At 37.7% G+C, this 102665-nt stretch overlaps 5 protein-coding genes and 2 long non-coding RNA genes across 11 annotated transcripts; 1 reads left to right on the forward strand and 6 right to left on the reverse strand.

The window, feature by feature from the left end:
- Positions 1 to 877: 877 nt before the first annotated feature.
- On the reverse strand, positions 878 to 14204 carry stat2 (signal transducer and activator of transcription 2). Of its 2 annotated transcripts, none has more exons than XM_088005571.1 (24): positions 13975 to 14204; positions 13396 to 13573; positions 13154 to 13298; positions 12808 to 12903; positions 12374 to 12466; positions 12180 to 12258; positions 11969 to 12048; positions 11459 to 11610; positions 11213 to 11371; positions 11019 to 11108; positions 10416 to 10475; positions 10266 to 10286; positions 10080 to 10173; positions 9853 to 9900; positions 9693 to 9776; positions 9480 to 9578; positions 9261 to 9396; positions 7469 to 7521; positions 7141 to 7226; positions 5301 to 5437; positions 5011 to 5199; positions 4454 to 4508; positions 4166 to 4257; positions 878 to 2462 (listed from the first exon to the last, which is right to left on the reverse strand). In XM_088005571.1, exons 2-24 carry the CDS (start codon positions 13524 to 13526, stop codon positions 2236 to 2238), a joined length of 2406 nt encoding a protein of 801 aa, XP_087861697.1. In that variant the 5' UTR covers positions 13527 to 13573; positions 13975 to 14204; the 3' UTR covers positions 878 to 2235. The 2 variants fall into 2 exon arrangements, with proteins under 2 accessions (XP_087861697.1, XP_087861696.1); XM_088005570.1 differs by having other exon boundaries at positions 13396 to 13537; positions 13975 to 14202.
- A 2529-nt stretch (positions 14205 to 16733) lies between these two features.
- Positions 16734 to 21585, reverse strand: apof (apolipoprotein F). Its single transcript, XM_014976026.2, has 2 exons — positions 20197 to 21585; positions 16734 to 19134 (listed from the first exon to the last, which is right to left on the reverse strand). Exon 2 carries the CDS (start codon positions 19097 to 19099, stop codon positions 17819 to 17821), a length of 1281 nt encoding a protein of 426 aa, XP_014831512.2. The 5' UTR covers positions 19100 to 19134; positions 20197 to 21585; the 3' UTR covers positions 16734 to 17818.
- An 8867-nt stretch (positions 21586 to 30452) lies between these two features.
- Positions 30453 to 43667, reverse strand: c1galt1lb (core 1 synthase, glycoprotein-N-acetylgalactosamine 3-beta-galactosyltransferase 1, like b). The gene is made up of 4 exons (XM_088005572.1): positions 43081 to 43667; positions 42709 to 42971; positions 39543 to 40207; positions 30453 to 33614 (listed from the first exon to the last, which is right to left on the reverse strand). The coding sequence occupies exons 2-4, from the start codon at positions 42923 to 42925 to the stop codon at positions 33324 to 33326; spliced, it is 1173 nt and encodes a 390-aa protein (XP_087861698.1). The 5' UTR covers positions 42926 to 42971; positions 43081 to 43667; the 3' UTR covers positions 30453 to 33323.
- A 1396-nt stretch (positions 43668 to 45063) lies between these two features.
- On the reverse strand, positions 45064 to 56666 carry os9 (OS9 endoplasmic reticulum lectin). 2 transcript variants are annotated; one of them, XM_014976022.2, is made up of 15 exons: positions 56471 to 56666; positions 55922 to 56104; positions 54355 to 54418; positions 53653 to 53729; positions 53251 to 53349; positions 52795 to 52996; positions 52440 to 52589; positions 52198 to 52316; positions 51362 to 51410; positions 51103 to 51182; positions 50805 to 51008; positions 49926 to 50121; positions 49396 to 49563; positions 48925 to 49034; positions 45064 to 47495 (listed from the first exon to the last, which is right to left on the reverse strand). In XM_014976022.2, the coding sequence occupies exons 1-15, from the start codon at positions 56636 to 56638 to the stop codon at positions 47358 to 47360; spliced, it is 2007 nt and encodes a 668-aa protein (XP_014831508.2). In that variant the 5' UTR covers positions 56639 to 56666; the 3' UTR covers positions 45064 to 47357. The 2 variants fall into 2 exon arrangements, with proteins under 2 accessions (XP_014831508.2, XP_014831506.2); XM_014976020.2 differs by having other exon boundaries at positions 51103 to 51185.
- Positions 56667 to 65822: 9156 nt separating this feature from the next.
- On the reverse strand, positions 65823 to 67692 carry LOC148159652 (uncharacterized). Its single transcript, XR_015762843.1, has 2 exons — positions 67073 to 67692; positions 65823 to 66204 (listed from the first exon to the last, which is right to left on the reverse strand). It is a non-coding gene; the product is annotated as an uncharacterized LOC148159652 (long non-coding RNA).
- Positions 67693 to 70004: 2312 nt separating this feature from the next.
- Positions 70005 to 102068, forward strand: LOC106908770 (beta-1,4 N-acetylgalactosaminyltransferase 1-like). 3 transcript variants are annotated; one of them, XM_088005574.1, is made up of 11 exons: positions 70005 to 70243; positions 87808 to 88030; positions 88118 to 88294; positions 92677 to 92783; positions 95616 to 95653; positions 95736 to 95916; positions 96244 to 96336; positions 96427 to 96614; positions 96692 to 96832; positions 96928 to 97165; positions 99878 to 102068. In XM_088005574.1, exons 2-11 carry the CDS (start codon positions 87816 to 87818, stop codon positions 100093 to 100095), a joined length of 1596 nt encoding a protein of 531 aa, XP_087861700.1. In that variant the 5' UTR covers positions 70005 to 70243; positions 87808 to 87815; the 3' UTR covers positions 100096 to 102068. The 3 variants fall into 3 exon arrangements, with proteins under 3 accessions (XP_087861700.1, XP_014830461.2, XP_087861701.1); XM_014974975.2 differs by lacking the exon at positions 70005 to 70243 and adding an exon at positions 82819 to 82912; XM_088005575.1 differs by lacking the exon at positions 70005 to 70243 and adding an exon at positions 84499 to 84810.
- Positions 71873 to 73742, reverse strand: LOC148159653 (uncharacterized). The gene is made up of 2 exons (XR_015762842.1): positions 73123 to 73742; positions 71873 to 72254 (listed from the first exon to the last, which is right to left on the reverse strand). It is a non-coding gene; the product is annotated as an uncharacterized LOC148159653 (long non-coding RNA).
- Positions 102069 to 102665: the final 597 nt, after the last annotated feature.

Below are 102665 nucleotides of genomic sequence, written 5' to 3' on the forward strand. Positions count from 1 at the left end.
CTTTTCGAGACTCCTTATGTGCAATAAACTAGATTACTGCTACACATTTCAAAACAGGAAAGTTTTGGTGAACTTCCACTTTAAGCCTGAAGCAACAAGATGTGCAAATAACAAAAAGGTGAACAAAGGCTATTGTTTCTTAGCACTGCTCGATTAGATGGAAATGTGTTACCAAGTACAAGATTTGAGTCTTCTTTTAGTATCCGTAAGGAAGCAATCTAATTGTATTTAAAATTCAGAGTTTTTAACATTTTCTTATTTTAATTTTGAATAATGTAATTTTTCTACAGACTAATTATGTGACACTACAAGTCTGTTTGAACCTGACACAGAAGTAGAATTAAGGAGTATTATACTAGGCAATATACATTTATTAGGCAGGGGATAAAAAAAAAAAAGTCACATTAATATTTTGTTTTTTCAAAATTCCCTGTGAGACAAATGTTCCTATCAATCTCAAGAAAAAAAATAATGTAACTGAAGCACTCATAAATGTATTGTCTGTTCAAGTTTTAATTAGTAATCCATGACTTTCTGTCTTGTTTATCGTGCAAACGGATTGAGAACCTTAATGTAATGCATATTATAAATTCTAGAAAAACTCATTAGGACTTCATCTGAATCCTGAATGCAGGTTTTTGAAAATTATTCAATGTGAGATTACGTTAGAAAAATTAACGGTGAGTTTAAGATCATCTGCACGTCTTTAATAGTTACGCCGACAACTTTGTCCACATCTATACCAAAACATTTAAGCAGAATATTCCTTTAACCAGATGGATATTTTTTATTTTTATGTTATGCTAAGTAAATATGTATGATCTGTGATCATAAATAACTTGTTCAGTCTGTAAATCAAGACGTGAGACAAATCAAATTGTTTCCTTTCAACAAGCTTTATTACATAAACCAAGTGAATTAAACTCTCCAGAAGAAGTACAACAATGTATAGAACAACTGGATTTAAATCTGAAAAAAGACAGCTGATTAGAAACAATTCACATTTCACTGAAAAATATAAAGACTGAGATTAAATAGAGTACTACAGTAGAACAGACTTTTTACCAAAAATGACAAACTATTTGAAAGTGCAAGAGTAGAAAATATATGCAAAAAGAGTTTATACAGGTAAATAAATGTTATAAATGCAGAAAGGAAGAGCCAAGCTTTGGGAAAACAACATGTTAAAGGTAAAACAAGAAAAAAGGGTGAATTTTTACTACACTTTCACTGAGATTATGTTGATTAAATTGAGTGAATTCAAATAGACTGTATATGAAAATAAGGTAACACTTTATTTGAAGGGTGGTGAATAAGACTGACATGACACTGTCATAAACATGACATAACACCTGTCATGAACATGAATAAACCTTCATGAATATTTATGACTGTTGTCATAAAGCGTCATTCGGTAAATTATGACACTTTTAATACAAAGTTGACATTATTCAAAATATCTTTGTTATGACAACTTGACATTAACCAAGAAATAATTACTGTTTAAACTTTACCTTTAATAACATAAAGTTACCTAATTTTTAAAGTGCAATCAGTAATACTTTTATAACAAATTTATATCAGTAATGATTTCTTGGTTAATGTCAAGTTGTCATAACAAAGACATTTTGAATAATGTCAACTTTGTATTAAAAGTGTCATAATTTACCGAATGACGCTTTATGACAACAGTCATAAATATTCATGAAGGTTTATTCATGTTCATGACAGGTGTTATGTCATGTTTATGACAGTGTCATGTCTGTCTTATTCAACCCCCTTCAAATAAAGTGTTACCAAAAATAATCAAAGGAGTGCCTTGTTCTAGGACAATTCTTCACAGGGTTTGTGTACTTCCAGCTAAAAACATAACAATTAAAAAAAATACAAGTTTGAACCCAACAAAAATAATTTAAGAGCCACATTTTCAAGATGAAGGGATCTTCAAAGTGCTTCATACAATACCTCCCACCATTAAATATTTTTTCTGCTCCTGATCTTTAAAAAATTAGTTGATACAATTCCAGGTTTAAAACCAGCTCCTTCAGTCTTTGACGTTTCGTTTGCACAAATATTAACGGGCGGAGAAGATTGACAACAACTTACCCACATGATAGGAAAGTCAATGAGCTGTTGTGTTTTATATTCAGCTTGTTCACTGCATAACAGTTCTATATAAGGATTTTGCAAATAGGGGTCAGCATATTAGTAAAGTTATGGCCGGCATACACAGATCTACTGGAAAATGCCTCCGCAAATTTGTGCAGGCAGGAGGCTGGGTGCTAAAAGGTTGTTGAAATCAGCCAGGAATTGGTCGGGCTGCTGCTGTATGAAGTCAGAATCAGTGAGGTTCGGGTACAACAGATAATCGTTGTCCAAGGGGTCAAGAGAGGAGCTGCTCAGCATGGGATCCTGAAAGGTTTCCAGCTGTGACTGCAGAAGACGAGGCTCATCCTCTTGTTCTAGGCGGGAAGAAAAGCCAGGAAAGAGAAAGTTATTGCTTTGCTTTTGGTTGCTGTGGCTGCATTTGGGTCGTTATGACTCTGATTTTAAAGGGGAAGTGAGAGTGATACAAAATGGTATTTGGTCATGTGCACAAAATAAAAAAAGAAGGACTGATTCAGCATGAAAGAACAGGAGAGAAGAAGTTGAACCAAGTATAATTTATCACCTGTAGTTCAGGTAATACAGCAGCAGCAAGGCATAAACAAGTATGTTAATAAAACTCAAAACAAAAGATTTGAGGAAGTAAAGACGCAGTGAATAAGAAGTACTTCAGTTGAAAAGGTGAAACCAAGCCATTCATTATTTTATTAAACCCCGAGGCATTTTCCCTCGGGGTTTAATAACTGTTAACTTTAATGATTATCACTTCCAGCTAATGAAAAGCAAAAATTCAGTTCCTCTGAAATCAAAGCATTAAAAAAGGATTATATAAAATAAATAAAAGCTTTCTGAAAAGTTTGTCTGTTTACTCCACTGTATAGACTCAATAGCTTTTGCATGAATTACTGCATTAATGCAGCATGGCATGGAGGTGACGAGCTTTGCCACTGCTGGGTCTGTTAAGGAAGCCCTGGCTGGTTTGACACCGCCTTCGGCTGGCCTGTGTTGTCTGATCTGCCACCTCATATCTTCTTCTTGGCAACACTTCACAGATTTGGAATGCAGATTAGGTCAAACCAGTCAATCATTCATCGTACTATTCTGGTAATTAGAGCAGGAATTTGGCGGTACGGGCTGGTGCCAAGTCCTGCTGGAAAATGAAATCAGAAACTCCGTAAAGCTTCTCAGCAGAAGGAAGCATGACGTTCGCTAAAATGTCTTGCTGGACAGTTGCTCTGACTGTGGTCTTCAGAAAACCCAGTGGACCAACACCAGCTCCCCAAACCATCACTGTCTGGAAACTTAATGCTGAAAATCAAGCAATGTGGATTCTGTGCCACTCTCCACTGTTCCTCCAGACTCTCGCACATCGATTTCTAAATTAAATTTAAACCTTGCAGTCATCTGAAAGCAGGACTTTGGACCAGTTTTTTTTTTCTTAGGCCTTTATTTTAGGAAGGTGTCGCACATTGGTCCTTTCAAACAACTTAACACTACATGGAAACAAGTATGAGTGTTTAACATAATTCTGAAAAAAAAACAAAAAAAACAATTAGAAGTATACTATTAGTTTTAGTTATCACATAATCATTTTTCTAACTCAATACCTGGTTCACTGCTTCATTATGCTAAAAAAAAAAAGACTAAAATATCTTTAGTTTTCCCAATTAACCCCCACTCTTTTGGATGAAATGCAGATTTTACTTTCATGAAGTGAAATGCAAAAAGCAAAACCTAAATGCAGCCAGACTGAATGAACATGTTAGTAACCATCTCATGTAACCCAGACACCCGAGAGGTTTTGTGAGAGCAGAGGACAACAGGCATGAGCATGCAGAAGAAACGTCCCACAACGGGAGACATGCTCAGCGGTATCACAGCCATCACTTAGTGCATGCTCCCCACCGCTCCCAAACACCACAAAGTCAAACTAAAGCAGTTTAGCTTTAGTTTGACAGTGCTAAAGCAGACTAAAGCAGTGACAGAGCTCTCTGATGATGGGGTTGATTGGTTTGAAGGTTTTCAGCTGGATTTGACAGCAAGGAGAGCCAGGACTCACCAGCTGCCTCTCCATACAGGCCATTCATTGGCTCCAGGCAATCGCCCTGTGTCATGTCACAGGACATGGGTGACCTAGCTTCCAGTGAGTTCCTACATGACCAATGACAAACAGCCATTACAACCAGTAGCTCATATTATTAAAAAATTAAGTGGGTAAACTATTTCTTTTGTGTTTTTTTTTCTGTTATAAAAGGGAATAATAGGGTTAGGGTTTTTTTTTTTTGCTTTTTTTTTTTTTGACAAACCAATGCAAGCCAGCCTCATTCAAGAAAAGAAAAACACTTACTCTTTAGAAACAAACATCAGCTTGGTTTTGATGTACTTCATGTAAGGATTGTCAGCTGAAAAATTCAGAGAAAACATTCAATTTTATGCGTTTGGCCACAATAACATGTAAAAATATCTACACTGCAAAACCTTACCAAGTAATTTTAGTCTAATTTTAGCACACTTGAAATAAGACAAAGCTAACTTGCAAGAAACCTTTCAGCAACATAAAGAGGCTTCTTTTAAATCAATAATTCATTAATATTGACGAAAAAGTACTAGCTGAATTGGCAGATAACTTTACTTGAAACAAGACATTTTTCCCATGTTATAAGCAAAATTGTCTGTCAATGGAAGAAGTGAATTTTCATCAATATTAAGGAATTAGTGACTTAAAACAAGCTCAGATCTCTTGATGAAACGTTACTTGAAAGTTTGTTTTGTTTTATTTCAAATGTTCTAAGACATTTGCACTAGAAACTAGTCCAATAGTACTTGGTAGGATTTTGTGTTTTTTGCAGTGTAAAGAACATTTGGGTGTAAATTAAACTTTGCAGAGGCATGTGAAACCCATACCTCCAGTCTTGTCAGTGTACCACTTTCCAAAAGCTTCATCTTTTGGAGTGTCGGGATACAGGAAAAGTAGAGGATTTTCCGGGATGTTTTCGGCTTCCAAAATCTGGAAATTCCTGATGATTTCGTGGAATGGGATCTGGCAAAGGTCAGTTTTTGTGAAGGGCTGGACCGTTTTTATATAAGGCTCACCTACAATTAATGACAACGATACAAGAGTGATAAAATAGAAAGAGTAATAAAACAGCTTTCATTGGTGTTGAATGTATTGTGAAATAAAAAAAATGTCGAACCAGTTGAGTCCATTTCCACCCAGGAGAAGGTGATTCCTCCCACCACACTTTCACTGAAGCGCAACAAGAAAGTGCCTCTTTTCTTCTTCTTGAGAAGCAGTTTTTCTTTTCCTCTGCTCACAAAACCCATAATGAGGCTGCATGTAGAAAGACAGAAAAAAAACACTTTACTCTTACTCTTTTGTGTTTGTTTTTATGTTGAATTATGTAAGGTGACCTTGATTGTGAAGAAAGGCGCCTACAAATAAAATGTATTATTATTGTTATTATTATTATTATTATTATTATTATTAATTCAGAAAACCAAACTAGATCACGTTCGTCCTAGAGGCCATTTATCTAAAACAGGGGTCCCCAAACTTTTTCCTGCGAGGGCCACATAACAGTTCCCTTTTCTGGTCGGGGGCCGGTCTTAGTTTTTCGAGAAAGAAACGTTAGAAAACTTCTATTGGGGGGCAGGGAGCTGGATTACTGCCAACGACATATTCGCGTTTGTAGATAGATTTTTACCCAGAATGCAAATGGAAAAAAACCGTGAGCGAAACGGTGACTGGTATATATTCCATTGAGGGAAACTAAGTTTCATATCTGCTCAAGAGCCCCCCTGGTGGTTGAAGAAAAATCCACATATATATGAAAAACACTGAATGCTCTCTGGTATTGTTCAGGGGGCCGGACCAAATGAGGAGGCGGGCTGGATCCAGCCCGCGGGCCGTAGTTTGGGGACCCCTGATCTAAAACGTTTGAAAACTGATTTTAAGAAAATCCCATATCTGCAAAATTCTGGTTGTTTTGTATAACATTTTGTATTGTATGTTTCAAAATAAATACCAAACAGCCACATACTTTACAGAACTTCTAAACATATCTACACAGCATGAAGTGTTGTGTTTTTCATTGGGATTCTATAAGAAAGGATTTATGCAAATTGTGTAATTGTGAAAGGGAATCAAACTCTGAAAATAAACATCTGAAAAAAATGTACCATGAATTTATATTCAACACCCCCTCATCTTTTATATATATACATATAAATCTGGGAAAAAAATTAAGAGCCCTCTGGACTGAACCCCATTGAAAACCTCCTGGTTTTTCCACAAAATACTGATTTCTGAACTCTTCCTGAGTTAAAACATTAGTTTTGTTGTTCCTAAATGAAGTTTTCTTTGCATTATTTGAGGTCTGAAAGCACTGCATCGTTTTATTTTGACCATTTCTCATTGTCTGCAAATAAATACTAAATTTTAGCTTGGAATTTCGGAGACATGTCAGTAGATTAAAAGAACAACGCTTGTTTTACTCAAACATTTACCTGAGTAAAGTTTCTCTGATTCTAATCTTTAAAATCATTTTCATCATTTCAAGTGGCAATGGCATCGTTTAAACCTTTAATTTAAACGATGCCTTTGCATCTCTACTGTATTTTTAAGGTTTGAATTTCCACTCTTAGCTCAGCTAATATTCAGCCTTTCCCCACCACACATAGTGTCGATTCAAAGCTTGTGGTAAAATACAATCTGAGGCTTTATACCAATGCATGCCACATTTTTCAGATTTTTTGTGTAAAATAATTTGCGAACTACATATCATTTTGCTTCCACTGTAACTCAGTGTGCTAGTTTGTGTTAATTTGTCCTGTAAAATCCCACACATATATGTAAGTGGGATACTTTAAAATGTTAGCAGTTAAGTTTGTAGAAATATTGCTAAATGTTTCACGATAAACACACCTTAATGATTCATAAATGCATGATGAAATCACCGTACTATAACAGTGTTAAATGGTTGGGCCATATGTGAGGCCAATGTTGCTGTGGGGTATGAAATCCAGAGCACTCACCCTTCCCTCCAGATGTTCTCCAGGTAGGATTTCACCATCGCCAGGATGCCATCAAACCACACCCAGAAAGTGTCAGGACCATTTTCCTGAAATTAACAGAAAAAAAAAAATTATACAAAAATGATCAATATAACAGAATAATAATACAAGTTGTGTAAATGTAAAACGTTCCTAACATTTCCAAATGTGCACACTAACTATGACTATACAGAAAAAAATGAAAGACAAATTAGAGTTTAGGTGCATAAATGCAAATGTTGCATTAAATGGTGACGTTGAACATTGTAAAACGTTATTTTGCAACAAATTATCTACTTTCCATTCTCACCTTTGAAAACTTTGACCATGTCACTTGGCAGATGTCGTAGTTCTGCTGCTTCCCTGGCAGAGCACAGAGAGAAAGCTGCATTATTCATGTCCATTCAGGTCCACTAGTTCTTAGAAAACATGTCTGAAGCCAAAAACACTGAACTGTGCTGCACAACCCTTATCATTATGAATTCCTGTGGAAGTTTAAGCAGGTTTTTACAGTCTTCTGCAGACAGCTACGTGAAAAACATAAGCCCGCCCACTAGACATTTTAATGTCTTTAAATGACAAAATTACAGCTTCAGATGAGCACTGATGCATGGCTTATTGAACTGACTTATTTAACAGAGGACAAAAAGGCTGCAGGGGCAAATGCTTATTTCATGAAGTCATGGAGCTGGATAACGTTTGGGAGACAGATTTCACTTGGACGAGAAAAAAACACTTTGATGTGACAAAATAACACAATGCTGTGTTTTGTCTTGTTTTTGTTTTTTCCAAAAATAACAGTGCAATTAGATGTTAATGGTAAGCTAAACGTGTCATGCGCCGTGTATCGCTCATATTTAAATACCTCTGGGTATTTTATTACTTTCTACTATAAAAAAACCTTAAGACAGCCACAAGGTACTTTATTTTTACTGTATGTAGTTGCTGCAAATCTAAGCTGTTAAGAATTACACTTCACTTCTTTTTTCCCCAACAAAGAAGTTTATATTTGCCAGCAGTTTAATCTCAGACTGAAACAAAACAAAGATAATGCTGAAAATAAAGGATGTAAAAGAATACCAGAATATTAACTTATTATTTCCCTAGTATTTAAAGACGGGTACAACATCCACAGTAGCTATTACTGACACAACTAAGGTCATAAAAATGTTTTTCTGTCCTGGATCTTCCATGTAGACCTTAGGAAAATAACTGATACAGCTGCAAAGAACAGATAAGTCAATGTTTTTAGTATCAAAACGCCCTTTTTTAATCTCAGAGAGAACACAGAGAGCTGGAGACCTACAAACGTTACTCAGTTACACCAACTAGGGAGGATTATAAGAATTGGACAAAATATTGTGAGAAGTTTAGGAAGAGAAACTTAAAACATTTCACCCGGGTCATACAGTTTAAAGGGCAATTGCACCACATAGCAAGGAAATGTATAAAACCTCTGAATTTCAAGAAAGTTAAGAAACTATCTAAAAAAAATATCTCTTCTTTTTCTGGCATTCAGAGGTAATTTTGGTAACTGATCTAAAACTGGGAAAGTTTAATTTAATCTAAATTAATCTTAGGTTATATTATGTCTGACAGTGGGAAAACATGTCTATGTCTTTTTAAATCGTGTATATAAATATTTTTGTTTCAATTAAGTTAATGATAATTTAAAACGAGCCTAATAATTTCCATTTACATGTTTGTTTTTCTCATGTCTCTCCTTCTACCAAAGACGGACTGACAAAAGGCTTCAGTCTGGTGCATTGATTTCAACTGGCCCCTTTTTTTGCAGGACGATTTGGTTTAGAGAGATTTCAGTGTCCATTTTATTTGTTGTTTTGTTTAATTATTTTGGATATTTAAAATGTCTTCCGATTCCAGTGTTAAATGTTTGTTAGAAATGTAAGTACTTGCATTATTATGTAATTACCCTTATATTCCTTGAAAATCAACTCAAAACAAAATGATTGTGAATTGCAATAACTTCTGGGACAATTTATCTTCCAGAAAAAGTCATTATCCTGACAGGCCTAATTATACATTACAAACGACACATTTCTCTCAGAACAAACTTCTTAATTAACTTTTCAAGCATTTACCAAACAGCTTGTGTGCAATCATTTTGCGCTGATCATCATCCAGACCACGTTTTGTGGCAGAGAGAAACTGCCAGCTCAACATCTCTCCAAACTGCGGCCAAGGAGCTGCAGGAACGGTGGCGAAGAACATAACATCCTGGGCAAAGATGTGGATATTAACATTGTTGACATTGTTAGCAATATGCAAAGTGGTGTGAGGTAAAGAGTGCGACTTTTCACCTTTGGATCCAAGCTAAGCATGTTGAACCAGAGGATAGACGCCCAGGCACTTTGCTGCTGGCTGGAGTTTGATATAATCACCACAGGAAGGGAGGAGGCCTGCAGGGGGGAGGAAAGGACAGGTTTAGTGCAGGTCGTGGCTGTGCTAATGATTAACATCTCTGCTGTTTGTTATTAAGAGATGTAAATCAAAAGAAGGAGCAAAAACCTCACCTGCAGCTCCACTGAAAAGCCCTTCAGGTCAAAGACAGTGTTGAAGTAGATGATGTGCAGCTCCTCTGTAACACTCAAAGAAATCTGTCCAAGAACACACCATCAGATCAAACCCATGACGAAAAAACAACTGAGGGTTTATTGATTTAATTTAACTCACCTCACTGATTCCTTTTCCACCCCCTCCAGACTTCTGCTCCCTCAGAGACTAAAAAACAAACACTTGAGGTTAAAGTTGTTCTGGCTATGAAAGTTTGCCAGTGACTACTCTGACAATTTGACAACATTTACTGTTAAACATGGATGTCTCACTGTGTTAAACTTAAATGCTTTAGAAATATTAACTAGTTAGCATTCACAAAGTCTTTTCAAACCATTAATACTCACCAGATGTCTGAAGTCTGCAACCATGCCTCCACTGAGACTCTCAGCCATGTTCAAATCTTTGGTTGCAGTTCCCAGCACATTGAAGCGCCGATATCTACAAACAGACCCGCCATTAGTGGAAACAAAAACAAAAAAATCTACCCAGACGTTCTTGTTAGATTGAGGCTGGAGAGAAACAAAACTCACCCTTTGATCTGAGGAGCCTCCCTACATTCAAGGACACAGAGACGAGGGCAGCGACCAGAGAGAGGAAATAACAAGTCATTCGTTATCACATGAAGGAAAAAACTAAAGGCAGAGGATTACTTCTGTGAGCGCCAATTAAAAATGTCTTACCTTGACATGGATACATTCACTTTCATGGAGTGGTTCAGTTCAGCAAACTTAACCAGAAGTCTAAGATTTGAAGTGTCAAAACAAAGAACGGCTTAGATTGAAGCTTATAGTGCAGAACAGTGAGGTGATAGATCTAAGTAATATTTACAGAAACAAAACAGCAAACAAAAACATCACTCAGAATTAATATTATTATTATGTGATAAGTTACAATAAAATTAAAATAGTTGTAAATTTGCATGTTTCATAAGTCTATAGAGATACACGAATCAAATGGTCAGAGATCGGATTAGGATGATTTTCTGCTCTGATTGTTGATCACAACTTTTGATCTGGTATAAAGTATTAATAAAGATAATCTTTAATTTTCTCTGGATTCAAAACTAGAACATCTATCAAAGAACCTGCAGCACTTGCTTAAGTTTATATGGTTTTCAGGGGAAAAAATCTGAACGTATCAAAAATTGTTTCAGCAAACCAGACTACAAAGAAAACCATTTTGCACAACTTTATAATTACAACTCTGAAAAACAACCAATAACTCTTAAATATCTTTTTAATATGTATAAATATTCAAAACACTTCACATGGTGCAACACTGACCTTGTCTTAACGGAGAACTGGACATTTGTACGCAAAACCAGGGGGCCCTTTCCCTGAGGCATGGACGGCTGAGTCTCAACCACAAACGAACTTGGAAGTATCATAAAAAAAAATATATATATATCAGAGGATTTTCACAAAAAAACGACCCCAAATATCAGCAGAACAAAACAAACTGCCTTGTAATGGCATACCTCTTGAGTAAGTCTTTAAGAAGAGCATCGGTTCTCTTATTTAGTGCAGGTTTTTGGGCCTTTATGGGGTCGTTTTCATAGGACATTTTTCCCATTAACTCGTCCAGCTTATTGAGAAACTCACGGACCTGGAACAGGCACATTGCCATGCAGGTGAACCTGGAAGACAAAGAGAATCAAGACTTAAAAGCTGTAGATGGAAATAGCTCATTCATAAAACTTAATTTATAAGGGGAGAAAGCGTGCCATTTTTCCAGCTGATCCAGGCAAACATTGTCTGGAGCGCCGATGCAGGATTTCTGCTGCCTCCTCTGCCAGTCCACCAGCTCTTTCCGCACCAACAGATTGATCAGGTCTTCAGCCCGGTCCAAAAGCTTGTTCAAGTCTGCTAGAGTGCTCTAAACATTAAATATACAAGATAAATAAAACATTTATACAATATGCAGGGAAAAACAGAGATACACTGATCTGGCTTTTCATGTTTGATATCAATTTGAAGTTTTTCTTGAGGTCTGAACTGCTGATTCCACCAGAACTAAAACCCTTAACTTGTGCTGTAGATTGCTTAAAATCAGCAATAGCTCTTAATTAAACATGATAAGATGAAATATAAGTGCCTAACCTTTATCTGACTTTAATGAATTCAAGAAGAATGCATCAGAGTATAAGTTTATAGACTGAAAACATTAGGAATTCTTTTATTAAAGCTGCTTTTAATCGCTAGTTCACAATTAGTAAATAGTAACAGCTTCCTACCTTCCTATACTCATTCAGTTTGTTGACTAGAGACTGAAACATTTTTATCCGTTCATTCTTCTGTGCCTCATCTGTCACAGCTGCATGAGAATTTCCATTGTGGGTTGAAAGTTTCCATGTAAGACAAAAGAGCATGAAGCTGTGATTCAGACCACAGTATTACTCAGTGTCAGAGAACGAAAATAGAATTAGGAGTCTTTAATGTCCTGACCTTCCATCTTGTGGGTTTGATATTTAAAATCAAACTCATCTTGCTGCTCCTCCAGGCATATAATTGCATGTTCCAAACACTATGTGCCAAAACGTTCAGCACGAGACAGAAAATTAGAAAAGATCAGTGAGCACGATATATAGTTTATCAATACAGAGCAAATCAGTCACAACACAAAATAACACTGTCTTCACCTGCACATCGTTCCTCAGTCCAGCCATTTTGCGTTCAAGCTCCTGCTGACAGGTCGTCTCCATGGCTTCCTGCTCAACTTGCAAAAGCTGCACCTGAAACAAAGGAGCGGAGGGGAATTAAAGGCTGGGAAAACCTACAACAATGTGATAAAGTGTTAATGTAAAAGTATCAACAAGCAAAAAGTACAAAATAAATAGCAGCAATCAAAACAGTCTTTGAATTCAGACTGCAATGTTGTGCATATTGATATTGAAATTCAATGCATTGTGCAACACCAGGCTGACAGATCTCAGTCATGCATACATCAAAAGTAACATAAACAGTGAATGCCACTTCTATTATTGTGTTGTGCAGCAGGTGTGGTATGTCCCCTTTTAGTTGCATGTACAGTTGTTTTACTAACATACATAAGTAAAATACGAGTTGCCCAAACCTGTTCACTCAGCTCGGCACTGTTCAGGATTTCCTTCTCTTTTTCCAGAAACCACTGGATTGTGCTTGCCAAAGCACAGGGCTCATCTTGATACCTCTGTAAGACACACAGGTCAGGTGAGGATTTAAAAAAGAATGAGGAACCGTTACTGCAAACAACATAATGCATGTGGTTAGAGCTGCAATGTTAATTACTTCGCTAATGCTTATCTTTACAACCAAATACACTTGAGGTGACGTCAATGGGAACTCAATGTTCCCTTTGAACATAATGCAAATATATATAAAAAGCCTCAGAGCAACTCAAAAGAAAAGCAAATACCTGGGTGGTTTTTATTTTTACACACCTGGAAGCTTTGTTTATAGCGTCTGATGTTGTGCTGCTGTAAGAATGACTCCTCCTGAACAAAGCGGCTGTGCTGGATATCCAGATTCTCCAGCAGAACCTGGTACAGCACCATTGCAAGGCCGTAGTCCCTAGCTGCTCGTTCCCTGAGAAGAATTAACACACCATACAGACGGGGAGTAAGTTATGTGCAAGATACAGTGTAGTAATAAATAAACAACATTACAGGTATCAGTGTCTTACCACTCCTGCTTCTCTATCCAAGCCGAGAGGTAGTGGCGAACATCCATAGGCAAACCATCCCTGTCATACAGCTCATGAAGCTGCTGCCAGTAAGTAGCAGAGAGCTGCCTCAGTCTGTCCCACTGGGCCATCCTGAGATTCACTGGGAGTTACAACAACGTGCAAAGAAACACACAGGCTGAAAAAACAAGCAACAAACAACTGATCTATTACTCTCAGTAATGGCTTTCAGATAGATCTGACAAGTTGTAGGTCACATGCGAGGGAACAAAGTGCAAAGTATTGAACAATCTGGCGAGTTTACTTCACTTATTTGTCCCACAGTAGGGAAATTCAAGAGTGACAGCAGCAAAGTGTCTAGGCATCGAGGCATGAAGGTTCACACAACGATACAAATATTACACAAAATACGTAATACTTGACTGCAACTTCTTTTTACAGTAACATATAATGACTGCAACTACATGCTACAAAACCACTAATACTGATTCGAGTTTATTTCCCGAGCTGCAGGATTTTCGAGGACATGTCAACACATTTAACCGCGTTAAGCACCGCAGTAGCAATATGTTTACTCACCTTTACTTAAGTTGTCGCAGTCCACGTAATTATCCAAGTAACTAGCAGCTAAGCTAGAACAAATGCATAGCCAGCAAACACTTTAGGCTTCGCAAAGAGCCACAACTGCTGCTGTATGTTAGTAAAACAACTACCGAGTCGGAGAAGGTGTGTTAATGTTATTTCCCCTTTCTATTCCTCTTGTTCTGTCTCTAATTGGACAGCACTTTCCCCTCCTAATGTGTTATCGAGAGAGACCCTCAGGCGCCATTTTGGCTCTTGAGTATCAGACGTTGGATGAAACTCGAGAGCCGAAATGCCATTACCCGTCACACAGTTTCCGTTCCAGCTCCTAGCTAGGACCTGATTGGTCGAATCGTTCAGAGGGCACTGCATTTAATTGGTCAATTTTCTACGTCGATCAATAGGGAGGGGAAGAGACAGCAAAATAGAAACTTACGGCGCTGTTGTTGCCATTATCGCTTCCCAGAAATGACGTAGAGGAACCAAACCCAAGCATGTGACGCACCAGAAATCACATTCAAGATTATTTATTTAAGCAACGGTAACTAAGAACATTTAATTGAGCTCCACCTTGCTTCCATTTCAGCTGCTTTATATGTGACCGCACACAAAGTAAATACGTGACTTTTATGTTGTAAATGCATTGTGAGCCGAAGTGGTGTTCCTTTTTATGTGATTTACTATAGCTTGTAATTTGCCCTATAATGACGTTAAAGTAAGGTATTACTATGTGAAATTGGTGCATAAAAAGTTAAAGTTAAAACACAATCAACCAACAATGAAATATTTAACATAATTTCGATTTTTTAAAAAAATTAAAAATTATTTCTTACTTTTGTTCTCAATAAAAAAAAATCTGATTATTAATTACTCCCTGTAGTGCCAAGACACATCACATCCCAAGGAAAATCTTTAATCTGTACTAGACAGAAAAAGAAAAGTAAATGTGCATCTGTTGCATTTCTGCTCCTTGATAATTCTTAGCATATAGTGGATATTATTTTAGAACCATACATTTAATTGACATCATATCACTAGATGATTTTCTTGTTCAAAATTATGTAAGGAAAGCAAACTTTCTAATCCATAAAAACAATATTACAGAGTGTACATATACACGTAGTCTGTTTTCTTTACATAGGTAGGCTAGCCCTTGTCTTTGTCTCCATTTCTGCAACAGCATAAATTCTTTGCATGCCTTTAGCTGCAATTGTGAGTGTCAAGTTCACATATTTACATAAAATGATACCTTTGGGTTTATAACTCATAGATTTATTACATTGGTAAACATGTACATAGAGCAAAGATCACAGAATAACTCACAGACTACAGTGTCGGGAGTGTAACCTACGTAGTAGGTCTGTTGCTCACTTGGGATGTTGACAGAAAACATAAAATATGCACCAAATGACTTGTTAAACAGATGTGCAAAAGTTACCTTTTTATACACATTGTCTTTGTGTTATCAGAGCAGCAGGGAACACCAGGAGTCTTTTTCACTGGCGTAACACAGCTAGGGTCAAAATACACAAACCACATAATTTACATGGAAAAAGTTGATAAATATTGGGCTTAAATCATGCAAATCGTAGAAATGTCTCTGTAGTTGGGTTTAAATTAGCCACAAATGGACATTATGACAGAACCTTAAAGTGGAGACGATGGTTGTTTAACCAAAAGAAATCAAGTCCTCAAACGTATGAGAGCTTGGGGATTCTGTATTGATTTGCAGGGACATTCAATCAGACATATGTCACCTATGTGTTCTGTCTTGTGTAACAAATACACAGAATGTCTGGGTGCTCTCATGTAGCCATCAGTGATGACATAGTTACTTTGAAAAAGTAATTTTAATCGGATTACAATACATACGTCCGCAGAGGGGAAAGAACAAAGCCAGGAACAGTTCCCTACTCTGACCTGAACTGATCTGGAGAGAGGCCAAATGTAAAGAAGTTCTTGAGGCATGAAAACTTCTACAAAGCTGCTGCACCTAAAGTCAAACACAACACATTTTTATGCAGTTTTTATTTATTCTCATAAAGTATGACTCAGACAAATGGCAAAATATGCTATGCCATGTGTTTTCTTCTGAGAAATGCTAGCTGAATTTTTGAAAGTAAATTCTCTCTAGCAAATAAAAATATTTACTCCGTCTGTTGCAGCTGCAGAGTCAGATTTATGTTTGAGCTCATTGTATTTCACTCTGCTTGGCCTTAGGGAGAGTTCAGATAAAGGTGCCACGAGGCACCACATGCAGATAAGGACAGAGCTCTCCCTAAGCTTCAAGTTTTAGTCTCGGTCAAAATTTTTTCTGAAGAGTTACAATCCTGCTCATCAGAGTAAGGCTGACGATTACTGAGTTACTGTGAGGTGACACACCGCTCATAAATCACTCTGGTGCAGAGGTAGGGACTCATTTTGTCTAGTTAGAGCAGATGCTGAGTGCTAGCGTCTGCTTTCTGTTTTGGAAGAATCAATAAGGGGATGGTTCAGCGCTTTGTAGCTAATATTGATGATTAGTTAGCTTTTTTCAGCATCTGTTTTTTGTTATCATAAACCTGGTGCTCTGTTTACAAGTTTTCTAGAATAAACAAATGAGTACAAAACTAAACTAAAACAAAGAACACTGAATATGAACTTAATATACAATTTATTAAAATAAAAAAAAACATACAAATTATAGGCATATTAACATATCAGTTTACTTTCCTTTAAGGAAATTAGGGAAGCAGGACAGAAAGTCGAGATCAAAGTTTGAGGAGTAGCAGGTTTATTTTCCTGAGTCTTTCAGTGCTGCTGCAAAATGTACAGATAATTCAAACTGATATCCACTTTGTAAAAAAAAAATGGTGATAACTCTAAGAAGTATAGTTTGTCATTACGTAGGATAGAATGAATATTCACAGTTTACTATAACTAAATGAGTCAGTTATTAATAAAAACATTTATTTCTTTATGTGAAGTAATCTAGTTTCTAATACATTTTATTCACAGATGTTGTCAAATGAAGAGTTTGAAAAACATTAAGATATAGATTTTTCTTTTATTAGTGAAACGTTTTGAAAATTCTAACCTTTAATTTTAATACATTTATTCCAAAGGAAAACAATCCCATGGTAAGAAATTCCTGGTGACTTTAAAATAAACTTAGCTACAGCAGTATTTACACTTTCCTTTTTAATGACAATAACCTTCATAAAAAATATGGTTTTTAAATATCTCTTCAAACTTTCTCAATGTCTTAACAATTTAATATAGAACAGATAATTTGTGGAACAAATCAAGCTCCTCCGTCTCCTCCCAGTGAAAAACAACCAATCAGAGCCAGGAGGAAGGTCTTACCACTGCCAATCATGCTTGTGTATGTGCTGCTCAATGTGCTAATGCTGAAGAAACAACTTTCTGGAAATCTGTTTATCCATGTTCAATGTGGGCTCCATTGTGGTGAAGGAGGGTAGCGTAGCAGAGATCAGAGGGGAGGGTGTGAGCAGCACATACATACAGTGATTGACAGCGCTAAGACCTGCCTCCTGGCTTTGATTGGTTGTTTCTGAGTGCAGATGACAGAAGGACCACAGAAAGAAGGCTAAGCTGTTCAGATGTCAGGACATCGTGAAAGTTTGAGAAAATATGCTATAAAACTTTTTTCTTTTATAAAAGTTACCTAATGCAGCTTTAAAGGCGAAACATTGTTGTACAGACTATCGGCAGTATGACTTCCAACCATTTAATGTTTTTGTTTAAAATATTTATTTCTACACATGGGATTTTTCACCACCAAATAAACTTAGCGATTAGGTATTCCTGCGTTTTTACAAATTGCCTGACGTGTTCTTGTTCACTCGACAGTAAAGGTTCCCCTCTCCAAGCTGGACTGGTTCACCAGCACATCGTCCTCTGCCTTCATGGAGTTCAGCAGGTACTTGACTCCGGCTTTCATGCCGGTCTTCACTCCTGCCCCCACAGCGTACCCCGCCACCCCGACAGTCCCACCTGTGGCCACCATCAGGGCGTCTGTGCCCAGGTCCACGGCGCTGAGGATGGCTCTCTCCTTGGCCGTTGCCGAGCAATTGATAGAGGCGTAGTAGACCGCCGTGCCGAGGCTGTAGAGGGTGCTGACCGCAGGGATCCACTCCACCACGTTGTACACGCGCTCCTCGTCCTTGTTGATGCAGCTCCTCGCCGGGCTGCGCTTCATCCGCTGACCTGAGGATCGAAAAAGCTCTTCCTGGGAGCTGCACCGGCGGATCCAGCACTCAGACTCCAGGGGTGTGGATGGAAAGATGCGGCTTCCTTTCTTCAACACGGCTTGGTACATTCCAGGCATGAGACGTCCACCGCTGGTCACACCGGCACACAGGACTCCGAGTCTTTCACAGCTTCTGACAGCGTCCTCCAGTCGACCTGCAGCTCCTCTCACAGCCGTTCCCAGTAGCATGGTCCCATTCACTTGGCTCCAACCATCACAGTGACCCTCCTGTGATCCAAGGCCACCGTCTCTCACTAAAGCCAGCTGCTGAATGTTGAACATCACTCCATCTATATGCTGACTTTCTTCTTCTCCCTCGGAAGTCGATGCTGATGTAGATCTGCTCATCTTCCTCTCCATAAGAGCCACCAAATCCATCAGCAGCTCCTCAGTGTCAGCCTTCCCCAGCAGGTCGTACAGCTTCAGCACCAGGAGCTGAGCCTCCTGTGGGCAGCCTGACGCCACCAGGACAGGCACCAACGAGAGTCCCAGCAGCTCCTGAGGGAACGCAGAGGATAACTGATCATCCACCGCGCTGGCATGCAGCAGCTCCGGACAGCTGATGCTTCCTCGAATCTGGAGGTGATCTCGAATCTGATCCTGGAGCTTCGCCGAAACAGTCGATGTCACGAGTTGAGCAGATCGGATCTTCTCCACGTTTTGAGAACGAGTTGACGTAGGTTCAGATTCGCCTGGTTGTGGACTGGAAGCAAGGAGAACCCGACTGTCCTGTTTCTGCTCAGCATCTTCGCTGGCGGGAGTTGCTTGAAGCAGATTGTCCGTTTTGGGTGGAGGAAGCGGGACTCTGCACAGGCTCTGTTCGGTCAGCAGGAGCTGGATCAGAATCAGCCACTTCAGCTTGGAGAACATCCTCTCTCTCTTCACAGGGATCTTCCTCAAAGCCACTAATACAAAACCAAGATGACACAAAATAGCTGTCAGTGAATAAGGTTTGCAGAGGTTGTTAAAGAAACAAGTTAAATTATAATCTTAAATGATTATTAATCAGGTTTGTCTTGTAGACTTGAAGTCATAGTGGCTTCACCTGCCAGGACCCAGTGGGCTCCTGTTGGTTCTGTGCAAATGGTGGATACACCTTTGTGTTTTGTTCTGGTTAGTATCTTTGCTCCCGTTTCTACCTGGTCTAGTTGCCCTTTGTGTTTATTCATTCCATGTCAATTAGGCCAACTCAGTTCACATTTGCCACCTTTTCTTGTGTTGATGTTCACATTATAACTTTAGTTCACTTGCAGCCAGACCTCTGTGAACGGCATGCAGTTCTGCACACAGCAAGAAGGATGCAAAGACATACTTTGCATGCTGTGCTGTGTTTACCAATGTAAAATAAAGGATAATTATGTTTTCATGTCTATTAATTGTGATGTGCAATCAGACCCGACTCGCTCCGTTAACACATTCGTAAATACTGTTGTGGCAAAACTTTGATTTTTATTATGTTTTAATTGTTTGGACCTTTTACTTATTTTGTTTTGCATATTTCAGCACCGGTGTGATGAAATATTTAATTCAGTAGTTCAATGTTATAGTTTCTGTTTTCTGTTTTATGATCTCTTTGTGACTTTGTAAACTGAGTTTATCTTATTTTTTATTCATTTTGCTAAGTTTTTTAATCACTATCTTCAACTTATAATTCTGTCGTTTGCCTGCCTCCTGCTTGCATTTGTGGCCACAGCAACTATTCATCTTAAGGCTTCAACAACATCATGAACAAAGATGTTTTTTTTTTTGTTTGTTTTTTTTCGTGGTGCACAGTAAATCAGATCAGTAAAAAAACATTACAAAAAATTAAAATGCAAAAGCAGCAACAGTGCAATAATGGCAATAAATGAAAACATTAAATTTGTGGTTCTTATTTCGTCTCGCTCACAAATTACATTAGTCATCCTGTTCCTGACAGCTATGAAGTTAAGTTTTTGCTTAATTTTAGATAATTTTATCCCACCTACCTTAACAATAACCACGTCTTGCAGACCGCAGCGTGTCAGATGGCTTCAGGACGTGGGAGGCTGTTTCTCCTCGTTCTCTCAGTCTCCAATCAGAACCTGCTTCTCCAACACGGCATCTCAGAGCCCTCCCTCTCTGCCATCCGTCTTTCAGCCGCCTTTTCTACTTGGCCTCATTGCTCAACAGGGAGTGCAGGGCTTGAATATTGATTCACGTGGGGAAAGTCCATGTGGTCTAAACCAGTTTTGTTTGTCTGTCCTGTTATCCACTCATCCCCCACAGTCCTTCTGCTCACTCTCACGCAGCCGCTCGGTTTTGTTTTTGACCCACATAGTTGAAAGAAAGTGCCCCCCGCCCCACTCCTCACGCCGTGAGCGAATTTCTCTCTTTCACTGCCAACAAGAGGAATAAAGAAAGTGAGCTTGTTTTGAAAGTAAAGACAGGATTTCTTCACATAGTCGCATCTATTTGGATCTATTTTCTGCCTTCATTCGATTTAATCGTTTGGGGTCTGCAGTGGTAGCATCTATTCTTTGTATAAATGTCTAAAAAGGCCTTTTAGAAATTTTAGAGAAATCTACTGAGTTATTAATCAATTTCATTACATTTTTACAAAATCACTGGTGCCACAACCTCAAACAATTCATAGAAACTTAATCTAGGAAAACAGTTTTTGTAATTTATACTTTTTCAGACTAACTAGTTTCTAGGCAGTCTTGATAAGTAATCCTTACATTTCTGTTTCTTTGGGGTTTAATAATGAGGCCTGGATGAGGATTAATATTTATTTTACCACCAGGCAAAGCAAGCAGGATGGAAAAAGTCTTACATGTTCAATGAAAGAGCATAATTTAGGGTCACCAAATCCCCAGTCTGTATGTTTGAAACAGAGTTCGCTGTCCTTCCATCACCAAAGCAAACATGTTGTGTTTGCTCTGCTGGGATTTTAACTGGAACAGTGTGCTTCGGTCAGAGGAGATTGGGCTCAGTTGGAACATAAGCTTCTGGTCGATCTGGCCATGGAAAGGCACTTCAGGCCCAGTGTTATTAATGCAGCAGGATTTTAAACGAAAATGTAATAAATTGAAAACATTCGAAGGGAGACTCCGTCCAGATCAGAAGAACCACATCAAGTGATTTTCTTTTGAGGAAGCGCAGCAGCTATGCTCTGAGGTCCCTTCAGATGACATGAATACATGACTTGTCTCTAATTTCTGGTCCATCTTGCACTGCAGCTGCATGTGTGATCTCATTCGCTTATCTCTCATAACTATAGATGAGGGTGAAAAATGTGGACAGACCAGTAAATCCAGGAACTCACACTTAAGCACTGTTTGTTTTTCAACATAACAGAGCTGCACCTAGATTTCTCTATTCATCCATTTAAAGTCACATTCGGGCCAGAAATTAGAGATCAGGCCTGAAATCTGGATGTAGTGTTGGACTCTGACCTGAACCTTCAGAGCCACATAAAGACAGTTACAAAGTCGGCCTTCTATTAGAACATTTCTCTGATTAGAGGACTGGCCTATATATTTTGGAAAATGTCAGTCTCATTGTGATGATATCAAAATCATATGGACTCCAGCTCTAATTCTCAGAAACCATTTTAAGGTTTTATTTATTTGTATTTTTTGCTTTGTGACCAACTACTGCTTTACTCCACCTCAGCTCTGTTTAGATAGAAAACATTCAGTCGTTTTCCTCCTTCGTCTTTATACTTTGCTGGGATTTTCAGGCACAAAAATTATTTACTTTTTCACAGTTTACCAAAACCGTTTCCTATTTTTCAGAGGCTCTAAAGAAATTTCATTTTGTCAAGTTGCTATGAATTTATACTTGTGCTGAAGATATTAAATTGCATAAATCCCTCTTGTTCTGGAAAAAAAAAAACAACAGATGCAGCTTCTTGGTTCAAGTTTGATTTCACATGAATCAGAGCTGATCCTGTGCATTTATGTCTCTATTTACCTTAAGTATCTTTGCCTGTTTACTCTGTTTATCTGCTTTGTTGTATTTTTTTTCTTCTGGTATAGTAGCTATTTCGATTATCAACACTAGGGGGCGATGTGTCTCCAAAAAGGACTTGAGATTGTTTTCTGTAGAACTCCTTGTCTGATTTGTCCCGCCGGTGACAGCAGAGATCGATCTGTTTCTAAACCAGAGCCAGCTAGAACTATGATAATAGATGCTGTCACAAATGGGTCCAGGGCATGAAAGCACATTTAAAAGAGAGAAGACTTCCTCATGTGCTTTGTTTATGTTTTTATAAAGTCTAATTCTTGGTTTTAGCTCTGTTTAAATGGCGGTTACTCACTGAAAAGACTTGACTTGTCTCCCTGAAGAAAATCCCAAAAGATTACAGGTAAATACAGATAAAATTGTGACAATGAACACGATTATATTAACCCTTTGCGACCTTCTTCCAGCCCTTAAGTAAATAGTTGCATTTCACTTTAATTAGCAAGCAGATTTATCCAAATTATGATTTCCATGCGTTTCATTTCGTGATCACTTTGTAATAACACACAACAGAGCAAACCCTTTTTTTTTTTTTTTTTTACTTATTTAAAAGCAGAAACAAAGGAAAAATATTTAAATTCAGAAAAACTTTGCACAGGAAAGCAGCCTCATGGGTTTCAGCTGTTAATGTGGAAAAATCAAGCAACTCCTTGTTGTGTAATATATAAAGAATATAAGTTAATTAGAGGGGCTGCTTACGCAATTATTTCTGCAGGGAGCTGTGAGTTGACACCTGTTAATAGAGGACAAACAGCCTCAGTGGTCCAATCAGAAACCAGAGGAAATGTGACTGCTGTTCTCTGGGGCTTGAAACTTAACCCAGGCAATGAGACTGTGAGCCTGTTGCACGTCAAAAGCACCTGAGCACAAACATCTATGCCTGGTTTGACTGGTTCTTTAAACGGAGCTAATACATTTTAATTAACTGGGATTCCTCAGAGAACTGGTAAATGAACTTAAGAGCCTCTGTGTTGCACACTTGTTTAAAAATAACAAGACGCTCCTTGTTACCCTTTTGTTCAAGTGTAACTGAAACCTGTGACACTCAGACATGGGTGTAATTCAGAGATCTTCCTTCCTGGCAGCTTGCTAATTTGCTCAGCACTTTATGAGCACCTTTGTACTTGATTCATAGCACCAGCTGCGGTCAGCCATGTTACAATGAACTTTATGTTCATACAAAGGAAAACATTTATTAAGTTCAAGGCTGGGCTGGCACGCAGTGTAGACAGAAACAAATGGCAGCCAGGATCCCATCTGAATTTCTTCAAACTCTTGAATGTCCTGAAAGTGTTTTGTTTTCTACTTATCTTCTTGAGGCTGTTGGAGATTTTAGGAGCTTCCCAGAAAGCCATGACTTTCATTTGAAACGTTAACTAAAACTCTGAACATTTATGTTTCTAATAATTAGTCCCCTAGTAAAATGTGCAGAATAAATTACAGTTTTAAATAGCAAAATAACAAGAATAATGTGACTGCAGTCACATGTCGAGAGAAACTAGCAAAGCGTCGATTCAATGCAAAACAAATACTGGTCGCAAACTGCAGTGAATGTCTCTGTCAAGTTGGTTTGATCATAAGACAAATGTTTAGAATAATATTAATATTGGAAGAACAGTTTTGTATATCCATGTTAACACAGATGCTTACAATGAACTACTGCTTAATGTTAGGAGAGAACCGTTAAGCGGCTGTTTTTATTCTCATCGGTTAAACAATTCAATATTATATACTGGGCAATTTATCTGGAGATGTAGTAGAGAAACGTTTCTCTTTAATTCATTAGCAGCATTTTAACACTGCTACTAAATGTTGCAATCTTGAAACAGTTTCGGCAACTTTATTTGGCCCACGCTGTGTGCATCTTTCTCTGATTGTTCTCTCAGAGGCGGACCGGCACCGATGCACAGAAACAAAAACCGTTAAAAAGTTTCTTCTCCCAGAGCTACAAGGTTACACTCACCGGCTAACCCTACTTCCACTGCACAACAAACCGTGACGTAGCACGCAGCTCAGATTCTGTACAACTCATGAACAAAACAAGAAGTAGGCAAATAAAATATATTTTATGAGTGAATAAAAGAGCATTTTATCCATAATTTTTTAAAAAAAACAAAAAACACTGTAATAATTTAAATAAAATACTTCTAGGATGCAACATAAAGGTTGCATTTGCTCACAGCTTTGAATTTTTAAGCAGCATCCATGACTGAGTGTGTAAAGATTAAATACAAACTTAATTAAATGAAGCATCAATGTTTCTCCTTGGGGTTTCAGATATGTTTACTGTTTGTAACAGAAGAGAGTGCCACTAATGTAAAGTGAATATATCGCTTTGTTCAACGCCAATTTCTTCAGCATAACACAATTATTCTTTCTATGAGAATTATTTGGTTTTTGTTTTTTTGTTCTTATGATTATAACTAAAGTCTAAAACATGTCAAGTTGTGCTGTTTTCCACAGTAAATGAGTAAAATTATGGTCATTTTAATTCCATATTACTGTAAAGTTGTCGTCACCAGACTTATTTTGTCTTTTTCAAGCTTAAACTTTCATGCCAGTCACCAAGGATCGATCTCTAGATTACGTTCATTGTCAGGAATCAAACCAAATTAAAACAAGTGAAACATTGCTGCAGCAATTCGTGTTTGTTATTCAGAATCACTCTGGCAGGGAGGATTAATCAAAGTTTTCAGCTTTTGTTCACAGAAAGCCAGTCAAAGTGTGTCCACTTGTCCTTTCAGAGAGCGTGGGAGTTATTTGGACTCTTACACACCAGTCAATGAGAGCGTAGACTGAAGAGCAAACATCCGCCTGCAGGGCGTACGGTCAGCTGCGGTCAACCATATTACAAGTCCCATTTCCTGTGGCCAACACCCACTGTTATTTAATCATTTAATATACTTTACAGTTGTAATAAAGGAAAAAATCTTGACTGTAGTTAAAATAGCTGCTCCCCATAATGTCTTACTGCAGTGTGGGTTTTCCCTGATCCACAAATGGTCAAAATAATAAGCATTGGGAACAGAATATACATGCAGCCTCACTGTTATTTGGATAAATGTCCCTTTACAAGTTTGTACACTGAATACATCTTTTGCAGACATTAACAGGGTTCTGGGGTGATTCTGGTATTAAACTGAACCATTATTGTAAGCAAAATTGATAGAAGGCATTTAGATTGGATGGTTTTTTTGTCAAGCATAGTTTTTGAATTTCAGATGGAGCAGAGGTCAGAGTAAATCCACCAGCATCATGTCTGCCTGCTTCTCCAAACCCAGTATGTTTGTGTTTGGGATCATTGATCTGCTGAAACATCCAGTTGTGAGAAGAAGCTGAAGAACTCTGAGGTGATTCTATGTCAGCATGACACTGCCACCACCATGCTTAACAGTAGATACAACTTCAGACCCTCACTTTGACTCAAATAACCGAGTCTTTATCTTGAATAACCCTAAAACTTTCTCTTAAGGGTATTTGGTTTGTCTGTGTGGACAAATACAAATTTAAATTCAGCATGACAATATCTGGCTGAGATTATTGAAATTCAGGCATAGTTAGACTTTGAAATTTTGGGGAAAAAATATTTTTTCTTTATTTAGGTGATCAATTGTAATTTTCTCCAAATACAAAGTTATTTGAAAAATACATCAGTAGTAATGTTCTTTACGGGTTATCTGATATCACTATTTTTTTTTTTTTACCTGCTAGAGTCGTCTACAGTAGAAGGAGGGACCGGGTCAGTCGGCCATATTGGATTTAACAAAACTAATTTCTTGCATTTGCAGCTGATAACCAGTAGTTGATGGTGTATTTTATGATGCGTTAGTGTCCACTTCAGTGGTCTGTGTGCACTTATAACATAAAAATCCACAAGAAGCACAAGAAAATGGCTTTTAGACAGCTGTCCACTGTAGTGACCATTATGCATGAAAGGGTTAAGATACAAAAACCAGGTTAACATTTCAAAGTGCTTTCCTCAGACGGAGGTAGGAAATAAAATATAAACAAAAACTATATATGTTTTTATTTCTCCATCATAATAAGACAACACCACATTTTGGAAATATTTCACCATTGCACTGGGTAAGTTTAGAACAAAACATTTCATGTTCTGGGTTGATAGAGCAGAAATAACATTTTAAAGGCAACTGTGAACATGTTGCTTAAAACCGCTTAACAAGATGTTGAAATAACATTTGGTGAATTTGTGGCCTCTTTTAAGCAGTGAATTACTGTAAACCTCAAGTTGTTGGTTAAGCAAATCACAATACAACTAAAATGACTTCTCATGAAAATGTGAAACAACGAGGAAGTCGAATATTTATCAAACAAATAACCTGAAAGGCGAATGATCCAATAACACAGTGACCTTTCATTGTTGTGACCTTTGCCTGATCTGCTGATGTTGCTGCAGTGGCAGCTTTATTTGGGTGGTTCCCTGTTTTCATATTAGCTTAATAGACATCCTCATGAGGTCACCAGTGATGGGTTCAGAGAGATGATCGATAATAATCAGTGTATAATTTCAATGTACTTTATATAATTCAAATAAGTACTAATGACTGACACACATTTGCCCTCTGAAAGATAATAATACTCCATCAAAATGTCGCACAAAGTAAGTTATTTAATTAAACATGTCTGATGACAGAGATGCGCTACATTTCTTTGGGAGGGGGTGGAGCGTTAATCGGATTACTTATGAGCTCAGAAGAACTATATTAACCGAGATCCTGAGCCCAAAGAGTCGCTTAGCTTGAACTCCAGAGAAGCAAAGCTGATCGGTTTATGCTGGAGAACTCCAACAAGGTAAACTTTGCATTCTTTTATTTTAGAACAATATCAACACATTTCCTAAATGTTATAACATGGAGAGAGAAACATCCTGTAGCAAGTTCTTGTACGCATTAGAAGGGGTTTGTCTTTTAATTGTGATTTTTGTTTTTTAAAGTCTCAAACAAAAAGCGTATGCTGTGTGCTCTGCAGCTCTTGTTGTCATTCTTGCGGGAGCCATTTACAGAAAAGATAACAAATAATGAATGATTGAGAGCTGAATAACCGATCATACTCTTAAGATGCTTTTTATGATTTAAAATAGATTTTCAAATTAGTCTATGTTTTTGATGAATTAACCACAGGGTTTTGTCATGTTCCCGATAATAGAGAAAATCTTTAATAATAATTTCTGTGGAAAAGCTAAGATATAAATCAATCAATTAATTACATGCCCATCTCAACCATATGAATTGTTTCATGTTACAAAGCCGGACTGTTTACTGGCTAGAAATTACATATCTAAGCAGGGACTTTACTTGTTTTTACTTTCTCCAACCATAAAACCTCTATTTCAGACAAACAATTGATGTCCTGATCCATAAAATACCAATTCAACAGCTTTTATGTTTTCCAAAGTTGCTCAATATTCTCATGATGGTTTCTGTAAAAGGCACTATGGGGCCTGAAGCAGAATTTGATTTTCGATCAAGAATTAGATGATCTGCCATTATTTGCTGAGATTGTGAACAAAGCGAGCGCAAACACAAATATTAAACTTATATCGTCAAGTTGTAGCTATTAACAATGAAGATTATTTTTTTGCATTTTTAGAAGTAAACTGGACAATTCCTTTAGATTTTTAATTGAAATTTTATCTTTCCTGAAACACCAAGTCAAATTTAATAATATTCTCATTCTTGATTGGCAAATATAAATATTTTAAATATATAGTCTGCTTTAAAATTCAAGCAATTATGATAAATCCCTTGATGTTTTGCCAGCATTTTAAATTGCATGATTTATTTTCAGAGAAATGGAGGAAAATCGAAGCTGCTGTAATCTTGCTTCCCTGGTTGTGTTGGTCATTCTTATGTTTCCTGTGACGTGTTTGACTACAGGAGACACATATAAACCACCCAGAGAGGTAAATGGACTATTTCCGTCCTAAGATATTCCGGTAACACTTTATGTGAAGGGGGGTGAACCAAGAAATCATTACTGATATAAGTTTGTTATAGAAGTATTACTGATTGCACTTTAAAAATTAGGTATCTTTGTTATTAAAGGTAAAGTTTAAACAGTAATGATTTCTTGGTTAATGTCAAGTTGTCATAACAAAGACATTTTGAATAATGTCAACTTTGTATTAAAATTGTCATAATTTACCGAATGACGCTTTATGACAAGTCATAAATATTCATGAAGGCTTATTCATGTTCATGACAGGTGTTATGTCATGTTTATGACAGTGTCATGACAGGCTTATTCACCCCCCTTCAAATAAAGTGTTACCGATATTCCCTCAAAATGTTTTACCTCACTCAGCACGTTTCCTCTTTGCTTTCAGAGAAGCGAAAACAAAATACTCAAGAGATTTAATCCCACTGACTACGACAACTTTGTGGGTCTTTTGGGAAAGAGACAAGCTGCTTCAGCATCGAGTAAGCATTTCTTATATCATTAATCTCAAAACATTTCCGTTTTCATGCAAGGCAGTGTTTAAGTTGGGGGTTTACAAAAATAAATTAAATTTTCTGTCTTGCGCAGATTATGCCGATCACATTCTTGCTGACCTGCTAAAACAAGAAACAGGTGAGTGGCTGCAACGTCTAAAGTCATTTATTCAGGGCAGTTTAATAACCAACTCTCTTGTTTTATCTGCTCAACAAGCCTCCAGTTTTCTATACGAACTTGAAAGGACATTTTTTGCTTTGGTGATATTGATAATGGCACACACACATATATATATATATATATATATATATATATATATATATTTTTTTTTTTTTTTTTTTTTTTAACCTTTGTAATTAAAACTTTTTTTCACATCATTAAATCAAGAAGTTTGGGATTTGAATTAAAATTCTGAGCTTGTGATTTCAGATTTATTGATGAGGGCGTAAAGGACAAATAAAAAGCAGTTTTCTTGCTAACGAGCTTCAGAAACTTAGAAATCAGTTTTGAACCTCAACTAGAGTAATTATATGTTTTATATTTGTAGGATTGTGTAAAACTAGTACATACTCCAGACTTTTTTTTTTAGGCATTTCATGAAACTACTGGGGAGGAAAACAACCCTTGATCTGTCAGCTTGTCATGTTGATTCTTGTCAGATCTCTCCTGCTGTTGACTTATTTCTTCTCCCCAGTTGAAAATTTAGTTAACATTTCTGCACCGTTGTTTATCCTGCTCAAAACTTTTTCACATCTCAACCACAGAACCACGCTGCATTTTAAAGGATGCAAGACAAAAGAGATATTTTTGCATATTTTACTTTGCAAAGTAGCTCAAGCTCACTTAAAAATGTTCACGTCTTTCCCAATTGAGGATGATTGACAGCACTAAGACCCTCCTCCTGGCTCTGATTGGTTGTTTTTGATTGGGAGTGGCACATTTCTTCAGATAATTCAGGGAGGTGATGGAAAACATGGCGACGGTTTTAACATGTATGGAAAAAAAATATTTTATAAGTTATAAACTGCAGCTTCAGCAGCTAGAATCCCAAAAAGAGACTTAATACATCAACAATATGCAGAGTGTGACACTTGGTAACCTACCCAGCACTGCATTCAAGCAAAGACAATTGAGATTTAATATGTTGTGCAGCTCTAAACGTCTCAATAACTTTATCCCCGAGTTTTCTGCTGCGTTCTTTGGTCTTCAAATCTCTGAGGCCTTCACAGAACAGCAGGGTTTTAATATTTAATCAAAAACAAATCAATTCCTTACACTCATTAGGCGACTTATCAAGGCACTTGACTGCACATACAGTTCTTAATCGATGTTAAAAGTTCAAAGAGTATGACACATTTGTCAGTAACTACATTTTGTCATATAGGATAATGTTTAGCCTAATTTTTTAACTGATGATTTAATCCTTGTGTGCAGCAGGAGCGGGTTGTGGATCAGTGCCAACATTTCTGCAGAAGACGAGGTTCAAATTCTCCAACTGTGAAAAGCAAAGGTGAGAAACAGACTTCAATCTGTCCTAAAGACAAACAAATGTGATAGACTGTTTGGCAATTGAACCATGTTTGATTTTCCACAGAAAACAACGCTCTCTGTGATGCAGATGTCAAACATCCGTGTGTGACCAGCTGCCATAAAACCTGAAATTTATCAAAGCTCTCCTATTCAACAGAATTATCCATTGTTGGCAGCCACAGAGGGATAAACATGCTGGTTGCCAATGAAATCACAACTGTGACATCTGTTGCAAAAATGTATCACGAAACAGTACAGTAAAATATTTATTTATAGTGATTAAAGTACCTTTCACAAAAAAAACAACAAAAAAAACAATCATTTTCTGTGCTCTCACAAATCTCCACACTTAAATTCCAACAACTAACATAAATACGTGTCAAGTGTCAATACAGCACTGTACAAATTTCCCTTTGAGAAAAACCTTAATATTGACAAGATTGTCAAGGAACCGGTGTCTCACTCTTCCCATTAAGAAAAAATTCAATGCAGCAGGTATTAAACATGAGCACAAGCAACGTCTTTAAAAGAGGCTTCAACATAAAACATCCCAATTCGACTGACACCGAGACGTGTGAAATCTTACAACCATCTCCTGTTAAAAAAAACAACGGATAAAAAAGGGAACCACACAAATAATCAGTTGTAAGACCGAGTCTGAAAGGCTTCCGTTTAATACAAATTTAAAGTGATTGAAATCAAATTCAAAAGTGCAGTATGGTTTTTTTTCAGCCACTTCTTGGTCTTCACTTTTTCACAAACTTAAAATTTTCAGTTCATCAGACACTGTAAGTAGAAACTGCTGGAAATACTTTTACACATTGTGTGTCATCTAGAAAAAAAAAAAAGTTTTCTCCAGTTAAACTAAAGCATACAGAAGCAAAACGGTGTCTAAAAAAAGAAGTAAACGCACACTATGAAAGGCTTGAATAAAATTATCCTTCATCCTCCTTTTAATCCCCATTTTAACGTCACAGTGCAAAGTCGCGTGTGCAGCTCATGGCTCATACATTCTCAGTTCGCAAGGCACATTCTTTACGCGTCAGCTTGGGGAGAAGGATGCAGGAACTTGCCAAATGTACATGTGTGTTAGTGTGTGTGTGTATAGTGGCAGTTTCAGGAAGCGCAGACAAATATTCTGCAACTGTTTGCTTACAGCAAACCAGGCGTTGTTTCAAAAATAAGAAATTATTCAATCAACTACTTCCTCATCCATCGAGTTTTTTCAGCTGTGCCAGGAAACGCGGCTGTATGAGTGAAGCTGCTGGATGAACTGAATTAAGACAACTAACAAACCTGTATTTGTCTTCCCTCACTGGGTAATCTTTTCTCCAGCGGAGGAATCTTTGGTTGAATTATATAGATCTGGAATATTATAGTAAACATGCCTAATGTAAGTATACTGGCTCATTTACACAGGATTGGGGATATTGTAGATTAGATGTTATGGAACAAAGTAAAACAATTCACCCTCAAGTTGTGTCTAAATCTGTGTTTATGTTCCCTTTACAGTGCTGTGAAAAAAGTTGTAGGTACTTTTTGCGTTTTTCTAACTTATTTCAGATCAAATAAATTTTAATAGCCGACTGTCTCAATGTGAGAAGATAATTGAATCAATAATCAAACTAAACCATTTAACTAAAGTTGATCAATACATTGAAAATGATGGGACCATGACTTTTGCTCTACCAGAAATATTCTGATGTCCGGCCATCAGAACGTGACCTAAAGCTCAAGCAAACATTTGATTGGCTCAATAAAATAAAAAAATTATAAATTATATATATATATATATATATATATATATATATATATTCAAGATTGGTTTTATTCAAAGTTTGAGTTGAACCTGATTGAGACGTAGCATCACTTTAGAGCAGGGCTGTCCTACTAAAGTCAAGTAAATAAAGTAGTCCGTGTTACTCAACTCTTAAGGATTAGACGTCGAGTTTTCAAATTCTTTTAGGCTCGGTTGAACATAATTATTCTCGGAGATAAAAACAGGATTTGTCTTAAATTCTTTGAAAAAGTTTGATACATTTACCCAAGTTTAATAAACTAAATAAAAAACTGACTTGGGTGCAGCAAATGTTTCATTATGTGCATTGCTGCCAAAACCTCTCTTGGTGTGTAATGTAAGGATTTGGTGTTTCTCTTTTTTAAATTGTTAGCAAAAAAAAAGGCCATTTTTAAAGTTTCTGAACCTTCATTAGATAGCTTTTAAACATAAATTTAAAAAAAAAAATGCAAATGAATAGTCTATGACAGCCATGGCCATCTGGGTAAGCTTGAACATGAAAACATTATAAATAGATATTTCAGACCAGACTAGCTTGGGCATCTCCTCAGGAGGATTTTAAACTGTGGGAACATGGTGTAAAACTTCAGCAGGTGTAAAACTTCAGTATACCATGGCGAACCAGCCCTGCCTATTCAGGACAGACAAGATTTTCTTCATGAAGCATAACAAGTAAAATGTGACGACGTTAATAAAGAGTCCCACGTGGAACGTTACGCTTCGTTTCCAGCTGAAAAAGGCTCTGAAACACAGCCGACAGTTTGAGAGGTAGCTCATGCAAAAAAACCAAACACAAACGTGACTCTGGATATTTTGAAGTGATGAGAAGCTTTTACGGCTCAGAACATAAAACCAGGGCTTTCTTGGCACAACCAGGTCGTCCCTTGCAGATTTACAGTTCTCCGTGTGGAATGAAGTCAGACAACTTCTGCAGTTGTGAAGGAAAACCAAATGACGGTTTTCTTGTTGTGACTACAGACTTATAACATAAAACACAATGCTTAAATGAAGTTTTTTTTAAAAATGTTGGAACACCCTCTCAAAAATCAATATAGACAAACACAGGTGTCCAAGAACACAGTTGTAAAACCACTTAAAATAATAAAAGGGTAAAAGCCTCAGCCCGAGGAACAGCCTTGCAGTCACAGCTGTTGAAAGCAGTCGCTGAGCTCCAGGATCCTCAGGGAATGCACTTGTATGTGGAAGAAACTTAGGATCAAAGTGGAGCCAATTTCCTGCTTGTGAAGAACTGCAATCCCAGATTATCACAATGCAAGGGTAGCACGAAAAACACCCATTTTCTCCAACTTAAAATCCGTGTTATTATCAAACCGGCGCTTCAGCAGGGTCTTTAGCAGCCACAGGCGCAGGACCCGCTTCCTGCGCTGAATCATCTCCAGCCCCGGACTCCTTCACCCCAGACGCCCGCTCTTTTAGTCTTTCGGCAGAATCCCAGGGATTTGGAAGCTCAGCTCTGTAAGCCTTTGGGGTCGGCGGCTGGTAGCGGTATCTGTAGCCAAAGGCACGCAGGTGATAGGCGTAGTACTCCAACAAGTACATGCCTGTGGCGTCTACATAATGAAAAGACACCGACACATCTGAGCAGCAGTTTGGACCCTACAACAAAAACAGAGAAAGTATGTAAGTTATCCACCATGTTGGAGTCACAACCCCTCAAACTTCCCATGTTTTTGTCACATGTGACAGACCAACACAAGCTGTACATGACTGGAAAGTAGGGCTGCACCGATTGCAGTTTTCTGGCGATCGCCGATTACTGATCTTTTAAAAAGCCTTACCGATTCCGATTTTGGCCGATACCAGATTTTTGTCTGAAATGTTGCTTAATATATCAAGAAAGTTGCTGAATTGGCAACAATGGCGTGAATACTGTTAACTGTAAATGAGCAGACATGACCTGGTCGGCTGGTTTGTCAGTCGAACCTCTCTGACAGGAGAAAAGAAAAGCACAGTGGTTGATTTTTAGACCTTTGTCGAGGATGATAACATCGGTGGATAAGAACGGCTTCACAAATAAAAACCAAACGATCACCGATCTCCCAAAATTAAGGATTAACTAAAGTAGACCAGACAAGTGTTAGCTGAACTCTCATCAAATTAAACTAAAGAGACAAACAGGAAGCCATTAGAAGTTTCACAGGTCATGTAAAGGACATAGAGGACACAGCAAAGACGTGGATCAACAATGATTTTTAGGTTTACATGCCACAGATTATTATGATTCGGTTGGACGACAGGAAGCTTTGTTTCAAAGACAAAGATGCTGATAAGTTGATGTGAAGCTTGATGGGGCTAAATACACAGCAAAACTAGTCAAACACGTTCAAACTGAAAACCACCGACAACTGGGAGAGACGCTCACCTTCCAGCAGCACAACGAAAAACAAAGTGGCAGATTTATGGAGAGAAAATAGTCTCCAAATACCTGATTTTCTCTCCATACAGAGGGACTAGAGAATCGTTTAGTTGTATATTTATTATGATGCTTGAGCTGCTTTTTAAAAGAATAACTGGCAGAAATGCTGTGTTTAGATATACAAAGTGGGAAAAACATAACTCAACATTACATGTAAACCTTTATCACCTGTAAAGTATGGAGCAATTATTTATCAAAAACTTAAAGTCTCCTTTTAATTATGAACGAAAGGTGTGTCTTTCTTTAAATTGAGGCTGAGTGAAATCATTTTCCACAGCCTGTATTCTCCCTATGCCTAAACACGCCTCGGTCTGGAGAAGCAGACACATTGCCATGGCAATTTCTGATAGGAAAGCAGTTCAAAAGTTGCCACAGCAAAAAGACAAATGAATAAAGTGCACATAAGCTGAAAAACATCCAGCGTATTTGCTTTGTGGTTGTGATTATAAATGTATGTGGTTCTTCAAGACAAGATTGTGAAAACTTTAGGTTACTTTCGTAACCCCGGTTCTCTGAGTAGCATGAGTAAGTGTTTCACAATGGGAACGCTCCTGGTGTAACCTCATCAGAAGCTCACATTACGCCAGCCAGGATTGGCTGGAGATAAGCCTGTAAGCGTCAGAGAGGGCAGGGACCCTCTCCCTATAAATAGGGCTGACGCTGAGCAGACATCTTATTAAAAAAAAAACAAAAAACCTTCACCTCTTCCTTGCAACGTCAGAACAAGGAGGGTGACTTGGTGAGACACTCAATCATGCTACTCAGAGAACCGGGGTTACGAAAGTAACCTAAAATTCTCTTTCATAGCATTCGTTTCGTGTCTCACATTGGGAACGAGAATATACAGACTCCTGTATTGCTCAGCAGAAAACCACACCTTGTGTGCCAGCTGTTCACTTAATCATTATAATTTACTAACCGCAAATAGTCTTAGTGATTGGTGCTTACTAGGGCTGTTGTAAACGAATATTTTAGTAATCGAGTAATCTATCGATTATTCTTACGATTAATCGAGTAATCGGATAAAAAAAAATTATAAAATGAAATATTGGTAAATCTGGCATAATACCGGTGTTACTATCAGATATCAATATCAGTCCAATTGTTCATATTTGAGCATCCCTAACAGTAGCTTTTTTGTAGTTTAGAAAACTAACCTGTAACAATAATAGCTCACTTTCTAAGTTAACCAGAAGAAAAGTCATAGAAAAATCTGAAATTATATTGAATTTAATAACAAAGAGGCAGGCTCATAAATATGCTTATAAAAAATGTCTACAATCCAGCTTTTAGTTTATGTATTCATCTTCAGTGAGTTTAATAGATTAATTAAATTCACCTTGCCACCTAACATGTCACGCTTTGGGTTTGAAAATACGGGAAATGCCGCCTGGAGTGGGAGGAGAGGGCGAATGAACGAACATGGGGTGGAGGGGGGGAAATAGACCAGCGGACTGACGAACCGTTAGACCGGGGGACGAACACGGGGGGAAGCAATACGGAATATTTACGACACCTTCACTGGTCACACTCAGAAACTCATCTACCAGCCATGTACGATGCGCTCCGCCACCCGTTTCTTCAGACCGGGATATGAAATTTATTGTGCGGTTCGTCGGTAAAGCTACATTTCCACGGTAAGCATCAGCTACTCAGCCGCCCGCCCTGTTCAGTCTATCCGCTCACCTCAGCGCTCTTCCCGCTGTTTGCTTTCAACCAGCAGCCCCAGAGGAGAAATGCTGCCGTACTCCAGGCATTCCCCCAGTCATTTTAAGGATGCTTATTGGTTCCCCAAAAACGATAAAAAGTCGGGCATTATCATCAATCAATAAAATCCCCACGGGCCAATCTTGAAGATTGGACTTTATGCTGCTGAGACTTAGCTTTTGTCAACAACTCAGAGGCGGAAGTGAGAGCTCCGCGCAACGCAAATGAAGTCCCGGCCGGAACACGGTGCGCTAACTAATAAAACATAAATTAACAAAGCTTCGAGGCAGGTAAATTTTCCTCGAGGAATTTTAGTAATCGAGGTACTCGAATCATTCGAGGAATCGTTTCAGCCCTAGTGCTTACACTGAGAACTGAATGAGCCAGCGATGATGCTGTGACATCAAGCTTGTAAAACCGATCAAACGTGTGAGAGGAAGCCCAACTTGCTGTGGCACAAATTTCTTGCAGAGATACTCCTCTCAGCAAGGCTTAAGCCCCTAGTAGAATGGGCACACAGCCCCTCAGGAGGCGTTAAAGCCCTTGAGGTATAGGCCAAGGAAATTGCTGCGGTGATCCAATGGGCAATCCATTGCTTGGACACCGGTTTTCCATAATGGTTTTTGGCTCAAGAGACAAACAACTGGTCACTTTCCTGACCTGTTTTGTTTTCTCTAAATAGATATCCAAAGCACGTACAGGGCAAAGGTTGTGCAGTTTCTCCTGCTCCAGTGAAGAAAAGGGAAGGGGATAAAAAGCCACCAACTCAATTGGAGAATATGACCCCAAAACCTTAGGCTCAAAAGCAGGGTTGGGGAGCAAAGTCACCTTAGTTTTATCTGGAGAAAACCTCATACAAGATGGGTTAACAAACAAAGCATGGATTTCACCCACACGCTTTGTAGAGGCCAATGCGAACAGAAGTGCTGTTTTCAAGGTTACAATTTTTAATTCAACCTGATCTAGAGGCTCGAAGGGTGAGGCAGAGAGAGCATCCAGCACCAGGGGTAAATCCCACGATGGACTCAGTCTCGAGACGGGGAGCTTCCTGCGAGCCCCCCGCATGAACCGCCACACTAAGGGATGTTGGCCTGCAGTCTTCCCCTCAAAATCCACATGGCAAGCTGAAATAGCAGCCAAATACACCTTGACAGTAGAAAAAGCTTTTCCCTTATCAATCAGGTCCTGTAGAAAAGCTAAAAGCACAGCCACAGAACACTGATAGGGTATTTCCTGAATTTTAGAGCACCATTTTTCAAAAACAAACTTTTTGTACTCATACAAAGATCTTGTTGCTGGAGCTCTAGCATTCTGGATTGTCTCAATAACACTCTGTGGGAGACCATCAAATTGTACATTTAACCACTCACGGGCCAAGCCCACAAAGCCAGCCTTTCTGGGTGGGGATGAAAAATTTGTCCTCGTGCCTGAGACAGCAGATCCCTGCGTGCAGGCAGAGGCCACGGATCCTTCCACAGGAGCTGCGTTATCTCTGCTAACCAGTGTTTTGATGGCCAGTGGGGTGCAATGAGGATCATTGTCAGCCCTTCTGTTCATACCTTGGCTAACGTTGGTGAAATTAGAGCTATGGGGGAAAAGGCATAGACTCACTCTGTGAGAAACATGTGGATTCAGCTTCTGTTGAGAGGCCACCCAGCGCTGGACTCCTTTCATATGGAGTCGGCCAAGGGGAACCACTGCTAATGCTGAGGCCAACAGGCCCAACAGCCTTCTGCAGAGTCTGATGGACACCAGATTTTCTCTGTGAAACATGGACAAGCAGTCCAGCATTGTTTTCACTCTGTCCTCTGTCCAGTCTCACTCTGGCCTGAACTGAGTCCAGGGAGAGACCTATGAAGGAAATGGATTGATTGGGGAGTAGTACACTCTTCTCCATGTTTATTTTGAATCCCAGATCCATCACGTGTTGCGTCAATGTAGCTGTGTGATCTGCAGCCTCCTGGCGGGAAGACGAAGCGATCAGCCAATCGTCTATGTACATCGCCACCTGGATTCCCCGCCTCCTGAGCGGGCCCACAGCCGCCTCGGTGCATTTTACAAACACTCTCGGGCTCAGTGAGAGACCGAAAGGGAGTACGAGGTATTCGTAACACGCTCCCTGAAATGCAAATCTGAGGAATTTTCTGTGCAGTGGATAAATGGGGATGTGAAAATAAGCATCCTTGAGGTCGATTGAAGTAAACCAATCGATGGGACGTAGGAAGCGCAGCAGGGAGTCGTGTGTCAGCATCCTGAATTTGTATTTTCTCAGGTGCTTGTTTAGCGCCCGGAGGTCTAACATAGCAGGCATCCCCCTTCTGCCTTTCTTTGGCACGAGGAAATAACGTGAATAAAACTCCTCGCGGCAGTGCTTGTGAGGAATTAGGCCTTATTGCTCTTTTCACTAACAACGAGGATATTTCCTCTTGTAAGACAAGAGCGGCTTCTCCCTCTGCTTGCGACTGAATCACCCCCCTGAAACATTGCGAATTGCAGTCTGTATCCCCTCCTTACAATTTTTAAAACCCACTCTGAGTCCGTGCATTTTTCCCAAAGATGGATGTTGCCGCATGGGCAGGTTCGTGCCTGTGGGCTCTTCTCCACGTTACTAGATGACCTGACGGTCTCCATGTTTCGGGGAGATGAGATGGCCGTAAAGATAGTAAAAAGAAAAAGAGCTGGCGACAGCTAAGCTAACCAGTTATGGTTAGACTATGGAGAGGGAAGCGTTGCGGCTTCCCAGTAGGTAGCTACTGGGAAGCTACCTACTTCCCAGTAGCTACCTACTCAATCAGATTGCTACTCAGATTGAGTAGCAATCTGAGTAGCAATACTCAGATTGCTACTCAGAGTAGCAATCTGAGTATTGCTACTCTGAAAACTGCCAACGAATAACCTTACGGTGAGTCAGCTTTTTTTTTTTTTTTTGGGGGGGGGGAGGGGGTATTTCTACCAGAGAGAAGCTACTCGCTGTGATACCGAACAGAAATCCCAAGCCAAGCACCGGGTGACCAAGCTTGCACACGCGTCTGTGGACAGTTTAGCTTGGCTCAGAATAATGTCAGTAGTTACACGAGAGCTGGTTGGAACTTCTGCTCGTTGCGAGAGAAGAGGTTTTTGAATAAGATGTCTGCTAAGGGTCAGCCCTATTTACAGGGAGAGGGTCCCTGCCCTCTCCGACGCTTACAGGCTTATCTTCAGCCAATCCAGGCTGGCGTAATGTAATAGGGGCTTCTGATGAGGTTACACCAGGGGCGTTCCCCAATGTGAGACACGAAACGAATGCTATGAAAGTGAACCACAATCTAACCTGCCATGTCTGACTACCTCACTTTATCCCTTTATCCCATAAGCATGCTTTATAACACCTTAGATCAATGCTGGGATTTAACAGCACTTGCCTCTGAGATGGGGTAGTAGCAGTAGCTCCAATACCAGAAGCTCTTGGGGAACTTGGCAGTGAGGTGCTGCTCGGGGACGAAGGGGTGGAACGTCTCCCTCTGCGCAGTGTCTCGGGAGTCTCCTGCCAGCACCCCGACCTTCTCCATACACTGCCCCATAGCCAGGTCCTCTACAGACGAAGTGTGAGTGCACACTTTGTTTTTAAAGCCTTCTACGAATCTCCGCAGGGCTTCTCTGCTCAGTACGTATCCCGCACCGCCGCTCATGTACCCCTGCTTGGTGTAGGGCTTGAATCTTCGGCCGAAGTAAATCGGCTCGTCCGGCGTGTGGTTGGCAAGGATCCATCGCAGATTGTCCACTATCACGTAGGTGTCATCATCCGCCTTCAGGAACCAGTCTGCCTCGTTGGCGTGATGCTCGTAGGCGTAATGGAAGGCCCTGATCGTTTTCCAGTACAGCTGATCGCGCCCCTCCTTAGTGCCAAGTCCCACCGTGGGGAAGTCGGGATCATCCACAGAGCTCATGAAAACGACTATGTTGCAATGGCGGCTCCAGGTGTACTTGACATGCCGAGCCTTCGTCTCCAAGTTTTTGGGACCAGTCATCACCCAGCAAAGGATTCGCACCTTGTTGTACAATTCGTCAGCCATGTGGCTATCCTCACCTGGCAAGGAGACAAAAACACATTAATGTTCTTTTATGTGTAATGTCTATTTCCACTTGTGAACAAATAATCAGAGTTCTGGATTTCATCAAGACATAGACAGGAGACCAACTATGCCATGACGTTGCAGGGTTGACGCCCTGGACACAGAGACTGGCATGTGAAATTACTCCCAACTCATTGTTGCAATTGGACATAACGTCTGCTGTGGAGCTTAGTATATGTAAAGATTTATTTTTACAGAATAGTAAAAGCTAGTAACCAGCACTGTTATAAACAGTAAACACTGTCCATTGACAATGGAAGTATTTTACTTTGTTCTAAGATAGATATAGATTACCTTCTGTATTAGTTTGACATGTTTATTGGAAAAAAATTGTTTGAGTCTTTACAAATAACTTTATGATTTTTGTCTGTCACCATTTTAAATTGTTTTATTTTACTTAATTTTTATTTAAAATCAATGTATTTTTAATATGAAAATGGTCAAATCTGACATTTTCCTTGAATTTTTCATTGTTAATGTTTTATTCCAAAATTACACTGACAGTCTTTACCATGTAAATTTTTCTAATGAAAGTTTTACTAATAATGCCTCTTATGTACATACATGTACAGCAGAAATAAAGTGATTTTTTTTATTATTACTTTTGCCTTGGTAGTCTTTAGTGTCATTAATACTGGTGTCTGTTGTCTGCAAACGTTCAGTGAACATTTCTGATGAAATACTGGGGAGGTTTTCTGAATGTTCAATATCAGCTGAGAAGGCACTGCACAGAAGAGGATGATGGTGTGGCTGACTTTTTGCCAAAGTCAATTAAAACGATACTTTTCAATGAAAATAATGCTTGCAGTGTCACCAAAATCAAGTTACACTAGTTATACTTCTGTCCCTCAATCCACAGCTCACAGACGACTCGGTGACAAAAGCTCACAAGATCACAGCCTTGTTGTAAAATCGGACAAAAGCTTAAAACCCGTTTGTTAAGGTAAAGCCAAAAGCTGGCTCATCAGAGCTTTAGTCTGAACATTTTCTCAGGCAATGCCTACATGTTGGGGGTGGGGTTAATGTGGCGCCACATTGCTAAACTGGTTTGTGGAGAAACTCTGAAAGCCACTGTCTCAAAACAAAAAAAAATACATTGGGATACGCCAACATTCAAATGGTCAAATCTTGGTAATTTCTTTTTTGATTTCCTTTGAGGCCTCAGTGGGGTTCAACTGAAAGCCGGCAGGCCTTGTTGTCACTTCAAGCAAAGATAAACCGTAGCATTTGTTTCACTCCTACAAAAACCCCAAATTTGTAGCTACAGTAATCCTATAAAAGTAATACAAACACTATAAAAATCCTACAAGTCTATAAAAGAAACCATAAATCTCTACCAATTAGGAATGTTTCTAATCATACCGGACTTGGCAAAAATTCAAGGCACATTACTTGCAAACCGGTCTTCAGTCTAAAGCACAACTCTAAGGTTTAGCGACAGAGTGGCATCTCAATCACACACACTGCCTCAACTTCACAAAGAGCAAAGTTATTTTTAGTGTCACATTTCAGACTTATAAAGCCCCTTTTATACATTCAGCACATTCTCTAAACCTGACACCCACTGAGAGTTTCAGTAGTCACATGTGAATTAACATCCTGGTATTTTGCTGTAACAGTTTGTGATATTTTAGCCAAATTGAGATAAACATTGTTTAATTAACATAAAAAAATATAGTATGCGTTTTAAAAGTAAAAAAAAAACAAACACTAAAATCTTCTAACATACAGTTTCGTCCTCTTTATAAAAGCTTGTTAGACTGGTTCCTCTAGTCTACATAAAGCAGAGTGGTAGAAAAGGGTAATTTCCCCTACAATAAGCACCTAAAAACTAATATCAAATTAACTAAATATAATAATTTGCATAATCAATTTTTGATCATATTTTAAAAGCAGGAATAATTTTAGGTCTTTCACTGTCACTTAAAGCAATCAGATTGCGTTATCTATTTTAATTTTATTTGTGTGTAACTTTTTTTTTTATCCAAGGTTATACTGTAAGAACCTACAGACATATTTAGAAAATGATCTTAGGAATAAAACAAGCTTGTGTATGCATTTAGCTTTATCTAGTGAAAGCACATTCCAGTCACACATAAATGCTGCCTGTGTTTTATATTCTTCTGATTCAGGATAAGCAGGAAGTAGATTAAAACAAAACTCGCCAATGTTTAATGAAGCCATTCATGTTACACCCAGTACCTTAAAGGGTTTTGTAAAGCTTTTACAATATATTAAAAGGTGATCTTTACATAAATACCCACGAAACTGCTAACTGATAAAATTACTTAAACATCTGAGTTGCTTAGGTGGGTAACATTAGGTATAAAAATAAACTTCCTTTTTGTTTAGTCAATCATTAACGTGTGTTCAAGTTAACCCCTCTCATTAAGGCTCAACTGATCTGAAGTCTTACTTAGGTAAAATAAAGGTTGCTTCTGGAAAACGAACATACCTGTATGATGAGGGTGATCCAAGTTAAACAGAGCGGACCTCTCCTTCTTCCATATCCCCTGGTCTTCGTCCAACTGTTGCTGCTGGACACCAAGTTTCGCATAGCCTTCGGCCTGCTCAGACCTCTCAAACCAAACCTGCCGCAGGAACACGTATAATGTGAAGGTCCCCACCACAAAACCCGCATAAAAGGAGAATCTGGAGCCCAGGGCCTTCATGCTGGACCAGGTGTCCTGCAGTTAATCACTGTGGCAGCAACTCAACCTGAAGGAGGAGGGAACTGGAGTGAACATAACGCTCTATGTTGGAGAGTTTTGATGCATCTGTGGCTGTACATGTGTCACTCCCTGCGTTTGAGGTGTGGTTAACTCACCAGCAACAACGGCGGAATACAAAACATAGCAGCTGAAATATCCAACGGGCTATTTCCTCTCAGCGATCATAGCGCCTCGGCTCGGGGAAGCGAAAGCTGGGAAGAGACGCGACGTTTCCACTACGAACAATTACAGCTAGCCATAATAAAAACCAAGCTAAATTCTCACCCAGCGCCACAGAGAAAGGAGCGACCAAATCCCAGAACCGTTGACTGAGTAAACTCCCAAGTGAGAGAAAACAAACAACGACACTCGTGTCCGGTTAAACATTGACTCCAGGTCTGTGTTGGAACCGTTGGCGAAAGCTAACTGGCTAGTCCGTTATTCAACCGACAGTGCTAGCGTCAACTTCGCTGTTAAGTTATTTAGCAGTCGTGTCGCGACTGCGCAGCTAACGGAAACCACACTGACGAAGGAGGGAGGCTGATGTTTCACTTTCACTGAAATAAAATCCCTAAGAAAACCTGGAAACAAGAAGCTTAAACGAGCTCCACGTCGATGGAGGATTAATATCTAACTTGTTTGACTGACTGCTGTCTTCCGTCCAGTAAAAACCGCTACTTCCGGTCATATTAGTCAGAGGGCAGGGTCGGACTTTAACCCTTGTAAACGTGACTTGTTGAAAATAAATGGTTAAAAAGTTGTGTTTCCCCCCCTGGCTTGATACTTTTATCTAATATAAAATGGGTTCAAAAGAAGTCTTCAAATGACCTGAACGAATAAAATATAAAACTTTTTTGCGTTGCTATTTTATGTTAAATATGTTACACATAAAGTACCGCGGATGGATTAAGGACATCCGGGTACTTCGCCCTTGCGAAACTTTCACTCCCTCTTTTGGGGGAAAGTTTACAGTCGTCATAAATCTGAATGCTTTTCAGAGACTTGTCACAGTAAAAATGTGTTTTGTAAAATAACGCTATGAAACTTCTTTAAACCAAAATTTATGTATTAAAATGTTTTGTTGTTTTTTTTTAACTGGTCGGATTAGTGTTTTCATTAAATGGGAAGTCACATAAATAAAGGCTTGCAAAAACCTAGTGATGGAGTTACTGAAATAAATTAGTAATATTCTAATTTATTGACTAGGGTTTGAATAAGTCAATACCAACGATGGAGTGTTTGGAGTCGAATAAAATAAATCTATGAGTATATTTTACTTCCATACAAAAGTGCTTTGTAAGACAACTGTGCACAACACCACTTTAGCGTTCCTGTTTTCAACATTTTAATGGAAAAAAACAACACAGAATTAAGACCGTCACTTCAAGCTGTGCATAGCACAGTACAAATACTCAAACATGAAAAATAACCAAAAAGCAAAGTAGAACACGTTAGCAAAAAACACTAACATTTAGGAGATAATTGTACATCATTGCACAAGTCTATGTTGAAATGTCTGTGCAATTATTGCAGCATATTTACACTAAAATTGTCTGGTTCTGAAATGGAGATCTATGTATGAAATCCAACAGTTTCTTATTAGGTTTTGGGGGAGAGACTGGTTATACAATCTAACATTTGGAGTATTTGCATCAGATGCAACAGTTTTCCTGTTTTATCCCCTTTTACTTTAATTTCATGTTTCACATTTAGAGATTCAGTGATCAGAACTTTCCTTTCAATATCGACTTCTGGTTTAATTTGAGGTCTTATCTGGTGATTTGCACTGCGAAGGACCATAACACATGTAGCAATTTTGAATCCATTGGAAGATGGAGCGTAAGCGAAAGATGACGTGTCAAACACTAAAGCATTTTGGCCAGATGACTTTTTTTTGTTTGCTTTATAAATACACTAGCTGACAGTCAGCAAACTCATTAGCTTTAACAAAGCTAGGTTCTTCAATAATTTAGAGACTATGTAATGAAACACACCCCTATCACCTGAATGCACTTACCATGAGCATAAAACCACAGTTTACATGAAATACCATTCCACCATTGAATTTGGAGTTATATAACAAAAGCACAGAGTCTGTATTGTTAAACACATTTACTCAAGGAGTTTATTCTCCACTTAATTTGTGTTAAAACACAACAGAAATGATTTAATGTATAATCGACAACAATTATGTACAAACAGAGCTCCAAGAAGCAGAATTATTCACAAACTATACAAATTCAGCCCTTTAAATCCACATCTGAATTCATTCATTTCACACGATGAACTTTACAGAAAATGGTAGCATGTTTTTTTTGCTAAATTAATATAAATTAACTATCTTTGTCACAAACAAATAGAAACACACATGCTTTGAAAACCTTGTTGCACGACAATGGTTCATCGAACCGTTTAGAGTTCCTTTCGTTTGTATTTGGCAGAAAAATCATACATATTTGGGGCAAGAGTTTGTGCACATACACAGAGCCGCTCAAAAGTATTCATATCTGTTAAACGGCTTCATGTTTCGTCATGTTACAGCCGCAAACGTGAAGGTGTTTTATTGGGATTTTAAGTGACCAATCAACACCAAGTTGTAAACATTTGAGAAATAGACAGAAATGCGAATGGATTTCAAATACAAATCTGAAAAGTGCTTTTCCCCTTTCACTTTAAAATCCCCAAATAAAAACACAAGTAGCTAATTGGTGAACAGTTTTGAGTGTGATTTAATCTCCCAACAAATACAGCTGTTCTCTTAAGGCCTCAGAGGTTTGTTGGTAACAAACATCATGAAGAGAGGAAGAGGACAGACGACGTGTCAGCGATTAAGTTGTGGAGAAATTTAAAGCAGAGATAAGTTACAAAATACCCAGTGCAGAGCACCATTCAAGTCGTCAGAAAATGGAAGAGGTGCTACACAACTACAGCCGAGATGGGTCTGGCAAACACAGAATTAATCTGGTAATTCTGGAGGAGCTGCAGCCATCCACAGCTCAGGTGGGAGAATGTATTGACAAGACAACCACAAGTCATCATTTCCACAAGACTTCCCTTTATGGAAATGGCAAGAAGAAAAGCATTAAAAAAAAAAAAAAAAAAAGCCATATGAAGCTCTGTTTAAAGTACACCAAAGGCCATGATAGGAACCCAGTGAACATGTGAGAGAAGGTGGTCTGCTGAGTTGACTCTACAACTTCATTTTTTTTTTTAGAGAATATGTGATGGAAAACCGACACTTTATGTCACAACGAGCACAACATTAATGTGACGTGAAAGTCATTCTGTGGAAATGTTTTTGTTCTGCAGGGATAGAGCAGAGTTAATGTGAAGTGTGGTGGAGCTAAATATACAAACAGGAAAATTCTAAAACTAAAAAAAGCAAAACAAAAAAAAACTGGTTGCAGGATGCATCAGCATTGAGGCTGGGGCAGAGGTTCACCTTCCAGTAAAGCAACAACCCTAAACCTTCAGCCAGACCCATCATAAAATGACCTAGTTCAAACTTAAAGATTGACAACAGGCCAAAGTGCAGACTTAAATATGATTGACGCGCTGTGGCAAGACCAACAGTAGCTCCATTCCCTCTGATTTCAAGCCATTTTTCATATTTCAAGCTGATGGAGTGACCTGAATCAAAAACTGAAGCAAACTGTGAATCAGGAGACTAAATACAAATGCAAGCCACATTTTTTATATTTTAATTACTAAAACACCTCCAAATACATGTATTTCCTTTCACTTTGGATTTTGTCACTGTGTTGATGTGTCAGATAAAACTCAATAAAACAAATAAAAGATACAGCTGTGAATAATTGTGATTTTTCTCGTTAAATTTGTCACGTTTCAATGGTGCTTGTTGTTGTTGTCGTCGTCGTATACTTTTTGGCATGACAAATATGCAGCCCAAGGTACAGAATTTCACACGTCTGATAAATAAGCAAGTAAGAACTGTGAAGTGAATGGCAGCGTCGCAGACGGAGCAGAACTGACTGCAGCTTCAGAAGTCGATGTAAATGTTCAGTAACGCCAGAAAATGTTTCTAGAAACATATTCGCCTCGTGTCATCAGGTTCCGTCGGCCTTCTACAAACTGAATCCCATCAAAACAGGGAAAATGCATAACTTCATTCAACTGCACAAGTGCAGCTCACGCAAACTTTGTGCAGCATCTGAAGGTTGTCTCTTGCAGACACCAACATTATTGCCTTTTCAGTTCACATTAAATTATTTTCTGAATGTGCAAACAGCGGAGTTACATACCACTTATCAGATTCAACAGCAATAATTGATCAAGCTTTTCAAACAAACTGTGGTAACGGTTTATAGTCCCTCCACCTGCTGGTCTCCACAGGAGTTCATCGCAGCAGGGGCAGTGAATGTACGCCGTGAGCTCAAATGTCCACGTCGTCCGAGTCCGACGTGCTCGAGGACTGGGTTTCCTCCTGACTTTCTCCCCATACAAACCTGTAGTTGTTTTCAAGCTCCTGCTGCCTCTTTTGCTCTTTATAAACCTCCTCTGTGCCTCCAGTCTGCGGGGTAAATAAAAAAAAAACAAATTAGACAGATGCAGTGTTATCTGACTTGCAAAGTTAAAATTTGGTTAAAAGTGCCACTCCTCTTGGTTTAACACAGAGGAGTGGTGCGATGCAGACTCCAGAGTCAACAGCAAATGCAAACCAAATTCGCTGTTTTTGCCCATATGTGTCTGTTACGCTGCAGTCTGAAAGGCCCAATTCTGATCTTTTCAACCCCCAAAATTAGGATTTGTGCCACTTCCATATGTGGTATTGCATTGGATAATCATCCAATTGTTTTCAAACGCCTGAACAGTCATGTTGCATTTTACTGTTACATCACTGATGTGAGAAATGCATCATAATTCTACAGAAGAAAAAGCCAGAAGAATTAAATCTGGATGCAAACATTGGCTGAACATTATGATTGTGAACTTATGGAAGAAAGTCGTCACTGCAGCACAGCTCATCATAATCCTGTCGCTCTTGGTCTGACTCCACATCCAAGCAAAACATCATCTCTATTAGTTGTGCTTTTTTTTTCTTAATTTACTTCCTTCGTGTTGTTGTGATTTTTTGACAAAAAAGTTGGCTCTCGTTGCTGAATAAACTTTGAAATCAATCGTTAGATGGTACCATCCATTAGCGTTTTGGTAAACAATGTTGTTCTGCACATGCGGGTCGCTTTGTGGTCCAAAACTGCTCACACATAAGTCTGACTGCGGTAGGATTTAGTAGTGTGAATGACCACTCAAAAAAACCACACAAAAAAACCCAGAATTGAGCATAAAAGAAATGTTTAATGACCAGGCCTTTGCAAACCTTGCTGATTTGCCAGTGAAGTTTTTAGATTCAGATATGGTGTGCCAGAAACTGGACCTAAGTGACTGGAGTTTGACCCCTTTGGTGAATGTTACACAGGAGTACAGCAACCTCTATTTCTACCTTTAAAAACAAAAAAAAAAAAAAACAAAACAAAAAAGTTGTTAGTAGCAGCCCCGTTAAAACAAACTAAAATAGCTCCCTGATTAACTGAATGTGAAGCCAAGTAATGCCTAAAAAGTAATAGTAAAAGATTTCCATTTTTACACGTTTTAAATCTCACTGTGATGTCAGCAATAACAGACCGAGAAAAGGGGAAGGAACTCTGCGTCATCGCGCCCGGACAAGAACCTTGAAGCGATCTGAAAAGGCCAGCTGCCGTCTCGTACGTAACTGCTATGACTGAGTTATGGGAGAAGCATTTACTTTAAATTTGCACAAGCTGCTAATGTTTCAAACTCAAGTTGCAGTTTGAGGAATTTTAGACAGTCGCTAAAACAAATACAAGCTTTTATACAGTCACATGCTCTTATGTTGCAAAAGTGACTCGGTCTGTAAACTCCACAGCCGGTTTCAAACAAAGTGCTTAAATTTAGGTCACAGTGACTTATGGGTAAATTACCAAGAGGTTTATGAGCAGCTCCCTGAAGGACTTGGTGTCTTCTTCAGTCAGCCACTGATCGCCTGTGTCCTCTGCATTCTTCCGCGTCAAAATCTTCACCTCAATTTTGCCTTTAACAAGGACACAAGGATAAAAAACGATCACCCGGACAGTTCAAGAGCAACACAGCTGAATGACAGATTAATACGGATGAATGGAGTGAACAGAAGAGTGGATGAAAGGAGACACAGAAATGACAAACCCTTCATCTCCAATTATCTTTTAAACAAGCTTTGGCTTACAGCTGCTGTCTATTTCCATTTTGAAGAAGCACAGAGAGGATTTGTCGCCATTTTCATGGCTAAGCTGTTTCGGAAAATTACTATAAAAGATGTAAAGATAAAGACAGAAGGAGACAGATAGCAATAAAGCTAAAGACAGGCGATGGAAAAGATAAAAGGCTGTGTGTGTCGCCGCACTGCCCCTTCGTACCTTCAGCCTTCAGTCCTGCCTTCTCTAGCTGTTCTTTAACCACGTCCTTTATGTGCTGCCACTGGGGGTCTCCTTCGCCCATCTCCTGAACTTTGACCTCACCATCAGGGCTGCTGCCCGTCTTATACTTAGTAATTTTGATCTTAACGTGGTCGTCAGCTGCTTGGTCTGAGGTGACAAGAGAGGGACAGAAGAGACAATTCACCTCAAAACCTGTCAGCAGCGTCACAGGCCGGAGGCGCCAAACAACCTTTTCAGTAACATTTCTGTGGCGCGGCGAATTCAGGTCAATGGGTTTGCTTTCATTCATTTCAGTTTTGTGTTGATTGATGAAAACTAAGCCACCCACATCTAAATTAATGGCAGCAAAAGACCACAAACCGACTAAGAGTTTAATCTGAGACCATCTCTTATTTTTGCATCTCCGTGTTCTGAGATGAAGAATATAACAGGTGATCATGAATGGTTGTGATGATGACAGACATGCACAGGATGGCGGCGGCCCAGGGCTTCAGGCCCGTGGCGGTTACCTGGCTGCTGAGGAGCCAGGCTGGGGCTGCCTCTGCTCGGGTCGCTGGTCCGTTGGACCTTCTGCTGCTGGGTGTCTTCAACGTCCTTCTCCTCCAGATGATCCAGCAACTTATCCAAAGTCGTCTCCAGAGCCTGTGTTGCCTGAGTGCGATCAAACTCTCCTTTAAGACCCTCGGTTTCCAGCTCCTGCTGGGCCTGCAAACACAAAGACGACGTTCAGTTTCGCTTAAATGCCACAAATTAGATCTCTGAGGCAACATTCACACTGCAGGTCTTGATGCTCAATTACAATTTATATCAAAGTCCAATATTTGTCCCCATATTATTACCAAATGATGCGACTGCAACAGGACTTGTGTGTGAACATTTTACGACGCTAAAACGACCCGCATGCGCAGAAGAAGAAGGTAAACGTCGCAGAATAAGTGTAAAGTGAAGTGTGCAGATGAATTAATATGAGTTACGGCGACATTTATTAATGTCAATAATTTAATTTAGAAACTGGATCTATTATACGTAAATATTTCCCTTTGGGATTGATAAAGTACTTTTAAATTTGAAATGTGATAACAAATACCAGAATCACCAGATCAGTTTAAAGCAGTGGAAGATGACATAACAACACGAAGGAAGCAGAATTATGATCAATAACAGAAAGTGCAACATGACTGTTCAGACTGCAGACACTTTGAAAACAATCAGATATGCATCGCACAAGTCAATTTTTTTGAAAGGTGGAAAAATCTGAATTGTGTGTGAAAAAAAAAATCAGATGAATATCACATTTGGGGAAAAAAAACAAAAAAAAAAAAAACAGATTTGGGTCTTAATTATCTGCTGTGTCCAATGTAGTGTAAGGTTTATCTTAGGATTCAAACCTCATCTATGATGTTGTCAAACTCCTTCTGCATTTCTTCTTTTATCTCTTCGATCTTCTCAGAAGGCACAGAGAGGTCGGACATCTCATCCTCGAACTCCTCCAGCAAGTTCCCGTCTTCATCTCTCTCCTCCCCCCTGAGTTTCCCTGGATGCCTGTCGCCTGTTGATTTCTCTTCTCTACTTTCAGCCTGGTTTTCTGCTTTCTGTAGCAAAAGGATTTAAGCATCGCAACGTTTACTCTCTGCACCACACAAAAACAAGGAAATGGAGAAAACCAGATGTGGGGAAAGTCCTGACCTTCCTGTTGCTCTCCTTAAGGTGTTGAACAAATTTCATCAGATCTGCTGGGTCTGTGATGATTTTAAAGTTGAATCGTTCTGCTTAAAGGAAACATAAAAATCACATAAACCATGACCACAGAGTACGTAGACACATATGGTTCTATGAAATAAGTTACAAGTAAAACATGTAATAGCAAATGTTTAAAAGTTTATGGTTGTAAAACAGTGACCTGAATAGTAATAAATTATAATCTTCATTGTTTAAACAACAGTACCTTCTTCTGCTTCATTGTCTGCTAGTGAGCTATAGTCACCATTCACCACCTTTAAAAAGAAAAACATTTAATTAAGGCTGTGAAAGAGTCAATAGAAAAAGAGAAATCCCACCCCCTGGTGGTAAATAACGGAAGTGCAAAAATACTTTTTAAAAAGGAGATATGAGGGTTTCTATAATCAGAAAATGTAGTTTGTCAAATGATTTTATGTGTTTTAGTCAGATTAAAAGATATCATAGCACAAACAACATCTGCCTGTGATTTCCTACTGAAGATTTGGAGTGTACACTGAGACAAATGAAATAAACAACAGAAAAGGAAAGTTGGAGTGTAAAAAACATTACTGACTCTCCCCAATTTCTGTAAAAATAAATAAATCTGTTCTATACTGGATAGGATCTGATATATTTTTTTATTACATCCTGATAAGTGAAACTGTAAATTGAAAATGAACTACTTTAATCAGTTCCTCCAAAGTTGTTTTTGTGATTATTTGGAATCAAAATCAGCGATTTTTGTGGTGCTATTTTAGAAACATTTGCATGGAATTTTGCTATATTTGCATTTAAGTAAATGCAAATATAGAAAATGTAAATGTGACTTTCTGTTGCTTGCCATATCAGTCACAGACTATAACTTGACATCAGCAAATGCTTTGGCAGCAGAGTAGCAGAGGTAAGAAATGCTACCACCTACTGGTGGAAGTTAGCATCTCTTAAACTCAATGTTTTTGACCATTTTCACAGAAAATTTGCAACAAACTCATCATCAATTAACATGAAAAACGTGTGAATTTCCTCAATGTTTAATCTCGGTGTCACTGCATCGTTCAATACCTCCTTGTCTTGATGAGAAGCTGTGGGCTTTAATTTCCCAGGTTTTGTCACTCCTTCCCAAAAATCAGCATCATCCGTCTCTTCTGACGGTGTATCTTCAGTCGCGTCGGAATTTCCCGCTTAAAGACAGAAAACAGACATCCTTGTAAATAAGAAAAATACTACAATCTGTATCCTGAATACATAATCTTAATATATGTAGCTTAAAAATATTGTCCAAGTTCTTTGAGTTTGCGTTTTACCATTTGACGCATCTTGGTGGCCGTTTGGCGGAGGAGTGGTCTCCTCTGCCGTTACCTCGACTGTCCCATCTCCACCTTCATTACCAGCCAGCATCTCATCAAGATTCTTCAGCTCCTCGGAGATCTGCTCCACTTTACGCTTCGTGTCCGCTGGGAACAGTCGGAGGAACAAAGCAGCAACAGACATGTCGTCACGCATCCTGTTATGTTTCACACTTGTAAATAACGGATAAATTAGATCAATTATTTGACTCCATATAACCGTACTGCTATTAATGCACCAATAAAAAGCAAAAAAAAAAAAAAAAAAGAAATATATTCCTGCATTGTGAACCTGGTGTTTGTGTTCACTCACAGACTTGAGCCTTCACATAATCCATGTACTGTTGTGCACTCAGAGCCGGCTGGCACACGATGCCCTGCGGCTTGGAGGAGGACGGCGGCCGCAGAAACGGATGCTGGCAGGTGCGACTGGTGTGAACTGTCAACACGTAGCGGCAAGACTGTGGCTCGTCCACACGGGCGACGTAGTCACTCGAGCCATCTTCACATACAAACTGGAAAGAGTAGAGTCACTAATAGAGTCAGATAGTGTCAACACAGGAGAATAAAAGGAACTTCCGAGCCCATTGTAAGGGAAGCCCACAAACATTTGAAAGTTACAGAAGGTGCTTATTCAGTCGTGCTCACAGTTTTACACAGACATAAATCTGGATGTAAAAGGAACTGCAAAATAGGACGCAAACCGTTTTTGACCACAGCTACTTGGGTTACTCAGATTACAATCATTTTGTAAATTTAGATGTCTCACCCGGACTTCGGTCTCTCTAGGATTTCCATTTAGGTCACACTTGGACCCATTTACATAGGTCTGGCTGTGGTATCGTTTCAGTTTGTGCTGTTTAGAGGCCTGCAAGATGAAGAGATATGATGTAACATGATGTGTTAGAGATGATTATTAAAAGAAACACGCAAGACACTCAGTGCCTTGAAAAAGTATCAAATGTACTATGTTCCTATTTTATCGCGTTACAACTCTGGGATTGCATTTTGTCTTGAGTCGTGTCTCTGATGCCTTTACAGTTTCCACAACAAAAATTACAATTAATAAATGTATTCACACTTTTTTTTTTTCACATCTACTTCATTTAAAAAAACCTTTTTTTTAGATGTGATCTAACATGCAATTCATACAAGAAAAGGTGAGTCTCACCTTTGCTGTTTCATTGTTCCAATCAAATTCGGACTCATAGTGTCCCAGAAAGAGAACGTCCCCTCTGATTTCTGAGTCTGAGAAGAAAACACGATTGTCAAACAGGTTTCAATGGCAGCGTAGGTTTAAGAAGAAAACAAAACATTCTTCTGGAACAAGATCTTTTCACACCAACATGAGAGCTCAGACAAACATTACTGTAGTAAATTTAATTATTAATGATTATTAATTGCTTGTTGGCATCTCAGAACTTTGTTCAAAACATTCATATATAATTTAAAGCAGGATGTCTTTCATATTCTTTGACAATTTTGAGGAAAAAAAAAAGCAACTCAATGATTTAAACATCATCCTGCAAGGAACCGACACCAAGTTATAACCCAACAGCACAGCCTATGAGAGAAGAGTCCCTGGTTTACAGCATTGTATGGAGCCAGAGGCCGGTGTCCTCCATGTTTTAGTTCTCTCTCTGAATCAACACAAGTGGATCAAACAGTGTCTCTTTAGCAGGCCTCTGCAGAACATTAACATGCTTTCGGAGGTAGTCACCACCACCGAGAGAAATCTAAAACATGTAGAGTACCAACAGTGGAGGTGACACCCCTGGTTTAACTCATAGATGGGTCTGAAAAAATTTAGTTCAGAGAAAAATATATTTTTTACTTTACATTTATGCTTGTCAATTAAATGAATGGTTTTTACCTTCAAGGTGATACTGTCTAATATGATGACCGTAACAAAACTCGTATGTCCACCAGTCCTTTGTCTGCAATAAACAAAGACAGCAGATTATCTTTTCAATGCAGCATTTCTTTTGTCATCAGAACACAGAAAAAAAAAAAAACAACAATTTTGTGTGAACGTGGAAGGTTTTCTAGTAAAACTGGGGAATTGCTGGCTACTGTGTTTTTTCTTCACTGCAAAACTTCCTCATTTTTGTAGTCTCTGTTGCTAGCTGCCAGACGAGAAATGGGGATTGAGCGAAAGGGGAAGACATGCAGCAAAGATTCCAAGGTCGGGAATCGAATCCAGGGCGGATCTATAGCCTCTGCATGTGGGGCGCCCCAGAACTTCCTTTTTGTTGTTGTTAAAAGCGGACAACTTTTAACTTGATAGTTCATTACTTCTCCAAAAGGTGCTTGTATCCACATTTTTCCCATAGCGTACCTTAATGACTAGAGACTAAAATGTAAACTTGCATACACTTAAAAAGGTTTCTTAACATTTTCTATTTTAAAATCCTTTACTTATAGAAATTTCATGATTTCTGTGTTTATGTTTGTTCCATGATTTAGATGTAAAATATATTTAAATTTGTGGCATACATGGACCGTGCAAAAACAGACACCTATCTGGGTGGACAGATAGATGGCTTAATAGTTGATGGATGAATAGATGTGTGAATTAAACACAGTCTGTTAACTGTTTTCTTAAACAAATCATCATAATGTGTCCTCCTAACTAAGTTACATCTATCCAATTAACCTCTGAGAGTCTGGAAATGTGTCTGCATCTGCAGATCTTTAGGGAGGAACTGAAAGAAACTGAATGAAAAGCAAAGACAGTTATGCAAGTGAAATCCAGACCTACTTAAATAGATTATGAAAATCTATGCTAAGGAGGATTATGTGTATTTTTTTAAACAAAATACCTACAAAAAATACACTCCAAAAGTATGTTTATCATGTAGGTAGAAAGAACAGAGAATACAAATCTAACAGCACAAGACTTTTTGCTTTTCCATACTTGTCCGGATCTGGAAAAGACTTCAACCAAATTCCTGATTTTTCCAAGGAAAATGTGTTATACACTAAAATACTATGTACTGTTTCCAAGAAAAGAAAAGCAACATTATGCCTGACAACTGCATCATTTTGTTTTAAAGATAAAAGTAACAGTGAAACAATTCGGGTTTCAGGAAATGGTGTTATCTTGTAGAAACAGTAACCAAATCCAAAGATGTAGCGGTACAATTACAGAACAAGTAGTTCCCATTGCACTGAAGCACCTCTGTACAAAAAAACCCCCATGTATAAGCAGTAACGTTGCAAAAATCACAAACATTTATTAAAGTCAGTGTAAGAGCAACATGTGCAATAGCACATGTATTAAACTATTTTCCTGCAAAAGCTCAACTGTGAGTCACTATCCCTATGCTGCAGTTTGAAACGAACGCTTTTTAACCGCTTTATTAATTAACAGGTTGAGCATCTGATAACTGGATTACACAGATAAGCAGAGGCAGACACAGATACGTTTAAGCACCAACCTTCACAAGACAAGGGGCTTTGTGCATTGGCCTCAGCAGCTCCGGGATGTCTGGTCCAGTGTAGCCCTGCGAGTCGGATTCAGAAGCTGGATCCTGATGAAACCGGACCGCCTGGGCTGGAAGTCGACATTCATAGAGCTGCTTGTATTTATTGGACACCATCATTACCTCCTCTGTCTTGGTCTAAAACATGAAGAAGACACCCCCAACAACTGTTTTAGCTTTTAATATAAACAGAGAACATTGATTTTTAGCAAGCAACCTTGATGGCTTCCAAGCAGTTAAGTGTTTGTGATGTAAACACAGTGGAAACAGAGAAGCTGTGTAAAAGATGTAGTGACAGCTGTTGCAATGAGCTGCGCATGTAAACTCACAACTACTAATCTCCAGGTGAAGATTTAAGAAAATGTCTTAAATCCAAACGAACCAACAGTCTTAGCGTACGTTAACAATTACGACTATACAAAAGCATTATCGCTAAAAACAGTAGCTTTCGTCCTAGCCAAAGTGCTACATGTTACCGTTAGCGTCTGAAACGCCTTGACTCACCTGCCCCAAGATGACGGGGTCGGAAAGAATTTGAATCCCATATTTCATTTCATTGAGCTCCTCTAAGTTCAAAAAGGCTGAGACAAAGAGGGGACATATCAAAACAACAAGGCACAGTCTCTTCAGCCACCGTACCGAAGAAGCGGCCATCATTAACCCTCTGATCATAACCACCGCCTCCTCCCTCAGGCGCTCGGCTGGCAACAAAACACACAACGCCTGACATGGTAGACGCTGATTGGTCACTGAAATAAATCCTGTGCTGTCATTGGACCACATTCCTGTCCGTCAGCGGGCTTTCCGTTTCCGAGGTGTATTTGTTTGAAAGACTGGGTCAGATTTTGAAGGGGCGGCGCTGTGGATTCAGCAGACACGACTAGCTTTCGGCGTTTGTCTTTTAATAAAATTAACACCCGCTTTTGGAGAGAGGCATGCATAAACAGAACAATTGGCGTGATTGATGAGGCATATTGCATAGAAATGAATGGCTTCTTTATTGTCTACTTTTTCTGTTTCCCTGCATTTTCAAATTTTAAATGAAATTATTGCATCTTATATGATGACGGGGAACAAAAACCAGCAAGCTGTTGGGATGAAACGACTACTTAAAATCTGCTTGAACACATGTTTTATTTATAGAGCACATAATGGCTTCCATTCATTCACAAACTCACACACGTAAGCAGTAGAGGATTTGACAATGGCTGTGAGAATTACACTCCAAAGGACAGCATCACAAGGAGCTCCAGAAGACCAAAATAAAAGCGAGCCCTGTTGTTTCTCTAATAGAATGGAAATATTATCCCACTCAGGTGTACCAGATCCCAGTTAAAAGTAAATGAAGGCACACATATTCAAACTAAGATAAAAGAATAAATAAATGATCTAGAAATAGAAAGATAAAAATAAGAGACTGTAAATGTAAATGGACAAATTTACTGCAAATTTACTGCAGAGTTATTAAAAATAGTATACTCCAATCAAAAGAAATGTGCAACAATTTTTATTTATTTATTTATTTGCTTTGACTTCAGTTTTTGGATGTTTGGACACTGCTTGAACCTGACTGACTTCAACAAAAAGCAAGACCGTCACGTATCTGGGCTGAATTAGGTGTTTTTGTGAATTGCTTTTCATGTCTTAAGCAAGCATGCAATACTCTGTGTTATTCTTATATTATGTTTTTGCTTTGCTGTTTTGAATATGCCACATGTTCAAAACAGTGGCATATTCACTGTTGACTGGATCCGGAATTTAATTAAGTGTAGTATTCACCGACTCCCTTTCTTAACAATCTCTTCTCCCACTCTCATCACATTCATCTGAAAAGGAGGACAAATCCAAATCAGATTTGATTCTACAAATCTGATTTTCCCTTTGTTTTCTTGTTTAATTAGTTAGTTAGTTTTGAAGTTCATTTTTCAGTGTTCCACTTCATTTTGTCATTGTTGGTTTATTAATCTGATTGGATTTTATTTTGTTCATAAATTCTCAGACTTGATTAAGTGTGTGAAGAGACTGAGATTGGCTTATGATTCCAGAGATACTGGAATAGGCACTCCATTTAAGCTAAGGCATTTAAATGTATTAATAATTTAATTCATAGTAAACTATTTATTACAATTATTAATAATTCTATTAGGCCAATATTGGTGCAAATTCTGATTCCCAACAATTTTGATGTCACTGTGTGAGATTGGAACATTTTTGGTTCCCAGAAGTCCGACTCCCAACAAATGTTACTGTCAGTTGTTATTAAAATGCTGCATATATTAAACCTAACTTAAAAGAAATTGGACTTCATAATTTAACTACTTGAAATTGAGTCTCTGTCTTTTTAAGAAACTCTTGCTCTTTCTGGCACTCTGCTTTCAGTAGCTGGCATAATTAGCTCAGCAGATGTGCAGTTCCACCAATTGCAAGCAATTTGCTAACTGCTGCTGGCTAGTTTGAAGGAGCTGAGTGAGGAAGTCAGTGTGGAGGGGTGGTCTTTAATGCAGAGGCTCAGAAGCTTGGAAACTACAGCTAAGAGGAGGAGCTGCTTCTCAAAGGTGACACTTAAAGGATTTCTCAAACATGCATGAAAGAATCAAAGCAACACTCCAGGTATGTTCATGATGGATGAGGGAATGATGTCCTAGCCAGATGTAAAGCTAAAAAAAAAAGCAATTTTACACAATACAGCCACTTAAGTACAAATAACTTGAAAGTTCTCTGATCATTAAAAGGTAATATATTTCCATTGTTCTTACTACATAAAAAAAAACAGCTGGTACGTAGAACTGCACTGCTCTGAAAACACATTTCAAAGTAGGCTCAGTGCAAGATGTGGGAATCTGTCATTCAATTACAATTACATTTACAATCATATTCTACTTTACTGACAGCCACACCCATCTTGCGTTGAGTGGGCTGTGTCTGGGGGAGTGGGGGGTTGTGTGCAGAGTAGCAGAAGGAAGGGATTGGCCAGGGTACACTCTGACTGTACACATTGTCCACACGTTTGCTGCAACAAAGCCATTTGTTGTTGGGTTTTTTTGTTTGTTTGTTTGTTTGTTTGTTTTAAGCATCTTATGCTTTTGGGGCGAACACACTCCAGTATAACTGAGCATTTTTAACATAAATGAGCACTGTGTTCGTCAGTGCAGGCTGGAGCTTGTGCAGCTCAGACATCCATCTGGCTCTCGGGGTGTACACTGAAAAAAATAACTCTTTGGATTAACATAAAAAAATCATGGAAAGATTTTCCACCTGATTACTTTGCTTTATTTCAGCACTATGTAATTTTGTTACTCCGATTTAAAGGAAATGTGTTGGCTCAACTTAATTTATTAAGGTTATTCCAATTTAAAGCAAATGTGTTGGTTCAACTTAATTTATTAAGGTTATTCCAATTTAAAGCAAATGTGTTGGTTCAACTTAATTTATTAAGGTTATTCCAATTTAAAGCAAATGTGTTGGTTCAACTTAATTTATTAAGGTTATTCCAATTTAAAGCAAATGTGTTGGCTCAACTTAATTTTTGTGGTTGATTCAACTTATTTACTTTAGTTGGACCCAATGTAATTTAATAGAGCCAGCCTAACTAATTTTACACTGATAACTTCACACTACTTAATTAAGTTGATTCAACTCATGAAAATTAAGTTAGCTGAACAAACATGCTTCATGCTGAAAGAAAGCTATTTAATCGTGTGGAAAATCTTTCCATGATTGAATTATGTTAAATCAAAGACATTTTCTTAAGTGCTATTAAATGAAGTGTTTTAAGACCACACTGAAAGAAGAAAGAACACTCAACAATGAGAAAAAGTACAACATGAACTGTATTTTCAAAATTGTTATCCATTTTCTTTTTACACAGCACAAAAAACAGCTGAGTTGAAAGTTGAAATAAACAACAAAAGGTCAGTTTTGTTATTCCAGAAAAAAACTGGGCTGTGTTTAGCATAGATCAAATTCTTAACAACATAAAAAGTGTCAGTAAATTCGCTCAACTTGCGAAATGTAACAGTTAAAATTTAGTTTTCCATTGAGGTCTTTAGAAAAACATGTAAAGATGCATTGCTCAAGTTGTTCATCACTTCCACCCCGTCCAGGAGAATCCCAACATCCTCAATGGCATCGCCAGGCTCTGCACTCTCCGGTCGGATAACAGATTCCACAGATGGTCTCGGCCATTTGTGCACCTTGATGATGGGAACATGGGTGGGGTATTGGGGTGGGAGAGATTTCACATGTCATTAAATAAAAAAATAACTTTACACTTATTTGGCTGACTCACCAACAGCTAAGGTCCATCAAAGACCTGTCTGTGTTAATTGTGAGTCCAGTGGTAAGATTTTCCATTTAGAAAAGGTACCATATTTTCTACATTTTCACAAAAATCGTCTTATAATCCGGTGCACCTTGTGGTAAAATACGGTATATTGTCTCATATGGAAAAACATGAAGAGAAGGGATGAATCCCAAATAGGCCCCATATTCCATGGCCTGTTCTCCTCAATTGAAATGACAGTCTGAGGATCCACCACACAGACTGTCATTCCAAACCAGTCCTACTTATGTGCAAGTACAAAGCCCTGACTCTGTACACAAACCAAACATCTTATACATGAAGAACCTGTCTTATTTCCTGGATGGAGGAAATGTCATGACTATGTGTGGTAGTTATTTCCAAATAGATCTGTACTAACATCTTAGGTAAAGTTACTTAATATTTTTGTCTGCATATGAAACAATGCTGTTAGAAAAAAAGGCTAAATAAAACAGGCCAAAGATCTTTTTGTGGAGTTTAACTCACCTAAACATCCTCATTTTAAACCCACTTAACAATAACTGTAATTATATCAATCTTACTAATGATTATCCTTTTCTGTGGGAGAAATCTAAAAGCATCTCAAAAGTCAAATTAAAATTGAATGTACCCAAGTGAAAAAAAAAGTTTTAATGATCTTCTCTTACTTTAAATTTATTGGTAATTCACAGGAAGTCCAATTAACTCCAACTATCATCACCTCTTTTGTAGACACAAAGATAAATTAATATACCATGTACTCTTTCTCCAGCTTCTCTGGATCTTCATCCAGGTATGCACCCAGGCCTTTTAGGATCCACTCTCGTCTGACTTCAGCCGTGTTTTCCTAAATATGCAGATCAGAAAACAATGAGAACCGCAAAAATCCAGCAGTATACTATAGGGTCACATACTTGAAAACTTAGCAAAATTCAAAGGAAGTCACAACGAAAGTGATCAGTGGCTTGCAGTCTATTTGAAAGATCTTTAAAATTGTTATTCTCCTGTCATTATGCCATGACTAAAATTAAGTTTAACATTTTATTTAAGCTTCTAACTGAAGCTGTCACCTAAGAAATATTTATGTCTGAAACAAGGGTACAGTATAGGGGGATATACTGTGAAAAATCTATTTCCTCTGCCTTCTCCCAGTGCTAGAAACAACCAGTCAGTGGCAGGAGAGTTTTAGTGCTGTCAATCACAATCTCATGTTGCTGCTCATCCTTCTTCCCCCTTGCTCTGTACTATTCTGTAGCTAGCATAGGACTGATAGCAGCTCATATCTACTAGACAGAGAGAGACAACACTCCTTACAGTTCCACATCCCCACGCAAATAAAGACAAATAAAACTGACTTACCAAATACAAGTTCAGCTGAACCCTTATGATCGCTCTAACACTAGATTCAGTCATTTTAGATCTGGCAAAACTTATCATTAGCCACTGCAATCTGAAACTTGATGGCCGATGACCCCCTTCACCAGTGCTTATGTAGGTGGATAACAGACAGGTGATGTTCTGAAAGAGATCAGATTTTCAAACATTAAAATATGTAATTCACCCTGAGCAGAGTTGTATCTGAACATTCAAACTTTTAGTACAAGTCTCTTGAATGCATCATGAATCAATCAAATTTTATTTGTACAGCACATTTCAGCAGAAAGGCATTTCAAAGTGCTTTACATAATTAACAACAGAAACACAGAGTCATGCAACATTTAATATACAGTGAAACAGATAAAAAGTAAAGCCAAAAACATTAAAAACATTGAAGACATTAAAACCGCACTAAGCCTAATTTAGCTATAAGCAACTCTATACAGGTGGGTTTTAAGTTGAGATTTAAAGGCACCCAGTGTTTCAGCTGTTCTGAAACTGAATATAACCACTGGGCACATGCAAGCATGTATGTGCAGAACAGTGGTGACTTGAACATGGTAGAAAGCAATAAAAATATAAAACATAAAAATCAAAACAAAAACCTCAACATTTCAAAATTAAACCGATAAACTTAAAAATTGTTTTTGAACTACAATTATTTATGGAAAAACAAGTACAATAACAAAATACATCTTTAGAGCAGAGGAATATATGTATTTAAAAAATAAGAAAGCTCAAGTCTGTTCATGGACTACCGTAATAGGAATAATGGACAATCCTCTGAGTGTTTCAGCCAGAAAAAAATACTAGAAATCCATAGTTAGAAGGTGGACATTTATGTGGACATTGCAAGCACATTTAAAGCTCTAACAGCAAAGGTTTCTGCAGGTTCCTCTGACTCAAATTTAATACTTTTTATTATTAATAAATGAAGAATCTGTATTAAGATAGAAAGCCACAAAAGTTGTGTGTATCCAATGTCCACTCTGCATTTACCTACATAATAACAGTACTGAAATTAAATAATAATAAAAAAACATTTAAATAGACTTATGTTTGGCCCCATTGTTTACAGTCCACTAAACCTCAGACTTCAGAGTTTGTATGGCACCAGATGCTGAATTTACATCAGTCCAACTTTTTTCCAGGGAGCTTTAACAACCTGAGGAGGAGCAAAACTGTGACATTTATGGGGTCCGTTTTTTGTCTTGACAGCAGGTTTGTGACCCTTACACTGCTTCATGTGATGTTAGCATGATTTGAGTACATCAATTACATAGAAACGTGACCGAACATAGAAAAAAATGTTTTTTTTTTAAGTCTGATGATTTTAATTTGCATCTTTTTATTTCGATTTTTATTTTGATTTAGACGGATGAAAATAGACTGAATCTTACCTTTTTCAAATTAAGCAGATCCAAATCAGGAATCTTCCCGCTTCTCTTGAAAGAACAGTTTGAAGTTTTCCCAGACACAAGATCTCGCGTGATCTTCCGTAATTTCGCTAGCATCTCGCGTGATCTTCCATAATTTCGCTAGCATCTCGCGTGATCTTTCGTAATCTCGCCAGTGTCTCGCGTGATCTCCGGGTCTCGCTAGACCCTCTTCGGCGGGAGATTAGTCTGACTAAATTGAATCACGTTGTCTCAACTTGAATACATTTTATTAACGCTAGGTTGTTGAATTTTATGTTTATTTGACGTGATTTTGTCATATTTGCCTTTGAAACATAAAATAATTCTGTTAAACATGTTATTTTTTATAAATGCAATAACCACTTCAATTCAGTTGTGCTTTGACACAAGCATGGAGCAAGCAGGAAATGGTGCAAATGTTAGAAAAACGCTGATTAATTACCAGCTAACCATCACTTCATGTGATGTTAACACATGTTAGCCACTGACATGAGTACATCAATTACATAGTGTGAAGGTATCACTGTTAAATAAGTTGGTTTCAACTAAATTTGCATTCATCTTAATCAAGTAAAGTCAATTATTTGGTCCAAAACATTGCAAATTAGTTGGTCTGGTTCTATTAAATTACATTGGGTCCAACTAAAGTAAATAAGTTGAATCGGGATCTGCCGTGATCTCGCTCGTCGCCTCCAGCACAAGATCAGTCTGACTATAATGAATCGTGTTATCTCAACATGATTCAATTTCATAAACGTTAAGTTGATGAATTTCTTGTTTGTTCAACATGATTTTATCACGTTTTTGTTTAAAACATGAAATTATTGTGTTAAAAGTACATGATATTTTTTTATTAATCTAATAACCCCCTAAGTTCATTTTTTTGAGTGTAGGTGCGGTGCCTCTCCGCTGCGCTGCAGCCGCTGTTGCTGCAGGGGGAGCATTCGTCCATCCACAGCGTGCTGCTGCTGTGTGCTGCGATGTGCGGCGGTCGCCTTATTATCAGTCCACCTTGTCTGCTCCTTTTATCTGGTTTTACCTCCATCAGGCCGCCGTGGAACGGATCCGTAATCACAGGGGAGCGCTATGTGCAGCAGGGAGGTGACACGTCTTGGAGCGCGTCTTAACTGAGGTGAGAAGCCCGTTCATTTCAATTCCTTCAATAATAAGCCACTGTTTAAAGAGAAAAGGGCCCGTTCTCAGAAGGATGTTTTTGACGATGCTTCGAGCTTCAGATGAACATTGAACAGCAATTTTTTTTAAGCAACAGACAAGGGGGTGTGGGGGGGGGATATATTTGTGTGCAAGAGATTACCTAAATGAGGGACGAGGTTGCATTTGTCAGATGGGTTTAGGATGTAAAGCGTGCATTCGCCTTTTACACGGAGCTCCCCTGCAGTATTTTTCACCGTTAAAGGTATAGGCTAATGGGCCTGCATGCTGACAGGCATTTCAACACCGCTGTTTCGGAAGGACGGAGAACTGCGTTATCCTCCCATTTTTACCACAGATGTCGGTCGGTGGATCATGTGGCGTTAGAAAGGAGCCCAGATGGACCCAAACGAGCAGCAGTGATTCTGCCACTTTGGGAGGAACCCCCAGAATATTCCAACAATGTTCCTCATATATTTCCTGTCTATGAGTCACTTCTCACCAGCAGGTACACTTGGTGTTGATTGTGACGCCAAACTGACAGACATGTCACGTCATGTTATCCCTATTTTATTTTTACTCATTTACTTCTTTTCCCCTTTTTTTACATTGGAGTTTTACGCACTAACTTCCTTTCAATGTTGTAGCATCAGCCTCATTTCTGTTAAAAATAAATAAATAAAATAATTCTCCCTTACATTTTGGAGTTTAATGGATGACCCATGAAACTCCAAAATGTCATGTTTGGAGTTTAACCCTTGTGTTTACAAATGGGGTCCAACCGACCCCACACCCGTAAAACTTGTATCATTTGCCACAGTCCTCTACATTTGCCTCAGTCCTCGCACGCACAAGGGTTAATGGATGACCCAAAGTATTGCATGCAGGGAGAGCAAAGCCATTACTAAGAATTAATACCAAAAAAAAAAAACTTGCTGTGACAGCAGATGCTTTGGTTAGAGTCTAACCAATGTATTAAAAATCAACCTGAGACACGGAGTGATGAAAAGAGCTGAGTAACAGAAGAATCAGTGGAGAACAACACTGAAAAAAATAACTCTTTGGATTAACATAAAAAAAATCATGGAAAGATTTTCCACCTGATTACTTTGCTTTATTTCAGCACTATGTAATTTTGTTACTCCGATTTAAAGAAAATGTGTTGGCTCAACTTAATTTATTAAGGTTATTCCAATTTAAAGCAAATGTGTTGGCTCAACTTAATTTATTAAGGTTATTCCAATTTAAAGGAAATGTGTTGGTTCAACTTAATTTATTAAGGTTATTCCAATTTAAAGGAAATGTGTTGGTTCAACTTAATTTTTGTGGTTGATTCAACTTATTTACTTTAGTTGGACCCAATGTAATTTAATAGAGCCAGCCTAACTAATTTTACACTGATAACTTCACACTACTTAATTACGTTGATCCAACCCATGAAAATTAAGTTAGCTGAACAAACATGCTTCATGCTGAAAGAAAGCTATATAATCGTGTGGAAAATCTTTCCATGATTGAATTATGTTAAATCAAAGACATTTTCTTAAGTGCTATTAAATGAAGTGTTTTAAGACCACACTGAAAGAAGAAAGAACACTCAACAATGAGAAAAAGTACAACATGAACTGTATTTTCAAAATTGTTATCCATTTTCTTTTTACACAGCACAAAAAACAGCTGAGTTGAAAGTTGAAATAAACAACAAAAGGTCAGTTTTGTTATTCCAGAAAAAAACTGGGCTGTGTTTAGCATAGATCAAATTCTTAACAACATAAAAAGTGTCAGTAAATTCGCTCAACTTTGCGAACTGTAACAGTTAAAATTTAGTTTTCCATTGCGGTCTTTAGAAAAACATGTAAAGATGCATTGCTCAAGTTGTTCATCACTTCCACCCCGTCCAGGAGAATCCCAACATCCTCAATGGCATCGCCAGGCTCTGCACTCTCCGGTCGGATAACAGATTCCACAGACGGTCTCGGCCATTTGTGCACCTTGATGATGGGAACAAGGGTGGGGATTTGGGGAGGAGAGATTTCACATCTCATTAAATAAAAAAATAACTTTACACTTGTTTGGCTGACTCACCAACAGCTAAGGTCCATCAAAGACCTGTCTGTGTTAATTGTGAGTCCAGTGGTAAGATTTCCCATTTAGAAAAGGTACCATATTTTCTACATTTTCACAAAAATCGTCTTATAATGCGGTGCACCTTGTGGTGCGGAAAATACGGTATATTGTCTCATATGGAAAAACATGAAGAGAAGGGATGAATCCCAAATAGGCCCCATATTCCATGGCCTGTTCTCCTCAATTGAAATGACAGTCTGAGGATCCACCACACAGACTGTCATTCCAAACCAGTCCTACTTATGTGCAAGTACAAAGCCCTGACTCTGTACACAAACCAAACATCTTATACATGAAGAACCTGTCTTGTTTCCTGGACGGAGGAAATGTCATGACTATGTGTGGTAGTTATTTCCAAATAGATCAGTACTAACATCTTAGGTAAAGTTAGTTCATATTTTTGTCTGCGTATGAAACAATGCTGTTAGAAAATAAGGCTAAATAAAACAGGCCAAAGATCTTTTTGTGGAGTTTAACTCACCTAAAAATCCTCATTTTAAACCCACTTAACAATAACTGTAATTATATCAATCTTACTAATGATTATCCTTTTCTGTGGGAGAAATCTAAAAGCATCTCAAAAGTCAAATTAAAATTGAATGTACCCAAGTGAAAAAAAAGAAGAGTTTTAATGATCTTCTCTTACTTTAAATTTATTGGTAATTCACAGGAAGTCCAATTAACTCCAACTATAATCACCTCTTTTGTGGACACAAAGATAAATTAACATACCATGTACTCTTTCTCCAGCTTCTCTGGATCTTCATCCAGGTATGCACCCAGGCCTTTTAGGATCCACCCTCGTCTGACTTCAGCAGTGTTTTCCTAAATATGCAGATCAGAAAACAATGAGAACAACCGCAAAAATCCAGCAGTATACTATAGGGTCACATACTTGAAAACTTAGCTACATTCAAAGGAAGTCACAACGAAAGTGATCAGTGGCTTGCAGTCTATTTGAAAGATCTTTAAAATTGTTATTCTCCTTTCATTATGCCATGACTAAAATTAAGTTTAACATTTTATTTAAACTTCTAACTGTAGCTGTCACCTAAGAAATATTTATGTCTGAAACAAGGGTACAGTATAGGGGGATATACTGTGAAAAATCTATTTCCTCTGCCTTCTCCCAGTGCTAGAAACAACCAGTCAGTGGCAGGAGAGTTTTAGTGCTGTCAATCACAATCTCATGTTGCTGCTCATCCTTCTTCCCCCTTGCTCTGTACTATTCTGTAGCTAGCATAGGGCTGATAGCAGCTCATATCTACTAGACAGAGAGAGACAACACTCCTTACAGTTCCACATCCCCACGCAAATAAAGACAAATAAAACTGACTTGCCAAATACAAGTTCAGCTGAACCCTTATAATCGCTCTAACACTTGATTCAGTCATTTTAGATCTGGCAAAACTTATCATTAGCCACTGCAATCTAAAACTTGATGGCCGATGACCCCCTTCACCAGTGCTTATGTAGGTGGATAACAGACAGGTGATGTTCTGAAAGAGATCAGATTTTCAAACGTTAAAATATGTAATTCACCGTGAGCAGAGTTGTATCTGAACATTCAAACTTTTAGTACAAGTCTCTTGAATGGATCATGAATCAATCAATCAAATTTTATTTGTACAGCACATTTCAGCAGAAAGGCATTTCAAAGTGCTTTACATAATTAACAACAGAAACACAGAGTCATGCAACATTTAATATACAGTGAAACAGATAAAAAGTAAAGTCAAAAACATTAAAAACATTGAAGACATTAAAACCGCCTAATTTAGCTAAGCAACTCTAAACAGGTGGGTTTTAAGTTGAGATTTAAAGGCACCCAGTGTTTCAGCTGTTCTGAAACTGAATATAACCACTGGGCACATGCAAGCATGTATGTGCAGAACAGTGGTGACTTGAACATGGTAGAAAGCAATAAAAATATAAAACATAAAAATCAAAACAAAAACCTCAACATTTCAAAATTAAACCGATAAACTTAAAAATTGTTTTTGAACTACAATTATTTATGGAAAAACAAGTACAATAACAAAATACATCTTTAGAGCAGAGGAATATATGTATTTAAAAAATAAGAAAGCTCAAGTCTGTTCATGGACTACCGTAATAGGAATAATGGACAATCCTCTGAGTGTTTCAGCCAGAAAAAAATACTAGAAATCCATAGTTAGAAGGTGGACATTTATGTGGACATTGCAAGCACATTTAAAGCTCTAACAGCAAAGGTTTCTGCAGGTTCCTCTGACTCAAATTTAATACTTTTTATTATTAATAAATGAAGAATCTGTATTAAGATAGAAAGCCACAAAAGTTGTGTGTATCCAATGTCCACTCTGCATTTACCTACATAATAACAGTACTGAAATTAAATAATAATAAAAAAACATTTAAATAGACTTATGTTTGGCCCCATTGTTTACAGTCCACTAAACCTCAGACTTCAGAGTTTGTATGGCACCAGATGCTGAATTTACATCAGTCCAACTTTTTTCCAGGGAGCTTTAACAACCTGAGGAGGAGCAAAACTGTGACATTTATGGGGTCCGTTTTTTGTCTTGACAGCAGGTTTGTGACCCTTACACTGCTTCATGTGATGTTAGCATGATTTGAGTACATCAATTACATAGAAACGTGACCGAACATAGAAAAAAATGTTTTTTTTTTAAGTCTGATGATTTTAATTTGCATCTTTTTATTTCGATTTTTATTTTGATTTAGACGGATGAAAATAGACTGAATCTTACCTTTTTCAAATTAAGCAGATCCAAATCAGGAATCTTCCCGCTTCTCTTGAAAGAACAGTTTGAAGTTTTCCCAGACACAAGATCTCGCGTGATCTTCCGTAATTTCGCTAGCATCTCGCGTGATCTTCCATAATTTCGCTAGCATCTCGCGTGATCTTTCGTAATCTCGCCAGTGTCTCGCGTGATCTCCGGGTCTCGCTAGACCCTCTTCGGCGGGAGATTAGTCTGACTAAATTGAATCACGTTGTCTCAACTTGAATACATTTTATTAACGCTAGGTTGTTGAATTTTATGTTTATTTGACGTGATTTTGTCATATTTGCCTTTGAAACATAAAATAATTCTGTTAAACATGTTATTTTTTATAAATGCAATAACCACTTCAATTCAGTTGTGCTTTGACACAAGCATGGAGCAAGCAGGAAATGGTGCAAATGTTAGAAAAACGCTGATTAATTACCAGCTAACCATCACTTCATGTGATGTTAACACATGTTAGCCACTGACATGAGTACATCAATTACATAGTGTGAAGGTATCACTGTTAAATAAGTTGGTTTCAACTAAATTTGCATTCATCTTAATCAAGTAAAGTCAATTATTTGGTCCAAAACATTGCAAATTAGTTGGTCTGGTTCTATTAAATTACATTGGGTCCAACTAAAGTAAATAAGTTGAATCGGGATCTGCCGTGATCTCGCTCGTCGCCTCCAGCACAAGATCAGTCTGACTATAATGAATCGTGTTATCTCAACATGATTCAATTTCATAAACGTTAAGTTGATGAATTTCTTGTTTGTTCAACATGATTTTATCACGTTTTTGTTTAAAACATGAAATTATTGTGTTAAAAGTACATGATATTTTTTTATTAATCTAATAACCCCCTAAGTTCATTTTTTTGAGTGTAGGTGCGGTGCCTCTCCGCTGCGCTGCAGCCGCTGTTGCTGCAGGGGGAGCATTCGTCCATCCACAGCGTGCTGCTGCTGTGTGCTGCGATGTGCGGCGGTCGCCTTATTATCAGTCCACCTTGTCTGCTCCTTTTATCTGGTTTTACCTCCATCAGGCCGCCGTGGAACGGATCCGTAATCACAGGGGAGCGCTATGTGCAGCAGGGAGGTGACACGTCTTGGAGCGCGTCTTAACTGAGGTGAGAAGCCCGTTCATTTCAATTCCTTCAATAATAAGCCACTGTTTAAAGAGAAAAGGGCCCGTTCTCAGAAGGATGTTTTTGACGATGCTTCGAGCTTCAGATGAACATTGAACAGCAATTTTTTTTAAGCAACAGACAAGGGGGTGTGGGGGGGGGATATATTTGTGTGCAAGAGATTACCTAAATGAGGGACGAGGTTGCATTTGTCAGATGGGTTTAGGATGTAAAGCGTGCATTCGCCTTTTACACGGAGCTCCCCTGCAGTATTTTTCACCGTTAAAGGTATAGGCTAATGGGCCTGCATGCTGACAGGCATTTCAACACCGCTGTTTCGGAAGGACGGAGAACTGCGTTATCCTCCCATTTTTACCACAGATGTCGGTCGGTGGATCATGTGGCGTTAGAAAGGAGCCCAGATGGACCCAAACGAGCAGCAGTGATTCTGCCACTTTGGGAGGAACCCCCAGAATATTCCAACAATGTTCCTCATATATTTCCTGTCTATGAGTCACTTCTCACCAGCAGGTACACTTGGTGTTGATTGTGACGCCAAACTGACAGACATGTCACGTCATGTTATCCCTATTTTATTTTTACTCATTTACTTCTTTTCCCCTTTTTTTACATTGGAGTTTTACGCACTAACTTCCTTTCAATGTTGTAGCATCAGCCTCATTTCTGTTAAAAATAAATAAATAAAATAATTCTCCCTTACATTTTGGAGTTTAATGGATGACCCATGAAACTCCAAAATGTCATGTTTGGAGTTTAACCCTTGTGTTTACAAATGGGGTCCAACCGACCCCACACCCGTAAAACTTGTATCATTTGCCACAGTCCTCTACATTTGCCTCAGTCCTCGCACGCACAAGGGTTAATGGATGACCCAAAGTATTGCATGCAGGGAGAGCAAAGCCATTACTAAGAATTAATACCAAAAAAAAAAAACTTGCTGTGACAGCAGATGCTTTGGTTAGAGTCTAACCAATGTATTAAAAATCAACCTGAGACACGGAGTGATGAAAAGAGCTGAGTAACAGAAGAATCAGTGGAGAACAACACTGAAAAAAATAACTCTTTGGATTAACATAAAAAAAATCATGGAAAGATTTTCCACCTGATTACTTTGCTTTATTTCAGCACTATGTAATTTTGTTACTCCGATTTAAAGAAAATGTGTTGGCTCAACTTAATTTATTAAGGTTATTCCAATTTAAAGCAAATGTGTTGGCTCAACTTAATTTATTAAGGTTATTCCAATTTAAAGGAAATGTGTTGGTTCAACTTAATTTATTAAGGTTATTCCAATTTAAAGGAAATGTGTTGGTTCAACTTAATTTTTGTGGTTGATTCAACTTATTTACTTTAGTTGGACCCAATGTAATTTAATAGAGCCAGCCTAACTAATTTTACACTGATAACTTCACACTACTTAATTACGTTGATCCAACCCATGAAAATTAAGTTAGCTGAACAAACATGCTTCATGCTGAAAGAAAGCTATATAATCGTGTGGAAAATCTTTCCATGATTGAATTATGTTAAATCAAAGACATTTTCTTAAGTGCTATTAAATGAAGTGTTTTAAGACCACACTGAAAGAAGAAAGAACACTCAACAATGAGAAAAAGTACAACATGAACTGTATTTTCAAAATTGTTATCCATTTTCTTTTTACACAGCACAAAAAACAGCTGAGTTGAAAGTTGAAATAAACAACAAAAGGTCAGTTTTGTTATTCCAGAAAAAAACTGGGCTGTGTTTAGCATAGATCAAATTCTTAACAACATAAAAAGTGTCAGTAAATTCGCTCAACTTTGCGAACTGTAACAGTTAAAATTTAGTTTTCCATTGCGGTCTTTAGAAAAACATGTAAAGATGCATTGCTCAAGTTGTTCATCACTTCCACCCCGTCCAGGAGAATCCCAACATCCTCAATGGCATCGCCAGGCTCTGCACTCTCCGGTCGGATAACAGATTCCACAGACGGTCTCGGCCATTTGTGCACCTTGATGATGGGAACAAGGGTGGGGATTTGGGGAGGAGAGATTTCACATCTCATTAAATAAAAAAATAACTTTACACTTGTTTGGCTGACTCACCAACAGCTAAGGTCCATCAAAGACCTGTCTGTGTTAATTGTGAGTCCAGTGGTAAGATTTCCCATTTAGAAAAGGTACCATATTTTCTACATTTTCACAAAAATCGTCTTATAATGCGGTGCACCTTGTGGTGCGGAAAATACGGTATATTGTCTCATATGGAAAAACATGAAGAGAAGGGATGAATCCCAAATAGGCCCCATATTCCATGGCCTGTTCTCCTCAATTGAAATGACAGTCTGAGGATCCACCACACAGACTGTCATTCCAAACCAGTCCTACTTATGTGCAAGTACAAAGCCCTGACTCTGTACACAAACCAAACATCTTATACATGAAGAACCTGTCTTGTTTCCTGGACGGAGGAAATGTCATGACTATGTGTGGTAGTTATTTCCAAATAGATCAGTACTAACATCTTAGGTAAAGTTAGTTCATATTTTTGTCTGCGTATGAAACAATGCTGTTAGAAAATAAGGCTAAATAAAACAGGCCAAAGATCTTTTTGTGGAGTTTAACTCACCTAAAAATCCTCATTTTAAACCCACTTAACAATAACTGTAATTATATCAATCTTACTAATGATTATCCTTTTCTGTGGGAGAAATCTAAAAGCATCTCAAAAGTCAAATTAAAATTGAATGTACCCAAGTGAAAAAAAAGAAGAGTTTTAATGATCTTCTCTTACTTTAAATTTATTGGTAATTCACAGGAAGTCCAATTAACTCCAACTATAATCACCTCTTTTGTGGACACAAAGATAAATTAACATACCATGTACTCTTTCTCCAGCTTCTCTGGATCTTCATCCAGGTATGCACCCAGGCCTTTTAGGATCCACCCTCGTCTGACTTCAGCAGTGTTTTCCTAAATATGCAGATCAGAAAACAATGAGAACAACCGCAAAAATCCAGCAGTATACTATAGGGTCACATACTTGAAAACTTAGCTACATTCAAAGGATGTCACAACGAAAGTGATCAGTGGCTTGCAGTCTATTTGAAAGATCTTTAAAATTGTTATTCTCCTTTCATTATGCCATGACTAAAATTAAGTTTAACATTTTATTTAAACTTCTAACTGTAGCTGTCACCTAAGAAATATTTATGTCTGAAACAAGGGTACAGTATAGGGGGATATACTGTGAAAAATCTATTTCCTCTGCCTTCTCCCAGTGCTAGAAACAACCAGTCAGTGGCAGGAGAGTTTTAGTGCTGTCAATCACAATCTCATGTTGCTGCTCATCCTTCTTCCCCCTTGCTCTGTACTATTCTGTAGCTAGCATAGGGCTGATAGCAGCTCATATCTACTAGACAGAGAGAGACAACACTCCTTACAGTTCCACATCCCCACGCAAATAAAGACAAATAAAACTGACTTGCCAAATACAAGTTCAGCTGAACCCTTATAATCGCTCTAACACTTGATTCAGTCATTTTAGATCTGGCAAAACTTATCATTAGCCACTGCAATCTAAAACTTGATGGCCGATGACCCCCTTCACCAGTGCTTATGTAGGTGGATAACAGACAGGTGATGTTCTGAAAGAGATCAGATTTTCAAACGTTAAAATATGTAATTCACCGTGAGCAGAGTTGTATCTGAACATTCAAACTTTTAGTACAAGTCTCTTGAATGGATCATGAATCAATCAATCAAATTTTATTTGTACAGCACATTTCAGCAGAAAGGCATTTCAAAGTGCTTTACATAATTAACAACAGAAACACAGAGTCATGCAACATTTAATATACAGTGAAACAGATAAAAAGTAAAGTCAAAAACATTAAAAACATTGAAGACATTAAAACCGCCTAATTTAGCTAAGCAACTCTAAACAGGTGGGTTTTAAGTTGAGATTTAAAGGCACCCAGTGTTTCAGCTGTTCTGAAACTGAATATAACCACTGGGCACATGCAAGCATGTATGTGCAGAACAGTGGTGACTTGAACATGGTAGAAAGCAATAAAAATATAAAACATAAAAATCAAAACAAAAACCTCAACATTTCAAAATTAAACCGATAAACTTAAAAATTGTTTTTGAACTACAATTATTTATGGAAAAACAAGTACAATAACAAAATACATCTTTAGAGCAGAGGAATATATGTATTTAAAAAATAAGAAAGCTCAAGTCTGTTCATGGACTAATAGGAATAATGGACAATCCTCTGAGTGTTTCAGCCAGAAAAAAATACTAGAAATCCATAGTTAGAAGGTGGACATTTATGTGGACATTGCAAGCACATTTAAAGCTCTAACAGCAAAGGTTTCCGCAGGTTCCTCTGACTCAAATTTAATACTTTTTATTATTAATAAATGAAGAATCTGTATTACGATAGAAAGCCACAAAAGTGTGTGTGCATCCAATGTCCACTCTGCATTTACCTACATAATAACAGTACTGAAATAAAATAATAATAAAAAAACATTTAAATAGACTTATGTTTGGCCCCATTGTTTACAATCCACTAAACCTCAGACTTCAGAGTTTGTATGGCACCAGATGCTGAATTTACATCAGTCCAACTTTTTTCCAGGGAGCTTTAACAACCTGAGGAGGAGCAAAACTGTGACATTTATGGGGTCCGTTTTTTGTCTTGACAGCAGCTTTGTGATCCTTACACTGCTTCATGTGATGTTAGCATGATTTGAGTACATCAATTACATAGAAACGTGACCGAACATAGAAAAAAATGTTTTTTTTTTAAGTCTGATGATTTTAATTTGCATCTTTTTATTTCGATTTTTATTTTGATTTAGACGGATGAAAATAGACTGAATCTTACCTTTTTCAAATTAAGCAGATCCAAATCAGGAATCTTCCCGCTTCTCTTGAAAGAACAGTTTGAAGTTTTCCCAGACACAAGATCTCGCGTGATCTTCCGTAATTTCGCTAGCATCTCGCGTGATCTTCCATAATTTCGCTAGCATCTCGCGTGATCTTTCGTAATCTCGCCAGTGTCTCGCGTGATCTCCGGGTCTCGCTAGACCCTCTTCGGCGGGAGATTAGTCTGACTAAATTGAATCACGTTGTCTCAACTCGAATACATTTTTATTAACGCTAGGTTGTTGAATTTTATGTTTATTTGACGTGATTTTGTCATATTTGCATTTGAAACATAAAATAATTCTGTTAAACATGTTATTTTTTATAAATGCAATAACCACTTCAATTCAGTTGTGCTTTGACACAAGCATGGAGCAAGCAGGAAATGGTGCAAATGTTAGAAAAACGCTGATTAATTACCAGCTAACCATCACTTCATGTGATGTTAACACATGTTAGCCACTGACATGAGTACATCAATTACATAGTGTGAAGGTATCACTGTTAAATAAGTTGGTTTCAACTAAATTTGCATTCATCTTAATCAAGTAAAGTCAATTATTTGGTCCAAAACATTGCAAATTAGTTGGTCTGGTTCTATTAAATTACATTGGGTCCAACTAAAGTAAATAAGTTGAATCGGGATCTGCCGTGATCTCGCTCGTCGCCTCCAGCACAAGATCAGTCTGACTATAATGAATCGTGTTATCTCAACATGATTCAATTTCATAAACGTTAAGTTGATGAATTTCTTGTTTGTTCAACATGATTTTATCACGTTTTTGTTTAAAACATGAAATTATTGTGTTAAAAGTACATGATATTTTTTTATTAATCTAATAACCCCCTAAGTTCATTTTTTTGAGTGAATGTAAACCAGAAAGCTTTAGTAAAATCCAATTAGACATCATTAAAAAAAGTATGCAAACTGATTGCAATAAAAAAAAAGTAGAGAACGTTGTACCCATTAGTGCACCCTTTGTAGAATACACAGATGAGTGTAAGGAACTAAACCAATCGAGTAGGATGCACTCACTGAAAAAAATAACTCTTTGGATTAACATAAAAAAATCATGGAAAGATTTTCCACTTGATTACTTTGCTTTATTTCAGCACTATGTAATTTTGTTACTCCGATTTAAAGGAAATGTGTTGGCTCAACTTAATTTATTAAGGTTATGCCAATTTAAAGAAAATGTGTTGGCTCAACTTAATTTATTAAGGTTATGCCAATTTAAAGAAAATGTGTTGGCTCAACTTAACTTTTGTGGTTGATTCAACTTATTTACTTTAGTTGGACCCAATGTAATTTAATAGAACCAGACCAACTAATTTGCAATGTTTTGGACCAAATAATTGACTTTACTTGATTAAGATGAATGCAAATTTAGTTGAAACCAACTTATTTAACAGTGATAACTTCACACTACTTAATTAAGTTGATCCAACCCATGAAAATTAAGTTAGCTGAACAAACATGCTTCATGCTGAAAGAAAGCTATATAATCGTGTGGAAAATCTTTCCATGATTGAATTATGTTAATTCAAAGACATTTTCTTAAGTGCTATTAAATGAAGTGTTTTAAGACCACACTGAAAGAAGAAAGAACACTCAACAATGAGAAAAAGTACAACATGAACTGTATTTTCAAAATTGTTATCCATTTTCTTTTTACACAGCACAAAAAACAGCTGAGTTGAAAGTTGAAATAAACAACAAAAGGTCAGTTTTGTTTTTCCAGAAAAAAACTGGGCTGTGTTTAGCATAGATCAAATTCTTAACAACATAAAAAGTGTCAGTAAATTCACTCAACTTTGCGAACTGTAACAGTTAAAATTTAGTTTTCCATTGCGGTCTTTAGAAAAACATGTAAAGATGCATTGCTCAAGTTGTTCATCACTTCCACTCCGTCCAGGAGAATCCCAACATCCTCAATGGCATCGCCAGGCTCTGCACTCTCCGGTCGGATAACAGATTCCACAGACGGTCTCGGCCATTTGTCCACCTTGATGATGGGAACATGGGTGGGGTTTTGGGGGGGAGAGACATTTCACATCTCATTAAATAAAAAAATAACTTTACACTTGTTTGGCTGACTCACCAACAGCTAAGGTCCATCAAAGACCTGTCTGTGTTAATTGTGAGTCCAGTGGTAAGATTTCCCATTTAGAAAAGGTACCATATTTTCTACATTTTCACAAAAATCGTCTTATAATGCGGTGCACCTTGTGGTGCGGAAAATACGGTATATTGTCTCATATGGAAAAACATGAAGAGAAGGGATGAATCCCAAATAGGCCCCATATTCCATGGCCTGTTCTCCTCAATTGAAATGACAGTCTGAGGATCCACCACACAGACTGTCATTCCAAACCAGTCCTACTTATGTGCAAGTACAAAGCCCTGACTCTGTACACAAACCAAACATCTTATACATGAAGAACCTGTCTTATTTCCTGGATGGAGGAAATGTCATGACTATGTGTGGTAGTTATTTCCAAATAGATCAGTACTAACATCTTAGGTAAAGTTAGTTCATATTTTTGTCTGCGTATGAAACAATGCTGTTAGAAAAAAAGGCTAAATAAAACAGGCCAAAGATCTTTTTGTGGAGTTTAACTCACCTAAAAATCCTCATTTTAAACCCACTTAACAATAACTGTAATTATATCAATCTTACTAATGATTATCCTTTTCTGTGGGAGAAATCTAAAAGCATCTCAAAAGTCAAATTAAAATTGAATGTACCCAAGTGAAAAAAAAAGAAGAGTTTTAATGATCTTCTCTTACTTTAAATTTATTGGTAATTCACAGGCCAATTAACTCCAACTATAATCACCTCTTTTGTGGACACAAAGATAAATTAACATACCATGTACTCTTTCTCCAGCTTCTCTGGATCTTCATCCAGGTATGCACCCAGGCCTTTTAGGATCCACTCTCGTCTGACTTCAGTCATGTTTTCCTTAATATGCAGATCAGAAAACAAAGAGAACAACCGCAAAAATCCAGCAGTATACTATAGGGTCACATACTTGAAAACTTAGCTACATTCAAAGGAAGTCACAACGAAAGTGATCAGTGGCTTGCAGTCTATTTGAAAGATCTTTAAAATTGTTATTCTCCTTTCATTATGCCATGACTAAAATTAAGTTTAACATTTTATTTAAACTTCTAACTGTAGCTGTCACCTAAGAAATATTTATGTCTGAAACAAGGGTACAGTATAGGGGGATATACTGTGAAAAATCTATTTCCTCTGCCTTCTCCCAGTGCTAGAAACAACCAGTCAGTGGCAGGAGAGTTTTAGTGCTGTCAATCACAATCTCATGTTGCTGCTCATCCTTCTTCCCCCTTGCTCTGTACTATTCTGTAGCTAGCATAGGGCTGATAGCAGCTCATATCTACTAGACAGAGAGAGACAACACTCCTTACAGTTCCACATCCCCACGCAAATAAAGACAAATAAAACTGACTTGCCAAATACAAGTTCAGCTGAACCCTTATAATCGCTCTAACACTTGATTCAGTCATTTTAGATCTGGCAAAACTTATCATTAGCCACTGCAATCTAAAACTTGATGGCCGATGACCCACTTCACCAGTGCTTATGTAGGTGGATAACAGACAGGTGATGTTCTGAAAGAGATCAGATTTTCAAACATTAAAATATGTAATTCACCGTGAGCAGAGTTGTATCTGAACATTCAAACTTTTAGTACAAGTCTCTTGAATGCATCATGAATCAATCAAATTTTATTTGTACAGCACATTTCAGCAGAAAGGAATTTCAAAGTGCTTTACATAATTAACAACAGAAACACAGAGTCATGCAACATTTAATATACAGTGAAACAGATAAAAAGTAAAGTCAAAAACATTAAAAACATTGAAGACATTAAAACCGCCTAATTTAGCTAAGCAACTCTAAACAGGTGGGTTTTAAGTTGAGATTTAAAGGCACCCAGTGGTTCAGCTGTTCTGAAACTGAATATAACCACTGGGCACATGCAAGCATGTATGTGCAGAACAGTGGTGACTTGAACATGGTAGAAAGCAATAAAAATATAAAACATAAAAATCAAAACAAAAACCTCAACATTTCAAAATTAAACTGATAAACTTAAAAATTGTTTTTGAACTACAATTATTTATGGAAAAACAAGTACAATAACAAAATACATCTTTAGAGCAGAGGAATATATGTATTTAAAAAATAAGAAAGCTCAAGTCTGTTCATGGACTACGATAATAGGAATAATGGACAATCCTCTGAGTGTTTCAGCCAGAAAAAAATACTAGAAATCCATAGTTAGAAGGTGGACATTTATGTGGACATTGCAAGCACATTTAAAGCTCTAACAGCAAAGGTTTCCGCAGGTTCCTCTGACTCAAATTAATACTTATTATTATTAATAAATGAAGAATCTGTATTATGATAGAAAGCCACAAAAGTGTGTGTGCATCCAATGTCCACTCTGCATTTACCTACATAATAACAGTACTGAAATTAAATAATAATTTTAAAAAAAACATTTAAATAGACTTATGTTTGGCCCCAGTGTTTAAAATCCACTAAACCCCAGACTTCAGAGTTTGTATGGCACCAGATGCTGAATTTACATCAGTGCAACTTTTTTCAAGGGAGTTTTAACAACCTGAGGAGGAGCAAAACTGTGACATTTATGGGGTCCGTTTTTTGTCTTGACAGCAGCTTTGTGACCCTTACACTGCTTCATGTGATGTTAGCATGATTTGAGTACATCAATTACATAGAAACGTGACCGAACATAGAAAAAAATGTTTTTTTAAAAAGTCTGATGATTTTAATTTGCATCTTTTTATTTCGATTTTTATTTTGATTTAGACGGATGAAAATAGACTGAATCTTACCTTTTTCAAATTAAGCAGATCCAAATCAGGAATCTTCCCGCTTCTCTTGAAAGAACAGTTTGAAGTTTTCCCAGACACAAGATCTCTCGTAATCTCGCTAGCATCTCGCGTGATCTTCCGTAATTTCGCTAGCATCTCGCGTGATTTTCCGTAATCTCGCTAGACCCTCTTCGGCGGGAGATTAGTCTGACTAAATTGAATCACGTTGTCTCAACTTGAATACATTTTATTAACGCTAGGTTGTTGAATTTTATGTTTATTTGACGTGATTTTGTCATATTTGCTTTTGAAACATAAAATAATTCTGTTAAACATGTTATTTTTTATAAATGCAATGACCACTTCAATTCAGTTGTGCTTTGACACAAGCATGGAGCAAGCAGGAAATGGTGCAAATGTTAGAAAAACGCTGATTAATTACCAGCTAACCATCACTTCATGTGATGTTAAAGAATACTAAATTTTCCTGGCAGGATTGTGCACATATTAGTGTTGCTATGTTTGGTCACGTTTCTATGTAATTGATGTATTCACACTCAAAAAATGAACTTAGGGGGTTATTACATTAATAAAAGATTATCATGTACTTTTAACACAATAATTTCACGTTTTAAACAAAAACGTGATAAAATCATGTTGAACAAACAAGAAATTTATCAACTTAACGTTTATGAAATTGAATCATGTTGAGATAACACGATTCATTATAGTCAGACTGATCTTGTGCTGGAGGCGACGAGCGAGATCACGGCAGATCCCGCGAGATCATGGGAAATCACACGAGGCCCCGCGAGATGATTGTTTTTCGTACCAGGAAAACGCCAGCTGCAGTTTAGACTCTAAACTGCTGCAGTTTTCCTGGTTTTCCTGGTCTAAACTTCAGCAGTTTAGAGTCTAAACTGCAGCTGGCGTTTTCCTGGTACGAAAAACAATCATCTCGCGGGGCCTCGTGTGATTTCCCGTGATCTCGCTCGTCGCCTCCAGCACAAGATCAGTCTGACTATAATGAATCGTGTTATCTCAACATGATTCAATTTCATAAACGTTAAGTTGATAAATTTCTTGTTTGTTCAACATGATTTTATCACGTTTTTGTTTAAAACGTGAAATTATTGTGTTAAAAGTACATGATAATCTTTTATTAATGTAATAACCCCCTAAATTCATTTTTTGAGTGTGAATACATCAATTACATAGAAACGTAACCAAACATAGCAACACTAATATGTGCACAATCCTGCCAGGACAATTTAGTATTCTCTAAACTGCAGCTGGCATTTTCCTGGCACGAAAAACAATCATCTCGCGGGGCCTCGTGTGATTTCCCATGATCTCGCGGGATCTGGCGTGATCTCGCTCGTCGCCTCCAGCACAAGATCAGTCCGACTATAATGAATCGTGTTATCTCAACATGATTCAATTTCATAAACGTCAAGTTGATGAATTTCTTGTTTGTTCAACATGATTTTATCACGTTTTTGTTTAAAACATGAAATTATTGTGTTAAAAGTACATGATATTCTTTTATTAATGTAATAACCCCCTAAGTTCATTTTTTTGAGTGCTCGATAAACTACTTTAGATGTACTTTTGACTTAGTAACTCAGAATGACTATTTAAATACTCAGCATCCCACCCACCTGGATTCATCAGTGTCCAATCCTGTGATGAAACCAAACAAAAACATTGCATTTCAACAGGGAAATGTTGTAAACTGTCTGTCCTGCCAACATTTCCAGTGCTGCGTACTGAAGGAATACTCAAGCAATTAAGGGGCATGATCAATATCTGTTTTGTCTGTACATCCAGTTGCTTTCAGTTCTTAGGATCATGACTGAACTCAGCACAAACCATAGCAGCAGATAGAAGTTAAGTACCACACTCGCTGAAACAAAAAAAACAAAACAAAAAAATTATAATTATATATATATAATTTGCGCTATGCTAAGTTGCGATGCTGACATCTGGAGGTCAGCCGCTGGACTGTGTAAATCTAGAAAACACCTTAAGATTATTTTGAGACATTTTTGTTTTATTTGATCTGCACATGCACATTTCTTTAAATGCACAGTGAAAGAGATGCTGGCAACTTACAGTTTACGAGTGAGCTTAACTCTAAATAAAGTAATGTTCACTCTAAACAATAAGTGTGTTGTGTTTTTCACTTCATATATGTTAAGACAATAGTGCATTTTATTGATAGCCTAGTAAAGTTAACTAATTTGTGTAAGTCAGGGTAGCTATTAGACTTTACAGTGTGGAGAGAAGAGAACGCGACAAAGGAACCAGAAGAGTTAAGAGTTGCATGTGAGGACAGCTGAGGGAAAGGGGCAAGCAAAGGAAATTAGAGGACGAAAAACAGCTGGCATTCTGGCAGAGGAAACAGGACAGAGTAAACTATGCCCGGTTTCCTGGGCAGGGGTGTGAACTCAAATCAACCTGACACACGAGGAATGAGGAGAAAGGGCTATCAATTTATATCAATGTTCATTAACTAAAGAGTCTAAACAATCTATTGAAAATCAACCTGAAACATGCACTTTTCACGTTTTCTATGAGCGCCCTCTGCTTACTTAACAGTAAGAAATTTTCTGTGTATTTATCAGATCAGAACTGTGATAGTTAAATATGAAATCAATCAAGTAATAAAAACTAACAACACAAAGTTACTCTGCTTTTGTTAGTGAACTGCCAGAATAACTGGGTTGATTGTTTTGTTAACTTACTTACAGATGGAGCAGAAACTCACATGCTCACATCACTGCCTGCTTGGTTTCTGGAAATGCTGGTTCCTCCCAACAAAGGCTAATCATTCTCTGACTGGATCGAGCCAGTGAGGTAAAATTTGAGTAGGTTAATGAGTTTTTCTAAAATGCAGTATATGTTGTGTAAAGATTGCTGTAGCCTAAGTTGTGCTGCAGGCATCTGTTCAAAAGCAGAGTGTCTCTCAGACCCAACAACACACAGAGGCTTGTGTTGTATTCACACTACGTCACATCTGGAGGCTTCTAATGGATTCTGTTTGCTTATGTTGTGTTTTCTTCATTGCTTTCACAAATGGGTGAATTCTCACATGCTTTCTTAATAAACAGAGCTACATACGGACAACATGACCAATCAAAGCACTGAAGCGCACAAGCAGATTATTCCTTTTTGTTGTTGGTCACAGCAAGAGGATAAAGACCTTATTGTGTTTTGGTAGAAAGGATGTGTGGTTGCAAGGAACTAGAATGGTGAGGAGGGGGAAAACCGAGTAACAATGCTGGCCAAGAAAATGTGGTCTAAATGAAACCAGATGCAAATTCCTTTGCATCAACATGGTACAATGCTGTATTTACTAAGATAAAAATATGCAGACAAAAAAACACAACTAGTCTTTAATATGGACTATTTGTGTATATTTAGTCAGGCACATAGTCAATGATACAGAGTATGTTTATTTAAAATCCGTCTGACAATCTGTGGTTTTATAGCAAATCTAAAGTGTTAGACTTCAGATGTTATTTACATCACTATATCGATTATTCTTCACTCAAGGATTGTATTTATCATCAATAGAAGCTCCTTAAACACTTTAGGAGAAGAAGCAGATCTGGATCTGCCGCCAACCTTACTGGGTCTCTGGACCAGTGATTCCAGCACTCATCTCTCAGCTTGGCTAATGGGGAAATATAATTATTCAAACTGGCCTGAAGGCCTGGCCATGTAACCAAGTCTTTACTAGATTTCCTGATGTAACAGAGAGAAGAGCTCGTGTGTCTTTGTGTGAGTTTTGATCGAAATGATTATAGTGATGGTTGTTTTTGATCAATGCGTTTATTTGGAGCAACCTAGTGGTGTGATGAGTGACTGCATGCAACGGGTCCGTCAGGCACTCTCGCGGCTTCCCCCACCAGAATTCTGAGGAGCGCTGGTGGAGGTGGGTGCGAGAGAGGCAGCTCTTCACTTCTTTTTTTTACTTAGGGTCATAATTTTCAAGTTCAACAATTAACGAGGTACTGTAAGAATATTTAACATCTATAAATATAATTTGTAAAGTTTTCTTGTGGTTGGGCTGGAAAAATGTGACCCTATGAGTGGGAGCTGCGCCGGTTGGTGTTCGTGGCTGATCACTCAGTCACGGCGCTAACTGTCTTTTATTTTTCAGCCTGGCTGTCGGACCACTTGCCTGCGGTCAGTCACATAATGGGTGCGTTCACACTGCAGCCTGAAGTGACTCAATTCCGATTTTTTTGACGTAATGCGACCTGTATCCTATCTTTTCATGGCAGTGTGAACAGCACAGGTCAGATTCTTTTTCGAATGTGACCCATATCCGATACGTATCCGATTCAAATGCGACCTAACGTCCAGGTCGCATTCATCCGAACTGAACGTCACTGTTTCTCAACAAATCTCACTATTATGCGTCCTGATATGCGCAAGTGGGATTATATAAGGATTAAGTCGTTAATATGCTTCTCCGGCCGGATAACTACTTCAGATATGTAAGCTAAGCTTCACCGTTAGCCTCCATGTCTACTTCCGCAAACACTGAGCACTTCTTCTTTTTATGGCAGTTGGCAGCATAGACATCAATACGTAGACCCCTCATGGAGCGCTAAGTGGTAAGTAACGGCGTCCCCCATTTTCTATGTGGCAGCAGAGCTATTGGAGCTCCTTAAATCCTGTGCTGTGTGGACTTGTTTCAACTGTTTTATGAAACAAACTGGATTCACTGGCTTTACCTTTCACAGGTAAGGATGAAATATCAGAATTACTTGACTTTGCAGCCAGAAATTCGCTTCTAAACAACCGAAAAATATTTCCTATGTAGCTAAATTGGCCCGAAATAACCGCGGATTGTTAGCGTAGCAGCTAACGTTTTCATACTGTTTTCTAATGAGAGAGAGCTGATGAGAAACTGCTGTTAGAGGAGAAGTTCGTTAAAAATCAGGGGATTTAGTGAGGAAAGATCAGTCAGGATCAGAGCTGGAGCTGCTGTTCTTCAGTCTGTTTCCCAGCTCAGCTTTACCATGTCGGTATTTAGCTATAAAGATGCTTCGAGTCAGAGCCCAACATGCTGAAAATGTCTTTTTCTGAATGTGAAGGAAAAATATATGTATTTTTTATTACACTTGGCTAATTTCTCTTTTATCCATGGCTTTAGCCTGTGAACCAGGACGTCTCAGAAGTCATTGAGTTCACCTGCCTGTGACCATTGTTCCCAGGATAATAAATAAATGCTTATTCTTTCACTTTTTGTGTATTTTTAAATATCTCAATCTGAAGTATTAGTGTATTAATTCAGCTTATGTAATGAAATGAAAATAATTTATTCTGTTAAAATTATTTTTAACTCATTGCTGTCAATAGCAGAGTTGATGTATAGTTAATTAATATTTTTTTTCTCTGGGAAAAAAGTAAGAAAAATATGTAGTTTAATGTTTGACAATGACTGATTTATAAATCAAAAGTAATTTCTCAATAATGTATAAAAATAAATACAAGAAAATAATTTGTTTCTTGTCTTGAAACGTTAAATGCACATTAAATTATGGAATTATGTAAATATGTTCTTTAAACACTGTAAAATTATGTCTGTTCATCAATGTTAATATAAAAATTATCAGAATAATTCTATCAAATAAAAACATTGTGCTCTTTATTCAGAAATGTCCCAAAACAATTAAATAATCACATCAAAAGTTAGAAACTCTGTCTTTAGTCATTTCTTTGATTGCCAAATATATTAATGTATGTGAGAAAATGTGTCAATGACAGGTATTAATTTAAAATACTTTGTAGAACGGCACTTTGTGAAGTTCGGTCCATTCACTTGTATTACCTTACTGACACATATTCCACATTCAATATGGCGGACGCTGTTACGTATCGCAGCAAAGGGCCGACCCGCTCCACGATGTCTATGGTTGGCAGAACACTTAGAACGCTGACGCTATTGCGCCCTCTACTGCGCATGCGGGACACTTTCAGGTCGTTTGCCCGTTCAGACTACAGACAGGTCGCATTTACTGGCAGTGTGAACGGCCCTGGCAAAAAAAAATCAGAATTGGGTCACTTCAGGCTGCAGTGTGAACGTACCCATTATGAGGAGTTTTTCGTCCTTTGTTGTGCTAGGTGGGTTCAGACTGTGAATTTGTTGATATGTAGAAAAATGTTTTGTGAGTGTTTTGACTGTTAATTGGTGTAGCAATTGTCTGTTATTTACTGTTTATTGCTGTTGATGTTATTTTTGATTGATTCATTGAATAAGAATGTTTTGTTTTTGGAAATTTGTTAACTATTGTATTTGTTGTTTGGACTGTATGATCAAATCTGGAAAAAAAAAAATAATAATAATAAAGAATTCTGAGGAGCGCTGGTGGAGCCTGTCGGACCACTTGCCTGCGGTCAGTCACATTGTGAGGAGTTTTTCGTCCTTTGTTGTGCTAGGTGACCAACAACTCAATAAGAAGAGTTACACTAAAAATAATAATAATACTTCAGATTTCAAATGAGGATGCAACATAAATTTCTTTTCACAGAGAAAGTTGTCCAGGCAAAAACTATATGATAGAATGACATTTGTCACGTTGAGCAGCCATGTTTATAGTTTCCTGTTTTTTCAGGACGATAGCATTCAGGAAGCTGAGAAAACAGTTTCTTCAGGAAACAGACCATCTCCATATTTAAATACACAAATCTCAGCATTTAACAGAATATAAAAGTGAACATAAATGATTAGTCAGTTTATTTTCTTAAAACTGTTTTTTTTTTTTTTAGCTTTTCAAACAATTATTTCAAAATGTATAGAATATATTACCTCAGAGCTTTTCTCTTGCTTGTTCAGTTTCTGATTAAGACTAATTATGCAAATAAAAATTATAAGACATTTTTATTTAGAAGATGGTTAGAAAATCCAAGTAAAACCAAGTTATAAGTTGAAATAATACATATTTATCAACTGAACATTTTAAATGCAATGAAAGCGACAAAACACACAATAACTGAATTGTGAACAAATATGACCAAATCATGAGTTTAAATGAGACATACAAATAAAAACCTCTCTCTTATTTCCACCCATAGGAGGAAAGTTCTTAGAAATCAAACTGCTGATTGTATAATGACACATAAGTATATAAAATACTCATAACAGGCTGCATAACTATGCAGCCATAACACTGTTCACTGTCACAGTAAACACATAGTGACAGTGTTTACTGTCACTATGTGATACATAAATATCTTGTAAAAAAAAAAAAAAAGAAATACTGGTCATATCTACCAAAATCAAAAAGTGTTTCCTTGGTTCAAAAAGTGTTTCACCGAAATTCCTTTCCACATGGTGCTTGTATGTGTAATGACTGAAGACATTTGGCAGAAGCATTCATACACAGAACATCTCCATAATGAAGCAGATGTAGAAAGGTTCCCGAAACCAGTTTTCTTCTAGCTTTCAGAGGAAAACATCCATTACAGTTATAAAACCCAATCGTCACTGAGTTTTTACTTTTTACATCTGAGACAATAAAGGCTGATTACACACATTTTCTCTGTTCATACTATACAGATTACATTTCCTGTTTCTGTGAGAGTTAATCACAATAGTGCCCAAGCTTTTGTAGTTTACCGTTTCCTTAATGTTTTGAATTCCACTGAGGTTTTTTGAGTGGCACACAGTGTCTCGTAGGGTGTGCACTTGACAATTAAGGAAATAAAAGGTCACTTGTCTACACCTTGTGTTACAGGATTCAATATGCGGTCCCTGAGAAAGACAGTGCTGCTCGCCATCCTGGTGTCTGTGGTGCTGGTGCTGGCTCTCCTCCACTCATGGCCCACGCGGGCCTACAACACGGTGGACGTGTGGCAGCGGCTCGGGCCGACAGTGGAGAGGCACCTGGAGGAGAGGCTCCCAGAACCAGACCACCAGTTAAGCAGCGTCCCCTTTCATATCAGGAAAAGTGTAGCAGGGTAAGGCTTGTGTTCCTCGTACCATGAATTCATTTTACCTCGTGTGAATTAAAATCTACTTGCATGTGAATTTGGTTGCCCTCTCAGCTTGCTGGCACGTAATGGGTGCATTTGTGAGGGTGAGAGTCCAGGAGTAAACCTACCCTTCGCCCAGCTGCTGTTCCCGCGAGTGTCAGCTCACTCTCTGCACACGGCCTTTGACGCCTCGGAGCTGGAGGAAATGAAGATGAGACGAGCCAAGGAGTACAGAGGTTTCCAACTGAGGTAAATAAGGAAGTTACAGTCAAGTCAAAACTCATTAGGGCACTTATTATTATTTTTTGTTTCTTCATCCACAGTCACAGAAAAACACACATAAATATCTTGTAAAAAAAAAAAAAAAAGAAATACTGGTCATATTTACCAAAATCAAGTGATCAACTAAATTATGTGCAAAAACAGAACATCACACTAATAAAATAATTCTGCCTATCTGCTAAAAAGAGCAAGGCAACTATTTGCATGATATTATGTTTATGAAGAAAAACTGCTCTGAAAGAACTTACTTACTTTGTTACATAAAAAAGAAAATCCAAATAAAGTGAACTTACTTTTGTCAAGTAGATTAAGTAAAATTAGCTTTGTATAAATTATTCAACTTTTTTAATGTTGTAATAAAAATTTGTAATTACAGCGTAATTAAGCTGTAATTACACTCTACTGCTCTGAAAATAGACTCATTCACGTTTAACTGACTGCACAGGTGAAACTTCAGAGTCCATGTTTTCACCTTAAAGGCCTTAAAACTAATTTTTGTGTGGGATACCTTTAGGGCTGTTGTAAACGAATATTTTAGTAATCGAGTAATCTATCGATTATTCTTACGATTAATCGAGTAATCGGATAAAAAAAATTATAAAATGAAATATTGGTAAATCTGGCATAATACCAGTGTTACTATCAGATATCAATATCAGTCCAATTTTTCATATTTGAGCATCCCTAACAGTTGCTTTTTTGAAGTTTAGAAAACTAACCTGTAACAATAATAGCTCACTTTCTAAGTTAACCAGAAGAAAAGTTATAGAAAAATCTGAAATTATATTGAATTTAATAACAAAGAGGCAGGCTCACAAATATGCTTATAAAAAATGTCTACAATCCAGCTTTTAGTTTATGTATTCATCTTCAGTGAGTTTAATAGATTAATTAAACTCACCTTGCCACCTAACCTGTCACGCTTTGGGTTTGAAAATACGGGAAATGCCGCCTGGAGTGGGAGGAGAGGGCGAATGAACGAACGTAAGATGGGATGGAGGGGAGGAAATAGACCAGCGGACTGACGAACCGTTAGACCGGGGGACGAACACGGGGGGAAGCAATACGGGATATTTACGACACCTTCACTGGTCACACTCAGAAACTCATCTACCAGCCATGTACGATGCGCTCCGCCACCCGTTTCTTCAGACCGGGATATGAAATTTATTGTGCGGTTCGTCGGTAAAGCTACATTTACACGGTAAGCATCAGCTACTCAGCCGCCCGCCCTGTTCAGGCTATCCGCTCACCTCAGCGCTCTTCCCGCCGTTCGCTTTCAACCAGCAGCCCCGGAGGAGAAATGCTGCCGTACTCCAGGCATTCCCCAGTCATTTTAAGGATGCTTATTGGTTCCCCAAAAACGATAAAAAGTCGGGCATTATCATCAATCAATAAAATCCCCACGGGCCAATCTTGAAGATTGGACTTTATGCCGCTGAGACTTAGCTTTTGTCAACAACTCAGAGGCGGAAGTGAGAGCTCCGCGCAACGCAAATGAAGTCCCGGCCGGAACACGGTGCGCTAACTAATAAAACATAAATTAACGAAGCTTCGAGGCAGGTAAATTTTCCTCGAGGAATTTTAGTAATCGAGGTACTCGAATCATTCGAGGAATCGTTTCAGCCCTAGATACCTTGCTGGGCAATCCCTACTGTCACATATAAACCAATGTCCTACAAAAAAAATCAACTATTGGAACATATAAAAACAAATGAAGTTATGTTGTGCAATTTATGTATTTCAAATCTAAAATAACTTTTATAACTTAAATTTAGTTTCACTGTACATGAACTAAATAGTCGCCTTATTGACTTATGCCAGCTCAAAATTGCCGCTGCACCGTTGCTGGGATCTCTGATGGCTTATGGGTAATATTTTATGTTTTTAGACATCAAATGAAAAGATAACAAGACTGTTTTTCTGTTGGGTGGATGAACTTAAAAATATAGGAGCTTAGTACTTAAACAATTTTTTTTTTAATTACAGTATCTTGTATTTTGAACAAATATTTTTGACTAGATATATTTGTGTGAAGACATCAACTTGCAGTTTTATTGCTGATTTCATAGATTCAGCTTCACCGCAGAATAATTTTTCACACTGAGTGACAGAAATATTTTTTCCTCCATTAAAATAACTCAGACTCCTTAACTGTATAATGTTGTGAAAGTTGCAGGATTGTTTTTTTTTTTTTTTTTTTTTTTTTTTTGTAAATTACTCCTGGAAAGAGGCTCCAGGTATTTAAGAAACATTGGTTTTTTGGGAAGCCACATCAGTAAAATACTGTCCGTTGAGACCTATAAGTACACAAATAGGAAGGAAACAGATGTTTACAGATGTTTTGTATTTTATTCTGATTTTATGCGAGAGACCAACTCAAAGTGGTGTCTGATGGTGAAGGGGAAACAAACATGGTGTTCAACATTTATTTGCAAGTACAACTATGAAAAGGAGGCATTCAAACTCTAAGCATCTGACTGGAGTGGATTGGTTTAGATCACATGTGTCAAACTCAAGGCCCGGGGGCCAAATCTAGACCGCCATAACGTTTTATGAGGCTCTCTCTGCCCCTAGGGAGTCACATAAATAGAACCTTAAAGATAAGAATTTTTGTGCTTAAATTATATGTTTTACATAAATTATATGCAATTTTTATCTGTACACTACACTGTAAAACATTTGAAGGTGGTTTAACTTGAAAACAAAAGTCCGCCTGCTGCCTTGGAAATGCAATTTCGGTCAACAAGAAAATTGTTTAATTTAATTTCAGTTCAACAATTAAAGTTCTTTTAAGTTTATTTATCAGCAAGAAACAAGATGTCTAAACATTGTTTTGAAGTTCATTAATCTTGAATTGTGAGTTTTAACTTAATGCTGCAATTTAAACCGAATAATTATTTCACAATATACAAGACAAACCTTCTCTCACCTAGTCAAACAGCACACATTTCTCTAATATTTTCACTCATAATATCAGGCTAAAATAACTACTTATATCACTTTAGAACAATTTAAGTGCTTGTTTCAAATTGTTTGAAAAAATGTCTAATCTGATAATGAATTTTGTTAAACTTCACAATGAATTCTGCTCACAAACATTTAGTGTGAACAGGACATTTAAACATTTAAATTATCATTTGTTTGAAAAATACACAAGAGTCAGATCGATGTAACACACTTCCATCTCACTCACGGTGCAACACATAATATTAAAACAAGCCACCAAGCATTCTGGGAAATAGTTCCTGCTCCTGTCTTTTTCTTTTACTCAGTTTTTTTTTAGGTGCTAAAATAAAAACTATGATTTATTCAACTCTTGGAGGCTTGACAAAATTAATAACAAAGTTAACACAACTTACTACATTAAGTTTATCTTTCCCAAACTCACACATTCAGGTTCAAAATCTAACACAATTTATTTGAGAGTGTTATATCTACTCTTTAAGTAATTTGGTACACTGTTTTACAGTGTACCAAATTACATCAATATAAAAAAATGTTCCATATTAATTTTAATAAATACTCATTGAATGTAGAGACAGCTATTTAATACTTTAACAGTTTGTTAATGAGTTTTACTAATGCATTCTGCTATAAATGGCCCCTTGTGGACATCCGTGATTCAGCAAATTATTGTCTCTGGAGCGATGGATGGACTTTTCCCTCCATATCACCACTATGTTTTACTTTGTGTTGGTCTTTTAATTGCATTGCAGCTTGTGGCTGCAGCTTGAGTACTTTCATATTTCATTAAGTATGTAGAATGTATCTGATAGGAAACTCTGCAGACATAAAATATCAACAGCATCTAATCAATAATGAGTTACATAATTAACACGGCCTGTTCAAATCAGACAAAAGGGTTGCTGACATGAACTGTTTTCTCACCTGGAATGAAAGCAGGAAACACAAAGCCGTGTTGAAGTGACAGTGACACTACATGCCTCCATTTATAAAAGTGTAATTATTCTTCCATGTTTATATATTTTATATAAAGCTATCTTTAGTTGTTAATTGTTTATAGGTGCTACTTTCTGCAGCTCCAGGCAGGTTTTTTAAAAGGTTTTTGTGGCACTAGTGGTGTTTATTTGCAGCAGCTCAGACAGAAAATAGACAAAGATGGAAAGTGTCCGAGAGTCAGGAATTGAACGCTGGGACAGCTGTGTCCAGGACCAAAAGGCTGCCACTCTACCCCTATACACTGTGCTGCCGGCAGCCATTTTCAAAGAGCAAACCAACCCAACTGGATTTTAAATATAATCTCTCTGTTTGTTCTCTTAAAGAGTTGGTTTCAAGAGTATCTGATTGCTTTTTGCATAGTTCTGATCAAAATCCTTCCTCATCAGATCCAAGACTGCTGCAGACACGCTCATCATCGCTGAGGCCAACAATCCCCTGCAGTATCCAACACAGGGGGTGGAAGTACGGCCAATGAAAACAATCATCATCCCAGGTATTACTTTACCCGACATCTTTACTCATGCTGTGTAAAAGTCTTGAGTCATTTCTCAATGCTTTAAAATATTTGGATTCAAAAAGTCAGACTTTCATTTAGTCTTTTAAAATAATTTCAATCAGTCCATATTTTAAAAGGGAGCTGCAAAACTCTGCACCAATGTGACTGGTAATCTGCTACAATTATAATAAGAAGTATTCACTGTGTTTTTAGTATTTGTTCATTGCAAGCCATGCAGTTTGCAGAGAAAGGGGTGAGTGATCTCTGTGGTCTCAGTCTATAGAGACAATTACTGCAGAACCTGTCCATCCATCCATCTGGGTGTTCATACATTTTTCTGTCTATTCATCCGTCCCATGGTAATCCATGTATTTCCCCTCCAGTCTGTGGGTGTGTGCTTCTTTATTTTCATCCCAACCATTGTAATATATAATAAATTCAATGTGATGGTTTGTATTTATATGTTTAGAATTAACTATAAAAGGATTTTGGAAATACTTTCTGGAAAAGTGTTTGATTTTGACCTTAAATAAATGTAGAAATCCTCTCAAAGAATTAAAGTGCATCATTGTGCATATTGATCATAAATATCTCAAACGAGATAATCTGCATCATTAGGTTTGGGGAAACATTTTATATGCAGTCAGGTTCGGGATTCTGAGAGGATGGAACTAGAAACTCTTACAACAAATTACAGTACCTCACTCAAGAGCTCAGCAGAGCTTCATCAGATGTATACAAGGTAAAAATGAAGAACTGTAACAACTCTTAAACTGCTTAACAAAGAACAAATTTTAGCTGCTTTACCTGCAGTTTGCTGAAAATAAACAATTTTGTTGCCATCTATTGATTAAATCTAGAAAGATTGGAATCAGATAAACTTTATTGACCACGATTCTCTCTCTTTTAGCCAAATCCCCCCCAAAAAACTTTTAGTGAAAAACTGAACATGTGATCAACTCAAGAATGTTGTATCTATCAAGACTTAAAGTGAAAGCAAATCAAGTAGAAGAACTAAGGCGTGTAAGATCTCAAGAAATTCGGGATAGTTATTGAAAAAAGATGTAACTCTTTATTTGACAGGGTGTGCGTAAGACTGACATGACACTGTCATAAACATGACATAACGCCTGTCATGAACATGAACGAGTCTTTATGAATATTTATGACTGTTGTCATAAAGTGTCATTCGGTAAAACATGACACTTTTAATACACTTTTATTCAAAATGTCTTTGACAACTTGACATTAACCAAGACAAAGGTTTTGTTATGACAACTTGACATTAAAAAAGAATCACCATCTGTCATAAATGTCATAATAGTTAATTATCAAAATGTAAAATGTCATGCATCTTTGTGTATTATTACATTACAATGTTATTTGTTGTTAGTATTAAATTACAGTTATGAGGTCATTATAATTGTGTGATTAATATTTTCCCTTAAACATTAGACTAGTTACAGATGTCATCAAGTGTCAAAAGCTTTAATAACACAGTCATTAATATTTCCCCCTTCCTGAAATAAAGTGGAGCGAGTAGGACCAATAATAAAGATGTCGTGAAGTTTTGTTACACTGTCAATTTAATAAAGTCATTAATAATTCTTCTTACCTCAAGTAAAGTTGAACAAGTAGCAACAGTTATGAAGATGTCATTAAGTGTCATTACAGTATCATTAATATCAACTCTTATCTCAAGTAAAGTGAAACAAGCAGCAACGGTTATGATGTTAAGTATTATTACACTACAGCGTCAAATGCTATGCTAACAGACTCATTAATATTAAGTTAATATTAACTAACTTATTCAGATTGCATCATTTAATGTACAGTTTTAGGCATATGAGTGTATCTTTGCTCTTAATGAGCATTCAAAATGATTTCCAACCAGACACTGTGGCTTGTGGATGTTTGCAAGAAGCTTATTAATAAATAAATAGATTTAAGACCAGTTTTTAGTTGTCTAAAACGTAACTCAGCTGGTGGATGTCCACTTACCTGTCCCCTCACATCCACCTTCACCTGGATAAAATTGTAACACAAGAATGACTTAAATAATTTTCTTGGGGAATATTTAATCTGCTTCTTTCTCTTTGGTTAAATTCATGACAGATGTTATGTCATGTTTATGACAGTGTCATGTCAGTCTTGTGCACACCCCGTCAAATAAAGTGTAACCAAAAAAGACACTTTTAAAAACTACAAGAAGTCTGTATCAATGGGACAAAGGTATGAATAAATAAGTTATTGTTTTAATCCATAAAACTCAAGGTGAGAGATTATTGTAACTTTCCACCCATTTGTTTCAATATGATTATTACTGTCTCATAAAAAACAACTTAAATTTCATGTATTCTTTAAAATATTGTTAAATGCTAATATGTTGCATGTTCTGTGAGAAAGCAGGACAGTGTAAAACCAGATGTCTGTACTGTCTCAGTTGATAACAACGGAGCTAAATGAGTCTTAGATCAGGACTGTGTAACTTATCTGTGTTAGCTAAGATCAGGTCTCCATCCTGTCTCCCCTTTGTCACATTTGGTGAGGTAGAGTTTAAACCAAATCACAGACACAAACTGGATTTGGTGAGTATGTTTGTTCATTAAAGAAGAAAAACAATAACAAGAAAGAACTGAAGGGATCATAACACTTCTTTTTCTCAAACAGGATTCTTGCATTCAAAAGTTTTTTTTCTGCATAGTTTGTGAGTGAAGTAATCTTTACAACTGACTGAGAAATTTCCCAAAGCAGCATGTGTCGCTGTTTTGAAAAACTGCAAACTCCTGCAAGTCAGCCTAAAATAACTAACGGTCCTTATTGTTTCAGGCTTGGCCTTACACGACCTTTCCAGAGACCATTACACAGTGAGTGTCCTGTTTTATTTTCTGCCGTCCAGATTTGTGGATTTCTGTCACTTTTTCTATTTTGTTTTCCATCCTGCTGCAGATAAACATCACTGCCACACTAGGAACACTAAACGTAGCAGCAGAAGTGGAGGAAGTGAAAATAAAAGGTGATGGAGGGATGCATATGAGTCTGACCAGCAGTTTGCTGCCGAACTTGAACCGACAGCTGCAGTTTGTCACCTACACAAACACCATGTTTCATCCCAACACTGCAGACACAGGTAAGACCTCTTCAGATTTAGAACGGGGGGGATTGATAAAACAACATTATCAAATTAAATACAGTTTTCACCATTTTTATATTTGTATAAACATCCTCTTTCAGTTTGAACACAATGAAGCTAAGATGATTTATGTTTGATCCTTTATATTTTTTGAATATTTGATACTGTTCAAATGCATCTCTAAAAGCACAAAGGAAAATGTACCTGCCAATAGTGAGTGGATGTGAACTCTTTAATTAGCACTGCATTTAGAGATGTCGTTATTTTCCAAAATAGATCTGTCTGTAGAGAGGAAACGAATCACATTTTTGTTGTGTCCCTTAGTGGAGTTTAAGACAGAAGGTCATCAAGCTGCCTTCACCATCAAGATCCGTCATGGAGTAACTCCAAAACTTTACGACACTGGACCTAAGGAAGGTACAGAAGCATCATCTTTTATCTGTCACAACCAAACCAGTGGTTTCTGCAGGAAGAGTGTTTAACATGAAATCTGTCTGTCCTCTGCAGAGTACAACGTCAGTGCGCTTGTTACCATTGCGACAAAGACTTTCCTGCGTTATGAAAAGCTTCAAAACCTTATTGACAGCGTCAGAAAATACTATCCCACAGTCATGATAGTAATTGCTGATGATAGCGAGAACCCAAAAACCATTTCTGGGCCTTACATCGAGCAGTACATCATGCCTTTTGGGAAGGTAAGCAGGCTGGTCTTTCTCTGCTGTTGCAGCTAATTCTCTCTGAGTCTCTAAAGCTCAAGCCTCTTGTGTCATAGGGTTGGTTTGCTGGACGAAACCTGGCTGTTTCCCAGGTCACGACCAAATATGTGCTTTGGGTGGACGATGACTTCTTCTTCACAGCCGATACCAAGCTGGAGAAGCTTGTAGACGTTTTAGAGAGGACCACTCTGGATCTGGTTGGTGCCCTGGAAGATGAATCGTTGCTCAACATGAGTCTATAAAGTTTTATCTCAGAGATTTGACTCCATGTTTTCCATTCTTGTCTTTGTAGGTTGGGGGTGCAGTGCGAGAAGCTACAGGGTACACAGCTACTTACCGACAAACCATCTCCATCGAGCCAGGAGAGGAGGATGGAGACTGTTTGCACATGAGAAGAGGATTTCATCACGTAATTGAGGGATTTCCTAACTGCGTTGTGACGGATGGGGTCATTAATTTCTTCTTGGCTCGCACGGATAAAGTCCAGCAGGTCGGCTTTGACCCCCGCCTCGCCAGGGTAGCTCACCTGGGTGAGTACAGTAAAAGCACTGAGATCAAATTTATTATCAAAACAGCAAAAGATGTGTGTTTTATTAATTTCTGGATCATTTAAACAACAGTTGAAGACACGATGCTGACTAAAAATAGGGTTCACCTAATGTTCTCTCTGTACACATAAGAGAACAAAGAAACATAGTGTTCACTGTGATATTTTTAGAAAAGCTGTGAGGCAACAGCTGCAGATGAAACAGTAGTTATTTTAAACTTTGACAATTCAAATTTAACTTTCACATCCTCTCCGCAGGGCATGAGTATCACACTCCAGGGAGATGTAGGTGTTCACACCTACACTTTTTATGCAGTTTTGCTCATAAACTTAGTGAAACTAATGTGAGTGCATATATTTATCTAAAGAAACAATAATTTACAGTGTAGAGCAGGGGTCCCCAACATTTTCCTGTGAGGGCCACATAACTTTTCCCTTCTCTGGTGGGGGGCCAGAGTCAGTTTGTAACAGAAAAGTGTGACGATTGCAGGAGTGCCTAAATGTAAAAAATTCTTGTTTTTCAGAAAGCACAATAAAATAAGCCTCTCTGGGTTCTTCACAGAAAAAAATCCAGGAAATAACACTATTTATGAAATAAATACCGTATTTTCCGGACTATAAGCCTCAGATATCTCTGCCGCTCCAGGTTTTCCACAACGATGCAGCAGCAGCAGAGGGGGGCGGACACCCAAAATTTGAGTAATAACAGGTCAATTGAATATCATATTTATTATGGTTGAAAAAGAAAAAAGTTGCAAAGTTTAGATTTAACTGAACTGATTACAGTAGTTTCCGAACGGTAACAGTAAAAGTGCTGATCCTTCGTGTCTGCTACTAGCATGTGTTAAATGAAAATGGGCGCCTTCTTCTTCTTCTTCTTCTTCTTCTTCTACTCCTTTTTGTTCTTTTTGTTCTTCTTCTCCTTCTTCTTCTGTTTGTTATTCTTCTTCTTCTCTAAACCCACCTGTTTAGAGTTGCTTATGGCTAAATTAGGATTAGAGTGTGGGTTTTGATGTCTTCGATGTTTTAAATGTTTTTAATGTTTTTATCTATTATTAATTTCTTTTTATTTCTCTTTCTCACTGTCTACGTTTTAATGATGTAAAGCCCCCCGGAAAATGTCCCAGTTAAACGACGTTTAACTAAACTTCTTCAGGGTTTAGAGTCCCAGTTGACGGCGTTTCAACTAAAAACCTAGAGGTTGGAGTCCTTGTCAAACGGTGTTTTTGACTAAAGTCCCTGAGGGTTTGAGTCCTAGTTAAATGACGTTTAGCTGAAGTCCTAAAAGGGGTGCAGGTTTTAATGTTTTTATCTTTTTTTTAATCTTTTTCAAAATCTCTTTTTCTCACTGTTTATTCTATGTCACATGCTGTTTGCATTTTAATTATGTAAAGCACTTTGAAATGCCTTGCTGCTGAAATGTGCTATACAAATAAAATTTGATTGATTGATTGATTGATTCTTCCTTAGATTTCAACGGCAGCTTGCATCCATTATTGTTGCACTACTGCCATCTATTGGGTCCTAATATGTATACCTCAAATTCTCATAATGAAAACGAAAAATCTTCTTTTTCCCCTCAATGTTATTTAACTGATCAACAACATTCTCAAATTTCAATTCCCTATTAAAACCTAATTCTGTTTTAATGGGCGCTTTCTTCTTTTATTTCCAATTTTGACTTCCAATGATTCACTTCCTGCTAAAGAGCCCCCTGGTGGTTGAAGAAAAATCCACATATAAACTGCACCGGGCTATAAGCCACATGGCTCTAAGCTTAGGAAAAAAGTAGCGGCTTATAGTCCGGAAAATACGGTATATGAAAAAAAAATCTGACATAAGATCTGAAATATCTGTGCTTGCTTCCACTGTGACGCTTCAGCACATCATGTATGAAACACTTAGAGGGAAAAAATTGCGCAAAATTTCATGTGTCTTTAACAAAGTATGTTAATAACATGCACACGACTACTTTAAAGATTGAAAGTGTAAACGAACCCAGCGTCACATACTGATTGTTTTCATGCAACCACAGTATTCCTAGGATAGAGAAGAACCAATCAGTACAAAGAGATGAAAATACTTCAGGAAGTGGCATAAATTACAAAACAAAACTGTAGCATTTAACCCTTTACGTCCAAAATTTAAAAAGTCTGCCTGGATATTTAGCCCTATAAGACCTAAGTTTTGAATCCCCGCTTGGATGTTTTTGCTTATTTTAATTGTACGCAGTTCTTTCAATTTCCTGTGAGTAAATATATTTGCCCATTTATCCTTAACAACTGGAACTTTCAATATCTAGCAAGTTATTTTCGAAATTTACCGTCTATTAAAAGATTGTCCCTCAAATGAATTTCACTCGCTGCTACGGCGAGGGTGAAATTACCGTAATAACCCGAGATTGGATTAAAAGTGCAACGTCTCCCCTTTGAGGAACAGTTGGAATTTTTCAGATAGCGCTACGTGTGGCGGAATTACGGTACTGCAACTTTGGCTGGATTGTTGCTGCTACATTTAGGATTTACAGATTAAGGAAAGTACAAGAGAAGATTGGACACTTTAATTTTGTAGCATAATAATATGTAGTTAAGCAAATCTGCTTACTATCACATATAGGAATATGTGATATTATTGAAAAGACAAACCAAAATGATGAATGATTTGATGTTCTGAGTTCTCTTTTCTTCTTTTTTAGAGTTTTTCATCGACGGCCTTGGATCTCTCCACGTTGGCTCCTGTGATGACGTCATCATCAATCACGCAACCAAAATCAAACTACCATGGGTCACACAGTCAGAAAGCGACAAGACATACGCCAAGTTTCGCTACCCTCCGGCTTCCTCTGACGCCACACGTACAAAAAACGGCCTCCTGTACTTCAAAAACCGGTTTCAGTGTTTGACTCGTAATTAGCATTCACATCTCTCCTGGTCTCTCTGAAGGTTTGTCTGTTCTTCCTGAATCTCCAAAGACATTTTTCTCCACCCTGCACTGACAGATAAAACTTGTGGCAGCCTGGCTTGTCCGGCTGTCACCTGCCTTTGAGGCAGTTCTGTAAAAACCTCAAGAGAGGGTTGACGGGATTTATTTTTGGAAAGACCACAGGAGTCTGGTCTCACCTTCTTTTTCACATTGTTTTCCTGTGAGATATGTGTTTTGTTGCTCGGGAAACCAATCATGACACCGATGGAGTGAGAACGAGAACTCCTTATTGGTGTGAGACACTTCCCAGTAGGAGACAATCCTGAATTTTCCAGTGCCACATGAAGAACATTCAGATTCAAAGGTCTGGCTGCAGACTTTGGAGTGTTTCCGTTATTTTTTGTCACCTTTTTTCTACCTCTGTACCTACAGTCCTCCCTCAAAGTCCCGACTGAGGGAGAGAAACTTCTTAACCTGGAGCGATGGCTGCTGTGGTCAGATCGGAGAGCAGCTTCGGTTGTTTGTCTGAAACCGTCTGGAGCTTTCCATTTTGTGTGCTTGCACCCCAGGGAATGAAAGGAAAAATGCATCTTGACATGCTGCCCAAAAGGAAACATGGATGAACCAAAGTGCATGTTAAGATCACTCAATAAAGTCAAAGACTAATTCAAAAACAAGCAGATAGAATAACTAATTGAGTTCTTGAAGCATAGTGGGACTAGTCAGAGTCAGAAGAAAGCCGAGCGACAGAAACAGGAATAATGTTTCTACCAAAAGTCAAAGAGTGTGTGGTGCAAAGTTATTATACTTAGCTAAAATTAACAAAATAACAAAAACTGAAATTGAGAAAACATTTTTTGTTTACTAAAATAATAAGTAACAGGAACTAAACTGACTAATTCATGAATTTTAATTTAATTTTATTAATTAGCCATTCTAACTGATGTGAAATTGATTTTTTTTTTACCCTTCACACAAGCAATTCACATCAGATGTCAGCAAATTACGGCACTCCATACTCCTCCATGGCGGCACTTAGTCCACAGATTAGCGACAGCAAAAGTTGGAAGACATTGAATATTTTTTTTTTTGAAAATGGCATTTTCTGTTGAGTATTCATTATACATAATCAATAATTTGACCTCTTTGAATTCTGCACCTAAAAATGAACCAAAGTATGAAAAACAAACACTACTCCTGTAATTAGTAGAAGCTAAACAGACACTAAGCAACATTTAATTGTTGTTTATAAACTAAGCGACATACCATAAGAATTCACTAAAATTTACTGAAGCAGACAAACAAAAACTCACAACAAAATAAAGCTGTAATATAACTAAAAACAATTTAAACAGATATCATAACCCTGGTGTGGTTGAAGTGATGATGCCGTAATTTCCATCATGGCCTCTAGGTGGCTCTCTTGAATCATTGCACTGATTTCTTGATGCATAGAATATGCCATTTGTAAAAACGTTTTATTTTAACAAATTTTTGAATATTTTTAACTATTCAGGATATTTTTCTGTCTTTGTTTCTTGTTGCCACGCGTGTTATTTCTGATGACACAAAGATTTTAACACTAACAATACTGTTAGCTAAGACTTCTGCACAGTCCTGTTTTGTCTCATTTTAGAGCTTGTAGCATAATTTGCCCACAGATTTGATCTTTTGCAAAGCTACATTTATTGTCTTGACACAAATGTATTGTTTTATTTCCCACCCATCCCTCTAAAAAAAAAAACAAAAAAAAAAAACACACAACTACCGAAATGGAAAGTTTTCTTTCACAGCATTATGAACCATTTTTATTTCAAATGATATTAAATGTCAAGAGAAAAAAATGTGTTTTATATGTTTTTGACTGATTTTAAGGTGTGAAATACAGTAAGTATATACTGTATTTGTACGCCGGCTAAGGATTTCCACACGAGCCTTAAAATAAATGGTGGTTAGGGAGATTATGTGACTGTGTGCTCCAGATTTATCACATGGAGGTTTGGAGATTTTTTTATATCCTGTGTGGTGTCAAGATAAACTTGGATTATCATCCAGCTTGGTTTGTCAAGAATCTGCAACCTTTACAATCCAAAGAGCCATTTCTGCAATTAGTCCAGCGAAATAAAACTGGTTTAAGAGCCACACATATTTTTAAATTATCATTTAAAAAAAAAAAGTATTTATTACAGAATATCTGTTTTAAATTTTACAAATCACCCGTTTTATTTTGATTTTTTAAAGAGCTTTTTCTACAAGATTTAGAAACATTTTCATATATGGAATGTTAATTTTTGCACATAGTTTTCAGCCTAATGCCATTTTTATTTAGGCAGAGCTAAATAAAAAAAGACTGCTACTTTTAGTGTTATTTGAGGAAGTTAAATCCAATTTTTCCAGAAAAAAACAAACAAAAAATATAACAGAAAAATAGTTAAGTATCGTTATGGTGTCTATTTGTAGAACCTCAGTTGTTTATCATTTGGTGTTGGTTGATTGTTTGATGGAAGCAAAAATACGTAATTCAATCAATGAAATTAAACAAATCAAACAGTAAATATTTC

The sequence above is a fragment of the Poecilia mexicana genome, unplaced genomic scaffold, assembly GCF_051168715.1.
Source record: "Poecilia mexicana isolate PSO_F unplaced genomic scaffold, ASM5116871v1 scaffold_5, whole genome shotgun sequence".
NCBI classification, from domain to species: Eukaryota; Metazoa; Chordata; class Actinopteri; order Cyprinodontiformes; family Poeciliidae; genus Poecilia; species Poecilia mexicana.

Coding starts and splice junctions, on each gene's coding strand:
- c1galt1lb (XM_088005572.1), bottom strand. CDS start 42,925: ATGAAGGCCCTGGGCTCCAGATTCTCCTTTTATGCGGGTTTTGTGGTG. Junction 40,208..42,708: donor GGATCACCCTCATCATACAG/GTATGTTCGTTT, acceptor TCTCCTTGCCAG/GTGAGGATAGCCACATGGCT. Junction 33,615..39,542: donor GCTACTACCCCATCTCAGAG/GCAAGTGCTGTT, acceptor TTTTTGTTGTAG/GGTCCAAACTGCTGCTCAGA.
- os9 (XM_014976020.2), bottom strand. CDS start 56,638: ATGATCAGAGGGTTAATGATGGCCGCTTCTTCGGTACGGTGGCTGAAG. Junction 52,997..53,250: donor CTAGAGAGACCGAAGTCCGG/GTGAGACATCTA, acceptor TACTCTTTCCAG/TTTGTATGTGAAGATGGCTC. Junction 52,590..52,794: donor TTATGTGAAGGCTCAAGTCT/GTGAGTGAACAC, acceptor GACTGTTCCCAG/CGGACACGAAGCGTAAAGTG.
- apof (XM_014976026.2), bottom strand. CDS start 19,099: ATGTTCTCCAAGCTGAAGTGGCTGATTCTGATCCAGCTCCTGCTGACC.
- LOC106908770 (XM_088005574.1), top strand. CDS start 87,816: ATGCGGTCCCTGAGAAAGACAGTGCTGCTCGCCATCCTGGTGTCTGTG. Junction 88,031..88,117: donor ATCAGGAAAAGTGTAGCAGG/GTAAGGCTTGTG, acceptor TTGCCCTCTCAG/CTTGCTGGCACGTAATGGGT. Junction 97,166..99,877: donor CGCCAGGGTAGCTCACCTGG/GTGAGTACAGTA, acceptor CTTCTTTTTTAG/AGTTTTTCATCGACGGCCTT.
- stat2 (XM_088005571.1), bottom strand. CDS start 13,526: ATGGCCCAGTGGGACAGACTGAGGCAGCTCTCTGCTACTTACTGGCAG. Junction 11,372..11,458: donor CTGGATCAGCTGGAAAAATG/GCACGCTTTCTC, acceptor TTTGTCTTCCAG/GTTCACCTGCATGGCAATGT. Junction 10,476..11,018: donor CAGTTCTCCGTTAAGACAAG/GTCAGTGTTGCA, acceptor TTCAAATCTTAG/ACTTCTGGTTAAGTTTGCTG.